The following is a 106,140-nucleotide window of genomic DNA, read 5'->3' on the forward strand; positions in this document are numbered from 1 at the left end:
ACCCTCTTGCTGTACCGTAGTCCACAACCTTTTGTGGTCGGTCTTACCGGCGCTGAGCCGGAGGCAGTTCACATCGCTACACCTCACGAAGTGAGGTCCTGTCACCCGTGTTGTCACCTGTGATGCAGCTGATGTGTCATCAGAGAATTTCTGGAGGTGACAGGTCTGAGTTGTAGCGGAAGTTCGGTGAACAGTAAGGGTGACAGCAGTGCCCTGGGGAGCGCCTGTGTTGCACTAACACATCAGACTGACATCCCTGCAATCTCACATACTGCAGTCTACCTGTAAGATAGTCTGTGATTCATGCCACCATACTGTGGTCTGCCTGCATCACTGCAAGCTTCTCCACTATAGCAGGTGTGTCTGGATGGTGTTGAAGGCACTGAAGAAGCCAAACAACATGATTTTGACAGTGTTGTCCTTGGTGTCGAGATTTATTTCATTTGATTGGGGGATAAACCCCTTGAGATGCATCATCTCGTTTTCGAGCGGGTCCTCAGGCACAACACACAAACAATGACAAGAAACAATCACACAGCAATCAACAGTGAAATCTACAAAACACACATGAGGGCTCTCACACCATCCCATCTACATCTGTTACGCATCACAAACATCTAAAAAGTCAAAGTAAAATACTCAAATATATCAAAATAAGCTATCAAAAAAGTCTGAAGGTGCTTTAAATTTAAACAAACGTCTCCCAATTTCTTTCTGAATTCCAGGTACATTAAAAAAAGGTTGAGTACGTCTTAGTGGATACAGGTTACAGGATACTGTACATTGATCTGAACAGAACTAAAAGCTGTTTTAAATATAAAGGATAATTCAAATAAATACATTTAAAGACAAAAAGCAACCAATTAAAATGTCTCATGAGTTGATAACCAATTGAGCATATCATACACAAAGCAGTGATGTGTACGGTAAGGACACCTGAGTACAAATTACAAAAATGATTGTAGACTACATTTAATGAATGAAGATGTTTCTCGAGAGGTGTTCTGATATATGATGTCACCATAATCAAGGATAGGAAGAAGCTTCTGAACAACGTGTTTTCTTATTTGAAAAGTAAAACAATTGATTGATCTATACATTAATCTGAGACTATTATTTGCTTAACTCCCAACAGAATCAATATGAGGCTTAAAAGAAAATTCAAAATCTAACCAAAGACCTAAATGTTTGAATGTCTGTACTGTTTTAAGTGGAAACCCATCTGTAAAATAAATAGCTAATTCATAGGATGTACAGTACAATTAAGATGGGTGTAAGCCCTGTTCAGCAGGTAGATGATTGCGTCCCGAAACCCCATGTCCACCTGGTACACGAACTTGAAGGGGTCAAGGTGGTCACTCACTAGAGGTGAGGTGCTAAAGGTGCTACAGTACCAGCCCTCATGACCGTGATGTTGACAAGCACCACCCCAGCCACTAGTGATGAGCGGGCCGACCCGTAACCCGCGGGACCCGTGGGTCAACCCGCGGCGCGGGTGGTCGAGTCAGGATTTCAGAGGCAATTATGCGGGCTGCGGGTGAGCGGTTCAGCCGCTCTCACACGTGGCGGGGCGGGGCGGGGCGGGTCATGAAAAAACCCGACCCGCACATCACTACCAGCCACAAACTGTTCAAACCGCTACAACGACCACGGCCAGGCAATGTCTTTCGTTTTTTTCTCACACCTTAACTAACGTCCATAGCATATCATGTACAGTATATCTGTTGCTCTGCTCACGCACCTTTAGGTATTTCATCAGGAACCATGTCTTACCTCAGGTATCCTCATTTTTATGGAAATAACAAAAACGAATTTCACCCACTGTTATACACCTGTAAACCTGTGATGTGACAACAAAATTCTGATTCTGAAGCGACTGGCCTGGGCAGAGAGACGACCTTTCTTGGGTACCGGGACAACGCAGGACGTCTTGCACAGCTGGGGCACCTTCCTCAGTCTCAGGGAGAGTTTGAAGAGGTCCCTGGACGGTACAGCAAGTTGCTCAGCACACACCCTCAGCACCAAGCAGTTGATGTTGTCTGGTCCCGCTGCCTTCCTGGTGTTGTTATGGGTGAGCCGCTCACTTGGTCGGTGGTGAGGAGCAGGGAAGGAGGAGCTGGTGAGTTTTGTTTTTAAATGTGCTTTTATTAATCAAATTGACTTGACCTGACCGCTGGTCCCGTTGTCGCCTGGCACAGCAATCCTGGGGCATTTGCTGGTCCAGCTGATGACCAACTCAGCCGCTGAGAGGCCGCCCCCGGTCCCGTTGTCGTTCGGCACAGCCGCTGCAGGTTGAGCGCCGCCTGGGCCCCCTTTCCTTCAAACCGATTGAAGAATATGTTAATCTCAATGTTCCCCTCCCTGATCCCTGTCACTGCAGTGCTTGCTGAGCTATACCCAGTAGACCCCCCCCTGCCCTGAAATTATGGTATTTTGTACGACAGATAGTGTTGGATATTTGATAGGTGAATGGAAACCTGACTCATGCCTCATGATCCCACAGCACTCATCAGTGAATAGATTGATTGCATTAATATTGAAAATTTAAATGAAAACAAAACTAAAGCATATTGCACCATTTTGCAGAGAGAAAACACACACACACACACACACACACACACACACACACACACACACACACGCACGCACGCACGCACGCACGCACGCACACACACACCACCATTAAGTTTTCCCAAGCTACATTTCAGTCTTCCAATCATGACTCGCCCACTGGTTCTGCTATTTTAGAACTTCCTGTCAACATAGTTATATATTTTGCGAATGTCAAATGTCTATACCCTTTGTGCACAAAGATGTGCTTTCAACAAGGCGATGTGTTGACACAAAAACTATATCTTTGGGCAGCCCGGACTGCAATCAATGTAGCGCAACAGCATTGCTTTGGCAATGTGTGAATGCAACATCAGGAGATGTTAAGCCTAGTTCAGACTAAAGACTCACGATGAAACGTAGCCCCATTACGAACCTCTCCCTCCGCTATACAGCTCCGAGATCAGATGAGGTTCCACTAGAATGGCTACCGGAATCGGTGGAACACCGGCAAACGGTCCGTGGATTACCTTTTTTGCCACATCGTATGCAAAAACTAATGGTAGTCCCCAAATTCTACAAATGTTTGAGGATGTTCCGGAACCCTAACTCTTTAGACCGGAGCGAAACAACCGTTTAAATCGCTTATTTAGTCAGCCTGTGGCCATGTTTTCCCATTGTAGCCGAACCGGGAGCAGTATACTGGCACCTGACTGGCACCTGACGCATTGTGAGCTTGTAGATGTGCTATTTTTTGCTAATTGACGGGGGAAAAAGTCTTTGAATTTCTTATAGATTTATTTTCCTAAAATGTTTTTGAAAATCTTTAGAATTATTACTATTATTTAAAAAAGGCATATTTAACTCACTCAGAAACCAAAATGGGTCCCGACCCATTGTTTTGAAAACACTGCTACTAAAATGAACTTTGTTGAGTCGGGGGGGGGGGGGGGGGGGCCCCTGTGACATGCATGGTGATTGCATCTCTTAATCTACATTGACATTCACGCCGGTGATGAAAGCCTGACAGCCTTTCTATTTGTGATTGGATTCATACATCTTTATGTTGCTATCGGGTTGGCATTTCAACTGCCTCTATGATATGCCTACAGAACCCGTATTTTAATGCATCATCATCAACTTGGTTTTATGTCTACAGTATGTGTTGTGTTTTGTCAGCACTGCCATCCACATGGTTAAACTCAGGAGCTGAAATTAAAAGGTAGTGTAAGTGATATCTTTATGGTTAAAACAAAAAGATTTCTTTGTGAAAAAGTTTGAGTTCTATATATTCTGATAGTAATCATTGTCGTACAGTTTTCGTTTACCTGTCACTCCAGCTCTTCAATACACAGACTTTTTTTTTTCAGGTGGGTCGCCAAATTCATCCAATCAGGACAAAGTAGCCATTTATCACCCTCGAATGGATAGGGTTCCAATTGCACACAATGAGAAAGATATGCACCACACTCTAGAAAATCTTTGATCTCAAAATTACGTTTCGGACCACAGACCTTATCAAGAAAAAACTTTAGATGTTTGTAATAAAAGACTACTATAAGTTCTAGACAGTGTGCAGGATCTTTCTCATTGTGTGCATTTGTCCTATGCACCTGGCTGTCATCAACCTTTTAGCTGTGCATCAGCCTTTTTTCAGTAGTGCAATTTTGTAAATTTTGGAGACCCTTGTTACTGAACAAACACTCTACAACAGTATATGATTACTATCAGAATGACATTAAACACTTTAATGAAAATCACTTTACAGCTCCTTTAATGATGATTACACAGTGACAGCAGGCTATGAGGTGATTAGCAAGGACAGAAAGGTTGCATTTATTGGGGGGGGGGAATTTGTAATTTCTTTTACAAATTTGCCCACAATAGGGATGCCAGGGTTAATGTGGTTTTAAATTGTGATATTATGAAACATATCAGTCTACATTTCCCCAAAGGAAATGTATTTAATTCAGTATGAGAGTCCCCCCAGCCTGGTTATGGCCCGTCCCTGAACACCTCTCTAAAGGGGTTTGGACTGCTCAGACCTTTGTACTTGAATGGAGCTCTAGTAGAAGCACAATAGGCCAATTTACTGACCCCTGGCCTTGTTCTGTAGCCATAAAGAGCCTCGTGTAAGAAGCTCTTACAGACAACACAATGATCTTGGCTTATGAAAACTTCTTTGACTGTGCCCCACTTTCACTAACCTCATGCTAAGGTGATGTCTTCGCTCCCCACTGCCAAATTACACATACGATACTATACGCAGTCGAGCAACGTGAGAGAGAGCTGCTATTAGGTGAGCAATTCCCCTGTGCAGAGCTCTTTGGTTGTTAGTTTAGCCGACCATGTGTGCCATTTTTGTTTTAAAGTAATCATGTCATTTGAAGTGTGCACATGTGAACGTGTGCGCAAGCAGTTTGATCTGTTTACACGTGCCTTCCCCTCTTCCAAACCGTTTGGGCCCTGAAGAGCGTCACATTATGAGTTTTGAGGGCAACCATGTGTACATAGATTCAAGCTGAAGAAAATTTAAGTTAACTTCCAAGATGAGTGATTATAGTAGAAACAGGGCATGGAGTCTAGGGAATAGGATAGTTATTTCAAATAAATATCTGTGTTTGGTCTTGATACAATACTTAACCCATGACATACATACTCATGTACTGTATACACAACGCATGACTTCTTAAATATATATATATTTATATATGTGTATATATGTTTGTTTGTTTTTCTGACGATCTAGGGAGAAGGTACTATGTGTGAGATGATATAAATGAAACTGGTTGTTGTAAGAATTGAAATTGAAATTGATTTGTTATTATTACAAAATAAACGTCGACTCTGGGAGGTATAAAAGATGATGATAACCAATTAGAATCAGATCTGAAATAGAGTAACTGCTGGAATATTGCAAGTAATTAGTGGTGCTGCCCATGGCCTTAGTTGGTGATTAGAGAAAATGTTGGTTGATTAAATTATTTTCTCTTCCAGTGGAAAGTGGATGACTCTGTTTTTCTCCTGTGAGGCTTTACACACTGCAGTGCTCACTGTTGCTAAAAAGACTTTTTCCCAATATCGTTTTAGTGTTTTTTCATAATATATCTTACATTTGGGAACCTCAAAACCAATTTGTGCATTTGCACATTTTAGCCACTTGCTTCATAACCTGTAGCAATCTTTCTCCTCAAAGTACAGAGCATGCTTTGTTTTCTCAACACTGAACTATTGGTCCCCTTGACTGGATTCCTTGTATTCAGTAGGTGCGTAAGGCTTGTGAATGTCACATGACATAAGATTAATGACACTTGTAATCATGTAATATTGGTGAATATTACCAAATTACACCATAATTTGAGGAATATGATTCCAAACGCATGACTCATATGGAGCTACATAAGCAGCATGTCAACAGTTGAAATTCAAAGCAGATTATGTGGTGGAAATAATTGTATTGTGATTTTCTCAATATTCGACTGTTGGTGAATGACTTTTTAACCTATAATATCACCTAATTATACCTCGTTTTATGTAACATGAGTCCGAGCCCATAGATCCTATGTTACATGACCCTGATGGAATAATCTCTATGAGTTAACAAAGCAGAATATAAAGGGAGCATTCTATTAGAAAGATATGCTTTTCTCACATTGTGAGTCCTCATTAGTCAAATGACTCTCATCACCGTTGGTTGGTTGAACTGATCTGTGATGATAAATCAGGCTGGGGCTTTTTCCATTGCATTCACTGGATGCAGGAAGAAGGAAGGTGGGTCCTCTTTGCAGATATTTGCCGGATGTGGGTGTGTGTGAGCTACAAATCGTTGTGTTCTGTGATGAGTCCACTGCTTTGGAAAGACAATTATAATATCAGAGGTTTGATATTTGTCGTGTAAAAAGGAATTGGTGTCTTCAACCATTTTAAGATGCCAGTGGCAGTTGGTACCTGACGCCATGGTCGAAGTAGACAAAAAGAACGAATGGAGAACAATCCCGGATTTGAGATTTAATATATTTACCTTTGGTGGGTAATACTGTACAATGAATGTCTACTTGGGCATTTATGTGTGCAACAGACAGTTTTTAAGTTGCTCGATTCAATATTGACATACCGTATGTGATATTCACACTCCCTCCTACAGTATATAAGCCAATTCAACCTCAAACTCCATGTTAGACTCATTGAAAACACACATCCCTGACCTTCATTTTTTTAATTAGTTACAGTATTTCATAATGTTCATATTTTCTGTGATTTCATGTTGCATCAAGGAGTTATGTAAGTCCATGCATGAAATCCGTGAAGTCCATGCATGAAGGATTTTAAAGCGAAATGATCCATTAATTGATCGTAGGGCTCAATAACTGTGTTAAGCACAAAGGAGGTATCTTAGCTATAGAGAAAACTAAAACATTAAGTTAAAAATATTTTTCATTGTAAAACAGTTTGGGTATCAATTAAATTAAATTAAAACTTGTGAGATTACAATATAATTTACTACTGCTCTTCAAGAATCTTCATTCTTGAAATATATATATAATTTATATATTCCAGGATCACTTTTAATACCAATAGAATGAGTCTGGTTGGAGATTGAAGATGTGGGTTTTTATTAAACCAGCTGATTCATCACATACAGTATGTGTCTCTCAGTCAGGAAATGACAGACACATCTCAAATATTCTAAAAAGATGTATTGTACGTTTAAGTGAAAGGAGTGTATGTTGTGTTTTTGTAAACTAATAATCATCATTTTTGTTATAATGTGAAATTTATATTTTCTGATAGAATAAAAAAAGAAGATATAGATACTCTTCAGCACCATGGACAGTGACGCTGTCACAAAATACACACAATCAGTTGTTAATGAACCCCTGATAATACAGCATGGCATTCCGGCCCATCAGAACATAATACAGTATGTCATTCCGGCCCATCAGAACATAATACAGTATGTCATTCCGGCCCATCAGAACATAATACAGTATGTCATTCCGGCCCATCAGAACATAATACAGTATGGCCTTCCGGCCCATCAGAACATAATACAGTATGTCATTCCGGCCCATCAGAACATAATACAGTATGTAATTCCGGCCCATCAGAACATAATACAGTATGGCCTTCCGGCCCATCAGAACATAATACAGTATGGCATTCCGGCCCATTAGAACATACAAAAATGTTTTTCTTTTATTCCCCTATTCCATTCCCATTATTATTTACAGATTTCTTTTGCATCAATATTCGTTCATTCTCAATCTCCTGGCTGGGAGTGGGGTCGCGAGGGGGTGTAGCACCTGGGGTGGGGTTGCGGCCGCTGGGCTACCCAGCCTGGCAGAGATATGCACTCTGCAGAGCGCACATTTCTAGTTGAAAATAGTTTTAACCATTAACCTATATGCTAAAAGTGTAAGCAGACACTCAATGAATGCCTTGTAGACTTGAGGGTGTCCCGCTTTGCTTTGTGAAAACTAGTGCCCTTTCACAAAACAAAAACTCTCTGTATTGGGCCCTTTTCTAGACACTTTGTCGGAGAAGGGCAGGTTATGGCCAGTTTTGATGCCCAAATACTTTTGCTCTCATTTACTGTGAGTTGATGAAATGAGAAACATTTATGTGCATTCTGTTGTGCCGTTGACTCAAAGATTGCAGTGCTAAGTGACCTCTGACAAAAAGCCTTATTGTAAACAGAAAGATGAGTGTGGGAGGATGAGAATGAGAGGGGAATAGAAAAAATTTAATGGGCGAGAGAGACACAAGACAGAACGAGGGAGAGATTAGGGTGTGGATGATTATGACAAATGGCTGGAGTTTCCATTTATTATTATTACACTCCACTCGCTATTACCCATGGTGCTGCCATTTGAAGTCAGGTCAGGATGAAACCAAGACAACAGAAATTGTGCGGCAGGATATTTTAGTGATTCATTCATTGATTTTCTCTTAACAACTGTTTTTATGGCATGGTTCTGTAAGAGGCCAGCCGTGTGCGCGCGCGTGTGCGCGCGTGCATGCGTGCGTGTGTGTGTGCGCGCGTGTGTGTGTGTGTGTGTGTGTTCATAGATACGTCATTTACTACTGACGTTATAAGTGACTGATGTCACAAGCTGGTCACATGAAGTCCGTCATCCACATAAAGAGCCATGTCTGCTATTCTGACCAATAGTCGCTATAATGCAGCGACTACGACACAATGCCCAGCCAGCTTCTCGCCACACAAACTTAGCATGCCGGCCAAGCCTCAGGCACCGCTGCTCGGAGAATCAAACTGCGTGGTGTGTTTTATTTCTACACCACCCAGATGTTGTGGGTAGTCTGGAAATAGAGGTTTGACTCACTGCCAGTGCCAATGGAGAATTTCTACACACAATGAATGAAGCCATAAGTCAAGTAATATAAGCGACAGCAGAACATTAGTACTGACTGTATGTTCTCAACAGGGTTTGTATGTATGAATGAATGAACCATTGTAAAGCGCTTTGAGCACTTGGAAAAGCGCTATAAAAAATGCATTCATTCATTATTGGAAGTATAAGTCTTTGAGCGCGTGCCAAGGGGCCGACAATGTCTAACAAGTATCAAACCAATCCAACGGCATGATGCAAATTTAATTGTCGCACATTATTCTGTATCCCAAAGCTCCATGGCTGCTCACAATCACATCAACCCAATAGCTCTTGAAAATCATTTTCTCCAGCTTCTGTGTCATCACAAACTGTAATTCTGCCTCATTTGACTGATGTCTGCTCGTAACAAAAAGGTACATCCGTTCTTCTATGAATGGGCCAATAACTCCAAGCAATAATAACACATCTGGGAGAGGATAGCTTATTTATTCTTCTGATGTTTTTGTTTAAGCGCACAGGATGATTACTGTCTCTTTTTGATTCCTTTTTGAACACACGCACGCACGCACAAATGCATGCACATAGGCCTACTAGTGTCCTTTCTGATAATTACCTCTGAATTCTGTTAATACGGTAACTGTTCTCATCATAATGTGATGTTTTAATAATGCAGTGGTTTAGATTTACATACAGTGGTAAATTAATGTGTGGATATTCTGTTACTGCTTTATCAAAAGTTGAAAGATGATTACACTTTTCATATAGAATTACAGTATATGGCCTTTGCAAGTCTGAGGTTGTTTTTAAGCTTTTCTTATGTATTTGAGATTGAGACAAACTGTGTTAAATCATATGCAATCAAGTCAGTTAAATGGACATTATTTTAATTATATGAATTTGAGAGCAAGGACACTGAAAGACCTACATGTAATGTGCATTCATTTTGAGCAACCTGAAACCTATCCTGAAAATATATTGAAACCTATCAAAATACTGGGTTGTCATTTTACATGACCTTTTATTCAACGCAGCCTTTCAGTTTCCCACACATTTTGCAAAGTATTGATGAACATTAACAATCAGTTTTTTTCTCTTTATATTTATATTCCTTCCCTTTTGATCATTTTAAATACAAAATGTGTACTTATCTCTCCCCAACCCACAGGCTGACTCAATTTATATGGGGATTAAGACCCATATAAATCATTTCTTTAAGGTCATTTGTATATGTATGCTTTAAACACAAAAATACTTCCACTACGAACGACTGCCTATGCCTGCCCAATCATTAGCCTATAATTGCTGTCACTGTTATTGTTGATACTATTATTATTATTATTATTATTATTACTATCCTTATTAGTATCAGTGTTGTAAGTAACATTATCTTATTTTTATGTAATGTCTTTTCTTTTTTTGTGTTGTCTCTGTAGCTGGGAAGAGAGGGAAGGTGGGCAGGAGAACGGGCGGGCGGGCGGGAAATGAGGGGTATTTACGTATCGTATATGTATGCTCATGAAGAATTTCCTCATTATATGGAGGAAAATCGTATAATATACTGACCAAATAATCACCACCTATCCCCTGTGTATAAAATCTATACATAATTGGTTTGCCTATAGACCCCTTAACAGACGACGTCACACTGATAAGAACCAGTATGCGTGCGCAGGCCGGCACCAAATGAAACCCATTCTGTCAGGTCTCGCTAGGATGCACCGCACTAGCCAACACACAAGAGGAGGTTGAAACAATATGTTGGAAATTGATTGCACAAAACAATCACCTGTGCGTCCAGTCTCAAAGTTAGGCCTAGTCCAAAGCAACATAAGACTCTATAAGTATAATATAAGTTATATAAGTTCAATGGAACATCATTTGTTAACTTCAGCTTTGACAACTGAGAGAAAGCCTTGACGTAGGTATGTAGTAAGGAATCTGGTGATCTGGTAGGAAGAAGGTATAAGTTACATTGAGATCTGTAGACTTTGAGTGAGGCAGGGGATTTTCTTTTAATTATTTTTTTTTAATCCCACGATTTTGTAACCCTTATTTTTTACACCCAGTGCCAATTGTCTATGTAATCCTGGGCACTACCTTCCCTCTGCCAACCTGGGGAGGCCAGGGCCGAGCTCATGCCTCCTTCAATGCATGGGAGCTGACCTTCTTATCACCTGACAGGGGAGAGTTTCCCTGGTTGGACGTAGTGCGTGGAAGGAACACGCTATTCCAACCAGTTCCTTTCCCCTCCATCAGGCGCCCCGGCTGGCCAGGGGGAGGCAGTATAGTGACCAGGATTACTGCATGTTTTTGTGAGGGTACCTACCCTAGGAGACACGGGGAAAACATGCAAACTCCACACAGAAAGGCCCTTTCACCAACCGCACCTAGGGTATGGGCACTGATGACGCGGAGGAGAGAACACACCCCCAGCGCCCACAGCGTCGGGCAGGGGATTTCTATTACTTTATGTAAGTCTGCTCCACACTGATCAGTATTCAATAATAACCATACACCCCCCTTCTCTTGTGTTTTTTTATTCTTTTCTTTTCTTTTCTTTCTCTCTTGTTTTGTGTTTTTTTTTTTTGCTTTGTTGTTTTTCCTTTCCTTTTTGTGGTGAAGGCATGTATGTTTTTCCTTTTCCTTCTCTATATATGGCATGTTCCATGCTTCTTTTTTCGTTTCTTTTTTTTCCGCCTATGCCTAAAACATGATAAAATGGTTAAACTGCACCCACAGAAAAGCACACACACACACACACACACACACACACACACACACACACACACACACACACACACACACACACACACACACACACACACACACACACACACACACACACACACACACACACACACACACACCCTAACATCTGTTAGTTAAGTTAATTTGTTAGTAGGCTGCACCAACACTCCTGATTTCGTGTATAGAGGCGCAGAGAGACTGCGCCTGATCCCATTGGTTCACCGATCTGTCCGTCAACCCCCGCCCCGTTAACACAACATTACGAGCGACGCCCACTGCACTCTGGTTGGTTGGGGAAATGAAACACTTCCTATACCGGGTACACCGACGCGTTCCTCCAGGCTTTTATTTTTTAGCAAAACTAAACAATAAAAGTCTGGAGATCGAGGCTAATTTGTTAGTGATAGGGCATCTCCATCTGTATGACATGTTCTTTCTACTGCAGCACATAAAAGCTGGAAAGTCACTTTCAGAATGATTCAAAAGGCTTATCTAATGTATGATCTGTATTGACTGTCTTTGTGGGTGTGTTGAATTTGTGCTATGATATAGGCTACAGTAAATAGAAGCTGGAGCTGAACAATGAAAGCAGAAATTGTATTATTATGACAATAAACAAATTACACAGTAAGTTATCACGTGCGCAATAGAAAAAACTGATTTACAAGCTCACAGTCAGTGATGCTGTGTATTGTGAGCTTGTAGATCGCAATTTTCAAAGAAAAATAAAGAAAAGTTTCGCCCCAAAATAGAGCATGCCCAAAAAAAATTCAACCAGGTTGAAAGTGGGTTTGGGACAGTCAAGCCAGAGGGTTTACAGAGTGATAACAGTACGGCTGTAGGCCCACATACAGTACCCTGTGTCATAACCTGCTGTGATGGGCTTGGGGAACAGCTTAACGTCACGTTCATTCACGCTTTCGATCAAATGTTTATGCATCTAGGTCTAATACTGACGCACAATGGAGAGAGTCATTGATGCATGGAGGGTGTGACCCATAAAAGGCTTCAAATGGTCCTGATGGGAGATCTAATCGCACATAACTACTACAGTAACACGAGAAGAAAGAGCAGCCACTAGAGCAGTAAGTACAGTAACCCATGCAGTGAAAAGAGGATGAACAGCTCCCAGCATCAAAGGCACGGTCTCAGTCAGACAGACAGCAGCTTGCACAGCCTCTTCAGCAGCGTCATGAGTCCACTCAGCACTGCCAGCATCACCCTCGCACTTCTACTCATCTTAGCGATCCCAGTCTGCAAAAGTAAGTCCTCTTACATTTTGTTTTCCTTTTATTTATTTTTCCTTTGTTTCATTCTAACAGCACTGGAACACAAGGGAGGTGCAAGAACATTAACTTTAACTTACTGTAGAATAATTCTCCCTCTACTTTACTCTCTGGCTATAGGTAAAGCAGACTTTTTAAAGTTAGTTCTCTACATTTACAAAGTAAAAAGAGTTTTTCCTTCGTACCAATGGCTTTCTCATGTTCTAGCATAATGCACTAGGTTTGGTTACAATAAGTAGAAGTGAGGTGCAACACGATAGACTGCTAAATCTTGGAAACAAACTGCATTACTGTAAAATATTTTAACTTATCAGCACTTATTAAATAGTTGGAATTTGAGCTTGTTGCATCAGAGTTGCCTTAACAGTTCTAGCCTAAATGATGACTGGCAAAGGCAGCCTTAAAGGTGCTGTAATTATTATAATCTATGGTTAAAACAAAACGTAAAAGCTCGATATTCTTCTAGTAACCATTGCTATAGAATGTTTGTCCATTAACAGCGTCTCCCTGTCTCTCCAATTCTTTAATGAACAGATTCCTCTTTTTTTTTACGCACCAAATTCATACAACCAGGAGAGAGAACCCATTTATCAATTGTAACAATTCCGATTTTGCCTATACTCTTTTTTCCTCCCATCACTTCCAAATTTACTTAAAAATTACTAAAATGTTTGAGTTCTCTCTCCTGATTGGATGAAATTGGTTCCAAAAGTGGAACCAATTTCAAAGTGAACATTTATTTGCTGATTACTAAAGAGCTAAAGAGCTGGGAGACCTGAAAAATATCACTGACCATTGACATTGTTTTGGCAGACATTGTTTTTACTTGACCACTGATTTTTAAGAATGCTGTTTAGATAGCATGTTGTTTAGATAGCATGTTGTTTAGATAGCATGTTGTTCAGACCAGTGGTTCTCAAAGTGGGGTCCAGGGACTCTCAGAGGTCCTTGATGGGGTTCCAAATTGACCCTTACAAGTCTGTAACTCTGACAGTGTATAAATGGGAACCACTGGTTTAGACAGATGCCAGGTTCAATGTTTACCTGGTAACCTAGTTTCTTTGACACGCTACACTTTTCTCTCTGCACTCTTATGTGACTAGGCTACTTACTTTGTTGGTTGTTGACTAGAGTTCATGCTTAATCTGCTATTCTGATCTCATACTTGTAAGTCACTCTGGATAAGAGTGTCTGCTACAGTAAATGCCTGAATTGCAAATTGCAATTGATAGAACTTAGAATTAACCAATGGAGATGATCATTTTTGGATGTGGGGATGACAGTGTAACCTAGATTTAATATTTCTCTCAGTTGTTGTACCAATAGTGTCTGACTGACACTGTCTGTCTGTCATCCGTCTTCACCCCTGCTAATTATAGTATATTAACTCCAAAATGTGAGATGAACTTCAAATGACAAATTAAACAAAGTAGAGTAAACTGGTTACGGTATCCTCCTATTCATCCACCCATCCATGCTTCAACTCTAAACCATATTCCATTCTCCGAACTGATAACAAAGTGGGTGGAGTAACATTTAATATTCTATAAAAAACATCATATCTTCATGTGGACATGACGTGCCTATAATAGGCTCTGTGACCGGTAGCTCCCAGCGGTCATATAACATCTCAGATGATTGAGATGTGTGAAGATATAGTGTGACAGTCACATCGGCAGCATTCTCATGATGTCATTGTGATCGTCCCATTAGATTATACGTTTTGACACTGGCCATAATCGACACTCTTGTCACTCTGGTGATGTTGTGGGCTGATCTAATGTTTATTTGGTGTGAATTAGCCTGGAAGCAGATGAGTGACTGAGAGAAGGCAGTTCATTAGTTTGGCAATCAGTTTAAAAATAACGTTCAACCACCACCTGGCATCCCTATTTTGGGCATGTCTTTTTGGGCAAACATTCTCAAAAAGGTGTTGAAAATAGCAGATCTATAGGCTAACAAAGCTAGGAGTTCAGTTATTTTCACTATTCGTCATACAACAAAGTATTAACAAAGGCTTAAGTGGTTATACTAGGCTACTGCACATTTGCTGTGTGATAAATAAGGTAAGCTTTTGCATGCTGATGTGCTTTTGTCAACTATGGACCCATTATTATGGGCACATTTTAACACATGTTGTCATCATTACCTGTCATATTGATCCATGCAGTACTATGTACTACGCCCATAAGCTCCATACAGTATGTACAATATTACTGTCCATCTTGCTAATGGACATCCAGAGCAATCATCTTGTTCTGGAAGTTGTGGAATAATAGACATATCAGAGATGCTGGCTGTCATCATGAGTCACATCAAGGTGTCCCTTTTTCACAGCATGGCGAATGCTATTGATTGGTTGATGTACTTTATTTAGTAAGGCATGAGAAACAGTAGATGGAAGTACAATTCACAATACAAGGTCTACTAAACTGGATAACTCGTAAAGCACTAAGCTTGTTTAAAATGAGTTCCCACCCACACAAATCATGATGATTGCTGTTCTGGTGTATGGTAACTATTGCTGCCATTCCATGTAGCCTATACATTGCTAAGCGTGTTATGTATTTCTTAATTGCATTGTTAAAGTAATTGCATATATGTCATGTTGTGGCTCTTTCAGTTATTAGTGCTTGTTTGTTTCTCAATTGCGGCATGGAACAAAAGCTGCTCCCACACACCTTCAACAAACCACGATAGAGCAGAATCATCTACTCAGCCAGGTACGTTTTTCTTTCTTTCTTTCTTTCTTTCATTTCCAGGTTTTTAAGAAAAACCAGGAAAAGAGATCATAGTTTGCATCTACTTGTATCTTTGCACTGGCTTCCTGTAATATTAAGGAGACATTTAAAATGTATTTCATGTAGTTTTAAAGCTTTGAATGGTCTAGCACCATCTTACCAAATCAGATTGCCTGTCAGAATATGTTCCAAGTCATTCCACTCATTATGCCTGCATTATTAGACAGGCTCGGTTGACAGTTTTAAGAGTACGAAAAAAACTACATTTTATGACCTTGTTTTGAATAATTTTTTTTCTTTTAACCTGATTTGATCGTTTCTTAATTATATTGTTTTAGTCAATCTTACCTCCTTTCATTGTGTTTAACTTGATCTTTATGTACTGTTTTTAATGTAAAACACTTTGAACTGCATTTATGTCTGAAAAAGGTGCTCTATAAATGAAGTTGATACTTTCTCCCTCTCTCTCTCGGCCACTGAGCTCCACTCATTGCAGCATTCTGTTCTATTCTATAGATAGATGAGGTCTGTTCGTCGTACCTCTCAGCAGACCTGCCATTTCAGGTGAGTGGGGTTGGGATAATGAAACAATAATACAAACCCCCTGAGGTGGAAGCAGCTCCACTCTCACCCTACCTTGTTGTTGTTGTTGTTGTTGTTGTTGTTTGTGCACATCTATTTTCCAAGTTGTGGGTATATTTCCAATTGCCTGATCTATTTCTCTTGCTGGCCACTATTCTAGGCATCTAATGCCTTAGGAGAACTCTGTGTCCTGATGCTTGTCCAGAAGTCAAAGGTAGTCCACTTCTTAAGCCCTTCGACATTAGCAATAGCATTTCTTTTTAATTACTGTAATCATCTGAAAACTGGGTTTATTGTGTTAGATCAACAGTTGTCAATATCTGAATGTGCAAGTGATATATTCCTTGATTATGATACATTTAAAGGATAATAGTTATTGGCTATCATGTGCGTGGGGTGAACGGAGAATCATACTGTGACACTGATTATTCAACTTTTCTTTGCCTATACAGGAGGAGTTGAAGGTTCGAGAAAATAGAAAAAGGGTGGGTGTGAGTCTGTTCATTATCTATTGGCATGTATGAACTCCTTTGTTCAATACTAGACAACACATTGCACAAGATTCAGTTTGTTGACAAATTATGTGTGTGTGTGTGTGTGTGTGTGTGTGTGTGTGTGTGTGTGTGTGTGTGTGTGTGTGTGTGTGTGTGTGCGCGCGTGCGTTATGTACAGTTTTTATTTCATTACACAAAGCCACATAACGCTGCCTTGACACAGGGGGTGGTAAGTCCGATGAGAACTCACTCTGCACTGCTATGCTTCTTGGCACCAACCAGCACCTTACATGTACATTTATTACTATTTGCACTATCTGTGACTTGTGCTTTTTGTTGTGGTCGTGCACTTTATAATAGTGAATAATACTGTGTTGCAGAGGCGTAATTTCAGAAGAAAAAAAGAAACGTTGAAAATGACATGCACAAAATAGTTACGCCAGGTTACTGAATGTATGGTTGCAGACAAGAAAACATGGGTCTATAACATATGTTACATGTACAAACATGTAGATGGACTGATATAAAATCTGATTCATCTGCAAAAAAGTGGAGAATTGGTATAATGTGGAAAATGCAGCAAAGAGTTGATTGAAGGCAATAAGGCAGTAAGAGGTTCTTACTGTGCATCTCAGCCATTAACCACATGAACCCTAGCTTTCCTATTCTGGGGCATGTCATAATAGGCGACCATTCTGCAAAAATGGGCAAATATTCAGCAGAAATAGCAGATCTAAAATCACACAACATGTCACGTTGCAAGCTTTGGTGTCGAGGGACGTTTTGGTGAAGAGGGAAAAAGGAGGGGGTTAAGTACGGGCCTCTTGGGGACCCCGGTCAACAAAGTATGTTGTGTTTAAGTGGTTAAAGGACCATACCAGCATCAACACATTTCATTGTCTGTTCTCATTTTTTTGGGAAAACAACTTTTCTTCCAGGATCCTGGGACTTTTCAAATCAACCAGTGATTTAAAATTGATTGATTGATTGATTGATTGATTGAATAGTTTATTAACATCTTTGTTAACAGAACGACAATACAGTCAAAAAAAGCTATGCTAAAAGGATAACACAAAAAGCCCAGGGGCTGACTACAATTCTTCAAGTACCTAATTAAATAATGTCACAGATTTGGAGGGATTCAGTTGTCAGTAGAGAGTAGTAGCTACAGTATTTCAGAGATTGGAACAAGGATTAAGTGGACTTCATAAGTTAATTGGCTGTTATTTGACTTTTCAGCAAATGTGTTATCTATAAATCCCCTACGATCAAACTGACACTACCACATTGGGAGATAAATGTTGTTTCTTTCTTTGTTGTTACATTGCATGGTCTGAGTTATTCCATCCTTTTTCAAATATCTTTGCACAATGCTTCCCAAGTGTTTTTTTGTTTTGTTTTATTTACTGTGCATTATGTAACCACATTTGTGCTTTGGCATTACCTGCATGACAGCAATGCAACCTACTGTACAGTCTATGAATGCAACACTGCATTTACCAGTGCACTGACACACTGACACACTGGCTGTAGTGAGTGTGTGTGTGTGTGTGTGTGTGTGTGTGTGTGTGTGTGTGTGTGTGTGTGTGTGTGTGTGTGTGTGTGTGTGTGTGTGTGTGTGTGTGTGTGTGTGTGTGTGTGTGTGTGTGTGTGTGTGTGTGTGTGTGTGTGTGTGTGTGTGTGTGTGTGTGTGTTGTGTGTGTGTGAGTGAGTGAGTGAGTGAGAGAGAGAGGGGAGACTGGCTGTATCACTCTCTCTATTTGGGTGTGTCACTTGGTCATGTACTGGTGTGAGTGGTGTGAAATGTGCACTATGTTCAGTTCTCTTTGCAAACACGGCCCTCTCTGGGGTCGTTGTTCATAGTGATCTTGTCTCTCCATGTCTGGCCACGCATGCATATGCGTGAGTGTCTTTTGCATGTGTGTGTGTGTGTGTGTGTGTGTGTGTGTGTGTGTGTGTGTGTGTGTGTGTGTGTGTGTGTGTGTGTGTGTGTGTGTGTGTGTGTGTGTGTGTGTGTGTGTGTGTGTGTGTGCGCGTGTGCGTGCGCGTGCGTGTCAGTCTTCCGTGTTGCACCCTCTCCTACAGCTGGCACCTCAGTTCCATCCCAGAAGAGAGAGACAAGTCACAGTGCGCGTATGTACAGTGCCATCCACATGTCTCATTCCTCGGTTCAATGTCCCCTTGCCAGCATTGCATTATAATCTCCTACATCCATTGATTGATATACAAGAACAAAGTTATCATAATTAAAGATGCTTTGTTTCTGTTTTGTTTTTGTCATAATTGTATGCAATCAATGGCACATGTTTAAAATAAACATTGGAGATATAATAATCTATTTGAATAGATTATTCCTTTACATTTCCTGGGGACAGGGGGTGTGAGATAATGAATGGGTTTCATTTGATGTAGTCAGAGCTCCAGGGCTTTCCCTAAATGCAACAGGGGTCCTTGGGTGACAATGTATGTATTTTACACAAGGCTGTTACTAAAACATGTGTCATGTATTTTTGTGCAATGCCATTATATGACAACCAGCGTGATCTAATATGAGAGTGACGACACTAGCGTTGACTCCCATTGTAAGAATGGAATGCGGAAATGCTTGTTCTATCTCAATGAGATAGTTCCAATGTTTGGAACTATAGCCCATAGTGGCCTGCTTTGTGGCGAGATCAAAGCGTGTCATAACTCTCTCTCTCTCTATGGGTCTGATGATAATGTATAAAATGGGGCTTAAGTGTCAGACTAATCAAAAAAATAATAATCAAGTCATTTCGTTGACGTATAAAGCATTTATTTAAGAAAACACAATTCTCAATTATTCAATTAATCGAAAAATTTATAGAATAATTGCAAAAAAGTTTTAGAAAGTTGCAGCCCTACATGACACATTTGATTTGATTCAGTGCATCTTTTGCTCAGCTCGAGCTACAATGTGAATACTAATGCGTCTCATCCTGTGGGGCAGCTCTCCCTCGCGCTGTGCATTGAGCTCAGTCTACATTAGTTGTTCTTTCCCAAGCTGCGGGTAATTACGGTCTAAAATTAGTGCAGCTGACAGGTGAGGTTATCCCTCTCCATCTAGCTGCTGCTGACATTCACATGAAAACGTGCAGAGAAACTGTTGCACGCGGCAATGTTGATGGACCGCCGTGAGATGATGAGCAATCCTGTGTTGTTGTTTTTCCACGGAACGGAAATCAGTGTGACTTTTAAAAGCAAGAAAACTTGTGGCACCTCTGTTTGTCAGCATATAGGAGCATAACCAGATGACTTAAAGATCAGAGTAAATGGCATGCATCCTACTCAACAAATGACCGGGTAAATGGTCACATAGCTAGAGCGCAAAGAAAATATTTAGTGATTTAAAAAGAAAATACCAGGTAAACATCAAACTTAGCATAAACAGCATGCTATAAGTATAAAGCAAATGAGGGATTGCCTAGATATATAATAATTTAACACAGAAGAGAGTACAAATGGAACTAAACGGACCCATAAGGGTCCATTTGGTTCCATTTATACTCTCTTTTGAGGTGATTTTGAGGATCATTATCCTGTACAGTATGTGTGTGATGGATCAGCTAAATGAATATGCTGTCTGTCTGTCTGTCTGTCTGTCTGTCTGTCTGTCTGTCTGGTGCTCCGGCATCAGCCGTCAGACCTCTGGAGCTTGTTCAGAAAGCTGCGGCTCGTCTGGTGTTCAACCGCCCCAAGTTCTCCCACACAACTATCCTTCTCCGTTCTCTGCACTGGCTCCCCGTAGCGGCTCGCATTCAGTTTAAAACCCTGGTGCTAGCCTATAGGGCAGTGAAAGGAACAGCTCCTTCTTACCTCCGGGCTATGGTCGATGCCTACACCCCTGCCCGACCACTTCGGTCTGCCACCTCGGGGCTCGTCACTCAAGGGTCCTTCTGGTCGATCGACACGGTCACAACTTTTTTCTGTTCTGGCCCCACAGTGGTGGAATGAACTTCCCACTGATGTCAGGACAGCAGAGTCACTGCCCATCTTTCGCCGCAGGCTGAAAACCCACCTCTTCAGGAAACACTACCCTTCCTCTTTGCCTGGCCTACTTGTTGTTAACTAGTTGGACGAACTCTGGTTTTATTTTTGTATTGTTTTATTGGATCTTGTTTAGTCGATACACTTATTTGTTTTAGCTCGTGCTCATTTGATTTTGCTATTTTGTCTCATCTGTTTAAGAAAGTAGGTAGCTGATATATTGCACTTTTACCTTAGCGCTAGGTATACTCTTGGTTGCTTGTTTTTGCAGGAAATACACTTAAGACTTCTGGTGATTAGTAGTTTCGTTCCCTACCTATGTTGAATGCACTTATTGTAAGTCGCTTTAGATAAAAGCGTCTGCTAAATGACTGTAATGTAATGTAAAGTAATGTCTGTCTAGGAGGATCTTCAAGGACCAGGGGGAATCCAGAGCAGAGGGTACTTCCTCTATCGGGTACGAATGACAGGCCTTTCAGGAAGTTGTCTTACGTAAAGTGACACTTGTACTAATCTGCTCAATAACCTTTTCTTCACTCTTGCAGCCAAGGAATGGAAGAAGATCCCTAGAATATGAATAAATGAAAGGTATTACAGCTCATTGTCAGCTTCTGTTTTGACTTTGTCTTTGTCGAGTCGATCAGAGTCTATGGGAAGTAATCTTGACATGGAGACTTTCCCGTGGAATTTCAAAGCTCTAAAATGCTGCCAAAGCTCTGTAATTATTCCTTCTTTGTTTTCGGTCATACTAGAATAACTAAAAAGGGTAAAGGGTAAAAAATCATTATAGTTATTGTATCGTTTGTGGCGTGGATGGCCTTTAACCACTTTCAACCTGGCGTCCCTATTTTGGGCATGTCATTATAGGTGTAAAGTTTCGAAAACAAATTACGAAATGAAAAAAGAAATCAGCATTTCCTAAATTATCAACAAAAGTAAAAATAGCCGATGTACTGTAGATCATCTGTTTTTGCTATTCCTTGTATAAGTATATAGGTTGGTTAATAATCGACTTAAGGTTGCTACGTGATTATTGCGAGATCATGACTGTGCTGAGGTGTTTTTGTGCTCGTCGACGGTTGACGCTAACGTTTTTTGTCAATGTGTTGCAGAGTCTTCACCTGTCAAGTGAACTGTACAGAGACAACACAGAGCCTGAGAACGGTGACCCAGACTTCAACCACACACCACCACCACCCCCACCCCTAGCCCCACCCCACGTTGCATAGTGCTATTTGAATGTACGCACAGAATGTAATTAAAGCACGGTTTTGTTTGTCCACAGCTCCGCCATGCGTCATACTTGTGTCATTTTGAATTAAACACTGCTGTAACGTGATCACGTGTGTAGTCGTGTAACTTTTTTATTCTCACGCTTCTGATTTTGGATCGCGTTCAAAATGGTTGTCACTGCACAGACAAATCACTTACAGACAAACAGTGGTGGAAAGTAACTAAGTACATGTACTCAAGTACTGTACTTCAGTACAATTTTGAGGTATTTTTTACTTTACTGGAGTATTTCCAATGTTCTGTGATTTTACTTCTACTCCTCTACATCTCAAAGGACAATATTGTGCTTTTACTCCACTATAATTATTTGTTACTAGTTACTTGGTAGATTTTGATTATTATTACAAAAGCACTTCAGACCTAGAATATATACAATATACTTTGGCAATAGAAATAGCCGATCTACAAGCTCACAACGCGTCACTTTGCAACACGTTGTGAGCTTGTAGATTTTTATACATTTTATACATTTGAAAACTTGAAATGGGACCTTCTGCATAATGAGTGCTTTTACTTTTGGTACTTTATTTTGATGCCAATACTAAATACATTTTGAATACCGAACTTGTACGTGTAACAGACTATTTCTACAATATAGGGTACGCACACGCACACGACGCACACGCACACACACACACACACACACACACACACACACACACACACACACACACACACACACACACACACACACAGGACTATAATACAATCACAGTTATACTATGAATGCTGTGCATTGCACATGATACCAGATAATAATGTTCAGACCATGTCAAGTGATCTGTATCTGGTAAATGATTTACTATTCAATATTTAGCAAGTATCAAACAAAGTGTGTCAAATTGACACTGATTAAGCTTGTCAGTGATTTTATCAAAATAAAATGTATAATACATTTTACCTACTGTACCATCATTGTCAGTAAACAAAAAAGTGACATAGCTTTAATTTTATCTGACTTTATAGCTATTAAGCTACTGTATGTCTTTCTTTATTTCCAGTCTCTCCTTCTCGAATTTCAGAATTTGCTTTGACAGTGAGAGTGCTGAGGCTCACGTGCCTAAAATAACCGATAAACAAGCTCACAGCACCTCACATCAGGCTTTTGTCATTAATGGACTTGTGCGATTTAGCAGGCGAGGCCAGGATGGGCCGATCTGCAGGATGTGCGTGTGAAATGACCCTGTAGCGAGCTAACGGTGGGTGTCAGAATCAAGTCAAGCAGAAAGGCGCGGGCCTTGTGACCAGTCACTCACAAGTGGGCAAAGATTTCATAAAGCACTCATCGAGCAGAGTGTGTCTAACAGGGCACAAACTTATTGCAGAGAAGTGTTAGCAGTTTTGCTGATAATGTAGTATTTCAGTGGTTCTCAAACATTGTCATATCAAGTAACCCCAAATGTATATGTATTTGGCCGTGGACCCCATTTGTTTTGTGGGATTTTGTGCATTTAGCAGACACTCTTATTCCAGAGTGATTTACAGTAAGCAAGGTAAACACAAGGTAATAAATCAAATGCATAGAAATAGTAATGTAGGATCATAGGTAAACCAATCATCAGTCTGAACAGTATAATATCGAAAAATCTATAATCTGTACATTGAAAGTATAGACACTATAGGATGCCAGGTCTACAAATGAACATGGCACCTGTCTATTTAACATGCTATATAAATTACATTTTAGCCTTTGCATAAGCCTGCAACGCCGTCAAGGCTAGGGCAAGTGCCACGGCAGGTGCTACGGGCTACGGTGGAGTCTGAAGAGGTGAGTCTTCAGATTACGGCGGAAGATTGGGAGTGAGTCTGCAGTTCTAGCAATGGGGAGTTCCACAGTTTGGGAGCCAGAAGAAAGAAGAATCTGGGATGCTTGGAGCGTTGTCCCAGACGTTTTAGGGAAGGTTCTGACAGCTTCCCTGTGTTAGCTGATCTGAGTGAGTGGGAGGGGTTGTAGGGTTGGATCAGGCTTTTAAGATATGTGGGTGCCATACCTTTGGTTGCTTTGTAGGCCAACATCAGTGTTTTGTACTCTATGTGGGCAGTAACTAGGAGCCAATGGAGGAAGCGGAGAAGGGGGAAGACACGTAAACATTTTGGCTGGTTGAAGACCAAGCTGCAGCATTCTGGATGATTTGGAGGGGCTTAAGTGCACATGCCGGGAGGCCAGTAATGTGTGCCTTGAATGAGAGATGACTGTCCAGGACAACACGTTCTTGGCCGTTGGAACCAAAGTCACCGGGGCATTGTCTATGGAAATAGTTAGATCCTGCGTGGCTTGGGGCAGGACCAGTGCTGCATTGGTGAATCTATCTCTGGTGGGACGCTATTTTAAAGACGTCACGCTCACGTCGCTTAACACCTACACTACAGGTCACAAAATGGACAATTGATATGAATCTAAGCTCATTCCTATGTTAATTCACCTGGTGTGACACCCGGCAGTCGGCAGCCTTTGTGAACTTTGGGTTGTTTTTAATCGATGCATGTGCGTGCGCGTGCTCCTGCTCAAAAGACTGGTGGGACGGTGTGTTACCCCGTGTAATGACCAATGCAACACTGGGCAGGACTTACCTGGGAAGAAGAGAAGCTCGGTCTTGTCTGGGTTCAGCTTGAGGTGGTGAGAAGACATCCACTGTGAGATGTCAGCCAGACATGCAGCGATGCGCTCTTCCACCTGAGTGGCAGAGGCGGGAGGATAGAAACAGTACTCCAGAGCAAACCAGGCAACTAAAATTCAGAGCAAAAAACATAGAATTATTTACAAAGAATTGAGAATCTATGGAATAAAATGATTTCTGATTCAATGATTGAATAAATACTATTTTGGGGTTCTCCAAAATGTCTGCTTGGAAAATGACTCGTACTCGTAATGTGCTTGACTATAGTCTATTTGTGTTGTGACTTGTGACAATATTAGTTTTTGTTTCGACTCAACCACATTCACATCCATCATCCCTTAAAACAACTTAAAACAAAAAAAGCTGAAGGTACTTCCTTGGCGTGCTGGCAGCGTGCACAAGAGATTTGGTGCTGGTCGGTCCAGTGGCTTGTCATAACACTCAGGATTTGAACCCCAGTCTACCATGTCAAAAGCCAACATCTTAACCACTAGCCCAAAGGGGTATTCCCCTTTGAGTGGGGGAGATTTTTTTTAAACCTTTGACATTTTTTCAAAACTTTTATAATGACAAGCCCAAAATTGAGACGCCTAGTTAAAAGTGGTTAAAAACACACTTTTAAGAGTTAAATTATTTGAATATGGTTGCTCAACATTGTTGCAGCAATAATAAACAATAAAAAAGAAATAAAAAAAGAATAGCAGCAAGAATGAGAACAACAAAGTACGTACATTGGTCATACTCATTGGTCATAGCACACTTTGAGGTGCTTTGGTGCTGTGTGCATGGTTGGTATTTGTAAATGTTATCCATGTTATGAATATGTTCATACAATGTATGAATATCTATTTACATACCTATATTTTTATGTATGGCTACCACATACAGTATAGGCTGCCCCCTGACACCCCAGACCGGGGAGGGGAAGGAGGGAGGATTAGTGTTTAAAAACAAAACAAAAATTCCTGGTCTGGTCGTTGTTCGTGGGAAGTAGCTATTTAGAGGTTCTCAACCTTTCCAGGCCGTGATCCACCCAAAATAAATCATATTTGAACTGAACTGGGAAATGAAAACCTACAAAGTAACTATAACTAAAGTTGGCAAATAATGTAGAGGAGTAAAAGTATAATAATATTTGCCTCTGAAATGTAGTGGAATAGAAGTAAAAGTAATAAAAATGGTACATACTCGAGTGAAGCAAAAAACACCTCAAAATTGTAGCCTACTAATTACTAAATGTACTTACACCACTGGTCTGCACGCCCTCTGCAATTCTTTGCGGTCAAGGTCAGTAGCCTACAGTTCCCATACCAGGCAGTGATACAATGTATTATTATATATAACTCTATGATGGGGACTAATTTGAAAGGCAACATACACGCTAGTTTGTGAAAATCTGCAAATGTAGTTAACCTACCAGAAATCCCATCGCCTCATCATGACCATGCGGGTTTCCTGTCAGAGTCACTAACTGGTGCTTTCTACATATACTGTAGGCTACAGCAGATGGCGCTGTGCTACAGCAGACGTACATTAGGCCAGTTGTCTCAACCTGTGGGTCCACATGATTTTTTGGGGGTCCCCAGATGACAGTGAAGAGACAATTTAAGGACTTTTAAGACCTTTTTAATACCCCAACAAATAATAAGAAAAAAGACCATTACTGCATCAACCACTTCGGAACCACTTCAAAACTGCAAACACATTTCAGTCTCAGTTACATTGGTGTTTGATCCTAAAGTGTGGTGTCCAAAGTAAGCTAATGTCCAATCATTTCACGTTTATTTATTTTTTGTTAAATTGTTTGTAAACAAATTGAATACGTTATATTAACTTTAATTGTATTTGTATTTGTATTTGTATTTGTATTTTAAAGTCGTTGATTCGTACAACTTATTTCATGGTGGTACGCAAATTATTTCAATAATAGTGAAAATACATTGCCATTGCGATGCATTGTGAGCTTGAAAGCCCTTTAACCGTACATGCATGGACCGGTCTGTGAGTCATTTGCAATTAAAAATAATATCAACCCAAATCGTGCAGATCTGCTAGCTATTATTGAAAGGTTTTGAAATATTTTTGGAAAACATTTTCACCAAATGACATGCCCAATAGGGTCTCTAGTTTGAAAGTGGTTAATTAATTTTAATTGTGATCATGATTGATAGCAGCAAACGATAGCAGATCGACAAGCTCACAGTTGAGATTTAAGTTAATAAATAATAATAATAATAATACATAAGATTTATATGGCGCTTTTCTAGGTACACAAAGTCGCTTTACAGAGCAGGAAAAAAAAAACTTTATTACCAAGTTTAAAAGTTATAACTTATTAGGCTTTCATTTAATTAGTAAGTAATATAATATGTAATTACATTTAGTAACTTTCTCAACACTTTCTCAAAAGAGAACCCAGTTTGTAGCCAATTCTAATAGCAGACATAAAGCAAAGCGAAATAAAACTGCTTAAATCTTAAATACATAGACAGGCTAATAGACACTGAAATGCAGGCTGGTGTGTTGGCTATCCTTCCACTTACACACACACACACACACACACACACACACACACACACACACACACACACGCGCGCGCGCGCGCGCGCACTCACTCTCTCTCTCTCACTCTCTCTCTCTCTCTCTTTCTATCTCTCTCTCTCTCACACGCGCACACACACAAGTGTTCCATTTCTTAAACCACATAGTAAAAATCTATCTTATACCATATAAACTATCTAATCTTTTTTTCTGTTTCGATTTGAAAACACATCTAAAAATACATAGGCTATCATCACAGTTTAACAAGTGTTGAAACGCAAACTAGCCTATAATGATGATGATTAACATAATAATAAAACATGTCAGAGTTTAACAAAGTGACACATTTGAATCTCAAACTCGTGCTCCAATTTGATTAATTAATAACAAAGTTATTAATTAACTGGTCTTCACACCCCCCCCCCACTCCAACTGTTCATATACGTTCATTGCTATACTAGTTTTGATTGTCTTGTTTATTATTGTGTAGTATTGTAAGCAAAGCAAAGTAAGCAAAGCAAAGCAAAGCAAAGCAAAGCAAAGCAATGATGAAAATGATAATTAAGATGATGATGGTGAAGAAGAAGAAGACGATGAAGATTATGGTGGTCTACTATAGGCGTGTGCGCTCTGAGCTCCATCTATTCTAGTGAGGGGCCCTGCTGGTTCCTTGGACAACTCCAGTCAGCTGGAGGAGCCCTGCGCAGCAGCAACACTCAAAGACCTACAGTAACCTAGTAAACGCAGGAGATTCCCTCCAGTAAAGAGGAAGACAGACAGACAGACAGACAGACAGGGGTAAGTGTGTAGTTACAGTATGACATTTATTTCTAACCCTAACGTCAGTCTCCTGGTTGAATTTTATCATACCTGTGCTTTTTGTTGTGCATTTGCATTAGAAAGAAACAGCGTGAGAGCGGGTGTGTGTGTGTTGTGTTTGACAGAGAGAGAGGGGGGGGGAGAGAGCGAGCCGAGCAGGCCCGCTGACCCACATTCTTATCTAAAGCCTTGAGAGTATACTTAGCCGCGCGCCTGTGTCGCGCAGCGGGGAGAAAACAGCTGATCTACAAGCTCACAGTGCGTGGCATTCGCGACGCGCTGTGAACTTGTAGATCGGCTGTTTTCGGCGCGCGACACCGGCGCGCGACTAAAGTAAAACCCCCTCCTCCTCCTCCTCAACGCAACCCACTGTACTGCTGTTAGCACCGCGAGCTAACGGCGGCTAACGTTGACACACATTTGGGACGCTTGGCTGCAGAGCAGCGCCACCTTATCGAGCAGCAGCGCACCGGCGGGTGGCCGCTTTGTTGTTTGTCATTTGTGGAATGTCTTGACTGTCATGACACGCGTCCCAGTAAGTGCGACAAGCTGTTTTAAGTTGTGTTTTTATTATTATCATTAGTATTGCAGCCTGTAAATGGACGCTATGGCAAGCAAAAGCGAGCTAGTTAGCGTCGGTTAGCATTCGCAGCGAATTGCACCGACCCGGCGGCTCGCCGGCACCGCCGTTACACCGACACGCGTGACTTATCGAATTGGGTGACCCCCCCCCCCCCTCCAGACGGTTCGCTGTTCCACTGTGCCCTGACGTTAAAAAAGCACAACTCGACATTTTGATGTTGGAACACAAACGTGAGAGGATTGTATAGGGGCAGCTGAAGAAAAGTCTGTGTTGGAGTTTTTTTTTTAAAGAGGCGAAATTGCAAAACGACCACCTCTGGGGGCACGGGCGTTGATAGGTCACCGCTTTCGATGTGGCAGGCTTCCAGGGGCTGCTGTGACTGACCCCTGCTAGAATGGGGTTTGACTTGGTGTTGTACTTTATATAAATGTGACAAGCACCTCGTTGCCATGCTTGTTGAGCGACGCTTACGTTGTCTCTTGTGCTCCCACTGACAACTCCTGTCAGGAGATCAGAGAGCACTGCTACTTTTCTCACTTGAGTTCCTTCTGTCAGTAGCTTTAAGTACTGTACATGTGCAAAGTTCTGCACTCTCCTTCATTTAGACATTGATCAGAATCGGAGAACTCTTTATTCCCATGTATGTATGTATGTATGTATCATGTATGTATGGTCCGGTTTTAAATGCACAATTAGCTTTGTCTCGTGAAGCAGTGACAGCCCAACAGGACAATTTTGACTGCATACCACCAAGCACATAAATTAGTTAGACAATTGGTGCAAGACACATTGTAGAACATGTATTCAGACATTGCACTAAATTAGACATGAGACAGAGCTTAACTGGAGATGGAAGGAGATATTAATAGAACGTATATGCAGGTTTAATGTTAAGGAGTGTGAGTACCATATGATTACCAGGGTCCAGTCCTGTGTACCGAAGTAAAGGACAAATTAGATACAATTATGTACATATTACTGTTACTGTACACAACTATTGACAAGGAATGGGTGATAAAAATCTGAACTAGCTATACAGAATGTAGGTAATGACATCAGTGAATTCAACAGAGGGTCACTGCAGTGGCTCCTGCGATCTCACACACTTTGTCATACCGTATGATTTTATGCCCACTGTACCAAAATATAAACCCTATACTTCGTTCATTGTATGTCAAATAGTGAAAATAGGCAATCTATGTGAGCTACTATGTACTAGCTCACCTATTTGTCCTAATGTTGCTGGTTACATCCATGAGAGCCAATTTGATTCACCCCTTTAGCAGGAGTGTGATTATTCGAAAACAGTTGTACTGTCTCAAAGTACTTTAGAGTCAGACATTCACATTTGATTGATTGATTGAGTACTTAACACTTTGCAAAAAGTTACAGTGGTACGATTATACAAATGGTGCTAAAAGGATAACACAAAAAAGCCCTGAGGGCTTGTTTCCATTGTGGTCCTGCGTATTCAATTAATCGAGACATTTAAAGACGTACAATAATATGCAAGACATCATCTATACTAATAGCAATACATTTCACAGCTGAGTGAAATGCTAAAGGGAATGTGGCAGGAAAATAGCAATAATAGGGACCTATTTATGTGATCACATATATATGTGATCACATATAAGACTGTTTCACTAATTCAAGTACTTTTAATTGTGTAGTCTAATCTCTTGCCTTGTATTCGGGACTATGGCGTGCAGGAACTCACAGTTTGACCCACAGGCCAGGGATCCTGCACAGCTCTTCATAACGTTAAGTTGGTTCTCTGAACAACATCTCTGCCATTAAACCAAAAATTGCATTGCATTGGTCCACTTGCACTTTAGTTTGGTGTAGCCAGTTTAAGCTTTTCGTCTTTTAAACTTGTAGGATACCTGCTTGACTTTATGATTGTATCCATGTCAAGGCCCTAAGCTGGACATTTAGAGGCCGTGTCCACTGTCCACCAAGACTTTTTTTTCCTGAGCTCAGTGTAAGTGTTTTGAATTGTTTACAGTGGGATCGCCTTGTTTTTGAAACCCCAGCAGTGTGACGAGGCGCTGAGCTTTTATTTTGCGCTCGTGTGTGCCGTTTTATCTGCTTGCTGAGAGCTCAAATGTTTTCAGCTTGGAAGCGTTTTTAGGCGAGCACCATGGCGTGTTCAGCTGGGACAAAACGCCCGGGGGACACGGCCCCGTAGACACGGCCCCGTAGACATTTCCTAAAGCATCACTTCCATCGGGTGTCCAGGTGGTGTAGGGATACATTTCCTGCCCATCACTGTGTAGACTGGGGTTTGATTCCTCCACGTTGCCTCCAGCTTGGCCAGGTGATCCAACAAACACTATTGGCCATGCTCATGGGTGGGAAACCGGTAGGGAAGGGTGTCACTGCTCTAGCACCTGTTGAGTAGGGAGTTGAACGTTCCTCCACACCACCCAGGTACAGTCCTCACTGTCAGGTGAAAAGAAGCAGCTGGCGATGTGTATCGGAGGAGACTTGGTTGTCTTCATCCTCCGCAAGAGCAACATTAGGGGTTGGCAGTGACACGGACTATATGAGGGAATTGGCATAAGGACTTAATGGGGAGAAAAAAAGATGGAATAAAGCATCACTTCCATAGTTGAGTTAGAACTCAACTAACAACTTCCTGACTGCCAGAGGCAGTGTTAAACACTGAATGATGCAGGATTGTCCCTATCATGCCTGTCTTTTAATCAGTGCAGTAGTGTCATCATTACTACTCTTTAATTGGCTGACGTTGTTGTTTGATCTGAATGGGGGGAAAAGTCAGCATGCTGTTAACCACTTAAACCCTACAGTACTTCATTGACCAGGGTCCCCCAGGGGTCTATACTAGGTCGGCTCATTTTCTTTCCCTCTACACCAACTATCATTGCTGAAATGTTCTGGATGGAATGATCGCCCCCCAGAATAGGGATGCCATGTTCACACTCAAGCAGAAGGCTTCCACAACACACAGGACTTGCTATTGTCTCACTTAAGATGTGTAACTAACTAAATTAAATTCATTCGGTGAGCCATAGTGTTTGCTTTCATATTTAAATTGACAGCCAGAATTATTTCAGATTTTTAGCTGTTGCCTGCCAGAGATTTTTCATTGAAAAAAAAGTACTCAGGAGCCGAGATACAGAATTTTTAAGTTTTAAGTTAACAAGGAAGTGGATAGGAGTTTAAATCTTCGATAAATCATATCTCCTTGGTCTTTGGGTCAAAAAGCCAAAAAAAAGAATGCAGATCTGCGTCTTTGGCAGCCAGGCGAGGGATTAAATAGAACGCAGATATGCGTCTTTGGCAGCCAATGTGTTGTTAAAAGCAGTACAGCAGTGTAAGCAAAGGAACTGACTGTGCATTTGCACTGTCTAAATTCCTTCCTGAGAGATTTCCCTGACTTTGGAGGTGTTAAGCGCTGGACTCTTTTCAATTCTCCATTACACACCTCCTTTTTATAGACAAGGTTTGACGGAAGGAAGGCTTTTAGCTCTGGATATTTAAAGGAGCACGTCACCCATTTTCAACCGTATCTTCATATAAGTGGTCCTCAATTAATGCTCATTATAAGATGGCACCATTCATACAATTTCCTTCTACAGTTCTACTTGCTCTGTCTCAGAGGTGGGTCATGGACAGTTAAACCTTCCATCGTCGGTGGAAGCCAGGATTACTATGACTATGCTGAAATAGAAATCCTTGTTCTTGCATAAATTAAATAAAATGTTTGAAACTGTTCAAAATGATCCAACCTGCCTACCAATGATGTCACTGGTTTCTGAACTATCCGATGCCCACCTCTTGAGTGACTAATAGACAAAAATGTTACTCTACCATCACCAATGTTCATTATAACATGGTAGTACCATGTTATAATGAACATTGGTGACGATCAATTATTATGAAGATATGGTTGAAAATGGGTGAAGTGCTCCGTTAGGGTAATTGCTCCACACTGCGCAGTGCTTACAGTACAGTCAGGCTCTCATCCAAATGGGTTTGGACCCCCGCAGGTGCTAGCAAGATAATATCTGGGGTATTACCCATTAACCTTTATGGGTAACCTTCATGGTTAATGGGTAATAAGACGAGATTTTTCTTTCTTTTATTGTTTAATTTCTGAGTGCAACCCTCCTCTTTCAGTTCATTACGACAACGCACCTGAATGGTCAGAGCACGGTGGTAATAGAAACAAGTTTATAGTAGGTAATACTACCTTCCCCTGTCATTGTTAACATTCTGCATATTAACTCTGCCATAGGGGCTAATGAGTAGAGTAGACATCACTTAAGTTTTTAGTGGGACCCCCAGCCATCAGCCACACTTCTCAGCCCTGTTTTCTTGGAAGGAAAGGAGAGCATGAAGGGCTCAGGGGAGGGTCTCTGAGGGGATGACATAAGTGCTGATGTACGACACAGTTTAGGCAGTTATTTATAAAGAGCTTTGTAAACGGGGAACCCTCCTCTCCACATTACTTTTTTTTCACCGCACAAAATGGGCCTGTCATTATACTCCGCTCACGTGGTGGCGAGGTGGCTGAGCCCAACCATTGGCGTGGTTCTTCTGACCGTATGGCACAGCAAGGTCCATGTTTAAAGCGATGGCGGTCTTTACTTCAGCCTCATTTCATCTTTTGACTGTGTTGAGGTGAAAGTACAAGCTTGATGAGTGACTTAACTGAAATTGCTGTCATTCATTTTAGTCCACAGCAGCACAACAGCTGCTCTTTTGACTCAAAGCCGGCCACAAAGACCCTTTGCGTATGCCCGTTGAATGCTGCGGAAACGTGAATGCATCATCCATCCACTCTCCCTTAGGTGTAGAATAGCCTCTCCTCAACGGGTTCCTGTCTGAGTATTAGTACCACCACAAAATGGTTCTCGCATCAGAGAGGGTTATTCACTCCTTTAGAATGATTCACATCATATCAGCATTCAGCTCACACAGGCCTGACGCTTGGCTCTGCTCACCATTTTTCACCTGTTCACACTCACACATCAGCAGTAAACATTTGAATAACTCAGTGATAGCCCTGTTGTTAAAAACAAATTAATTTCAGGAGGACCCCTCCAAAGCTCCTCTTAACCACATGAACCCCAGCGTCCCTATTCCGGTGCAAACATTTGGTGAAAATTTGCTTGTAGAGATTTGGTGTAGAGGGAAAAAAGGAGGGGGCTGAGTAAAGACCCCTGGGGGACCTCGGTCAAAGAAGTATACACGGATTGTGGTTAATACTTCAGCATAATTTGGTTGTGTCATGGTTAAAAGAAAAATAACTTCCAGATTATTTCTGTTCTCCTTAACTGTGTGTGTGCGGCTGTGCGCGTGTGCGTGTGTCAGCTTTACCACATTTGTGTAAACTGATACTTTGGGGTATGGAAAATAGATGTGTTATACTTTCTTTGCTTTGACATTACCACAGATCACAATAAACGGAGAAAAACGTTGTATGGTCACAATAAACTCTAAAATATTATGTTGTCATATCAATTTATTATGGTATTACGGTAGTATATACAGTATTAGCATATGTCCGATTACAATGAAATAAAAATATGAAATCTCCATATCATCTGGATCTAATTTAATTTGGGGAAGTGTTTAATTTGAGTAATTTTTTTTTTGGTTTTCAACCCACCCACTACCACACCCCCCTCCTCGCACACTTCATGTTTACTTTCATGTACTGCCAAGAGCAGATGCTTGTGTTTGCATCTCTCCTCATAGGAATGGGGGTCTTAGCCGAGCCCCATTCCATCTGATGGCCTGGGGCTTAAGTCTGAGTTGTACTTGGTTGCACGCAGGTGTCGTGCAACTAAGTGTAAATCAAGCTTTAGCTGCCGGGTGAGCTTCGAAGAGGTGTGTGCACAGACTGCACGCACTTGTGTGTGTGTGTGTGTGTGTGTGTGTGTGTGTGTGTGTGTGTGTGTGTGTGTTTATGCACGTACATGTTCATGTCTGGTCTCTCATTGCTGTGGGAGTCTCAAGATGACCCAGATGTTTTAGTTGTGATTCATCTCTTAATCTGAACCTCTGGGACTGGCGGGCCAGCTTTTGGTGGATCTGGAACAGAACTCTCAGCACGGCGCAGGGCACCGCCTCAGACTTCTCTTTTCTTCAGAAACACTTCTAACTTCAGGCCCAGCTAGATGATTCCCATACTAAACACTATCTGACATGTGTCTTCAGTAACATGCCAGCTTGCAGTGTAAAGCAGAGATGTTGACTAAAATGGCTGGGGGGAGTGAATATTGTCACTGATGATGGTGAGTGTCTGGTTGCTGTCACCTCGTCGGTAAAATACATGGCCTGTTGCTTTGTGCGTTTGATTTCAGCCGAAAACCACAGTTTCTGAATGGTTTCTCTCTCTCTCTATCTCTCTCTCCCTCTGTTCAACAGATGGAGAAATCAAGAAGAGTTGAATGACTGAAGCGGTTAAGTGGTTATCGCCCATTGGCCAAAAGGTAGGAGGATGAACAAAGAATTTAGGTTTAAGAACAGAATGGTTGCTGATGGATGATGAAGTGGTGTGGTTGATAAGGGCTAGTTCTCTTATTTAGTTCCACATATTTAGAAATGTGGAACCTAATTCACAAGAAGCGGCAGTGGCCTGGATTTGATCAGGCATCTATTCATTTTTGCATTGCAAAATACCCTAGCTTCTCTTAATTTGGAAATTAAATAATAAGATGACTTGAGTCATCAATGGTGGAAGAAGTACTTAGATAAATGTTTTACTTAAGTAAAAGTAGCAATACCACAATGAATAAATACTCTGGTTCCAGTAAAAGTCCTGTATTCAAACCTTTAGTACAAAAAAATGCACAAAACTATTGGCATCAAAATATACTTCAAGCACCAAAAGTCAAAGTACTCATCATGCAGAATGTCCCATTTCACAAGTTTTCAAAATGCATGTGAACTTGGAGATCGGCTATTTTTGATTAGACGAAGAGGGAGATCTATAAATACTTGTGTTATAAAACTGGTACCACTAGTTGTTTGTACTTGCAGTTGTAGTTGCATTGAGTGTTTGTATGTCAAGTTCAATCCTAAAGTTGCACCTTTGGTGAAGTTTGATCAATCGCGCCAATTATATTTTTCTTTATTTGGTATTTTTACATGCCTAGACTTCTAAACAAATCGAGGACATGTTTCTGCCTGGCCTTAAATATGACTTGATACTACCTGTACAATGTTAGTGTTTTCATTCACAATGTCTGTGACTTGATTTTTGTCTCAAACAACATTTTACATTGGCTCATATTCAAACAGATTAATGGGGCTTAGAAGAAGCTATTAAACTAAAAAGTATGTTTCCAGATCGAATAAAATAAAAGATCTAATAAAAACAAACAAACAAAAAACTCGGCCCAAATCTAATCTAACGAACTGTTGATTTTATAATGAGAACTAATGTCTGTCTTACTTGTAATTTCGAGTTATTGTTAAAAAAACATTTGTGCAAAGATTAATGTTGGCTGGCTGCCCATGATTTTATTTCCTCATTTGATTTATCTTCTATTCCTCCCGGGTAGTAACACACTGAATATCCTGAAACAGAACCGGGCCCTCACACACCAGCGTAGAATTTGATTACAGAAATTGTGTGGCAAAAACAGACCCTACAGAGACTTTTGGGACAGAGAAAATCACAGCGCTTTTGGTGAACAAACGGCTGAGCGCATGCATATTTATAGCCCTGTGGAAATGGTAATATAATCTATTTCACAACTTTGACTAATACCAAACAAGGTATTCTGTTATTCATGTTGTATATCAGAAGTAGAGAAAAAGTTTATTTGAATGAAACTGCTACCTCTCCCATCCTGGTAGCATGATTTGCTGTAAGAAGTATCAGCTGATATAAATCCAAGATGTACTAATTAAACCTGCAGATTCTTTATGTTCCTAGCTCTAGGCATATGTGTGGGCTACTAGAACTAACATAACATTCACATACCGTCTCTGTCGGGCAGAAACCTTGTCTCCATATTTCAGCTTTTTATATTTTTGATAAAATAATGCCCTACTACTTCATTGTCGAAAGACTGTCACAGTAAAAAATAGCCGGTCTACAACATCTGCGAGCTTGTACTATTTTCTCTCTATCTCTATATCTATATATATATAATATGAGGTTTTCATCCGACAGCGACTATGCTCAAGGACACGGTCACCTCATACAAGTTTGTGTTGGTGCACATTCAGAAGTGTATGTGCAGTAACATGTCATTAGCCAGGTAACTACTTGCAAATATTAATATTAACATTATTTATACAGCTCCATTAACCACTTGAACTCTAGCATCGCTCAACTGGGGTGTACATTCAGCAAAAATAGCAGATCTACTGTAAAGTGTTGATCAGCGATTTCTGTTGAATATACTGTCTGTATGTACTACTAAAGGGGTTTAAATGATTGCGATGCTGTATTAACAGATTTAGCTGGGGAACCCCCTCAAGGTGGAGGGGGGGGGGGTTCCCTGGACCCCACTGCATTTAATATCTTTGCTGACATGAACTTTTGAGCAACTGTGAGCTTATAGATGTGCTTATTTCGCCCCAGAATAGGGACTCTAGCTTTCATGTAGTTACGGGGGTACTGTTGCTACAGTAAGTTTAAAATACAGCACAGTTGGATGTAAGAGCGAAACGGTGTGAAAAGTTGGATTCCTATCAAAAACAAAGAAGTAGCCTATACATTAGCAATATTACAGATTAGTGATTCAGTCATCAGATATTCAGCGCTGAGAGAGACATGCTCATGAATATTTAAACTGTTTGACCTGTAGGAACTACATGGGATTTCTTCGAGTTGTTTTGTCTTTTTTTTTTATCAACAATTTCACTTATCCTGTACTTTGCAACCTTACTGGCATAGTATGACACTAATTATGATGCCAGATGACCCTGCTACTAGTCCACTTTAATTAAATGCTGTTTATTGCTGATTAGATTAGCCCTTTGAGTGCTCAGTCATGTTTAATGGAAGATACTGAAGTAACTGACGAGGAATCGGAAGTGTTTTGTTTGTCTAAGCTATCTAACTACATTCAATAAAGTGTGACTTTGGACTGACTGGGTGTGGTCTCGATTTGCCTTGAAGCATGCATGTGCCTGTCTGGTGAGATATAATATCACAAAGTCCTATTCCTTCCAGTTTGGACAGGTCACGTACTCGCAAAATAATAATGGACAAAGTAAGGTTCTGGCCACCACTTCTGCTCGAGAGTCCTTAGCTATCTTTCAGTAGTAGTTGAAGTAGTTGTCCCAAGTTTCACTCTTTTCTGTTTCACAATCCACTGCTAATGTGGAAGTCTACTGACTATCGATTCCTGGGGCTGACAGATTTTGTGAGAAAAGAGTTGCAGTTGTAGGACAGATTTTGTGTAAAAAGAAAAAGACCGGAGAGACTGCGCACATTGTAGGCTATTCCTTGGATGTTCTAGCTCAGCTGTTGCCAAGTACTCCATGTCTTTACTCTCTGTGCATGGTCTGCGGTCGCTGTGTGAGTCACTCCTCTTGTGCTGGCGGTCTCTGTTCTGAACTCCAGTGACCCACTTGGCTCTCGTATGAGGGCCCTGGCGCTATTCCCAGTCCTCCAGGAGAGTGGAGCAGCGGCAGGCAGCAACAGCAGCACAAGGGTCCCTGCCTGTCACCGCCGCAGCCGTCTGCCAGTGGAAACCGCCGCTGCCTCAGACATTCCTGTCTGTAGGGCGCAGGGCGAAAACGCAAAACAAAGACCCCTTTTGTGTCGCCGAGGCCTGTGGATGCGTAAGTGTTGGTCGGAAACACGGCTGGCGCCCCAGAGGTTTTGGGGGTTCGGCCGTCATGACGACGCAGGGCAGTGATGATAGTCACACGAGCCCTGGGAGCAGGTTTCCATACACACCCAAAAAACGGGTCAGTTAACGAAGCCGTCATCATGGCACACACACCTTCTACCACGCCCCCCCACAAAAGCCACACTAAGCCAGCCACGTGGAAAATCACACCCTCAATTGCTCTCCAATTGTTATCAAGAGGTGTGGCGCACCATGCTGCCTCAAGGCACAATGTGTGAGTAATGGTTCAGATATGTATTCATGGTCCAATTCATGTTTCTCCCTGGCAATCAGTCTGTTGACTGTTAAATTACATTTATTATCCTCGCTGTACTTCAGGCTTTAGAGTGGAGCGTCACCGCAGGTTTCAAATGAGGTCTTTCCGGAACTGCCGGGTTACTATGGCAACGTTAGACTCATCCCCCCCCAATCTGTCTGGATGCTGCGCACGGGCAGCGGTTGTTGTGTAGGAGTGACACTCAAGATGGGCGCGCTCCTCATTAATGGATGGCTGACAAAACCCCCCTCCACTTATGCTCTCAGGTGTCAACAATGTGACGTGGGTGATGATGACTGCAGCCAGCGTTGCCACGAAACCGCACTGTTACCCAACGATGGGATACCCGATCAAGCATTACAACACCACGCGGTTTGACGATACCCTGTTGAATACATATAAATGTACTTCTGAATCAGTGGCCCCATTTACAAGCAGGCATTAAAGGGATATTTCACTTTCAAACATGTTTGGGGTAATTTTAATATCTACTTTTGTGAGCACCCCGGACAGTTTTTAAGTTGCTTGATTCAATATTTAGATATTTGATATTCATTTGATCAGACACGCCCCCTTCCTATACAAACCCATTGTAACATGGGTAACACTGTTTAGGATGAATCTATCATGATTAAAATGGGTTTGTATAGGAAGCGGCGTCTGATAAAAGGAATATCAAATACTGAATCAAGCAACTTAAAAACTGTCTGGGGTGAAACACAAAAGCCGGAGCAGACATTAAAATGACCCCAAACATGTTTGAAAGTGAAATATCCCTTTAACCAGAGGGAGGGAGACCAGGTTACATTTATACCTGGTATTAAAATTCATCCCCGGTATATTCACCTTCCTCAGTGTCCTTGTGTCCAGAATGAGACTCATCTTTAGAAATCAGATTAGAATTGCATTTCAAACCACCTTTAGATTCGCTAAAAACTGGTTGTTTTTTTGCTGTTCAGACTTGAGAAAATCTATCTGATTCCAATCTGGATTGGCCAAACATCGGATTTGGGTCTGAACATAGATTTACTGTACACTTCATTGCTAATGATGTCAAATACATCGCAGTGGGGTTTGGGGTGGTTTTGGGTGTAGTGGCGAGGGGAGGATTGAGAGCATTTACAAAATATAATTCAAAACATCTCTTATTGGTGGTCTAGGACTCTCTGGGATCAGCATCGGACCCGAGAATCTGTCTCAGATCTGCTATTTCAGAAACATTTTTAAAACTTTGTCTCCTATATTGGCATGCCCAAAATAGGGAAGCCATATTTAAAGTGGTAAACAATTGGGACATGTCGGCTACATAGTTGCTGATACCGTCAAAAAAGCCAAATAATGACTATGGCTCTATTCTGTAACCAGGTTGTTCTCTAATCTCTACCAGTGAATATGAACAACTGAATTTCTGTACTCTGGATTTCTATCATAATTTAGTCCTGATACTCAATCTGGAATGGTAGCAGTGGACCGAATTGCTGCGTTTTTTGACTGTACACAGTACATCCTTGCATGCATTACCTGTTTGTGGGTTGAAAGAGGCTATGTAATGTATATCCATGTAGTTCATGGTGATATGTCACACATCACATGGTGACTCCAGAGCTACATGTGGTCTCTTACATGTGGCCTGAACTGGTTAACTCTGCCTTCGTCCTGCTCCCTCGTCCCATTCTCATCTTGAACAGGAGAAGCTCTCTCCAGTCTGTCTGTCTGTCTGTCTATCTAGTATTCAGTTGCTCTCCTATTTTGCCTTAAAAAGGAGACAGAAAAACTACGATCAGTAACTTATCGACACAGTACTTATCAAATCAACATTTGAAAAGTACGACAGAATCTCTTGGCAGATGAGTAAGGCTGGGAACGAGGCTACTCTGAGGAGGGCCAGCAACACAGTGAGACAGAGCCCTTTCCTTAAAAGCCAAACAGTTTGATCAGCCAATTCAGCGCGGCTGTCTTCAGCCCATCAGTCAGCGCACAGGTGCGCAAACCGATTGAGAATGAAATTAGGGACATACCGTCCATCGATGACGGGGCCTAGGCAGTGGTGCTTCAGAGGTGCTGAACTCTGTCATCACCATGCTTGCTGGCCCTATAAACTCTCACCTGATTGGGGGTGTTGAGGCGAGACTCCACTATCACGATATGATACACAATATTGGACTCATGATGTTGATACAATATAAACTTTTCTTCCAATTATCATCAACATTGGCCATAATTTTCAGTTTAAAAGTGCCTTATTTATAAAGCACTTTTAAAAACCAAAGTGCAAATTATACAAGCTTAAGGGACATAACCTCACACAGTCATATTGTTGTCACCTGGACTTTACTAACCAAGCCTAGTTATTAACAACAGCTCGAACAAAATATCTCTAATACTAGTAAGGGGTCGCTAGTAAAAGAAATCTTTGGCTTTGATGATATCTTAGAATAGATGTATTGTAGGGCTATTAGAATAGATGTATTGTAGGGCTATTTGACAGTGCAGAAACATTATTGCCTTGATGCATGTAACATTAACAAGCGTCACAGACACACACACCTCCCCTCTGCAGTGCTCTGAACTAAAAGTGAGTATGATCCTTTCTCTTCCAAAGCCCTTGTGTACAGTATGTATGTATGTATTACAGTACTTTTGAAAAAGAAATATAAGTGAGAAAAACGGAATGGTGTTTTTCCAGTGCGGGAGGCCAGGGCCCGAGGGCCCTTTGAGGCCCTGGCCGGCGAGGCGAAACACGTGCTTCGCCTCTCTCACTCACTTGCTCACTCACTCACTCACTCACTCACTCAATAAATATAAACATTTATAATTATCATAAACCATTCAAATAATTATATATGTATAAATAATTGTTTGAATTATTTATAATGATGAGTAATGAAATTCAGTCATACATATATTTCAAAAGAAAAAAAAATATTGAAGTGGAATAGGAAATCAGCAGTGTTTGTAAGTGTCTTAACCACTTATGGTTGCGAAAATAGCCGATCTTGAGCTTATAGATGGCAGTTTTTTGCTTGTTTTTTTGTTTTTTTTACCTGAGTAGATACAGAATCAAGATTATATCAACTGAACGGAGGACTGCCTGTAGTGTAACTTGAGAATCTGTACACTGGTGCACTGGATATTGCACTGAAATTCTCAGAAGTTACAGGATATTGCATTGGTGTAGATTCCGTCTAGAACAGCGTCTTTACATTGCCGCAAGGGGAGACACCCTCTTGTCTAAATACTGGAGTCAATGGATGCTGGCTCTGTGATGTGTGTGTGTGTGTGTGTGTGTGTGTGTGTGTGTGTGTGGGGGGGGGGGCGGTCAGCGGTGGAGGAATTCAGCCAGGCTATTTTTGCCCTGCACGGTGAGGCCGGTTGCTATGGCACTGCCCGCTGTTGGCACAGCCGCTGTGGCGCCTGGGTGCGTGTGTACTGTGTAGGAGGAGTGCGTGATGCTCCGCACTGCCACATGGTGACTCATATCCTCAGAGCTCCACTGCCCTACATATGAGCACACACACACACATACACACACACACACACACACACACACACACGCACCGTATCAGCAGGCTGCGTGTAAGTGAGAGAGAAATGAGAGGAAAGTGTCAATCTGGCCTTTCATATACGACGAGGCAAGTATGTAGGCATGTATTCTAGCCCATTTAGACCCGAGGCTGATTCTAAAAACGCCCTCTAAATCCTAACAGTTTTCTGGAAAATGTCATATTTCTATTCAAAAAATAGAATAAAAATGTGTGTTGCTATATTGTCAGGCAGAAACCCCTTATCTCCATATTTTAACTTTTGAATGTTTTTTTCCCGTAAATTAATGCCCTACTTCATCAAGAGTGTCGTACAAAAGAAGTGAAAATAGCTCATCTACAAGCTCTTGTGAGCTTGTAGATCGGCTATTTTCCCTATTACATTTTTGTTAAAAATCTAATAATGACATGTGAGGTTTCTGCCCAACAGCAATCATATATAGCAACATCTAAAATGGCACAGATGCTGTCCCGGATTGTATAGGTTTAACAGGTCTAAATGGGCTAGAGCAGTGATTCTCAACCTTGTTCATGTCAAAGGACCCCCAATTTATTATGCTTTAGGCCACGGACGGATGCCAATTTGGTACGATTCTTTTAATCTTATCTCTGGGACCCCAACTGTAAAATCCCCAGTGTTCATTTTTACTCTGACCCTTACGGGTCCATTTGGTTCCATTTGTACACTCTTAAGAATTTGGTCCCCGGACCTGACGTTGAGAAGCTGTGTTCTGGAATGGAAAAACACGCGTGATTCTGACTGTGGGCAATATCTGCCAGCCGGCCAGCTGGCTGAGAGTCTTACGTTTGTTTTTAATCGCTCACCGATCAGTCCATGCGTCTCTCCTTTTCCCTCATCCTCTCCCACCTTTCCTCCAGACAGCAGCACAGCTGTGTGCGTTTACATACCATGCGATCGCACTGAGCAAATATTTGATTGTAGTTTGATTGCCCCTCACACCCGCTCCTGTATAGTTGTTTTGTTTAGTGCTGCGACTATCGATTATTTTCATAGCCATTATTCTTGTTGATTACTTTTCCGATTAATCTAATTATTGAGAAAGGTAAAAAAAAACTAAAAAACACTCTCTCTCATAATTCTCTTAATTAAATTGTCAATTATAAATTATTCCATTATTCTTGTTGATTACTTTTCCGATTAATCTAATTATTGAGAAAGGTAAAAAGAAAAAAAAAACACTCTCTCTCATAATTCTATTAATTAAATTGTCAATTATAGATTATTTTCTATAATTGATTAAATCGATTTAAGTTTGATTAACTGTTGCACCCCTAGTTGTGTTTATACTTGGTGGAATAGTTTGGCCTGTTGAGCATTTGAGTTGAGACGGAACTCAGAGTTATTGGTAAGAGAGGGGAGTGGGGAGGGTGTGTGTGTGTGTGTGTGTGTGTGGGAGGGAGGGAGGGAGGGAGGGGGCTGGGGGTCTGCCTGCGGAGCTGTGACTGAGTTGGGAACAGGAGGAGGAGAGGAAAGTAGGTCATTGGGTCAACGGGTCATTGAAGCACACATGACATCACAAGTTATACAACCCCCGGACCTCCCCTCGTCCCACTGCGCCCCCAGTGGTCGCTGCTCGCCATTGCTACACTCTGTGCCTCAGCCTGTGTTTGCCTTCTGCCTCTCGCAGCGAAGGAATTTTCCTTCACGCTGGATCCCTCCCTCTCTCCCCCTGACTGTCGACTCTGTTTCTGTGAATCACGCTTGTCTTTGGACTTTTATACGCTCAAGTGGTTCCTTTTTCTAGCATTTTTCACCCCCTGTTCTTCTCATCCCTGGAAAGCACTGCAGTTTGTTTTCAGGCAGCAACAAGGCTGATACCGTTTGCTCTGTTCGATAGCCACTGCCGGCCATCAGTCAGTGAATGACTTTGTTATGACATTTAGACAGCAAGCTTAACTCACACTAGAGCTCTGCACCGTAACGACGGCAGTTTGTTGACAGTAAGCTCCTTTTAATGTCGCCCCAAACAAAGATGGGATTCTGTGTGACTTGTGTTGGTGACGTCTGACAAATCATGTGCAGTGAGAGGTGAAATAAGCCACGATACAGCCCCCCACCTTTCAGAGAGACAGTAAGCCCCTTTCACCTTTAGTAACACAGTGTCACTCTCACAGCACTATAAGTTAATTCATAATGAACTTTCCACACATTACGCAATGTACAGTAATGGGAATTGATTTGCTCCTTATCCTTGAGGATTGTTTATCTCTATTGTTTAGCTCTATTTTTGTGTGTAGAAACGTCTCTCAGTATGGAAATATAAGATTTCTGGTTTGTTTGTATTTTGAATGGAAGACCACAGGTTCAGGGTGTAGGTTTTGAAAGTCTGTTCACTAAGGCTCTGCTCAATCCAGATAATTCAAGGCCAGGATCTTTGTCTAAATGTTCAAGGCAGTTACTCGTCTAATTTTGTTACTTCTCTTCCGCTGTCACTATTATGCCGACCAAATTACCATTTGGCCATTACCCTAATCACTCATTACTCCAAGCGGTGGTCGGGCGTGACTTCTTGGGATCCGACAAAGCGATGCTCCTCCCATGCCAACCTCTTTGGCACAACAGTGTGGCCTGTGAAAACCTGTTACCAACACATTGCCCAATTGTCTCAGAGGCAGAATTTTCAAGATGAACCTTGTTGGCTTACAATGATGGAAGAAGTACTAGTTTTTTTAAGTAAAGTAAAAGTAGCAGTACCTCAATGCTCTTGTTACAAGTAATAGTCCTGTATTCAGAGTTTTACTTGCGTAAAAGTACAAAAATATTGTCATCAAAATATACTAACAATCAAGCTCACAAAGCATCACATCACGACGTGTTGTGAGCTTGCAGATATTTTCAAACAGACGAAGGATAACATAGGGCTTAACTTAAATGTATGTTTTGTGATCTAATTCTACTAAGTAATTTGTAAGTAACTAAAGTTTTCAAATAATTGAAGTGCAGTAAAAAGTACAACATTTGCCTCTGAGGAGTTGAAGTATAAAGTATTGAAAAATGGACACACTCAAGTAAAGTAAAAGTACCTCAAAATTGTACTTAATTACAGTACTTGAGTAAATGCACTTAGTTTCCACCTGTTACTCGATATGTTCATGTTTCGAAACTGGGGAGTTGATGGATTCTCCCACAGTAACTAGAATAGGGTGGGGGGAGTAACTGAAACAGTGATAGCTTTAACAACATGATCCTGTTTTTGCAGAATGCTTGCCTATTATGCCATTCCCAGAATAGGGACGATAGGTCCCTATTCTGGGAATGGCATAATAGGCAAGCATTCCGCAAAAACAGGAGAAATCCGGTAAAGATAGCTGATCTGCAAGGTCACAACGTGTCACGTTGTGAGCTTTGGATCTGCATTTTTTGTTGAATTGATTTGGTGTAGAGGGAAAAAAGGAGTGGACCGAGTACAGACCCCTGGGGGGGGACCCCAGTCAACAAATAGGGTTGAAGTGGTTATTGGTCCCATGGTCTTCAAGTTCCGAGTCTGGCCTAGAGTCAGGGCTAATGTCATGTTACACAGGCGGGTCTAATGTCAGGTGCAGTGGTGGAAAGTAACAAAGTACATTTACTTAAGTACTGTACTTAAGTACAATTTTAAGGTATTTGTACTTTACTTGAGTATTTCAAATTTCCAATACTTTTACTTCTACTCCACTACATCTCACAGGCAAACATTGTACTTTTACTCCACTACAATTATTTGAAAACTTTAGTTACAAGTTACTTTTCAGATATCAATTATTACATTATAAAACATTATAAAACATACATAACCACTTTAGCCCTATTTTATGCCTAGGCTATTTGAAAATAGCGACGCGTTGTAGATCTGCTATTTTCAAACATTTTAGTACTTTTACTTTTGGTACTTTAAGTACATTTTGATACCAATACTTTTGTACTTTTACTCAAGTACATTTTGAATTCCGGACTTTTACTTGTAACAGAGTACTTCTACATTGCAGTATTGATACTTTTACTTGAGTAAAACATTTGAGTACTTTTTCCACCACTGGTCAGGTGACACACATAGATATAGAAACCTAGATACCTCATTGGCCTCTGCAGTTCATTGGAGCGACCTGTATCGCGGGCGCCATTTTGGAGAAGGCAAGCTTCCTGACTACTGGCCAATCACAGCGCGTCCGGGACTTGTCAGAATCTAGTTGTATGAAAATATATCCTGTTATATTTTTATACAACTAGATTCTGCCAAGTCCCGGAAAAGACGCGCTGTGATTGGCCAGTAGTCAGGAAGCTTGCCTTCTCCAAAATGGCGCCCGAGATACAGACGCCTCAGAGCCGGAGGGGGGCGTCTACCTTTATATGTCTATGGTGACACAGGCCTAATGCCTGAAGCTTGATGTCCAGATGTTTATGTCAGAAGCTTACATTCTACATAAGCTCTTTAGTTTGCATCAATTGTTGAGGAACTGTGACATCAAAGGGATTTTTACTCTTGTGTTCTTGACTGTATATGGGATGTAACAAATACAATCTTGAATTGATGGTTTCGTGTATCCAGAGGGTGGCATATCTTTAAAATAGAATGTGATTCAGGCAGGGCTACCAATATTTTCAATATTTTAAGATATTATTGTCAGACAAATGTCAACACATGTCCAACCACTAAGCCATTTCAGATAATACTAACAACCACATTTGACTTCCGGAAGCAAAAGCCATTTGTTTGGAATCGGTGACCGGCTCAGTTTTAGGCTTTATTTGAATATGGGCTCAATTTTTGTATTTGGATACAAAGCTTTGTTCTGAACCAAGTGTGTTTCTCTGACCTGCTAATTAAAGCATACAAGTAAAGTTGTAGTACATCACGCTATTCCGCTATTATTAACAAATGTTCTCAAATAGCAGATCTACAAGCTTGTGACATGTTGTGAGCTGGTATATCATTTATCTTTGCTATTTGTCATGAAAAGGTATAAAGACCTTATAGGGCTTAAGTTTATAGTCGTATGATGAAGTATATAGGGCTTAAGTATACAGTATAGTTGTATGGTCTTAAGTATAAGGTTTAAGTGGTTCTAGCACTCACTTTAGCGATATCAAATGGCGACATCCTGGTAATGAACTGGCCATTGAGGCCTGCTGTGTTGCATGTTGTCTTCTCCCCCATCTCCGCTATCTTCTCTTTCCGTCTTACTCCACTGCACTGTTTACTGAAGCAGAAATGTGTGAATAATACGCTTGAAAACGACATTGGGCAAGGCCTTTAATGTTTTGCCCATGCTGGATGTCACCGAGTGCCATAAGGTCCTATGTTAACCCATTAAAACCGGGACCACTTTAACCATTCTCTTATACTTTGGCTATTCAAAAATAGCAGATCTACAAGCTCATAGCGCGGCGCCGGCACATGAGCTTGTAGATCTGCTATTTTTTTTTAATCGTGAAAATGTTTGCAAATCTTTTAATATATATATATATATATATGTATTTTCAAGCGATCATTTTTAACTAAAATGATCGCTTCTGGGGGTCCCTGGAACGGCATATTTTGAGATGGGGGTCTGCGCTAAATACATATCATTTTGGGGGTCCTTGACATGAAAAGGTTTGAAAACCACTGATTATAGCAACATACGTTTTTTTCAAAAAACTGTTAGGATTTAGAAGACATTTGTAGAATTCCCAGAAGCAACATTCTTTGTTAAAAAAACATACATTCAAAGATTTTCACACATTTTCACGATTAAAAAAAATAAATAGCAGATCTACAAGCTCGTAGCGCGGCGCTCGGTGCCGCGCTACGAGCTTGTAGAGCTGCTATTTTTGAATAGCCAAAGAAATCTTAAAATGACACAGATGCGTTCCCCGTCTTAATGGGTTATTGCCTTGAGTGAGTCAAGGTTATGTTATCATCAGATGTTAATTAAAGCCCGTAACTGACTGTTCTGACATGGCCATGGGCAGAAACCATGTATCTCCATATTTCAACTTTACGTCGTCGTACTAGAGCAGTGGTTCTCAAACCTTTTCATATCAAGGAGACCTACATTGACACATAGTAACCCAAATGTGGTTACCGTATTTTCCGCACTATAAGGCGCACCGTCAGTGCGCCTTATAGTGCGGATGCGCCTTATAATCCGATGCGCCTTATATATGTATCAATATTGGTTCCCTTGGTTTCAGCACTATAAGCCGCACCGTCAGTGCGCCTTATAGTGCGGATGCGCCTTATAATGCGGTGCGCCCTATATATGAAAATAATACATTTATTGAAGGTGCGCCTTATACTCAGATGCGCCTTATAGTGTGGAAAATACGGGTAAGTGTGCCTGTGGGTTTCATAAATACTGAACCAATTAAAAATATTAACACGAGTGTGTGACTAAATGATAACTACTTTGGATCCATTGGAACACAGATATTTTTTTTCCATTTCCCCGTTTTCTACATACAAGGCCCGACAGCGACGATAAAGTGTTCCCGTCTCTTCAGAATGTTTAAGCAGTTGTGGTGATTAAGGCTAGACGGCTAACATTTTTGTCCTTTTGTTCTCTACTAGATTCAAGAGGAAAGCAAGACTGCAGTGTAATGACATTGAGGCTTCACATCAGTTATGTGACTGGTAAGTGATTTTTTTTTATCATCATCCGTCCGCCTACATTCAATCTAGGAAGTCTGTATATGATTAGCCTCGTTCTGGCCGAGGGCTCCACCTTTTGTGAGGTTACTCAAGGGTCAGGGATTGGCCCACTTAACCATGAGGGTAGCTGTCCCACCTTTCACTGGTGTCTTTAAACATTAGTTCAGTGAGCTCATCCAGGTGTGAAATTAGGACCACATGTCGCTCACATCACTGTTAAATCGAGTTTGAAGTACAGTACGTCTATTTTGGTATCACTGAAAACTATTGGTGAGGAAACGGTGTCAAGCTCAAATCAGCGATTCCAAAACGTTTTTGCTCAAGACCAAGGGGCAAACCCTCTGTGCTGGAATTGAAGCTCTCTTCCGGGTTCTCTTACATCTTGCTTGTCCCATTAATCTTTTAATTAATAATAAAGCGGGGTATGTTTTGAGGGTTTCTGTTAAGTTAATACTTTTTCCTGTGAACTATGACCAGTGTAAAATGTGGTGCACTGTGAGGTATTCGGGAACTATTATACTGAAAGGGAGACCGGAAGGGGAGGGTCCTCACTTGTTGTCTGTGTGTGGAATGTACAGGTCGCAGCGGCGAGAGAGCCGGCAATAAACATGTGTTGAACCGACAAAGTTGTCTTATTCAGTAACATTTGCCTCTCTACTGGTACAACAGAGTAAAGGAAATAGTGCTGAAAACAGGAGGAAAGATCTCCAAAGTTGATCCAGCCGTCTTTTACTGGCTAGATAAGGACTGTGCGGTGTCTGGGATTCTAGCCTGCCATGTGGATGACTTCATATGGGGAGGCACACAAAGTTTCTCCACCACAGTGATACCACAGCTCAGATCTGAATTCCAAATTGGACGTGAGGAACATGAAAACTTCTGTTATGTGGGAATAGACTTTGTCACTGTGAACAGAAAAGTACAAATACACCAGGAAAAAGTATTAACTTAACAGTTTCTACTGGTTCTACCGAGTGAAGACCTGTCCTCGCAGTCGTTTCCGGTAGCATTTCGGGACCGAAAGTTCAAAGATGTTGGATTTCAATAACTGAAAAAGTGGCTTCAAAACGCTCTGTAGAAACCAATGTCTTCGCTTTGTCCATTATTTTTTACAGTCTATGCTCGAGACCCAAAAGAGAAATTTGATGTCTCCCCGGGACCCAAACTAGTGAAAATAGCCAATCGATCGGCTATTTCACTAATTCTTAAAGGGACTACACCATGAATTTTTACTTTTCCTTATTTTTTGTGTGTTTTTGGTCTCCCCTACCTCTCTTCTATCTTCAAAAATACCCCAGTTTGAACACTCAGGCTTTCACAGCAAATCTGGGGTTTTCTGTAAATTGGTCTCAAAACAGGCCAAACTGATTTGGTCCCTGACGTGACGTGACGTCACGTCAGGGAACTATTCCTCCCGTTTCTCAGTTCCAACCCAAAAATTTAAATTAAAAAATCTTTTTTATTTTATTTTTTTCTTATTTTTATTTTTTTTACTTTTTCCACACAGAACCAGGAGATAACATGCATACAAACTGGCTCAATAGCGCCCTGTGCCAAACAGGACAATATGGTATTGCAGGTGAAAGTGCTTTATAAGCCAGAGAGAAGTTAGTTGGAATGAGTATATCTGAGGCTTGATTTAGGCTCAAACCTTTTGAAAAACGTTTGAGGGACATAAACAATATGATATTAAATATTATTATTATTTTTTAAATAGGTGTAGACCCTTTAAATGTTTTTATTTTATTAATGAAAATATATGAAATTCTCTTGAAAAATGTGATTTAATTTCTGAGAATGTTAGATTTTTTTATTTACTTTTTGAAAATCTGTTGAAATAATAATATCTAGTTAATAATAAAAAAAACACTGAGCTAAATGATGAATGAATGCAAAATAACCCCCCCCCTTCCGTTCATATCAGCCTCTCACATGTAGCTGTCATGTGGCACGTCCACGTCCGAAGCAGACGGAGAAGTCAGCTCATCAAAGGCCCCCTGGTGACCCTCAGCCTTCTGTCCCGGGACTCTCTCCGCGACTCGCCCCCGCGGCTCCCACCTCCCTGCCGTCGCCACAGCGTCTCCTCTCGGAGCCTGCCTTCATCATCCCGCACAACCTTCATCATCCTCTCAAAGGACTGGCCGCGCTGGAGGTGAGGTGAGGCTATTGGGCTCTGCGTCATTCTCAGAGATTTGTCCAATTATTTCACAGCCTCAGTTGTTTTTATTCTGGCGTCCCTATTTTGGGCCCGTCATAATAATTGGTGAACATTTGTAAAAACATAAATAGCAGTTCTTCAAACTCTGGTTGTGAGCTTGTAGATCTGCCATTTCTTTTTGGCGAAGAGATTTGGTGTAGAGGGGAAAAAAAGGGGGCCTAGTATAGACCCCTGGGGGAGCATGGTCAACAAGGTATAATATGGTTTAAGCGGTTAATTACAAAACCACGGTGAGCTGTGTCCGTATACCCATCTTATTTTATTCTTTTATCATTCTTTCCTCAAAGGTTAATTCACAAATGTCTACCTCACGATTAAAATCCCCCTCACCACCACTGCGACCCTGAAGAACAGGATACAAAATGACCTCTAGCATTGACCGGTGAGTCACTCAACCCTTTTTCTTTTCTTTTTTTGGCTTTCCCCATTCACCGCCACCTCATTGCAAATCACTCAGGTTCACGGGTAAATTCAAGCTTGTCGCGATTAAACTTGGGTGTCTCGGCTCTGAACGCAAGCTATTTTAAGCCATCGGTACTCAGTAGCCATAGTAACAAGAGAAGTTGTCTTGTCTTTCATCACCATTATGCTTATGTAGGCACACCTATGTAGGCAGCATCGGTGGTTGGTGATGTCTCATTTAATGGGCCGGCAGTGGCTGAGGAGGTAGAGCAGCCGCTTGGGAATCTGAAAGTTCTGTGTTCTAAACCCCGGTCCAATCCCTGTGTTAATGTCCAAGTGTCACTTAACCCCTAACTGTTCCCTGTGAGCAGATTGGTGCCTTGCAAAGCCATCGAGGCTTTTTTGTGTTATCCTCTTTTAGCATTGCTTGCGTAATTGTACTTGCTGTACTGTTTGTAAATAGTTAATAAAGTAATCAATAAATCAATCAATCAATCAATCAATCAATCAATCAATCAATCAATCAAAAAGCCACCCCCATTGGAGTGTGAATTTGTGTGTGAATGGGTGAATGTAATGCAATGCACATTGTTAAAGTGCTTTGGATAAAGGCGCTCGTCTATATAAAGGCACCATTTACCATTTTAACAGTCAAGTAAAATTGGGGGGCAGTTTTTTCTGTCTCTAACCAGCCTGGAATCTCCCAACCTAATCCCCGGATTACCATGCAGCACCGAACACCTCCATTTTGAGCGTGCAGTGTTTTTGCTCTTTGCACAACGAGTGCCCTTCTCCCGTGACTGAGGGGGCCCAGGGGGCTCGAGGCCAGGGTGGCCCCACTGTCAGCTTCCCCTGTCCTTCCTGCTGCTGGCATCAGAGCAGCACTAAAGCAAGCAGCTGGCAGAGAAAAAGGACCGTGACCTAATGTTCTGGGAGTTCTCTTGGCTCAGTGAAAGGGGAAGGTGTTGATTTAATGGCCTCGTCAAAAATATACGGAGACAAAGGGCAGCAATGGGCCCCTGAAATCTTAAAATGTGCCCAAAAAAAAATAATTTTTTTTTTTTACATTTACTTGGTAATGTTGTTGATGCTAAACTCCTGTTAAAAATAAAAGGGAAGGTTATGACTTTGTAATAAGCTCCCACAATTTTATGAAAATGACCCTGGTTTTGAGACTAAGAGGGCAAGATTCAGTAGTACTACAAAGTTTCCTCAAGTGGAAGGCCTTAAAATACTTTGTCCATTTCATGGGTGCTGTTTAAAATGTAAAAGGTACTTTCCATTACTACACCTGCCGAGATGCGTGATTCATACCCGCATTTCGTGCGCTTGTGTTTGTTTTCTATCCGTGTGTGCGAGCGTGAGCTCCGCTGGTCATGTGAAGGAAACAAATGCCACACCCGTGACATTGAATGCCACGCGAACGTGATGCCTTGTAGAGCCAGAGGAGGGCTTCATTAACATTGGCTTAGGTAGACAAACACCAAGCTCAGGTTCAACATGAGGTTGGCTGCAGCCCATGGTAACTTCGGCGCTCTAAAGCCTCACTTATATTTAGTTGCGAGCGGGGGTTCTCCCACCGAAAATAGCCGATCTACAAGCTTGTAGATCAGCTATCATTTTCATTGCACGATACCCGCGCGCAATGAAAGTATAAATCAAGTCTATTGCAAACCCACTAAGGGTGTAGCCACCAGCCATGAGTGATTCCTTCAAAACAGGAAGGCTTGCAGTCCACACACACACCCATTCATCCTCCTGTGGAGGGCAAATATCATTAGTGTTAATGATTAGCTTGTAGTATAGTCGTGTGTGTGTGTGTGTCTGTATGTATAGTGTGTATGTTTGACTGGTGTGTGTGTGTGTGTGTGTGTGTGTGTGCTGTTTGAACAGTGAAACTTCCCTGTTTTGAGCTGTTCGTAATAATGCATCATTCAGAGGGGTCTGAGTGTGTGTCATTGTTCAAAGAAGCAGGCCTCGGGGACACCAGTCCAAATTGCGCTCTGGATGGAACAAAATGAGTCACGAGACACTGCAGTGTTTCTTACAGGTTGAGACTTTGCTTTTGGGTGTTGGGGGCAGGGATCACAGCTGACATTATCTGGAGCGCATAATATTGAGCATCTATTTTTGTTTGTAAACATTTTCATTTAGACGTACAAAGATATTTAGGTAAATTTAGAGTTGCCCAATTTAGTCATCATGGTGATTCCCGAATTCCCCTGACATTTCTGTGTAGCCTTCTCACTGCATCCCCTACTCGCTCACCTTCCAGTGAGGAGCCCTCACCAGGAGGATGTAGCACCTTCGTCCTACTCCTCCGGTTCAGCACGGTTCAGCTCGGCCAAGCCGGAGGCACCGTGGTGGATTCTAACGCCTATAGTCTCGTAGGTGTTGGACAGGAACTTGCACCACCTGAGCACCTTGAGGTTCTGATAACCACTCCCAATTCAACAATGTTTTTGTAATGAACCGAACAATAACTGCTTGCAAGTTCAAGCTAAGAAAGCTTAGAAATCAATATTACATTTCATGATTTCATCAAAACGTTGCTGCGTTCCAGTCTTTGAATCAATAGTCTATGTTATTATAATCAACAGTTGTCTGACAACAGCCACCAGCCTTGACTCCAGTAGATCCAGTCAAGACATTGACTAAATAAAGCTCAAGCTCTCAGCAGTGATATTGTGCAAGCGTCTTAATTTCTTATATGTGAAACTAATTGCTGACAGATGTACCACATAATCCAATAAGTGAACACAAACTGTGCTGTAGAGTTGTGGTAAAGCAGTGTCTACAAAAAGTAGTTCCAGACTGCAGACACTGTTGCGACTCGTCTGCTCCCAAGCCGCTCGTCTCACCGTGATCCTAATCATAACACTGCCTGTTTACATTGTTTTTTCATCTAATCTGTGTGTGGAGTCCTTGTTCAGTGATACGATTCCATAGAATAATTTGACCTTTACTACTTCCCGAGTTATAATGATCAATATATGTATTCATGACGATCAATGGGTCTCTTGGATTTAGCCTCCCTTTTACTATAATAATCACATAGCTGTAAATAACTAAAAGTCGTGCCTACCCAACCCATATGTTTTACATAGAATATAAAAACTATTAATGTCACATATAAAAACTATTAATGTCACATATTTTGGTTATCTTGATTTCCGAGTTCCATTGTCTGAATCGGCAATGCTGGCATAAAGTCAGGTGCATATACCGGCCATCTTAGTACTGCAGTTTAGCCTCTCTTTGAGTTGGAAATGTTTGACCACCCCAAACTTTTAATGAAAGATTGACCCCCTCTTTCAGATTGGCTAACCATCTGAAAGACTTCCCTGTCAATGCAGCCAAGCAATGACTGTATTGGTGTTTCAATGAAAGTTAATTATACTCTTCCAGTTGGCGTTGGGTTACACCAATATATAAGAGGTCTCAACTGTGCTGACAAATAATAATCCCTTAAAGACGGAAGGGGCATGACCCCACTCTTCTGCGGCAACTGTAGGGTCGATAATTTCACCCTTGGTATCTCTTTATCCCACATGAAATATGTTTATTCCATTCTCTGAATTCTTTTAGAGCTATTTCTGCTGGTGGTTATATGAAAAGATGTAGTAATCTGGGTAGGATGATTATTTTGACGGATCTTATTCTGCCGCCAAAGGGGGAGCAGGCCCCACCTATTGAGATACAAAAGATGTAACCACTTTGAACCTGGTGTCTCTATTTTGGGTTCTCTATGTCAATAGGCGAACATTTTCTAAATGTTTTAATAGTTTTATGATCTACTCTTTCAAGAATAGTAGATCATACTGTCATACGCAGAAGTACAAAATAGGGCATTAATTTATGTGGGGACATAAAAAGACTTCATCTATTCATCTGTTTTTCATGAAGAAATTCCAAAATTCTCAACATTGCATTGCAAAAACAATGCAGAGCTCTCTATGTAAACACAGACTGAGAGTCATGCAAATATAGTGTGTGTGACATGCCGGTGGTCCAAAGTGCCTTACATTGGCATAGTCTCAGACTCTCAGTATAGCATGCATACACTTGTTAAGTGGCAGAGTGCTTGAATGAAAGGAAACGAAAGCATGTGGACCGCCAGAACTTGATCTGACTCCGGGTGGCTAATGAAACCAGCAGCAGTAATGACTAACTGACTAAACATCTCCGCAAGCAGCTGAACAATGCGGGGGCGACGTCACGTCACTGCTGCTTCCTGCAGGCCTCACGGAACTCACGTGCTGCCATATGCGCTCAGGCTGGGGATGACGCTCAGGCACGCATGGAGTTGATCCCTGGACTGTGCTGGTTTATCTCTCATATCCGCTCTTGAATAAAGCAGTATCTTAGCCTTTTCAGTGATATTGGATAGAAGAGAAGAGAGAGTGCATGCGGTATAAGACCCAGTGCACACAAAATGTGTTGGAACCTAAGCTACATTTTTGAACTACCTGCCCACTGTACCAACTAAGACACCATACTTCCCACAGATTACACCCAAGGAAAGTTTGAAAACATGACTGATGAAATAATATGACTAAGAAAACCTTGCATATCTGCTGGTTGAAGTACAACAACCTGCAAACACAACCGCAAGCTTTGTGAGCTGTTGTGTTTGGAGAAGGATGTCCAGTGGAATACAACCATCCAACAACGTCATAATGTGTAATCATGTTACTTTTAGTTTTGCACCTATACTTGACTGCGAAGTTGAAATGTTACACTGCTCTATTTATACATTTCTTTATTATAGTAGAGCTAATCTCTTAACTGTATGCATTTGTTTTTTGTTTATTTTATTTGACACTTGCTATGGCAAATGTAAACAATTATTTCCCATGCCAATAAAGCCACATTGAATTGATATTTAATATCACTCACAAGTATTTGTATTTGTTATTTTATGCATATTTAGGTTATATGAGGTGGGTTTTATCAGCAAATGATCTGTGCTGAGATGGAAGAGAGTCATGTCCATTCCTCCTGCATAACAGTTAAGACTGTGAACAGGGGATAGCTTCTCTCGTACAGTATGTGGATTGACAGAGGAGGTGACAGCCACTGCCTGAGCTGTGCTTGGTTGTATTAGAGCGGCAGAGGTAGACCGGTCATCATGGAATCAAAAGGTTCCCCGTTCAATCGAAGTGTCCTTGAGCAAGACACTTGGCCCCGAACTGCTCCTAATGAACAGGTTGTTACCTTGCATTGCTTGCCTCTGCCATCGGTGTGTGAGTGTGTGTGTGTGTGTGAGACTGGCTGAATATGAAATATATTGTAAAGCACTTTGAAATACTACGAAGGAGCTATGTAAACGCAGTCCATATATTTGACCATTTGTACTGATCAAACCGAAACCTCAACACCCCATGATGCGATGTGAGAAATACTCTGTGTAGGCGCACATAGATGCTGACACTTGTTAAGATCTACAGATAGATGCAATCACACCACATGAACTCCTGACAGGCCTATATTTGTCTCCCCAGCCTCATTCCTGCGTTTCCATAACCTTATTCTTGGAGTATTTTAGCCTGCAGCGTAGCTCCTGAACGACTGAATTAAAGTGCTGGAGCCCCGGTGCTGCTGGGAGAATCCAGTCCAACCTGTGTTTTGTTTGCTCTGCAGGGATGACAGCAGTATCTTTGACGGGTTAATGGAAGAAGATGAAAAGGACAAAGCAAAGCGGTGAGTTGCCAGCTTTGGCTCCAAATCAAAGATGTTTATCCAGCTGCACTGTAGCCTGGATTAATTTAAAACCATTAAACCATGAGTACAAGCTGCAATCTGTGACTTTCACAGATTTTACCTCATGTAGCCTATAATTATCTCGCCTCCTTATAATTAGTAATCAGACTCAGATTTTCCACATGGCCTATTGCAGTGGTTCTCAAACTTTTTCATGCCAAGCACCCCCAAGTTGATATATTTGGCCACGGACCCCCATCTGAAAATGTTTTGTGCCAGGGATAAAGTTACAATTATTGCGATGGTGTATTTACTATTTTTGCTGGGTAACCCCTGGAACCTCCCCAAGGACCCATGGAACCCCAGCCGGATTTCCACTGGCATGGCACCACACCACACCCCACATCCTACTTGTGCTGCCGTTTCCATTACAAGGACCTGGGCTTAGTGGTGTCAAAGGGGTCTGAAATGGGTGCCTATTTTGGCACCACTCCAGAATAGGTCTGAGCTACAGGCCAAACGGGGCCAAACAGTTCATAATGACTGATCACTACTCACTGACTTTTTATTTAGACCAGGATATAGTTGTAATACATGATAATAGATTATATTGTATTATAATCACTGTTATAATCTATTATAGTGTATTATAATTATCATGGTTGTAATACATTATAATACTTTACAGTGTATTATAATCACAGTTATAATCTATTATAGTGTATGATAATTATCATAGTTGTAATACGTTATAATAATTGATATTGTATTATAATCACAGTTATAATACATTATAGTGTATTATAATTAACGTAGTTGTAATACATTATAATTTATATTGTATTATAATCACAGTTTTAAGGGTCCATTTGGTTCTTATCGATAGCTGGAGTACACCCACACATGCACAGGTGATTTGCATTTGTATATAGGACAGTTGGCCACTCATCTACATTACATTGTTAGGCAAGAAGCAATGACCTCCGTGTTTACATTACAAAGGAGTGTCAATGACCGGAGTCTGCTACTCATACCTGTGGATTTGAGAGGAGGTACTTTTGTGTAATGGAACCGGTAGTTATTTTGATGCGGTGTGGTGTACTGTGGTGTCGTGTGGTGTGGTGCTTAAGCTGCAGTCGAAATCCAATGGCCTATTGCATGTGTTCTTTCAGCACCACAGAGGTGGAGATATCTTCTCTCTCGTGCACTTTCTCTGCCTCTGTGTGTGGGCTCCGCCACAGCTGGACGGCGCAGCGCATCTGGTGCCACTGTTTACAGAATGTTATCATTCATCAGTGTGGATGCTCACATAATTGTGGTTATAGTTATAGTGTGAATGGTCCTTTATACCTGTGGTTCTCAAAGTACGGTTCGGGGACCCCCAGGAGTGCTTGAAGGGGTTCCAGAGGGTCCCCAGGAAAATGAGTTAATGTAGCCTCACAATCAATTTAACCCCTTTAGCCCTATTTTATACAAAAATAATGCGCTTTTTTTTCATCACAAATCTTCTCTTCTGGGGGTCCCTGCCTGGCACAAAACATTTTCAGATGGGGGGTCCGCAGCCAAATAGCCTACATATCAATTTGGGGGTCCTTGACCCCCGACCCCCAAACCACTGGTTTACACCCCTGTTGTCGCCCTGACAGCGTGTCCCGTAACAAGTCTGAGAAGAAACGCAGAGACCAGTTCAATGTCCTCATCAAAGAACTGGGGACCATGTTGCCGGGCAACACCCGGAAGATGGACAAGTCCACCATCTTGCAGAACAGCATTGACTTCCTACGCAAGCATAAAGGTAACTACATTAAAAGCTGTAATGCCAGAGGACATTAGTTTCCTACTATTAAAAAAAAAGTTTTATTTTAAAACATTTTCAAGAATCAAACATTCTAAAATGTTTTCTGAAAAAAAAACCAAAAAAACCAATCAAGCTTTTTTCAAAATAATTTAATAAAGAAAAAAACTTTTACTGTAAGAAATTGTGAAATTAGCAGATCTACAAGCTCACAACGCATTGCGATGTGTCGTGTTGTGACTGCTATTTTCACTATTAAATAGGGCGTAAGTGATGAATTCATAATTCATTTTTCTAAGTTTTAAATTAATATTTTGGGTCCTGATATACCTGATATACTTGCGCACAGAGTGCAAGTATATCAGGGCAAAATTCTTCAGAAAATAAGGACAAAATATCGAGGTACAGGTGTAACTAAAGACATTGATCAACAACATTAACATTGTCGCTGTCAGACAGAAACCCTTGTACGTCCATTTTTTTTTATGTAGCCTATCCACCTGTTTCCGCGGGAATTTACTGGAGCAAAAATCCTGTGTGGGAAACATCCTGCGGGGGGACCGGAAGTAGGAAATAGCGGCTCAGTGTGTTTACATTTGCCAGCAGAACGTAGCTGTACTGCGGCGAACGGGCCTTTTGCATGTAGTTGAAGCGCAAGGGGGCGGGGGGGCGGTGCATGGGGAGAGAGTCAGCGCACTGAAGTCAAGGCACACTACAGACTACTGTGTTGTTGACAGACAACGGATGCACGCTGCGAACGAGCTACGTTCTGCTGGCAAATGTAAACACACTGAGCCGCTATTTCCTACTTCCGGTCCCCCCGCAGGATGTTTCCCACACAGGATTTTTGCTCCAGTAAATTCCCGCGGAAACAGGTGGATACAAAAAAAGGGAAAAATAGCAGATGTAGCCTACAAGCTTACATGTCGCATCACAATGCGTTGTAAGATTTCAGATCGCCTAATTGTCGCTGCCTTTGTGCAAGGTTTCTGCCCGACAGCGACAACGTGGTTGACAGATATTATTGAGAACGCTTTCCAACGGCATATCTATTCACCTCTATATCATTGCTGTCGGGCAGAAACCTCCTATCTCCATATTCTAACTTTTTTAAACGTAAATTAACGCCCTACTTGATCATACTACAGCGTCGCACAAAAAGCATCAAAAGTAGTAGATCCACAAGCTCGAAACAAGCTCGTTTTTAGCTTATAGATCTGCTACTTTTGCTACTTCTGAATTTTAATCCTGAAAAGTAACAGTTTTGGACATACAAGGTTTCCACCCGACAGAGACGATGTACAAGTCATGCACCCAGACCTGAGCCGTTTTGTCCCCCTCTCTCCATCAGAAAGCTCCGCCCAGTCAGAGTCGAGCGAGATCCGACAAGACTGGAAGCCATCATTTCTTAGTAATGAAGAGTTCACTCAGCTGATGTTGGAGGTAGGCCTGTGACACAATTATCACATAATCGCCTGTACACAGGTAATTGACATTATTTTTTCCATAATCGTCAGAATCGTTTCCATTCATTCATGTAATGAATCTGTTGAAAAAAAATGTTCATCCATTTTCAAAACATCAAAAATAAGTTGTGAGCTTGTAGATCGGCTATTTCCAAGATTATTATTTTTTTGGCCCTACCTTATTTATTCTGATCAGTGGTATCGGTCATTGTCAGTCATTAAGGCTCTGATTACAAAGCCTTAATTAAAGGCAACAGAAAAGTAATTGTTATATGTTCTAATGTTCAATGCCAAAAACACTCATTCACACACACACACACACACACATTCAATCGCTAATCGCAATTATTTGTGTGACAATTAATCGTCAACTAAAATGTCATCATGGTGAAAATCCTATTTAGAGGTGAGATTTGGCAAAGTCTTTAAGGCTGGACCCTCACCGATGACACGAATCACAGGGCAGAATGTTAATAGCAGTATGTTTTGTTTGTACCAGGCATTAGATGGTTTCTTTCTGGTTAATAGCAGTATGTTTTGTTTGTACCAGGCATTAGATGGTTTCTTTCTGGTTAATAACAGTATGTTTTGTTTGTACCAGGCATTAGATGTTTTTTTTTCTGGTTAATAACAGTATGTTTTGTTTGTACCAGGCATTAGATGGTTTCTTTCTGGTTAATAGCAGTATGTTTTGTTTGTACCAGGCATTAGATGGTTTCTTTCTGGTTAATAACAGTATGTTTTGTTTGTACCAGGCATTAGATGGTTTCTTTCTGGTTAATAACAGTATGTTTTGTTTGTACCAGGCATTAGATGTTTTTTTCTGGTTAATAACAGTATGTTTTGTTTGTACCAGGCATTAGATGGTTTCTTTCTGGTTAATAACAGTATGTTTTGTTTGTACCAGGCATTAGATGGTTTCTTTCTGGCAATCATGACCGATGGGAATATCATCTACGTCTCAGAGAGCGTGACGTCTCTGCTAGAACATTTACCTGTGAGTGGTACAGCAATTCTCTGGACCTCTCTCAAATATTGTCTGGAACTGTCAAATGAACGAGCGGTGTTTAACAATGCTCGTATGTTAGCTGCCCTACCCAGTTTTCATTGTTTGATGTTGCTGTGTTCATGGAGCTACAACAACCTCCGGTGGTTGGTTGACTGACTCTACAGGGTTTGATTGTGTGTAATTGTGCGTTTCAGTCTGACCTGGTGGATCAGAACCTGTTGAACTTCCTGCCCATTGGGGAGCATTCAGACGTCTACAAGGGCCTGTCCTCTCACATAATGGACGCAGAGACCCTGACACCTGAATATCTGAAAAGTAAGTAGCTGCAGATCTCCACTGGTGCTTCATTTCAGCCTGTCATTTTGACAGCATTCATTTGCATTATACATGTATCTGTCTTACCATTCCCTGAGTGCCTTTGATGTAAGCTTTCATAGATACGGTAAATTGTACTGTTTCTTATATATAACATAGTGATTTATTTGTTATTTCCAGCAAAGAATCAGTTAGAATTCTGTTGCCACATGCTCCGAGGGACGATAGACCCCAAAGAGCCCCCTGTGTACGAATACGTGAAGTTCATTGGGAACTTCAAGTCCCTGGACAATGGTGAGTTGAAATAAGCAAGCATCTGACCATTGTGTTTGCCCAATCTACACAATATATTTTTTATGGGTTGCTAGTAAATATATATATATATTTTTTACACATTATTTTCTAAGAATTCTTAACATTTTCAAGAAAAATAAAATCGAATTCATTTTCCAGAAAAAATAAATACAACATTTTTCCACAGATATTTTCCACACAAAAAATAAATGGTGAAAATAGCTGATCTGCAAGCTCACAGCGTATCTCATTGCGACGCGTTGTGAGCTTGTAGATCGGCTATTTTCACTATTTTTGGAATAGGGCTTAAGTTATTAGGTAATTCAAAATATATTTTGAGTATCAAATGTATATTTTGGGTCTCGAACTGGAAAAGCTTTGGAACTGCTGCTCTAAAAGACTATTTGTTTTCTGCCACCCCTCCTGCAGTGCCTAACTGTACCCGAAACGGTTTCGAAGGAGTGATCCAACGATCGCTTCACCCGGCCTTTGAGGACAGAGTCTGTTTCATAGCCACCGTGAGGCTAGCCAAACCACAGTTTATCAAGGTAACAGTCAAGAGCTTCTCCATTTTGTCGGATTAATTAAACACACGAACCCTAGCATCCCTATTCTGAGCATGTTGTAATTGACAAACATTCCAATCTACAAGCTCACAACGCATTGCAATGAGAGGCATTGTGAGATTGTGCATTGTCTAGTTTTGGCAAACAGTTTATGGTGTCGAGGGAAATAAGGAGAGTGTCAAGTATAGACCCCTGGGGGAATCCGTATATAAGTATATAGGTTTAAGTATTTACCATTATGCTAATGGTTATAAAACTCTAATAGATGATTTCATAGATGTCAATGTTTTCATTTAGATTTTGAGACTCTTACTGTAATTGATTTGATATACTGTACTGCAGGGGTTCTCAAACTGGGGTCTGGGGACCCCCAGGAGTCCTTGAGAAGTTACAGGTCTGTAACTCTGAGAGTGTCCAAATGGAACCAAATTAATCCATTGGCTCCATTTGGACAGTGTGGATTGGGGTCCCCGGGGTAGAAAATGGTATCAAATGGGGGTCCTTGTTCTAATGCATATCAAACTGGGGGTCCTTGAAATTAAAAAGGTTGAGAATCACTGATATACTGTATCCCGTCTTTTGTGTCCACTGTCCCATCCTTCCCTCCCTCCACAGGAGATGTGCACAGTAGAAGAACCCAATGAGGAATTCACCTCCAGACATAGTTTAGAATGGAAGTTTCTCTTCTTGGACCACAGGTACACTTAATTGTTTTTCCAGTGTTTTCCAGGAACTAAACGTTTTAGCCCTTCACATATTTCAAAACCTTAATTTGAGGTGCAGGTGACTGGGCGACCAGCCCACCTTTATGCTTTATGCTGGCAGTTGAGAGTGCCAGGACCTTGCGCCTTGGCACTAAACACTCGAGATTGGGATCAGAATCAATTGCTGGCATTGTGAAGTGACCATAAACGTCATTTAATAACTCAAAGAAGTTGTTTTAGTGTTATGTTGCCCCTTAATGATGGTGAGCATTGCTCACAGAGTGCTTCTATTGATAGCATCTTGCGTTCAGCTCCGCGGTCTCTGTTTAGTCGATCTCTGTTTGCTCCCTGGGGAAAACAGCTGTCACTGCCTCCGGGAGGCAACCCTAGAGCACAGAGTTCTTCTTTTCCCTCTACTGTGGAAACTCCATTATAATTAGCTTCTTAAATGATTGCATGTGTCATGGATTGACACACGGGACAATCTGTGCCCTTTTCAAACAACGCTCTGGAGAAGAAGCTCCACGTAAGTTTCCACCGACTTGTTCCAATGACGTTTTCTTTCCTCCAATCATTTGTTTATGTCTACTAGAGCCCCGCCCATCATAGGCTACCTGCCATTTGAGGTGCTGGGCACATCTGGGTACGACTACTACCACGTCGACGACCTGGAGACGCTGGCCAAATGCCATGAACACCGTGAGTAACTTCATCTTATCAATATTTAACTCACTAAGACCTGAGGCCGATTCTAAAACTGCCTTCTAAATCAGTAGTTGTCACACTTTCACGATTTTTCAAAAATGTTCAAAAATAGCAGATGAACAATTTATCCTATGTTCATAAGCTCAGTTAAATCTAGAAATGATCTTACATACCAACCAGCCAATATACTGTACAGACACCAAAAAAAATCTGGTTTGGACCTGGTCTACAGTAAATGGGATGATGTCCGAATCCTAATAAAAATCAATCAACCAACTGAAAATTACAGCTGGCTTGGCCCTGGCTTGGCTTGGCTTGTCTTGAGCGCTCATCTCCCTCCTCGCTGTGTCCCATAGTGATGCAGTACGGCAAGGGGAAGTCCTGCTACTACAGATTCCTCACCAAAGGGCAGCAGTGGATCTGGCTCCAGACGCACTACTACATCACCTACCACCAGTGGAACTCCAGACCTGAGTTCATCGTCTGCACGCACACCGTCGTCAGGTACTGCCATCAGTAACACAGCTGATGCCAGCACATTTTCACGCCAAGTCGTCATATTTCGCTGCTCGGTCGATGTGCCTTTCACGTCAACCATGTTGATGCTGACGGAACGGTCATTCATTATTCTCTGCCTATGGGGAGGCAACTTGAACAATGCCGAGTCGGCAGAAGCAGCCTTCGCACCGTTCGCCGCAGTCACTCAGCTGGGCTGTCGCCTAGCTCTGGCACACCTCACGGGGGCTCAAGCCTGCTTCTGTTGGCGCGCCAACGTGTTTACGATGTTTTTAATGGCATGTTCAATGTTTAGCCTTCATGGTTAAATGTCTCCTCCAAACTCATCAATTACTGCCGCTTGGTCAAAATGACTCCTCAGGGTGAGAATGTGTTCTCGTTTGTAGTTTGAAAAAGCTGAAACCCACATGGGTCACATGAGAAAACCTAACCAAACCATGCATCTTTATTCCCTGTCTTTGCTGTGCAGTTATTCCGAGGTGAGAGCCGAGCAACGCAGGGAGCTTGGGATCGAAGAGTCGCTGCCAGAAATGACGGTGGACAAGGTGAGATGTTTGCCAAATGTGGACGAAATGACGCAGTAATGCAGCGGTTAAGCCATAAGACGAGCACTAGTCGTTTCCTTGCATTGACTGCTGCTTCTCTCTCTCTCTCTCCCTTCACAGCAGTCCCAGGACTCTGGCTCAGAGTCCCAGCTCAACACCTCCAACCTGAAGGAGGCACTGGAGCGCTTCGACCGCAGCCACTCGCCATCGGCATCCTCCCAAAGCTCTCACAAGTCCTCCCACACCGCCTTGTCCGAACCAGCCTGTGAGAGACCACCACAAACACAGCTCCACATAAGGCTAAGCCTTTACCCCCTCCCAGCACTTAACCACTTGGTCCATAGCAACCCTATTTTGGGGCAAGCATTCAGTGAAAATAGCTCACAAAATAGCTCTCAACGCATCGCATATTTTCACTGAAGAGATTTGGTATAGAGGTAAATACTAGCGGATGTTGTATAGAGCCCTGAGGGACCCAGGTCAACTAAGTATATAGGATTTAAGTGGTTAAGTTGCTATAGATAACATCCAGCTAGATGTTGCACTCCACTCCTCATCGCAAGGATGTTGTTTGTTGGTGGACTGCAGATGGAAATTAGCTCCAAGCTAAATCCGGCATGTTTACATGCGATCATGTTCAGTTGATTGTAAACAAATAAAGTAAGGCACTCATGCAGTGGCACGTGGCCGGCACCTGCCTTAAAGTGTCTGTTTTGGGGGAAAAAGTGCCTTCCCCAACATAAACAAAAGCAACTGGATAATAGCTGCCGTGACCTGACGGATGTAAACAAAACAAGAATTTTAGACATAGAAGATTATTAAAATGATGATTTCACAATCATAATTGTTTGGCGGAAAGCTCTATGGATGTATTATTTTCTTTTTATTATCCATCTACATAAACTTTGATCAATATCAACTTTAAGTTGGCACACAGGTTTTAACTCATTCCCTGCCAATGACGTCTTTTGACGACAACGTGTCAATCAGGCTTAAGACAGCTGTCCTAGAGTCGTCTCCACCAAGAGTTCCTTTGCCTAAACGCAGTTTGTTTTTGGCTCTCGTGCAGCATCGCCGACTAAACTCCAGGGTGAAAGGAGCACGCCGGGGCGGCAGTCTGTCTCTGCCATAGAGATGACGTCACAGAGAAGGTCATCCGTCAGTAGTCAGGTCAGTCGGGATAGACTGGTTTAAGCTCAAGGTGAAGTGTGTGTGTGTGGGGGGAATAGACTGAGTGCCACCATTGACCTTGCTGCATTGTTTGGTTTTCCATATTTTTTACACCTCAGCATTCTATGAGCTCTCAGACTACGGGGCAGACCATTGTTTCACAGCCGTCGCAGAAGCAACAACAACAGCAGCCGCAGCAGCAACAACAACAGCAGCAGCAACAACAACAACAGCAGCCGCAGCAGCAACAACAACAACAGCAGCAACAGCAGCAGCAGCAGCAGCAGCAACAGCAGCAGCAACAACAGCAACAGCAACAGCAACAGCAGCAGCAACAACAACAACAACAACAACAACAGCAACAGCAACAACAACAACAACAACAGCAGCAACAACAGCAGCAGCAGCAGGCAGCACAACAACAGCAGCAGCAGCAGGCACAACAACAGCAGCAGGCACAACAACAACAGCAGCAACAACAACAACAACAGCAGCAGGCACAACAACAGCAGCAACAACAACAACAACAACAACAGCAGCAACAGCAGCAACAACAACAGCAACAACCGCAACAGAACCAGCCCAGTGGCCAGGTAAGACATTGACCTCCTTCACTCATTTTAACATGCACAGAAAAATACTAACTCAGCAAGAGTAACACTCTGATTTTACATTGTAAAAGCTGTAGAGAAAGCGAATCCAAGTCACTCTTTTTGTTTGAACAGCGTATTGCAGGCCTCACTAAATATAATCTATTGAATTCTCTGATCAACTATAGCCTACAGAAATAAAATCAGTATTGAGGTAACAAAATACATTTTTTTACTTGCATTGCCTCTAGTCCAGTGTGTTTCAACCGGTGTGCGGTATCTGAGTTGACTGGTGTGCCGTGAAAATTGTATTGTGCACGCGCGAACACACGTGCATGTGCGAACCATAGAGTTAAAAAAATAGAGAGGGCACCGGAAATTCCCGCCCATCCACTTGTATGGAGTTGCTCTCCCAGCGCATACTCCCTTTTCACCCCTTCTTCCGGGTTGGGAAATGTAACGGGTCACTCTTCTGGGGGCTTGGTGCGAACCCACTTGCGCATGAATGTGCGTGTACTCCCACAGCTGTCATGTGGCAGTTGCTTGGGCAAGACGCCCTGACTGACATGTATCCTGTGTCCAATTGTTATGACAAATCACATCACATTACGTTCTTCTTGGTGTTCTTGCTGCAAGCCAGGTGTGGCAAACTAATTGAAGTGAAACATGAAAGGATGATGGACAAATTATTTCAAAGAAAACCCAGCGACCATGCTGATCCTGCCATCCTGATCTGCTGGGTGTGAGAAACATAAAATGAAAGCCAAATCAGACTGTATGTGACATCTATTTGAATTGTGGGTTCACTTTTACCGGGCGGGGATTCGTCTGCTCCTACCTTCCACTGTTATTTGTGGAGAGAAGCTACCAAACCGTACTATGGTTCCCAGTAAGCTGAAATGTCATATTGTGACCATTGACCAAACACCCATCCCTCGCTTACAAAGGACAGAAATGATTTCATGCGTTTGAAAGATTAAACGGTAAAACAGGCAAGTTTAATGAGTCCAAGGTTTCTGAAAAGCTTGTGAAGTTTGCCCTTGTCTGTCCGTCCGTCCGTCTGTCCATGCGTATGTGCCTGTCTGTGTACAGCTAATTTCAGACGTTGTTGTTCAAGGTTCAAACACATAAGAATAACATTATTTTATTCTAGATCCTCATACATTGTAGCAAGTTATAAAAGTTATAGTAATAGTAAGAAAAGGAAAAAGTACATATATAAAGGTTGGTAAACACTGGACTAGAGTACTCAGGAATCGGGAAATGGCATGGCTAAATTGGGAGAAAAGGGAAAAATAATTGTCTGCACCACAACTGCGAGTTATTGTTACAACACTCAAGCTCCACTGGGCGAGGGATGTGTATTGTTAGAATGGGCCAATGCACAGACGTTTCACATATCCACACATCTTTGTCCGTTTCTGTCTCTGTCCCCCCCCCCCCCAACCCCACCAACAGCAGCAGCAGCAGCAGCAGCAGCAGCCCATGGCGCCGTTTTCACATCAGCTGGACGCCATGCAGCACCTGAAGGATCAGCTGGAGCAGAGGACCAGGCTGATCGAGGCCAACATCCAGCGACAGCAGGACGAGCTCCGACAGATCCAGGAGGATTTGTCCAAAGTGCAGGGACAGAGCCTACAGGTAGGGATGTCCAATATAGTTTGTTTTGGCGATATCCGATTTTCCGATATTGTCCAACTCTTAATGTCCGATTTCGACAGCGATCGATACTGCTATATGCAGGCTCTTTTCACCAAAACTAATGTTAGGTAACGACATCACATATCTCCTCGTCGTGGAATTAACAAATTATGCCCAATTCTATTGTGATACCCCACTGGATGCATTCATAAATGCAACAAGGCTTTCCAAATGTAAACATTCTGAAATGCTGAAGCCTCCAGCAGTTGAACTAACAAATAAAAACTGATATTTTCCGATATAAAATATTTATGTTAACTCTCTCAGTGCCAATGAAATAAAAAAATATGTTCTCTAAACTGCCAGCATTTTTTTTTTGGTTCAAAGTAAATTTTGTAAAAATCTTTTACTCTGGATTTTTCGTTCTTGCACTGAGGGCATTCAGAAAAAACTCGGGATAACTCGGGGGCTTGGCACTGAGAGAGTTAATATCGTCAGATATAAACATTTTATGTTCATATCGGCCGACAATATCGGGGGGACAAAATTACAGATCTGCAAGCTCACATGTTGCATCGCGGCGTGTGAGCTTGTAGATCAGCTAGTTCCACTATTTTAGGAACATTTAGAGTTAACATTTATAAGTTAATGTGGTTAAGTCTGTCTGTCGGTTTAAAAAATATTTAACCAATACAAAGTATTAAGAAAAGCTTGTGCAGTGCAGCTTGTGAAAAGTAATGGTTTTGGACATACAAGGTTTTTGACATGGAAGAAAGACCTGACAAATGAATACATAAGAGCAGGTGCCTTACATGCTAAACAGCATTAACTACAGGAGCACTTCACCAATTGTCAATCTTATCTTCATATTATGGCACCATTTCTGTCTAGTCGCTCTGTGTTTCACTTCAGAAACCTGCCTACTACTGACATGATATTACACTTACTGCAGTGTATTTACAGAATCTATACTGAATGGTACAGTATGATGAATATTGCTATAATGAATAATGCAATAGGCCCCAGCCCAGTGAACACTGCACTCAGCACTCATTTCTTGTGTGGCATTGTGTGTGATTTCATTGCTGCTGTCTGTGGTTACTGTGTATGTATTGTGTTTGTCTGCCCTGGAGGTAGGAACAGCCTCATTGTTAGAGCTAGACCAATATATCTGTCTCGCCCATATGTATATCAGCCATCGGCATCGACAATTATGCAGAAGATACAAAAAAAAGAATACCAGATCTTCAAGATCACAACACTTTTGTGAGCTTTTAGATCGCCTGTTTTATAAAATATTGAATAGGGCATATGTGCTTAAATAAAGTAAAGTTTGTGTGTATTGTTTTTAAACGTTTACTTGTTCATTGTTAAGGTAATTTCAGACGGGAAGCGGCCGATGCGCCTATGTAATTCATTTTCAATGAGAGGCGGGCGATTGAGGCGGTGAGGCAGGCGGGCGCGGTCCCGTGAAATTCTCGCGCTCGTTTGTGCACACGCGCGTGGGCGGCAAGAGCTGGATTGTGGTGAGCTCTTCTTTTCCCCGCACCGCGCAAGAGGATAAAACTACAATGATCGCAGCGCGATCAACGCTGATCCGAGCGGTAACGCCCGAGTGGACCGCTTCCCGTCCGTAACGACCTTACAACTTAAGTTAAATATTGTTTTCATATATTGAAGTTTAATACAGTATATATTTAATTAAAACATTTTGTCTATCAAAAAGTTATTTGCTTATTTTTTGTAAATATAAACATTAGACGATCAAATTATTTTTAGACTAAATATCCAGCAAAACATCGGTAATCAGTGGTCGAGGACTCTAGGACTCACCAAGATGGCATCAGCCTTGAAATGAAAAAAATTGAGAAGCACAACTCTCCTCACGTTGCTGTTTTTGTTGTTGTCAGATGTTCCTGCAGCCTGGATCTGGAGGTCTGACTCTGGGCACGGTGCAGATGGCCCAGGGGAGCGCCGTGGTGCAGCAGCAGGGGGCTACGCTCACCATGCAGGGCCAGGTGGTCTCTGCTGGAGCTCTGCAGAGCAGCTTACAGCAACAACATGCTGTCCAACAGCAACAAGCCCAGACCCAGCAGCAGACCCTGTCACAGGTCAGAACAACACTGCAGCACTGCAACGCAACGCTTTTTACTCTTCAATTTTTTAATATAAACAGAAGGGGAAAACATATTTTCAGGTCAGGATACCAATTTGATCCAATCAGGAGAGAACTCATACATCCTGTCCTTATTTACAGTACGATGTCCTTTTAATGACTGGGTGTTTGAATGTGTTTTTTTACCTGTAAAGCACTTTTTGACAGTCACTGGCAATATATCCTGACGTGGGCTTCATCCTACCGTACGCTGAGATCTCACGTCTGGTCGAGACCAGTTGTTGACGTTGGCTGCGCCCGTTTATTCCATTCTAGACCTGCGGAGTAGCATTGTCTGACTGTCTGACAGGCATCTGGACACATAATCCACTCCTAAATGTATATCTACACTAATAAATAATCCCTGTGAAAATATAACATTTTATAAAGTAATTTAAACAAACTGCTTTAACAGTCATTCGGTTAAGCTTGCAGATCTGGCTGCATGGCTATTTTAAAATAGCAGATCTGCAAGCTCACAACGGGTCGCATCGCGACGCGTTGAGCTTGTAGATCTGCTATTTTCAAAATATACGAGTGCTTTTGCTTCGGGAGTCCCGCGGTCGGGGCTCCCGACCATCTTTTCATGGACAGTGAGGTCTACAAACTTACAGTAGCTTGTCCTATGGTATGGAGTTATGTCATAGAGAGTTATATAGGCTACAACCTGGTTGGGTTAAGGATATAAACCTGACGATCGAATCTCTTATTAACGTGGCAGCACGGGATCACTGCCGCCCGTCCGAGTCTCATGGGGAATATCCTACATGACTGCTTGTGCACTGCTCGGTATGGGTTAAATAAATAAATATACAAACCCCATTCATGGCGATGTGATTGGTATCATAATATGTCATTCATGTAGGCTACAAGCCTACGTGACAAAGATTGTACCGCTACGGATTACATGAAAGACGTGTGTGTGTGTGTGTGTGTGTGTGTGTGTGTGTGTGTGTGTGTGTGTGTGTGTGTGTGTGTGTGTGTGTGTGTGTGTGTGTGTGTGTGTGTGTGTGTGTGTGTGTGTGTGTGTGTGTGTGTGTGTGTGTGTGTGTGTGTGTGTGTGTGTGCGTGCGTGCGACTTGACAGGCAGCGAGGCGAGCCGGTGAAACTCTTTCTTTTCGGTTCTTCATGTCGTAAAATCGGGGTGTTTCCAGAATATTTAAGGGCGTGTTATTTAAATGACGCTCGTTTTCAGACGTGAGATTTATCAAAGCTCCGACCTGATGTACGCCAGGATTGGCTGTGTAGGATTCGTTGATAAATGTGACTTCGACGTTGGTGTACGGCCGAATATATGGAAAAATATAAGCCGGTTTATACGCTCCGTTGATAAATGAGGGCCACTGTCTGTGAAAGGTGCTTTATAAATAAAATGTACTTACTTACTAAAAAGCTGACAAATTGTCTTAGTGGGGTTCTCTCTTCTGATTGGATGAAATTGGTATCCCAGCCTAAAAATGTATTTTCTGTTTACTAAAGAGCTGGAGAGACCCCTGTTACTGAAAAAACACTATAGCAATGATTACTATCGGAACATACAGCTTTAACTTTTTCACACACACACACAAGCACACGCATGCTGCAGTAGAGCTTGCCTAGTTTACCGGGATCCCCCGGGACTCTAAACTTGGTCTGCTAGTATTTCTACACCAAATCTCTTCACCAAAAATAGTTGATCTACAAGCTCACAACACGTTGGCGTTGCAAGATCAGCTATTTTCGCAGAATGTTTGCCCCAGAATAGGGACGCTAGGGTTCCAAGTGGCTAACTCCCATCCTCTGATGCGTGCGACATTGACTTTCTTTCCTGGTTGTGTGTGCGTTTTTCTCAGCGGTCGCCTCTCACACTGCAGCCTCAACAGAACGTGTTGCCCGCCTCCCTCTACAACACCATGATGATCTCCCAGCAGAGTCCGGCTAACGTGGTCCAGATTGCCACCAGTCTTGCCCAGAATAACAGCCCCAACGCTCCCACCGTGGCTACATTTGCCCAGGACCGCTCTGGTCAAATCAGGTATGCATCAGCACCCCCACACGCTCAGGGCGGCCCACGGTTTATTTTTAGGTCTTAGGTTTTGTTTAAGTTCTACAAATGCCTTCTAAATCAGTAGTTCTCAAACTATTTCGTAATTCTAAATTGTGCAACACTTTCAAGATTTCAATTTTTAATTTTTTTTCAAAAATAGCTGATTTACAAGCTCGTATATCTGCTATTTTTGAATAGCCAATGCAAAAATCTGAAATGACACAGATGCTTTCCCTTAATGGGTTAATTCTATTCTATTTTGAAGAAGCATTACCTCTCCTTTGGCTGTCATCAGTCTCCCAAAAAATACACACAACCCAGAATGTAGGTTCCCCCCTCTATCCCAATTGGAGAATGACTTCAGCCAGACATTCCTCATGCGCTGGCTGGCACAGCGCCCGAACGAAGTCTGGAGAGAAAAGTCTGTTTAGGGTGGCGACCTGACCACGCTGTCCCCATTCTTGTCTCTCCCTGCCCCGGCCCAGGTTTCCTGCCACTCCCCAGCTGCTCACCAAGGTGGTGACGAGTCCCATGGCGTGCGGGGCGGTCATGGTGCCCACCACCATGTTCACCATGGGCCAATTGGGCCAGATGATGACGGCCTTCGCTCCTCAGCAGGGCCAGTCCCAGACCATCAGCATCTCCCAGCAGCCCCAGCAGCAGCAGACGCAGCAGCAGCAGGACCAGGCAGGGCAGACGCAGGTCACAGCTCTGCAGCCGGGACAGGCCCAGCTGGCCCAGCCGCAGGCCCAGTTCCTCCAGGTCAGTGCTTCTCAAACTTTTTCATGCCCAGCACCCCCAAATATAACGGGTATTTAGCCGCGGACCCCCAAAAGATTTTTTTGACCAGCGACCCCCATAAGAGAAGTCTTGTGTTTTCAGACAAAGATTTTCTAGATTTTTTCACAGTTTCGTAAAGAATTTTGCCAACATTTTCAAAAATAGCAAATTTACAAGCTCACAGCACGCCATTATGCGAGATAAATGCCAATTTATCAATAGCCGAAGTATGGCAAACTAACAAGCAAAAAGGCTGCGTGGCCCCCTGTTGTTGCTGCTTGGTTACACAGATTTTTATGCCACAGTATGTTAACTCATTTTGCTGGGGGGCCCCTTGGAACCTCCCAAGGACCACTCTGGGTCACCGGACCCCACTTTGAGAACGACTGCTCCAGGTAACGGGACAAAGCTCACATCACTTTGTCACATCACAGGTTTACAGGTGTAAAAGGTTATATATCGTACAAGCACCCTACGTTTGCAGTTTCAAGAAAAGGAAAAGAAAATAATTGAGAAAGAAAGAAACAATGGGGGGGAGTCAGATATGTGAAATTCTGTCATGTATGTAGAGTCCCCTGTATACATGGCACCCATTTAAGATGTGGGACATGGTTTCAGCTATTTGTTCATGGCCATGATGTATACAGTGAGGGGCATGGTTGCCTGGAAACCAGATGGAGAGGTTAAGTTTAGATGGTAAAACCTGCAACCTCGCTTTCAGAGTAAAGATAACAATGCATTCGTCTAAAGCAACATTTTTGAGCACAGAGTGCGAGACAGAATGGTCCGCAGCAGACACACACACACACACACACACACACACACACACACACACACACACACACACACACACACAAAATGGTAACCACATTCTTTCTGTTAAGGTATTGTACTATAAATGAAGTGAATTAATTCATTGTAATGAATGAATGCTCCAGGCTCCTCGGCTGCTCCATGGAAACCAGTCCACACAGCTGATCCTGCAGGCGGCCTTCCCGTTGCAACAGCAGGGCACGTTCACTGCCACGTCGCAACAGCAGCTGCAACAGCAACAACAGCAGCTTCAGCAGCAGCAGCAGCAGCTGCAACAGCAGCTACAGCAGCAACAACAACAGCAACTTCAGCAGCAGCAGCAACTGCAACAACAACAACAACAGCAACAACAACAACAACAACAACAGCACCAACAACAGCAGCAACATCAGCAACAGCAACTGCAGCAGCAGGCCTCTCACAGGCCGGACGAGCGATCAGTCACGCAGCCACAGTAAAAGCTGTCATCGAGCCAAACCCAGGCGCCGGGCACGTTTTTTGTTTTGTTTGTTTATTCGTTTTTTACGATGGAGGAGACTCATTCGGAGTTGTGCTGAAAGCACAGTACTGAGACCCGCGTTTGGAGAAACGCTGGGCGTCTGTCCGCCCATACCGCCCCCGCCTACCCCGATCTTTTGCACTTAACTCCATGTGAGTACAGTGCGCCTTCAGTGTGTCTCGGAGTGGCTCCGGCTCGCCACCCCGGCTCCAGAACCTGCCGGGCCAAAGGCGACACCTACTCTCTCTGAGATGACGGGGGGTTGGTGGCATGATCCCCTGTGCCAGGCTGAGCTCATCGCCCTCCCTCCCCCACCCATTGGCCCTTGACAGTGTGAGTGTGCGTGCGTGGCGTGGACGCTCTGGTCAAGCCTCAACAGGAATAATTTATGCAGAGCTGTCCAGTAAACATGCACCGGAGCTTTCTGTCCACGCTTCAAAGAAGTCCCTTCGAACCAGCAGACGGCATGCTTTCTGGGTTTTTTATGTTATAATATCTCCCACAATTTTTTATTTTGTTTTCCCCCTTCTTTCATGTCAAAGTAATTATGGGTCAGAAAATATTTTTAAGATTGTCATGTAGATTGAACTTTTAACTGTACAGAACATTTACGTGTAAGATAATGTGTAAATATATGGAGAAAAAGAAAGAGAAACTAATATTTTATATGATGCATGAACAGAAAATAAGTGTAGTCTGTTATTTGTAGCTTTGAAAATGCTTCTTTCTTTTCTAGTGCTCAGAGAAAAAAAGAAAGAAGCTAACATGCTCCATTGCTGATGTTCTCTGACGGATTTCCTGTTTTCTCTGAGGGGATGTGTTATGCCTGATTTATACTTGGTTGCGCATCGTGTCATGCACCGAAAAATAGCCGATCTACAAGCTCACAACGTGTCACACCGTGACACGATGTGAGCTTGTAGATGCAATTTGTTGATGTCGTCACCGGAACGCAACTAAGTAAATCAGGCTTTAAATGTTTGCATAGCAGACGATGCCAATGCTGCTGGTTGTGTCACAGTTTGTTCAATCCTCACAAACATCCATGTATCCAACCCCCCCCCCCCCCGCCCCAACACATACACACACACACACACACACACAAACGCTAGAAGCACTTTGAGACGCTTTTGGAATCTCGCTAAGCTTTACGCCGCAAAACAGGCAGAGGAGTTTAACTCGCCGTTCAAGTCGGTAATTGAATCTGTCACTGATTCAGTTAATGAAGTGAGTCCAGTCTGCCGGGGTAGGTGTGTATCCCGTGAAAACATTGCCAAGTTAAACTTTGTTTTTTTTTATGCCTCATTTTTCCTTGTAATATTGACTTAACTAATTGTTCTTCAATTCTTCTCTTTGATTTTCTTACCCATATAATGCATGAACATCAGCACAGTACCCTTTTCAAGAGCTTCAGTTGTATTAGGGTTTTGATATACCCAGGCCCATACAGAGGTATTGTTAGTGGTTATACCTCATTACAAAGATACTACAATATGGCTTTGAGATGTGGTATGGAGATAGCAGCCAAATCAGCATTTAAAAAAAAATCTATCACAGGATAGGTTAGGCTACATAAATGTTAATGTCATCTGTAACTTTTTGAACCACCTGGAGTACTTGCTTAAAAAAAATCTGAACTTTTCAAAAGTACAAAGTACATTTTCTTTGTACCGTAACATCAATGCATTGCTGTTTTGACACTTGGACATTTTCAATAACCAAAAAATATTGATATATGCAGATGTACAAGCTCACAACGGGTAACATCGCGATTCGTTGTGAGCTTGAAAATCTACTTTCTTTCCTATATTTGAAATGGGGCTTATGGCTTAAAGTGGTTCATTTATAATGTCCTTTTTCCCTTCCTAGAAATGTAATGGGAGTCAAAAGTACAATATTTGTCTTTGAAATGTAGTGAAAAGTGCCCAAAAATACAAATACTCAAGTAAAGTACAGAAAATGTACTTACTCGATAAGTACGTTTACACTAGTCGAGTAAATGTACTTCTTTACTGTCCACCACTGTCAGTGTCACAGACCTACAGTAAGTGTACATCCCACCCACCATCATGTTGGAGCTCTGAGGGGAAATGGGTAAAAGCAGATAGCCCTTCCCATGAGGTGGCTGTGATCTCCTACCTATCAGGTTGTATTTATTCTCTTGACAATTTGCTGCAGGGACAGACTGCTCAGTTTACCCAATTTACAAGCAGGGCACAACAGAAGCCATACCTGTTCCTCTTAACTAAGTAACATAAAGCCATTGAAGACATTCTAAATGTATCCCCCTCAATTGTTGCTTCCTTCTTTGGCATACTGAGTGAACCCCCATGGGTATCGTACACGCATGCATGCACTCACACATGCACAGCACACACACATGTTTGTATTACTATACTTGTGGGGACATCCACCTTTTAGATTCTTTTTAAAGATTCTACCCCTAATAGGTGAGCTTGTAGATCAGCTATTTTCAGTGCATGACACCGGCCCTAAGTATAAATCAGGCTAAGTATAAACCAACCCCTAAATCTAATATCATTGTAACCAAAAATAACTAATAATTATGAGTACCAAGAAAATTGTCCCCTCAAATTCTACTATACTTTGGGGGACATACAGTTTGGTCCTCAAGTATAGTATTAAGCGCACACACACACACACACACACACACACACACACACACACGCACACGCACGTCGCCTCTTACCAGGTCATAGTATCAATCTGGGACTGAGTGTCAGGGAAGAAATATTCTCCCATGTTTTCAACAACGGCGGCCGCATCTGGCTCTGCATAACATACCCACAAGCCCAGGGGAAGGCTAACTTTGCGTTTATGTATGGGTTTTGATTAGGTGTTTTTGCCTGTATTAAAGTTTGCCTTGGTGGAGGATGGAATGGTGTTCTGAGATGTCATGGAGTTTTCCGTGGGAGTTTATTGCAGCTGTCGTATGCATTATGTGTACATTATGTGTACTCCCCCTTTTCAATTCTGTAAGGGCTACCACTTGGTTGGCAAGTAGCTTGCCTCATAACGCAAGTGTTTCTGGGGGAACAAGACGCTTGTGTTTCTTTTCTTAATTTACGTGGAACATGGTTCTCTGTGGAATGGCACTTTAGATATTGGAGAATGTTCAATTTAGTGCAAAGGTCACGGTTTACAGGTTAAGCCAGATTTCAGCTCCGCTGCGCGCACAGCAGAAATAGGCGACCGACAAGCTCACAACGCGTCACATTCGCGACACTGTCATACGCAACTTCTCATTCTCACCAGATTAATTTGGATGTTTTTGACAATCATTTCAGAGCGCGTCTGGTTTTGTATTTGAATAATAATAGCGCCCGACCCGTTCAAATCGCTATTGGTCTCTTTATGATGGAAATGGTTTGCATGTTGCTTTGTGTTTGGAGTTTTGTGGTGGGAAGTCGTTGGTTGTGCTGTGTAGTGCTGTTCAAGTGGAATGTTGTAACTTCTTTTTGGAGCTGCTTTCAGCCCGTCATCGGCCAACAGGGCTTTAGCCGATCAGTGTCAAAATGTTGCATTGTGTCGTAGCGAAGCCACCACATTCATTCATTTATTGTTCACGTTTCAACTAAATCAGTGGTTCTCAAACTTTTTATTTTATTTCAAGGACACCCCATAGCAACTCTGAGAGTACGGGTCCATTTGGTTCCATTTTGTACACTTTCAGAGTTACAGACCTGTAAGGATAAATTTGGAACCCCCTCAAGGAACCCTGAGGGTCCCTGGACCACACTTTGAGAACCACTGAACTAAGCAAATCATCAAAATAAACCAACTTCAATAACCAACCTCACAAACAAATGGTGCCTCCTGCTGGGCTGTTGGCTGGCTGTGTTGCATTGGCTGCATATTGTTAGATCTCACAATATGGACCTTTTAGTCAGTAAACAGCCATTCGTTTCAAATGTACTGTGGTGCTATAATGCATATCAGTACTAACTAATGTCACAGCACATTAGTTAGTTACAGAAATATAACCTTGAGTGATCATAGATGATCACTGTTCTGAACAGCATACTCTGGACTGGGCTAGGTAGTGCAATACCTGAATGAATGTAATTAAATATCATTATAGTACTTATAGCATGGGAGAGATGTACAGCGACAGAGGCGTTTGCACAATGTATTATCTATTAAATATAACCATAAAGCATAGACATAGCTTATTTTTCTATGGCCAAAATAGACCTCAGCTATAGATAAAACTATGACGTCAAACACTGTAATTGCGCTGCAGTATACGCCGTGCAAACACACAAAGACCATGATGTTCCAATAATGTGTTTTCCAGTGAAGGATTTTAAACAAACTGTGACATACACACATGATGACTGTTGAATTCATTTGCCCAAAAAACAACAAGAGTTGGTTTCTTCTCACCTTCCTGGTTATTGCAAAAGACACTCATTTCAAACTGGTCTATATTTTAAAAATATTTTAAAAAATATTTGTATTTTCAAACTGATGAATTATAATTCTTCACTCCCAATTTTAATTATTTTCATTTGTGGAAGGATATTGATTGATGGATATACTTTTTTTTATACCAAAAAGACCACACAATGATAATTTTATTGTTTACCCAGTAGGGAAGAAGAAGGAACAAAAAGTCTTAAAATGAAAAGTGTCAATCTTGGATTTCAAAAAATGTATTGGGATTTTCCAACACTGTAAGAAAAAAATAAGATGCAGGAGTAATGATTAATTTATACACTGTTGTAGGCTACGACAGTGTCCCTCGCTGAAATTAGCAGATCTACCATCTCACAACGTCTCGCATCATGAAGCTTGTGAGCTTGTAGATCTGCTGTTTTTGGTGAGGCAGACCGTCATACGACTGAGTATAAATCGGATTTTAAAGATGAGGGAAAATGTTTTGTATCCAAAGAGGAGGATGGTTTATGGCACTTGTTTTGGAACGCCCTACAGTATGTGTTTGGAACGCCCTACAGTATGTGTGAGGAGACTTATGTTCAATGTTCTTGTAGTTCTGATGTACACACTAGAAACTCTGAATGTCTATCGGTGTTCTCTCGTCTCTCCATCATTTAACCTTTTTGTGTGGCGTTCTCGTTTGGCTCATGAAATCGACCAGCACAGTGCACGGCGCAAATAAAGAATCTGGTACACCTAATCTAACTAAATAGATTATAAAAAAGTAATTGGTAATTCAATCATGTAATCTGTTAATCTATCAATATTTTGGGCATGTTCATGATGTAAGGTGAATAGAAGGTGAAAAGTGGTGAACATTTAGCTGATCTACAAGCTGGTGCCTGCAGATCTGTTATTTTCTATCATTTGGTTAATTGAAACAGTAATTGATAGAAAGAAAATAATCTATAGTTTGCAAATCTGAAGTTAAGACTATAGCAAATGTTGACACAGGCGGGCTGTGATTTCACCAGCCCTCTGCTGCCACCCGCTGTTCACCTGTAGGACATGCACTGTGACTAAATTGTGAGGGTTTGTAGGTATTAAGTTGTGTAGCCAGAATAACTCTGGTACCAGTCACAGGAATCACACGAGAACAAACATTCAATTTGTAGCCATGTCATATACACCCCCCTGGTGTGGAATGGATCATCAAATCTAAGTGAACCATGCACTGTAGGAATTTGACAAAAAAACGTACGAACACCCCCCTGCAATTGTTGCACTGTACTGCTTATTTCAATAGCCAGACCACCATTCTTAAATGAAAACATAATGGATCCTTTTAAAGCAAATGTATTGGACATTTGCTCCCCTTACTCAAATTTGAAAATAATACTTAAGTATGAAAACATAATCTCTGTTCTGTTTATTTTGTCAGCCACAGAATCCCTGTTCTGTTTGTTTTGGCAGCCACAATGAAGACTTGACTTAAAGAGTGACTCATCACTTATGCTTAATTTATGCTCAGTTGTAAGACTGTCACATGTAGAAAAGAGCCCTATTGCGATCTGATATTTTTGTGCACCACATCAAGTAGTTCACCCAGAAAAATACGTATTTTCCATCAATTACACACATGAAGCCTTGAATTCATGGAGTTTTTAGTTAGTCACATTCCTAAGCCAAGATGCACGTCATCAAATTTTTGACTGGAATGTGACAAAAACCAAATAATGTGTGTAATTAATAGAATGTTTTGGGTGAACTACTCTTAAATATTGATGGAGTTGAACAGTTATTGTCTTGGATGCAGTCGACACAAGACAGATGTTTATTGAGCAACATAGTGTCAGGCATTGGATCAATCAACTGTACATCCGTATCACAGAATTCAGACATGTTTTCACAGCTGGGCACAACCTATCAAATATTGACAGTGTAGCATCACCCTGCACATTTAAAAATATCCCCCACTCATACCTTGTCTACAGTACAAAGAAAAACACGAAAGAAAAACAAATGAAACTCATCTCCGTGCTCCAAAGTTGTAAATAAATACAAATCACTTTTAGAGAAAGGTGAGACTAAGCGGTCTCATCAGGGACTCATTTTTAAAAGGCCATCCTTGTGTCGGCAGTGAAGTACGATTATGAATATAAAATAAATCAAATACATTTTTCACTGCTTCACATAAAAAAGAAAAATACTTCAGAATTTGTGGAAGGATGTCTGCTGCTGCCAGTTAGGCCAGACTATGAACACCACTGAAGCACCATTTTGGGTACACGACTGGCATTTATGGATTTACATTCATCTAATCTAATAAATATAAAGGGGTGGGAAAGTAGGACCACTTATTAGAGTTTTTAAAGCCACAGTGGCTAGAAGTGCCATACCCTTTACCAAAAAATGAGGTTAATTTAATGGTGGTCAGCGAGAGAGAACAGGTTGTAATGCATAACTATTCTAATCTTCAACCGTTTTATAATGTTTGGAAGAGATAGTCGATAATAGTTCAAAGTGATCTTTAGCAGCTCCCAGTCCCCCCACCCTCTGCTTCAATAAGCCTACAGTCACCTGACCGCTCTTGGACTTGTGCTGAAGGGGCGAATGAACGTAGTCGGCTTGTATAAGATCATAAACGAGGCTTTGGAAAACAAAAACTAAACGGACCCAATAAACAATATGCAAACATTGTTTCTAGTGTGAGGGAGGCATGTCCGCTTCTGTCAAGGACAGAAAAAAATGTAAAGTTGAAGGGTCGCAGACACACTAGTCTTCTCTCTCCTCGTACACACACACTCCTCTCTCTCGCCGTACACACACACACACACCCACTCACCCTTATGAGTGCAGCTCTCATCCACACACCACACACACAGTCAAGAGTACAGCCTCTTTACAGAAACAGAGTTGCGCTTTACAATTATGTACAAAATGAGCCTGAAAGTCTTTTTTGCTTGATCAAAATCCAGCGTCCGGCTTGATGAAAAGGGCAGAGAAGGCAAAGGCCAGGAATACGATCCCTCCAATGATTGTAACTGAGGAGATAGAGACACAAAAAAAATCATTTCCACAAAAGTACAACTAGCATTGTAACTGAATGAACCACTTCCAAGCTTTTTAGCTGCGTAACACAAGCCATAAAATCCATGAATCATCACTATCTTACCAGTCCTGACAGAGATCTTCTGGGCAATCATTCTTCCTCCAACCACAGCCAGTCCTGTGCACAAAGCGTGTCCAAGCGTACCTCCCACTGCCACTCCAAAAGGATCCTGGAAAAACAGTATTTATTTAGTCAGAGAAAGCTTTTTCCATTAACCCCTTTCAACCTGGTGTCCCTGTTTTGGGCACGTCATTATTGGCTTTATAGGGCTTAGCGGCTGTGAGATTAAAACGACATGGAGCCCGACAGAGGTCAGGCTGTCGACTGACCTCTCTGGCGCCCAGGATGATGGTGGTGAGCTGCGACCGGTCGCCCCACTCTGCCATGAAGGTGAGGGTGAGCGCCTGGAGGAAGATGGGTGAGATGAAGCTGTGCCACTTTCGCCCAGATTGGGTGGTCCCCGTGCCGGCTTCCACGTCCGCTGTCCCGTTGGCCAGCTTAGTCCGCTGGTACTGTGGCGGTCAAAAAGACGAGACACGGCAATTTCTATCAAACCAGTGTGAAACTTAAGGATCTCTCTGTGCTTATCGTTGCTGTCGGACAGAAACCTTGTATGTGTGTCGTGCAAAAGTAGCAAAAACAGCCGATCTAGAAGCTCACATCGCAACGCATCGTGAGCTTGTTATTTTTGCTACTTTTTAAAGATTTTGAAAGTGAAAGTTATGTCTGTCTGTGGGCTACACACATATTTAACCCATGAAAATATATTTACAATAGCTTATGACTGAATAACTACATTGGATCCAATGTAAATGGACATTTTCCATTTCCCGAAAAGTAACAAATTGGACATACAAGGTTTCCACCCGACAGCAACAAGATGTATGTCTGTACCAAATGTTTGGTCATGGGTGGTATGGCATACTTTAAGGGTTTAAAACCCCCCCCCAAAAAACGAGCTGAGACACAGCTATGAACACCTCTAGGACGTCCCTGTGAGTACCAAACCGCATACCTCCTCATCCTTTTTCTTGATCTCCGCCTGCACCTCCTCCAGCTCCTCCTGCCCCTCGTCGGGACTCATCTTCAGGCCCTCCCTCAGCATCCGCACCCCGAAGATGGCAAACAGAGCCGTGGACACGTAGTAGGTGTAGATTCTGGGGATGATGGTGGTGGCATAGCCAAACAGCACTGAGAGGGGGAATCCAAACAAATGTAAAATATTAGAGGTAAGAGACAGAGGTAGTAATATTAACCACATAGACCCTAGCATCCTTACTCGCATGCCCATCTACAAGCTCACAACGACTCGCAGTGTGACGTTAAACCACATGAACCCTTGTATCTCTATTCAGGACATGTAATAATAGAACATTTGCTATTATCGACAAAGATTTGGTGTACTATTAGCCTCGATCTCCAGGCTTTTATTGTTTAGTGTTGCTAAAAAATAGAAGCCTGGCCCAGCGCGTCGGTGTACTCGGTATAAGGAAGTGTTTCACTTCCCAACCAACCAGAGTGCAGTGGGCGTCGCTCGTAATGTTGTGTTAACGGGGCGGGGGTTGACGGACAGATCGGTGAACCAATGGGATCAGCCGCAGTCTCTCGCCGGCTCTTTACAACCGCCCCTCTATACACGAAATCAGGAGCGTTGGGGCAGTCTAGTGTACTATAGACTGAAAAAAAAAAAGAGAGACACCAAGAACCGGGCCCAGGGAGACATAGGGGTTTAAGTGGTTAATGATCTACAAGCTCATAAAGCGTTGTGAGCTTGTTGATAGGCTATTTTCACCAAAGAGATTTGGTGTAGAGTGACCAAGTATAGAGCCCTGGGAGACCCTGGTCAACAAAAAATTAAGTGACTCAAGAATAGTTGGGTTCAGCACAGAAGAACTAACTTGTACCAACCTGAAAGGCAGGTCATGAGGCCCAGTGCCAGCATGGCTCCCGCCAGCACGGTGAGCCGGTTGTACCGCATGGCCATGATGGCAGCAATGAAGAACGTCTTGTCTCCCAGCTCCGACACGATGATGACAGAGATGGCCGCCACGAAGGCGTGAATGAAGCCCATGTTCTGTTTGCCGGGGTCATCTTCACTAACCACCGGCCCTATGGGATGGGGACTAGGCACCTTCTGAAAGAAAAACACTCCATTTAAACAGCAGACATTTGTTATGGAAGAGACCACTGGTTTTCAACCTATGGAATGATAATATATCATTAATTCATTCCCAATCGATTGACTGATCATTACAATACACATGCTCTGAAAATGCATGTGGCCCAGCGGGCCCACCCAACTGGTCAGATGGGTGGGCTGCGAGCGCTTTTGAGATTTTCGAGTGGGCCCTGATCCAGAAAAGGTTGAGAACCACAGGAATGGAACATAAAGTTTGCTTAAAAGTGAAGGTTCTTCAAGGATAGTGAACACAATTTCGCCCCCATCTGGCTGAGTCAGGTTACAGATGCTCTAGTCCAGAGTGCAAATTCGGAATAAGCTTTAAGCATGAACTCTAGTCAACACCGGGTACACAATTATAATTTAGGCACTTAGCAGACGCTCTTAATCCAGAGCCATCAAATGCATGGAATTAGTAATCTAGGATTGTAGGTAAACCAAGACAATCACATAGAGTGCAGAGAGAATAGTGTAGTGCCTCAAAAGAACTAGGATACCAACTGTAAACAAGCATAAACCTAGCATCTGTCTAAACAACATGCCATCTGAATCACATTCACATCACACACGTCAGTCAAGGCCGGGTTCAGTCAAATTGAGGCAGGTGACATCACAAATGTCACCCTGACGTGTCCTTTTGACATGGACTCAGATGTTAGATTCAGGTAATAAGACTAGACATCAGACCCATGTTGTACTGTCTGCCCTGCCCAGGCTGCCCTAGCATGTGTCGCTAGCCTATCTGCAGCAGGCAGGCATATAATATACGACGATGTCGCTTGCCGACAAAGAACCGATCACAAGCTACTAGCTAGACGACCTGTTCTTCTCCACAAGCGACAGACACCGCCGCACGATTAAGTCTAGTTACAGTGAGCCGTCATTGACCACTTGAACCCCCAGCATCCCTCTTCTGTTGTGAGCTTGAAAATCGGCTATTTCTGGCCAACAGATGTGCTGTAGAGTGGGAGTGGGGGGCAGAGTGCAAGTACAGTTGCAACTCAGGTCCGTATAATGCTGTGTTCACACTTCTACAGATACAAAGCGCTGTAGCTTTGCATCTTTGTAGCTTAAGTTGAAACCAGCTCAACATTTTTGTAACTTTGTAGCAGCTACAAACACTGGATGTATCTTTGTTTTTAATAAAAACAAAGATACCATTCTTTTTCAACAGAAGCCAAACACTTTTTATCTTCATGTCGCTGGCTTCTGTTGAAAAAGAATGGTATGGTAGCCTGTACCTTATGTAGCTGCCAGTGTGAATGGTGAACGCAGCATTACTAAGGTTACGCACGCGATAGTGACTCCTAGAGCAGTGGTTCGGTTCTCAACCTGTGGCTCTGGACCCCCAGGGGGATGGGGGTCGGGTATGGGGGGAGGTCCCCAGATGACAGTGAAGTGACAATTTCAGTAAAAACCATTACTGCATCCAAAGTAATCAACAAAAATATACTACAAAAACTGGTCAAACATGGGCCAAATAATAAATATAAGAAAATAGCCGATCTACAAGCTCAGGCGTTGTTAGCCCCTTTCGGGACCCTGTTTACCTTTTTTGTATTTGGGAAGTAGCCCCTTTCGGGACCCTGTTTACCTTTTTTGTATTTGGGAAGGCGGTATACCAGGGTCCCTTGTTGGTTAGAACACGCTCTCTCGTACCGGCGGCTACCACTGTCTGGTCTCGGGCGTACAGCTCGTCGCTTAGAAGTTGCAGATATTTCTCAAAGGTACCAACAAGAGCAATACTAACACGCGAGAAAGCGGCATCAAAAAGCGGGGATCAGCGATGCCGTTTAACATTTTTAATAATTTAGTAAACCTTAAGCTCCTTTCTCACACTCTGCTCCTGCAGCTCCACTTCCCATGTCCCGCCTCCCCGCGTTGTGATTGTCATGCAAGCGTGTAGGAGCTCGCCAATCAGAGGCAGTAACGTAGGACGCGCAGCTTGTCAGTCACCGCGGGGGGGCGGAACATGGGCAGTGGAGCAGAGTGTGAGAAAGGAGCTTAAGGTTTACTAAATTATTAAAAATGTTAAACGGCATCGCCGATCCCCGCTTTTTGATGCCGCTTTCTCGCGTGTTAGTATTGCTCTTGTTGGTACCTTTGAGAAATCTCTGCAACTTCTAAGCGACGAGCTGTACGCCCGAGACCAGACAGTGGTAGCCGCCGGTACGAGAGAGCGTGTTCTAACCAACAAGGGACCCTGGTATACCGCCTTCCCAAATACAAAAAAGGTAAACTGGGTCCCGAAAGGGGCTAAGGCGTTGTGAGCTTGTAGATCAAATATACATTCAAACTAAATTGAATGCCTCAACTCATGGACCTACATTCCAAGTGCTTGTCAGGGTGGGGGGTCCCCAGTTCAAATATGATTATTTTGGGGGGTCCCCAGTTCAAATATGATTATTTTGGGGGGTCATCACGGCCTGAAAAGGTTGAGAACTAGTGTCGTGTACAGTACCTCCTGTTGGGGCTGCTCTGGGAGCGCCTTATTGCCGTGTTGTTCCTCCGGGATGGCAGAGACCAGTCCGGCTGACAGCAGCACCGCGGCGGCCAGCAGCGGCAGCAGGACGCCGATCACACTCCTTCCATCGGCTCCTCTGCCAGACACCATGAGAGCAGGCATCTCTCAACAACAAAGCTGCTACACGGGGATCGACCACGACGCAACCCCCACCGCTTCTCTCACTAATTAAAGCGAATTACAGAGTTTGCGGCGTTAATTATCAGCTGTCTCTTGTGAATCATTTGACATCGTTTGCTAACTTCATGCTACTGAGGTAGATTTGTTGTTTATTTTTGTTGTTTTATTTCCTCCAGAAGCTGCTCTTCAGCGATGCTTCTTCCCATGGAGCGGAACTAAAGGCAGAGGAAAACCTGCTGGTTGGACGGGGAGAGGAAAGCAGCCTCGTGATTGGAGCGTCGGAAGGGTGACGTGTACGTTGCGTTTTTGACGCAAGTGCTGTGTGTAACGTTGATTGACTGAGCCCGCTGTCAATCTTGTGATGTCATGGAAAATGTGTTCAAGCTTGAGAGACTCTCAAAATAAAGGAAACTGTACGTAGGAACTGTACAGTCAGGCGTGGTTTATACTTCTTCGTACGACGGTGTCGCGCAGGCCGCCTATACACAGACTCACAATGCGGGATTATTAGGATTTATTTATTTTTTTGCTATTATTTTGACTGTGAAGTAGTGAAGTCTGACTAGTGTGAAAAGTGTAAAACGTCTTTGAATGCATTAATTATTGATTTATCAGTACTAGTACTTAGATTGACTATTAGAATGAGTCTGAACAATACAGTAATGTAAACAATCCATTATAACTATGGGAATGGGACAATAACCATACAATTACAAGTTTTTCCCATAGGGTTTTCCTGTGTTAATTGGGGAAATCAGTGTCAAATGTTGCCCTCTAGTGGTTGTACAGTCAAAGCTAACCTAGAATGAATTGAATTCATTCTAGGCTCATTATCAATCTCATGACAATGTATTTTGTATTTCTCAGTTGAAATAAATAGTATTCTTTATCGGTTAGTGATGAGATGCTAGTTATAACCTTTCTTCCCCTTCTCAAAGAAGTCTGACTCCCAAATTCACATAATTCTGTCACTATCAGAACAGTCTGAAAATGAGGCAGTATTTTGCTCTGTTTACTAAAACTGAATTGACTGAATGTATCTTCCTGGTGTCCTGGGATATCTTTTTTTCTGGGCACAATTGTACCAAAATGTACTGGTGGAGGTTGATAACCACCATTGCCACAAAAGGTGAGCCAACAAACAGAGAAACCAAAAACAGTGAAATAATAAATAAAGAATTCAATTGTCAAGTTCCTGTTATGACTATGAAAAATACCTTATTAGGGGACACTGTAGTAGTTAATGGCTTAGCCACACTTAGCACACCTTGTTCAATTACCAGCTTTGTTGCAATCGTCCCGGTTGGGATCTGTTTTGACAGTGCAATTATCTGAAGACAAAACCATTTGAAAACAAAAAGCATTAATTTATTCAGGAAAGGGTTTCTACTGAGCATGCATACTCAGCAATGCCCTGCCTCACGTTCATATGTTTATTTACACACATTCACATTTTGGAGTCCAGCACAACCAGGCTTTTTCTCTCTTGACAGCTCTTAGCAAACGGATGACAAGCGGGCAAGGGCAAGGCATTCGTTGAGAACAGAAATAGTGTTATTTGTTCGTTTTTCTGCCACAAAAAGAATCCATATTGGTCCAGGAACCTTTCTGCCATTTGGTTCACATTGTTCTTTTCCCATTTGGTTCACATTGTTCTTTTCCCAATAAGGAATGCATGAAAGGATGGCGTTACAAGTTACAATACAAAAGGTATAAATGCATGGCGGTGTCTTGGGTAGGAGTCAAATTTGCTAATGTAAAACTCATGACAGAGCTGTGCGGCCAGGGCCTGGTTGAAGAGCACGTAGAGGACAACCAGCCACCAGGTGACAGACAGGCCTCCGGACACCAGGCTCAGTGACACGTAGACCAGAAGCTCTGCAAAGTAGTGGGGGCACGACACAAACTCGAACCCGCCTCCGCTTGGCATCCTGTGAGCCAGTGTCTCCACTGTTCCTGTTGAGAAAGAGCCACTACGTTTAATAACATTACTGTTTGCAATGTCAGAACTAAAAAGAAATAAAAAAGATACTGTATACAAAGAGTTTGTCCTGGTTTGGTCTCTCTATGTTCATGCCAAAAAAAAAGCAGAATCAGAATCAAAGAAATAAAACAGAAATCCAAGTCTAAGAAAGAAAAACATGAATAGGAAGTCTGATGACTGGGTCATTATGTTAGTACACAGGCTTTGGTTGAAAGAGAGTTGAAAAAGAGTTTGCAGAATCATGTGGATATCAGCAGTGTTCAGAGTGCTTCCCTAACCATGAAATATTTCTAGAAACTGTGCTGAATCTGGCACTAAAATTCTAAACATTTATAGGATACTACACTTCCAGATGTAAATAGTAATAGTATTTACTTTGTTGTACGACCAAAATAAATATTTTAAAAATATAATATTCTTGTTATTTTGGAAAATGTTTGGACATTTTCGGCTCTAATGACATGCCCAAAAATAGGGACAGCAGGGTGAAAGTGGTTAAGAAGTGCAGGTGCTGGATGCCAGCAGCAGTGTTATTAGCCATTGGTGCATACTGGAAGAGCTGTGCCATTCAGCTACTAAAGCAGTGCAGTGAAGCTCTGTGGGTTTACCTGAGCTTCCTGTGCGAAGCCGGGCTAGTTGGACCAAAGAGCGGTGTTGCAGTAACGAGGCACCGATAAAAAGCATGATTCCCCCAACATGAAGCCAACCCAACTGTGGGAGGGGGACCTCAGGAGCTCCTGAACAGGGAATAGAAGCATATTCACTATATTTGTCAGATTAGGTGCCTAGCTGAGAATCTATGTGCTTGCTTTCTGGTCCATTGAGACTGGGGGCCAGAAGCCACACAGTGATTCCAATTGAATTCTGGCCATGAGGCCATGCATTGCTAGTGGATAGAATTGTTACAATATTAGGCTATTAATAATAATAATCTACATTGTAAGTATATTTGATTAGATTTAATATATTTTTTTAATTTAAAACAACAACTCAAAAAAGTATCATGAGTTAAAATCCAGAGGATAGCACTTTAAAGCATTACTAAAACACTTATTTCCAAAGTAGTCCATGATGCAATCAAACAAAACATATCAATATTGTGAAGCACTTCCACCTATGCATAAAGTTGCGATACAAATAAAGTTGGCCACTAACTTTATACAGTATCGATCATGGAGAATCACCATATTCTACACTGAGAGACGAGTATGTTTTTGGTCTCACCTTGTCCAGCTCCCTGGTGATCTGAGCAGAGGGCCGTCAGCCCCAGTATGATGTAGTAGCCCAGACCGAACGCATACTGGACCACATGAATGACCCCGTCAGAGAACACACTCACACACACACACTCCAACAGTCTCCTGACGGAGTGGAGCCACAGCAGCAGCTGCACGAGCAACGTAGACGCCTGTGGAACTAAAAAACACAACGACAATGTTCTACAAACAGAACAGAAACACAGTCACACTGTACACACTTTAGATCAGTGGTTCTCAAACTGAGACTCAGGGGGTCCCCAGCAAAATAAGGAACAGTTTAGCCTCTTTAACCCTATCATATACCTGAGCTACTCAAAAATAGCTGCGCCTCACGATGCGACACATTGCAAGCTTGTAGATAGTACAATAAATTGTGGGAAGATGTGGAATAATTTTGATTTTTTTGAACACAAATCTTCTTTTATGGTGGTCCCTGGCACAACATCTTTTCAGATGGGGGTCTGTACATATAAATTTGGGGGTCCTTGACATGAAAATGTATGAGAACCACTGCATTAATTAGATGCCACTAAATGATGAATTAAATTATGTAATGCTGTAATGTGTTGAACCTACCTTGACTTATTGTCCTCGGCACACCGGTCAAGAATCCCAGTATGTCAGTCAACCATACTGGGTAGGGATGGTTGACATACAGGGCTATAAGGACACCATTCCACACAACAGACACTGCATAGAAGTGCAAGAACCATCTGATGGTTGACAACACAGAGATTTGCAATTAAATCTTATTTGTACTCAATCATGTCTGTGTAATATATATAATAATATAACATATGTGAGTACTTTTTCCACCACTGCATGTGGATCTTTTAAGAAAAACAATAAAATTAACATTAAAAACGGGGCTTCAAGTGATTACATTAAAAGTCACCTTTTGGGGACATCGAAGACATGCAGCCAGCTGTCCCGTTTGATCTGTTGCTTTGTTTTCCCATATCGAATCAGATCCTCAAATAACAGATACACGCGCGATCTCTCCGCTCTTTTTGGCAGATACAGCGAGAGTTTATGGACGCAAAATGCCAAGAGAAAACATGCGGTTAAACATGACCAGACAGCATTAACCACACTGTAGTAACTCATGCTGACCGCCCCTTCTCATTGTTGTGTGCAGCATGAAAAAAGGTCCCCGTTGTAATATAGATAGAGACGACAGTTCCGGAGTTACCTGGCTAGAGCTATGCTGCCCTGCCAAGGCAAAGTGCAGTACGAAACCAAAAATCACTGAAAATGGGTTTAAAAGTGATTCAACTGGTCAGCCAAATGAGATATCGGCATGTAAGTGATATTACACTAATTTTACATCTGTTCTTGAGGTAATTGTTTATCCCCCAAAATCACAAAGGCTAATTTGACCTTTGGGTTACACAAATAAGTCGGTGTGTCCAAAAACGTAGTTACTGCACTTTGGCTTGGCAAATGGGCTAGACTAGAGCAGTGGTTCTCAAACTTTTTCATGTCAAGGACCCCCAAATTGACACTTATTTAGCCCGTGGACCCCCATTTGAAAAGATATGCCAGGCAGGGACCCCCATATAAGAGAAGATTTTTACGACTCGCTGTGATTTTCAACCATTTTAATGGGCTAGAACATATAGTAAGAAGAGAAGTGGTTGCAGGCTGGACTCGTTGGAGTTACTTTATCCGTTACATTTTACACCAATAATGTGTGTCATAACTTAACTTAACCATGAACAGTGAATGGGCGTTTAGCTGTGACCAAGGGTCATCACCATGCTGGCTTGTGTACATTTGTGTCAACATTACATTTTTGCCATGGACATACAAAATGAGTACACAAACACACAAAGAGCTAGCCCTAAACAACCATTATAGGTCTAACTCTGAGAGTATACTGGACACGGGTCCATTTGGTTCCATTTGTACACACTCAGAGTTATGGGGGTCCTAAAAAGCTTGAGAACCACTGTACTGGTGGACTCCTTAATGTGCCATAGTGTCATAGTAAATCAGTGTCATACATATTCTGAAGACTGGAGACTGGCATTCAGTAATTGGGTTTTATCAAAATAAGAACATTACAATGTTATGTAAAGAACAAAACATCTAAAATGTGCCTGTAATACAAAGTGTACAGCAGATGGCAGCACTGGGTATGGTGCTCATTACATTACATACCAGTAGTATGCAACAGTGCACAAAAGTAGTGCTGGCACAAGGTAGCCTACTGTACTGTACAGTATGAACGTATTGAAAAGAAAGGGAAAAGAAAATAACTCTTTTGCACATTTAACTTTGAATGTATCTCCATCAATGCCCATCCTAGATTTTAAGTATATTAGTATTATTAGTATTATAATTATTACATTGTCTGTCTTTATTTTAAGGCAGCCTACATGTAGCCTACTTGACTGGCATTTTCCTCAGAGAGAGTATTCTGACACCTACATGGGTGTCTGTGATGATCTGTGTTTCAAAACAACAAAACTCATCAGCTCCAGCATTCCCACGTCATCTAGGGGGGTGCAACAGTTAATCGAACTAATCAATTATATTTTTGATAAACGATAATTTTATTAAATAATCAAATAATAATAAAAAACAATTATGTATAAATATGTGGTGTGTCATTGCGACACGTTGTAAGCTTGTATCTTGCTATTTTCACAATTTTTGCACGACACTGTTGTGCGACGAAGTATACAATTATGCCAAACTGGTTAATCAAATATAAACTAAAAAGTAAAACTATATTAGAAATGTGCTTCTCAATAATTTGATGAATCTAAAAAGTATAGGAAAATCGCTTGGAAAATCATTGTTAGTTGCAAACCTAATGTCATCGAGTTCAAATGTAAAGTAATGCAATGTATGGGAACGTTGGGAAGAAAAACATTGAAGCGGTCCCCTGTGGGCCCTGCAGTAATGTGTTAAAGACAGTTGAGTGTGTTTGTGTGACGGACTCGCTAATGTCTTTGAGGCATTCGATTCCAGCATCCTGTCTGAGGAAGTTGTGTACTGTTTCCTGTCTCTCTCTCTCTCCTCCCTGTCCCCCTGGCTCCCTCCTCCTGTCTTCATTGTGCCAAGAGATGGACCCTCTCTAGGCCCCTGGCCAACACACTGTCCATATGGACTCCATATAGGCTTTGTGGCTGTAGATAGATAGATAGATAGATAGATAGATAGATAGATAGATAGATAGATAGATAGATAGACAGGCAGATTTACATTGTAGCTGTGGTATTCTGTTTGTTCACAGGCTTCTGTTTTAGGGTAATCTCTCAAGACAGATTCAGAAACAAAGGAAAAAAAAATATTCCCCCTCCTCCCCTTTTTTACCGAATGGGTACCCAGATCGGCTTTAGGGTGACTAAATTGAAAACTTAGACTTTCAAAAACTAAAATAATTGTCTGAGAAAACCTGTATGAACTGACTTGGCACCATTTGAAATGCGTTGAAGCCACTGATCTTTGCGTGTGACAGTGAATCTACTGTACTGTCTTCGGCATGACCTTTTATGTGTGCACATGACAGATTTATTGGCACATTGAATTGTGTTCAATCTCGCTTTTTAAAGCCTATATCTGTGCTGGGTTATTTGTCACTGCGATGCTGTGACGTGTCTGTCGTCCTTTATGGTTGAATGTTTTCCCTCTAACTGCAGTAACTGTGGTGACTTTTTTCTCTCCGCGATTGTTGCAAAGAAGACGGTTCGCACAACCTCAGCAAACTTGATTATTCATAGAAGACTTTCTTGTTAAGCCTCACGGGTCACTGAACCCAATCAACCCATGATGTGTCATGTCTCAAGTCATCCACTATCAGTGGTTCTCAACGTAGGGTCCGGGAACCCCCTGGGGTCCTTGAGGCGGTTCCAGGGGGTCCCCCAACAAAATGTGTTAATATGGCATCAAAATCAGTTTTAACACTTTAACCCTATATTATGCTTCAACTATTCAAAGCGTTGTTGACGTGTTGAATAGTTGAAGTTAGGTTGTGAGTGAGCTTGTCGATCTGCTATTCGTGAACATTTTTGAAAATCTTGAAAAATGTGGAATGGTCCACAGCCTAATACATATAAATGTGTAACTATATAAAGCACATTCATATGCACAGATTGTTTTACTGTATGAGTATAGCAGCCCCTGTGACCTGTGTTCCTCAAGAGAGAAATCACATGTAGGCTGATAAACAAGCCCCGAAAGAAGTTGTGTGTCCATTATACGCACATCTTGAGGCTTGCATAAATTGCATACATGTTGGCAAAACTTTGGTATTTGATAATAGCTAGCAGAAATGTGTGTGTGTGTGTGTGTGTGTGTGTGTGTGTGTGTGTGTGTGTGTGTGTGTGTGTGTGTGTGTGTGTGTGTGTGTGTGTGTGTGTGTGTGTGTGTGTGTGTGTGTGTGTGTGTGTGTGTGTGTGTGTGTGTGTGTGTGTGTGTGTGTGTGTGTGTGTGTGTGTGTGCGCGTGTGTGTGCGCACACGCGCGTGTGCGTGCATGTGCGTGTGTGTGTGTAGGCTTACTTGTTTTACTATACTTGTGACGGCCAAATGTCCCCACCAGTACAGTAGAATGTGCGAATAGTCATTTTGAGGACCATTTTCCAAGAGAAATGGTTATGTTAGAGTTACAGTAGGTTTACAGTTGGGTTATGATTAGGAGTTTAGAGGTTAGATTTAGGAGGTGGGGTTAGAGTTTCGCCTGTTTTATACTTAGTTGCGTGTCGGTGTTATGCAAATAGCAGATCTACCTAGGGTTAGTTATTTTCTGTTTTGAAAATGGCATTCATGAAATTGCCGTCTTAAAATGCTGATGTCCTCACATGTATAGTAATGCAAACGTGTGTATGAGTGTGTGCGTGTGCATGCGGTATTGTCCACTGGGGTGCTGAATACGTAGCTCTTTAGGCATTCCCCTTAAGATACACATGGACACTTCATCACAGAGACCAGCGGTGGTGTTAGGGGGGGTCTAACATCAGACACCATCACATATGAGACCCAGCTGAGGCTGAACAGGCCTTATGTTCAGGTCCTGGAGCGTCATCCTTCTCCCTGAGAGGCCTTCATACTTTAGCTCCATCATATGGCTCTTTGTCATTACTAAGCAAACCGTGCCGTGCCATGTTAAGTATTTCAAAGGTTCTGGATTGATTTTGTTTCCACTTGCAGCTCGGTTTCAGATAAGATTCTCTCAGAACCTAATTTAGGTCCTGCTCAGGAGGTAGTTGTAGCTACTAAGCCTGAGTTCTGGGAACCCAGAACTTGTTCTTTAAGCATATTTTAAAAATAGCAACAATAGCCGGTCCACAAGGGACCGGCTATTTTTACTTTTTAATTAGGTTTTTAAATGGAAATAGAAACAAAAAACCCGTCACAGAACTTCACGGGTCCTGGAAAGTTTCAGGTTAAGGTTCTGGGTTACCCAATAGTTGCCTCCAGGTTCTTTGTGCTCTTTCTGAGCCCCCCACCCTTCCCCTTCCTTCATGACACCAGGTCAGCTGTAGAATGTCTACAGCACATGGAGCTGCAAAGCCATTGCATCGTTCAACTTAAACTTTATTGTAACATCACAGGTTTACAGGTGTAAAAAAAAAAGAATCGCATAGAAGCTCACATTATTTGTAGTTTTCAGGAAGAGAAATAGAGACAGAAAGAAAGAACAAGGAAAATGTTTTAACCATGATTTATGTGGACATAAATAAATGGTTAAAATGTGTGTGTGTGTGTGTGTGTGTGTGTGTGTGTGTGTGTGTGTGTGTGTGTGTGTGTGTGTGTGTGTGTGTGTGTGTGTGTGTGTGTGTGTGTGTGTGTGTGTGTGTGTGTGTGTGTGTGTGTGTGTGTGTGTGTGTGTGCGCGCGCGCGTGCGTGCGTGCGTGTGTGCGTGCGCGCATGGGCACATGGGCGTGCACGACTTTGCTTTTCAAATATTTGTATTGAGCAATTTGTTCGCAGACATACTGTGCATGCAACTCTATTCATTGCTCCATCCTTTTGCTACCATAAGACACAGGTAACAAAAACAAATGCAAAGAATACAAAAACATACAATACTAACTAGCAACACAAAACTGGTCCCCCTCCCAACCCCCGCCCACCATATCCTAACTACACAAATTAAATATCTTTCAAGACATTCAACAAATCAAACGGTAACACACATGATGCACTAATCCCTGCTAAATTCTTAATCTAAACTGCTGTACAGTCATTGTAATTGCACCAAAACCATCTTCTTGTCAGGAATGCGTCTTTCACGTGACGTCATAAAAAGTGTGTGTATCAGAGTTCAGCAGGCATGCGGACGCCTGAGTGGTTTTGAACAAAGCATTGTACAGTGGCATCGCATGCTAGCATATGGATGAATGTTGTTGATTGGCTTCAGAAGAATGTTTACCCCGATTTTTTCCACTGCATTGAATCACAGTAATCGGAGTGGACACGCAGGCACGCACATAAACACACGTGCCAACCCGTGGCTTCCAACTTTGTGTTGAACATACTGTAAAATTGTCATGCACGTACAGTACGGTGTGGAGGAGGACGCACACAGTTGGCTGTATTATAAGCAATGAGCAGTTTGGAGGATTCAACTATCTATCTGGATACACTAATGACATCTACTAGTTGGACACCACTACAATGGTCTGGTCTTTAATTAACACCAGAGGCACTCCAGCATCGGTTTCATCATATCACTCTGTCCCTATCGTCGGGACAAATGAGGCGCAGTTTACGGAGCTAGTTCAGGCCAGGCAACCCAAGGGATTGGGCTAACCGACCAGGTGACTAAGTCACATGCACTCTTCTCCTGGTCGGTGGGTTATAAGTAATGCTCTGCCTACCTGCTCAGTCTGGTTGCGCTCTTCTGCTGCTCTGACGTGCGACGCTGCTGCTGCTGCTGCCGAGATCCTGCCGGATCTGCTGCCCTTGCTTGCCTTGCCTACGTATGCTGCTGACCATGAATAGTCTCATATTGTTCCTTGGTTGATGGTTATTTGCGTGCTGCATTGTCCATGCTGCGCTAATCATAGCTACTCAGCTGTGTGCTACTGGTTCTAAACGTGGTATTACTTTCTTTACTTCAGTTAAAAATCGCTTGCTAAACGCTCAGCTCAAAAGCAGTAGCGTTCGTCATTGATCGATCTCAGTATGGTCAACTAGAGAGTGTAGAAATAGAGTAACGACACGCTTGATCCCGCCGCAAACGGGCTCCTTGGGTATAGTTCCAAACATTGGGACTGCCTGCCTCATTGAGATAGACGGAGCACTTCCGCATTCCATTCTTACAATGGGAGTCGACGCTAGTGTCAGAACTCTCTTTATGGCACTGGGTTAACGGTAGTTCACCAACAGTGTTGCTTAAGTTTCTGTTTCCTTATCGTAAGCAACGATGGGCTTGGGGTTCTGTTATGGTCCCCGGTTTAGCGTGCATTTGTTCAAAGTAGTTCACTTATCTCAAGATTGGGTTTCTAGACCTAGTTGCTTGCTTCTCTCTCAAAAGATGACATCACCGATCTATCGTTCACAGAGGAACGGATGCGCGCTGACATGGCTGGTAAGTGCTACTGCCATGGTAGATAGAGAGAGAGGGCATGGCGTCACTTTGTGAGTCGCTTTGCTTGTTCTGGCTCTAATGTTCAGATTAATATCTTTATGTAGGCTACTGGTTAAAACACGGATATGCTCAGTTGGCTGCATCTTGCTAATTTATAGTTATTGTATTCATGGATAGTTCAGTGGCTTTAGACGGTACTCTTATTCTGAAGAGCTCATCCACCGGATGTTGTTTGAGGCTTATAGTTGATGACCGAACACTTCTCTACCCATGCAAAGGAGAGAGGGGAAGCTAACTTGTGAGTAGTGTTCAAGAAGTAGTTGCACTGCAGTTTAAATGTTAATGCTGCTAGAATCATTGAAATGAGTTATCTCTCGTGTAGCTATGTCTGGCATCTATTTGCAGAGTAGGAAAACTCACTGTTCATGTTGATGCTAAAGTTGCAGCACTAAATTGCTGCCATCATCTCCATGTTCATGTTAGTGCTGAAGTTGCTGTACTAAATTGTACTAGATTGCTGCCATTAACACGATGGTCTCCATTATGCTAAAGCTCCTCACGGCATGCTTCTACTGTTCAGATAATGCTAGTCGTTCTTCAACTGCTACTAACTGACTGCTGATCATGATTAGGCAAAAACTGCTGACATTGTTTCTGCAGTCAATGCATGCTACTCATACTAGTGCCATCATGGTGATCATGCTAATTATGTTGACTGCATTCCTAGGCTACTGCATTAATGCTACTCATTCTGCAATTGCTGGCAAAATGTCTGCTAATCATGATTATGCTAATGATGTGGACTACATTGCTACCACTGCTATAATCGACTAATGCTGCTAGTACTAAAATTGCTGCAAACGTGCCGATCATGAACATGCTAAGTTACTACTAGTGCTATGGCCACTACCTCATTAATACTGCATTCATCTACCTCACATTTAGCAATTGAAAGCAATATCACGCAAAGTCATTTATCAGCATTCATTGATATTCTGCTTTGTGCTTCTTTTTCCATGTCCGGCTTAATGCATGGTGATGGGATGCCTAATGCCGATGGGGATGAGTGCTGTTCACCTTGGATACTGGGGAAGTCAGGTTTGCAGGCCTCGTGTCTTCAACAGTGACAGTGTCAGTGTCAAATCATGTAGCAGTTCAATTGCTCTAATATGTGGTGGAGGTAAAGTAGGCCGTTTCATATTACGATTAAATAATCAAATGAACTTGCAGCGCAGATTAGACGTTATTGGTTGCATTCTACCGTTGCATGCTCTTGTATTGCTAAATTACACTTGTTAAGGATCAGGATGAGCTAAAGGGATTCTCATTTTGCTGCATACACTTGGATAAGAGATGGTAGAGACGTTGTAGCACAGGCTAACACAGTACGTTTGCTTCTTTGTAGAAGCTTTAGATTGTCGTAGCACAGCATGTTTGCTTATGTGGAAGCTTTAGATTGTTTGTAGCACAGGCTAGCTCAGCATGTTTGCTTCTATGTGGAAGATTAGATTGTTGTAGCACAGGCTAGCACAGCATGTTTTGCCTATGTGGAGGCGAATTGTTTAGCACAAGCTATCACAGCATGTGTTGCTTCTTATATGGATAGCTCTGGATTGTTTGTAGCATAGGCTAGCACAGCATGTTTTGCTTCCCACGTGGGAGCTCGGATTGTTCGTAGCACAAGCTAATTCAGTTGTTTTGCTTCTTATGTGGAAGCTTGGATGGTCGGTAGCACAAGCTAAACACAGCATGTTTTACTTCCCATGCGTAAAGCTATCAAATTGATTGTAGCACAAGCTAACTCAGCATGGCTTGCTTATGGGGATAGCTCTGGATTGTGGTAGCACAAGCTATCATGGCATGCTTGCTTCCATGTGGAAGGTATATGGTACAGTATATAGAAAAGTTGGTTGCCAAGTGATGTTGTCATGTTATGAGCAACAAGCTTACAGAAGTAAAGTTATTGCAACAGGATAGATGGTGGGGCTTTAGTAGAGTCAAGATATCAGTCATTTGTCAATGTTGGCTGGTGCGCACCAATCCGCAAAATATCTCGCAGGACGGATAAAGAGGGACTCCGATCCTGGCTGCTCCTGTTATCAATAGTTACACTATGTTGATGGGCTCTTTGCTTTTCTCATGCTTATCAAAAGCTGGGTGACTGGAAGTCTTTGTCCCCGTATAAAAGGCGCTGCTTTATCCGCCAGATTGGGATGCTCACGGCATATTGGCACCACATCACGGTGTGTTCATCACTGGTGACGAGTGTTGCAGCGCAACCAGCAGCTTGCGGTGTGCAACTGACTGTGTCAGGATTGAGGCCACACTCGCGCATTGGCGTGCAGCATGCTTTTCACTGTGGATGTGTGAGTGGCTTCAGGAAGTAAATTCCTGTCCCAGCGGTCTATAACGGCGTCATCTCGTCCAGGGTGGCTTACCATGGTAATTGCAAGAATAATTCTGCTTCTGGTTCTAGATTCCAGGTTGAACTACCTACGCTCTTGGCGGCTGTGAGCTCTCAAGGCAGCGGAGAGAGCTGCTCGAGATGTGGGCTTCTCAGTGTTCTCAGCACTATGCTGCATCATCTACTGTGCGGGCCAGCACAAGGCTCTCAAGGCAGCGTTGAGAGAGCTGCTTGAGATGTGGGCTTCTCATGTCTTCTCGGCACCTATGCTGCATCATCTACTGAGCTGCCTAGCCTCGCTGCTAAACTCTGCTAAATCAATTCTGCCAACCCTCTGGCGTCTGGCTCTGTTGGGCCGATTCAGACTTGCAACAGATGGCATTTCGTGCTAAATCTATTAGGCTATGGATGGAGAGGGATATCGGCGTTAGTTAATATTATTCACATGTCACATGTCTAATAATCTGCGTCAAGCTCTGCAAGCTATAATTTAAGCTTGTATACCATATTCTTTCTGCATCAACCGCTATGATGCTAATTGCTAACATGCTGCCACATGGCGCTTAACCCATTTAGACCAAGGCCGATTTAAAAAATAAATGGCAACATGAACCCAAAATGGGTTAAAGTGGTCATAGGATGGCCGGGCTAATCCAGAATTGCAATAACATTGTGTTTGTCTCTCCATCTGTAGGCCTAAACTTGAACTGGTTCACTGCAAAGCTGCGAGAGATCTGCTCAAGCTGCGGGCTTTCTCCATCCTCCGTATTGGTGTAGCTACACCTGCAGCGCTGCTTGTCTTCTGCTTCTCTAAATCTATGGGGCGATGGTCCTCAGGAGCTTACGTAGATATTGGTTAATAAGGATGACATTCTGCAGGCAAAAAGCTCATGAGTATGAGTGCTCTCGCTGTTCTATCGCTAATTCAATAAATGCTGCTTGAGCATTATTGACGCTTTAATTACAACTCGGGTGGATTGCTGGGGATTTAGTTTAGTGGTGATGTCATGGTGCTAAAAAATGTTGGTTTATTCTATAGCGCTAAAAAATGTTGGGCTTTCCTTGGTAGCGCTAAAAAATGTTGGGTTTCTATGGCAGCGTTAAAAAATGTTGGGTTTCTATGGCAGCGTTAAAAAATGTTGGGTTTCTATGGCAGCGTTAAAAAATGTTGGGTTTTCTATGGCGGCGTTAAAAATTTTTGGGTTTTTCTATGGCAGCGTTAAAAATTTTTGGGTTTTCTATGGCAGCGTTAAAAAATGTTGGGTTTCTATGGCAGCGTTAAAAAAAAAAAAGATTTGGGTTTTCTATGGCAGCGTTAAAAAATGTTGGGTTTTCTATGGCAGCGTTAAAAAAATGTTGGGTTTTTCTATGGCTATGCAGTCAGGCTAATCATATCAAGCTCAGTCTATTAGTAAATGCTGCTTCAGGGATCGTTGGGTACTGATTCAGATGTTAAGTAAAGATAGCGCGTCTTTACACACATAGTCAGTACACTTTATTTATTATGGATGATAAACAATAGTTATCATTCATCATAGGATGTCTCATTATATATATATGTGTATATATATAGCAGATTTCTTTGAAAAAGAAATAAATATAGAATGTCCTCTTCGAATCCGAGTTGGTGCGGCACAGCGTGGACGCCATATTAGGATACCGTCTAGGACTCCTGAATTCAGGGATCAGCAGGTACCTGGATTCATCAGGCTTGTTGAACACATGGATGCATGCTGCATTTGTTTAGTTAAATCTAAAAATTAAATGATGAGGAACTCAGTCATCATATCATGTTAATTATGGAGCTCCACCATTCTCACAGATGGTTGGTCCGGCGTCAGGCTCTGTGTTCCCAAGCGGTTTTGGGGGTTCTTGCTGTTTTGGGGGTCTTTATTCATTCCCTGTAAATGCTATTTGGCATGTAACATTTATTAAAATGTTATTCTTACAGGGAGTGAATGGATTCAGAGTCCTGACGCCAAACTATGCTTCCTTATGCTTTCTATATCCATGCTCAAGCTTGCTCAATAAATATATATTCTAATCCAATCCAAGAGTTGTCTGACTGAAATGAGGCGCAGTTTACGGAGCTAGTTCAGGCCAGGCAACCCAAGGGATTGGGCTAACCGACCAGGTGACTAAGTCACATGCACTCTTCTCCTGGTCGGTGGGTTATAAGTAATGCTCTGCCTACCTGCTCAGTCTGGTTGCGCTCTTCTGCTGCTCTGACGTGCGACGCTGCTGCTGCTGCTGCCGAGATCCTGCCGGATCTGCTGCCCTTGCTTGCCTTGCCTACGTATGCTGCTGACCATGAATAGTCTCATCCCACCGCCTCCCCGGCATCCACCTGTAGGTTCTGTTTCTAGATCCCCGTGGGGGTCTTTATTCATTCCCTGTAAATGCTATTTGGCATGTAACATTTATTAAAATGTTATTCTTACAGGGAGTGAATGGATTCAGAGTCCTGACGCCAAACTATGCTTCCTTATGCTTTCTATATCCATGCTCAAGCTTGCTCAATAAATATATATTCTAATCCAATCCAAGAGTTGTCTGACTGAAATATGTTTGTATTTGGGGGTGTTGAGGATAAGAAAGAGGCCTACCACAACAACATCAGAGGATTTGACACAGTTGAGACCAACTGCTGGCTGAGCACGCCTCCTGCAATCTGCACAACTTCTGCGACGTGGGGTCATTCAGCCTTCACCTACAATAGACAGCTGTACATATTTTGGCCACCACTTGACATCATCAGCATGACATCATCAACATGACATCACAGATCCAAAGGGAAGCCACGCAGTTATTAGTCCCAGTCTTGTTTTAGTTTTCTGTTTGTATATTGATTTGACTCGTTGTTTATACGTAATTCTGATAAGCTTGAGTTATTATCCGTATCTGATGCAGTGTTGTTAGACCATAATGGCCACAGTCTTCCATGTTTCTGTCAACGAATTTGCCATCTGACAACACATACAGGGGACTTTTACACACTTTTACAGCTTATCAGTTCTAAAAAAATGTACCATGTTTCAATGAATTTGCCAACAGACAACACATACAGGGGACTTTTACACAATCACAGTTAAATAAAATAAATGTACCTGGAGGCACAAACCCTGCCTCTTGTTCTACAGTATATCTCTCAATTGTGACCTTAACCTTTGAAATGTTTGACCCTAATCATGTCTTCGGAGCAGCTTATCAGTTCTCAGTTTTGTTACAAGCTTGTGCATATTTTTTTGGTTTCTCTGTAGATTGGCTCTATGTGCCTTGTTGTGTGTGTGTGTGTGTGTGTGTGTGTGTGTGTGTGTGTGCGCGTGTGTGTGTGTGTGTGTGCGCGTGTGTGTGTGCGTGCGTGCGTGCGTGCGTGCGTGCGTGCACTGGGTTCCAAGTGGACCTGCAGATGTTCACCAGACATCTTCATATCCAGGACAAGTAAAGGAGCTGTGCAAGGTTTTGAAAGTCAAGTTTGATCATAAACTCTTACCTCGATCCTGCACTGTAGAATATGTGGAGTCCTGTGTGGAGCCAAATCCTTTAAAGCAGTGGTTCCCAAACATTTCAGCTCAAGACCCAAAAGAGAAATGTGGTTTCTTCCAAGGACCCAAACGTGCAAAAATACAGTATTAACCACTTAAGCACTATTTCAAAAATAGTGAAAATAGCCTATCTACAAGCCTGTGACCTCGGTGGAGGGGACGGTTGTACAGTCGAATGGCTCTTTGGTTTAACAGTAAGCTTTTATCGTCGGGGGACAGATCTTGTGCATGAATGTGTAACCCAGAGTTTAGTGCACTTGTGATTTGAAAGCAAACTGGAATATTCTATATCAACTAATGTTTGATGACTTTACTACAGACACTGTGCGAATCAATAGGACACTACTACCTATTAACTTGAACACATATTGTCCTAACTATTATTCATGTTAGTGTAAATAAGTAATTTTTGTTTGGTAAAGTATTATTGAAATAGATTATTTTTCTGTGTTTTGTTTTTAATGTTAACATGTATAGCTGGAAGAAATTATCAGCTTGACTCTGACGTCAGTTAACAGCTCAACTCAGCTGATTGCTGCTAACAGAGCAGCGCAGAGCAGTTAGGGGTTAAGTGTCTTGCTCAAGGACACTTTGCCCGGTCATGTTCCACACGTTGCTGGCCAGGCCTGGAATCGAACTTGGGACAACTGGTCGCGGGCACGCAGAACAAGATGACATGTATCACACAACAAGTTCTAAAGTTTATTACAAACAAAGAGAATATATAATATAAGTATAAGTGTACTGAACAGTGGACACATGACAACATGACCAGAAGGTATGAGAAATGGAAAAGAAGGAGTTGGAAAACAACAGATGCATCTTGTATCGTTGTGCACAGGAGTCAATCTTTCTGATAAAGTAGTTGATGGCCATGGAATCAAGTGTATCAGTATGTGTGCTTGCTTACGCAGATGAGAGTGACTCAACACATGTATTTACTGGTCAAGCAGATAAATGTCAGTCCTAATCATAACAGACACAAAAGTTGCAGTTTGCAGCTTTGACAGTTGTTTGCCTTCATGCGGGCCAGACTTCGGAGCAGTGGCTTCATGATGTGAATGTATAGAACAGTGATTCTCAAACTTTTTCATGTCAAGGACCCCCAAAATGATATGTATTTGGTTCCAGGGACCCCCAGAAGCAAAGATTTGAGTCACAAACGTTTGCACAAATTTTCAAAAATAGCAGATCTACAAGCTCATAGCGTGACATTCTGTGCCACGCTATGATCTTGTATATCTGCTATTTTTGAATAGCCAAAGTATAACATAATGGATAAAGGGGTTAAAATGATTGTGACGCTAACTAATTTAGCTGGGGGACCCCCTGGTACCCCCCCAAGGACCCCTGGGGGTTCCCGGACCCCACTTTGAGAACCAATGTTATAGAAAACAAGAGCTGGAAAACATGCTGTGTGCCTGCCTCCTTTCCGAACGTGTGGTTGGTATCAGTGTGCCCTGTGCAGCCCTCCAGGATGCGTTGGTGTGTGTGTGGAGCTGCAGGGCAAGGCGCTTCAGACGGCAAAATAGTCCCCGTAGAAGTGACCAGGACAGGAAACATGTGGAGATAGCAGACCTACATACAGAATACACCCCTCACCCCCCACCCTCCCATCCAAACATTCCACAGTTCATGCCAACATCAACCCCTATACGCATCTCTCTCATCTCATCCCCACTCATCTTCTGAAACGCTGCATTTGTATTGTCAAGTAGATTTAACACAATGATTCTCAACCTTTAAAAATGTTAAGGACCACCAGTTTGAATTTGATAACATTATTGTCTCTGGGATCCCAATCTACACACTACACTAAAATCCTGAGTGTTAATTTAACTCTGAGAGAGTAAATGGACCCGAACATATAATCATCAATTTGTTGAGTTGTAGCCGGTTCCATATTCCATGTTTGTTTTTGTTATTTTAGTTTTGTTGTAGGCCTATTGGAAATTGTATGAATGTATCAGGCCTGATATTGATTTTTCTGTATATGCTGTCTCTGCTACCCCCCCCCCTTATTAAAATAAGAGGGGGATTGAGATTTTTGTGTTTTTTCCTTTTGTTTGAGGTTAATTTGATTCATTTAAGCTTTTTTGGAATTAGCCTAAATCAATCAGTGCCTATAGTTATCCTTAATAAGGACGGGTTATTTGAGTGTAACTTTGGCCATCATCACGACTTTTAACAATGAGCTATCAAACAACTTAAGGCAGCACCTTATTTATTTACCCACAGGAAACTTTACCCTTTGACATT

At 42.1% G+C, this 106,140-nt stretch overlaps 4 protein-coding genes across 8 annotated transcripts; 2 read left to right on the top strand and 2 right to left on the bottom strand.

The window, feature by feature from the left end:
- Window positions 1–12,768: 12,768 nt before the first annotated feature.
- On the top strand, window positions 12,769–21,343 carry nmu (neuromedin U; the record flags this gene model as incomplete). Its single annotated transcript, XM_080430548.1, has 6 exons — window positions 12,769–12,903; window positions 16,195–16,242; window positions 16,421–16,474; window positions 16,716–16,745; window positions 21,166–21,219; window positions 21,308–21,343. 6 exons carry the CDS (start codon window positions 12,769–12,771, stop codon window positions 21,341–21,343), a joined length of 357 nt encoding a protein of 118 aa, XP_080286674.1.
- A 7,110-nt stretch (window positions 21,344–28,453) lies between these two features.
- On the top strand, window positions 28,454–80,706 carry clocka (clock circadian regulator a). 5 transcript variants are annotated; one of them, XM_080431734.1, is made up of 24 exons: window positions 28,454–28,568; window positions 35,019–35,083; window positions 48,817–48,879; window positions 50,822–51,054; window positions 51,403–51,497; window positions 57,161–57,220; window positions 58,867–59,015; window positions 60,367–60,458; window positions 61,389–61,478; window positions 61,685–61,805; window positions 61,986–62,099; window positions 62,529–62,647; window positions 63,281–63,363; window positions 63,962–64,068; window positions 64,431–64,578; window positions 65,060–65,135; window positions 65,256–65,400; window positions 66,205–66,305; window positions 66,425–66,898; window positions 68,354–68,536; window positions 70,447–70,647; window positions 72,524–72,705; window positions 73,203–73,479; window positions 74,436–80,706. In XM_080431734.1, exons 5-24 carry the CDS (start codon window positions 51,478–51,480, stop codon window positions 74,766–74,768), a joined length of 3,075 nt encoding a protein of 1,024 aa, XP_080287860.1. In that variant the 5' UTR covers window positions 28,454–28,568; window positions 35,019–35,083; window positions 48,817–48,879; window positions 50,822–51,054; window positions 51,403–51,477; the 3' UTR covers window positions 74,769–80,706. The 5 variants fall into 5 exon arrangements, with proteins under 5 accessions (XP_080287860.1, XP_080287859.1, XP_080287861.1 ...); XM_080431733.1 differs by having other exon boundaries at window positions 50,822–51,049; XM_080431735.1 differs by having other exon boundaries at window positions 50,822–51,049; window positions 68,363–68,536.
- A 322-nt stretch (window positions 80,707–81,028) lies between these two features.
- Window positions 81,029–87,364, bottom strand: tmem165 (transmembrane protein 165). Its single transcript, XM_080429981.1, has 6 exons — window positions 86,963–87,364; window positions 84,231–84,456; window positions 83,338–83,513; window positions 82,652–82,834; window positions 82,386–82,491; window positions 81,029–82,254 (listed from the first exon to the last, which is right to left on the bottom strand). Exons 1-6 carry the CDS (start codon window positions 87,125–87,127, stop codon window positions 82,178–82,180), a joined length of 933 nt encoding a protein of 310 aa, XP_080286107.1. The 5' UTR covers window positions 87,128–87,364; the 3' UTR covers window positions 81,029–82,177.
- Window positions 87,365–88,491: 1,127 nt separating this feature from the next.
- Window positions 88,492–91,507, bottom strand: srd5a3 (steroid 5 alpha-reductase 3). Its single transcript, XM_080430314.1, has 5 exons — window positions 91,284–91,507; window positions 90,965–91,101; window positions 90,354–90,545; window positions 89,738–89,866; window positions 88,492–89,101 (listed from the first exon to the last, which is right to left on the bottom strand). Exons 1-5 carry the CDS (start codon window positions 91,493–91,495, stop codon window positions 88,842–88,844), a joined length of 930 nt encoding a protein of 309 aa, XP_080286440.1. The 5' UTR covers window positions 91,496–91,507; the 3' UTR covers window positions 88,492–88,841.
- Between the last annotated feature and the right edge of the window lie 14,633 nt (window positions 91,508–106,140).

Source organism: Gymnoscopelus braueri (assembly GCF_963280865.1).
Source record: "Gymnoscopelus braueri genome assembly, chromosome: 6".
Taxonomy (NCBI): domain Eukaryota; kingdom Metazoa; phylum Chordata; class Actinopteri; order Myctophiformes; family Myctophidae; genus Gymnoscopelus; species Gymnoscopelus braueri.

Coding starts and splice junctions, on each gene's coding strand:
- clocka (XM_080431734.1), top strand. CDS start 51,478: ATGACCTCTAGCATTGACCG. Junction 59,016..60,366: donor CTTCCTACGCAAGCATAAAG/GTAACTACATTA, acceptor TCTCTCCATCAG/AAAGCTCCGCCCAGTCAGAG. Junction 62,100..62,528: donor CTTCAAGTCCCTGGACAATG/GTGAGTTGAAAT, acceptor CCCCTCCTGCAG/TGCCTAACTGTACCCGAAAC.
- tmem165 (XM_080429981.1), bottom strand. CDS start 87,127: ATGCCTGCTCTCATGGTGTCTGGCAGAGGAGCCGATGGAAGGAGTGTG. Junction 82,835..83,337: donor TCAAGAAAAAGGATGAGGAG/GTATGCGGTTTG, acceptor TGACCGCCACAG/TACCAGCGGACTAAGCTGGC. Junction 82,492..82,651: donor TCATCCTGGGCGCCAGAGAG/GTCAGTCGACAG, acceptor CTGTTTTTCCAG/GATCCTTTTGGAGTGGCAGT.
- srd5a3 (XM_080430314.1), bottom strand. CDS start 91,495: ATGAGTTACTACAGTGTGGTTAATGCTGTCTGGTCATGTTTAACCGCA. Junction 91,102..91,283: donor GTCTTCGATGTCCCCAAAAG/GTGACTTTTAAT, acceptor GTCAACCATCAG/ATGGTTCTTGCACTTCTATG. Junction 89,867..90,353: donor TCACCAGGGAGCTGGACAAG/GTGAGACCAAAA, acceptor TTCCCTGTTCAG/GAGCTCCTGAGGTCCCCCTC.